We start from the raw sequence: 118231 nt of genomic DNA on the forward strand, positions 1-118231 counted from the left end.
GACTTTATTCTACCTTCATCTATTACTTCTGAAATGCTCTCTTCCTTTCTTCACATAGATCCAAGTATCTGGCCTATCATTTTCCTTTTCTCTGAAGAACTTCTTTTAACATTTCTTGTAAGGCAGTAATTTCTCTCAATTTTTGTTCTTCTGAGAAGTCTTTATTTTCCTTCACTTTTGAAGGATAATTTACCTGGATACAGAATTCTATAATACGTTGAGGAGTTTTTTTCTTTCAATACTTTACATGTTTTACTCCACTCTCCTCTGGCATGGTTTTTGGAGAGGAGTCTGCTATAATGCTTCTCCTTCTTCCTCCAGAGACAAGGTTTCCCTTTCCCCCTTTCCTAGCTTCTTTCAAGAGTTTCTAATTGCCTTTGATTTTTTGCAGTTTGAATTTGATATGCCTAGGTGTAGATTTTTTGGTATTTATCTTGCTTGGTGTTCTCTGAACTTTCTGAATCTGTGGTTTGGTGTCTGTCAATAATTTTGGAAAATTTTCTATCATTATTACTTCAAGTACTCCTTTTGTTACTTTCCCTTTTTTCTCCTCCGGTATTACCATTCCGTGTATGTTACACCATTTATAATTGTTCCACAGTTCTTGGATATTCTGTTCCATTTTTTTTCAGGATTTTTTTATCTTTGACTTTTAGTTTGGGAAATTTTCAGCTCTGTTGACATATCTTCAAGCTCACCAATTCTTTCCTCAGCCATGTCCAGACTACAGATTAGCCTCATCAAAGGCATTCTTCCTTTCTGTTATTGTAATTTTATTTCTAGCATTTCTTTCTTATTCTTTCTTAGAGTTTTAATCTCTTTGTTTACATTACCCATTTCTTCTTGCATGTTGTCCACTTTTTCCATTAGATCTCTTAGTATAGTAATCACAGTTATTTTAAATTGCCAATCTGATAATTCCAAAATCTCTGTCGTATCTTAGTCTGGTTCTGCTACTTGCTTTGTCTCTTCAAAATGTGGCTTTTGTCTTTAAGCATATCTTGTAGCTTTTTGCTGAAATCTGGACATGATATATGGGGTAAAGGAAACTGAGGTAAACTGGTCTTTAGTGTGAGGTTTTGTGTTTATCTAGCTAGGAGTTCAGCTGTGTTTACTCTGCTATAGCTGTAGGTATCAGAGGCTAAAATGTCCTCTGTCGCCCTTGTTTCTGTCTTTGGGTTTCCCCAGAGACTTCTTAAATAGGGTCTAAGCCTTGCAGTTCACATGTAATTGCCTGTTGCTGTACAGGAGCCCTTTGGGTGTGGTGATAAGATAGTGGGGAGGAGGATCTAAAATCCTATGTTTAGTATTAGATATCAGTCCTTTAACTGATGTGAACCTGTGCTCCTGTTCCTTGTGTTAGAGGCTAGAAAAGGCCAAAGTTGGGTATTTCCCTTCCCCTATAAAGATTAGGCTCTGATAAAATAATTACTCTTGAGGCTAGGCTTTTTGTTAAATAGAACAGAAGGTTCTGAATGTATTTCAAAATGGCCACTGTTTTCCTCCCCCTGCCAGAAGCATGAGGAGAATTTTTCTCCAATCTTCACAGTGAGAACCTGGTGGGACTTCCAGAAGTCAAACTTACAAATGTGTGAGGGCCTTCTTAAGGCTGGGCCTGCAGGATATGTTCTCTCTCAAGTTAGTCCATGTTCAGTCTCCAGCAATTAGTCAATTACCCCGTAAGTTCTCCTACCCAGATGCTGGCTACAGTGGTGGTATCAGTTCTTACTACGCTGTGATTCTCTGTTTCTGCCTGTCTCTTCAGTTTTCTGGGTGGTGGTTTGCCCCATTACCTCAATTCTTGAATGAATCTAAGAAAAGCTATTGATTTTCAGTATTTCAGTTTTTTCCTTGTGAGGATAGGCATGGTGACTTCCAAGCTCTTTATGTGTCATGCCAGAAACTGTAAGTCCCTTAATATTTTTAAACATCTGTCTATGTTGCTGTTTGCACATTTTGTGTAGTGCTTCCAACTTCTGTGTAGTATTCCACTAAAATAATATGCCTGTACCAAAATTTGATTCATTCCTTTAGTGATGGATATCTATGATGCCTCTAATTTTGACTACCGTAGACAACAATGCCCTGAATATCCTAATACATGTCCATGTATTGACTTGTGTGATAATTTCTCTGGATTATAGAGCCAGAATTGGAATTGTTAGATGAAAGGATATATACAAACTTAATTTCAGTATTCAGCAAGAATGTTTTCCAGAATGTCTGCACCATTCTATACTCCCTTCAGTAATACACAAACGGGTCCCATTTCCCCTATACCCTTGCCAATATTTATCATTATCTAACTTTCTAATTTTTTGTACTTTTTGAGAAAAAAGTCTTATTTCTTGATTATTTTAAGTTTTGCTTCTCTGATTACTAGAGGGGTGAAGCACCTCTTCATATTAGCCATTAGAATTTCTTCTGCTGCAAATTACCTATTCATATAATTTGTGTGTATTTCTTTTTTTGTACCTCATCAATTCTAAATTGCACATTTTTTCACACTTTAACATCCTTGAAATTGGAACACATCTTACAATGGATAATATCTGTTTCATTTATCAATTTCTGCATAATATACCATCCCAAAATCTAATCACTTAAAACAACAATGTAATTATATTTCAGTTTCGGCAGTTGACTGGGATTAGCCGGATGATTCTTCTCACGGTCCTGGCAAGGATCTCTTATGAAATTGTAGCCACACTGACAATCCCTTCAAAATAGGCCTCTCTCTACCCCAGAATGAGAATAATGGCACTACGTGACAATGCCCATAAGTTTCTTAGAAGCCCTCTAATATAACAGAAAAGGTCTAAGAGATGTGTCATTGATATTTTTAGAAGAATTTTTGCCTGGCTGGGAGGGTTTAGGAGGCACCATCTTAAATCTTTCCAAGGTCTTAACAAAGGTCTACAGCTGTACCTTTAAAATCTTGACCCTGAGGACATGCTTTTTGCGAAAGTGCCCTGGATTTGATCTTTGCCTCGAGGTCACTTATTACTTCTGTAGTCTTTTACAGAAAGAGAATGGGGATGAGAAACAGTTTTACTTTCAAAGCTAAAAATCTGGCTCAGAAATGTTTCCTCTAGATTCTACTTGAAAACTGAACAGTTACTTCTTTAGTCCGTGTCTATCTTTACCATATCACATGCAGCTAAAAGAAACTAGCTGGACATGCAACATGCTATCTGGATACTTTCTTAGTCACTTCATCACAAGCTAAAGCATTGCCAAACTTTCTCCCACTACATTACACAAGTTACCTTCTTTCCACCTCCCAATAAAAGTGTGTTCCTTGACCTTCCAGCCTTTACTAAGAATCTCTTGGGGGCTCCTCCAGATTCTTCTCATCACCTAGTCCCAAAGCCAATGCTACATGTTTTAGGATTTTGTTAAATCATCATCCCATTCATAGTACCAATCTTTGTTTTGGCTGATAAATTGCGGCATACAAAACACTCCAAAACAATTGCCATTTTATTATTTCTCATGGTTCTGTGGGTTGACTGGGCTAAAGCAAGTGGTCTCCCATGGGTACTCAAACAATTAGATGGTAACTAGAGCTGAAGGCTTGACTAGGATGCTGGGACAGCTTGGCCTCTCTCACTCTCCACCTAAACTCAGATCCCCTCTACCTAGTCTCTCCAGTAAGTAGCTGAACTTGTTACATGACAGGTCAGGGATCCTAAGAACAAGTACTCCAAGATATGACAGTGGACACTGCAAGGCTTCCTATAACCTAGCTCCACAAGACACACAATACAGTTCCACAGCACTCAATAGGTCAAGTGAGTTACAGGGCCAGACTGGATTCAAGAAGAAGGAAAATAAACTCCAATTCTTGGCGGGCAGAGTGTCAAGGACACATTACAGAAGATCCTGTGGCTCATCAAAATATGCATTTCAAATACGTGCAGTTTATGGCACATCAATTATACCTCAACAGAATGGTTTCTTTTTAAAGGACAGGTTTGATGGTGGATATACAAAGATACGCATCTTTAGAAATAGTCTGCCACAGAATTTTACATAACTGTTGGGTGGGCAGTGGTCATGAACTATTTGTCATGCCCTGTTCATGCATAAACTTGGTTGTTTTCCCATTGACACTTCCACTGAACAACTACAGTTTCTCAATGTTTCAGCCAATGAGCCATTTAAGAACCGGTTGAAAAAGGAATTGGAATTCTGGTTGTTGTCTGAAGCCCTTGATTAACAACTTCGGGTAAGACCAAAAAATTGTCAGCATAAAGACCAGCAGAATGGTTGTCAGCAGCATGGAAAACAATCTCGGTGATAATAGAGGCACTCTTTTAGCAAATGCCCGGTGATGTCACAGACCATAATATTACATATAAAAGCGTGGCATCTGAAAGTGCTTCAGAAGAATTGCACTCTAAATAAAAATAAGTTTTAGGAATGTTTAATAGATGAAAGCAAGAGGGAGGCACAGAACAGAAAAGCTGGCTGATATTTCAAATATATCATTGTTATTTCATGACATAATAATAAATATTTGGGTTGAGCAATATGAAATTGTAATTCTTGTAGATGCAAAACAGTCAAAAAGTGAAAACCTCCTGATTTCCAGCCTGATCTGTCCCATAGAACACTGAGGAAAGATTTTCTGACTTGGAGAACCCAACACAAAAGGCACTTAAACAGAAAAATGGAGAGCATGGTATTCACCTACCAAAACGAGGTAGAGGAAATCAAATTACATGCTATTGTTTGAGGACATAAAGGCCCAGGAACTTAGCACTGTGTGTGTGATTCTGTGATGATTCTGCACCATATACTGAAATTATGTATATATGATTATGGAACATTTCAAAGTAATATTATAGCAATATTACCACCACCCAACTTTTCCTTTCTCTCTTACTTTTCAGAAATTTTACTTTCCTATAATTTAATGTCTCCTTTTTGTTAAGAATATGAAGTGTTTCTCAGCCTTGTCTTCTTTTTTTCTTTTCTTCACTAATTGGTCTCCTGTTATTGATATTTCCATTTTCCTTTCTACTGAAAGTTATGCTTTTTTTTCTCACTATCATTCTGGGAGTAGTGTCCATACCTGGCAATGATCTGAATACATTGCACAGGCAATCTTGCTAATCAAATTATCTATCTTGAAAATATACGGTAACAAAAGGAATGATTTAATGGCCACTAATGAACTCTTTGTCTCTGAGTAAAGCAAAAATAATGTATAAATTTTTCTAGAATCAAGGCCATAATAAAATGTTCTTTCCTCTAGTGATTGAAAAGAGCAGACTTTACTCTTGATTGGATATTAAACAAACAAAAACCTGTAAGAGTGTCTGTAATCTCAGCACCCTCCGAAATGGCCTTGAACTGATTGCTTTATCAACTGTCATTGACACTGCAATCATTGGCTTTGACCAAAAGAGGGCAGTTAAATCCAGTAATGAGATAATGAGCGTAATGTATAATAACATTGATTTTTTTTTTTTTTTTTTTTTTTTTTTTTTTTTTTTTTGAGACAGAGTGTCACTTTGTTGCCCGGGCTAGAGTGAGTGCCGTGGCATCAGCCTAGCTCACAGCAACCTCAGACTCCTGGGCTTAAGCGATCCTACTGCCTCAGCCTCCCTAGTAGCTGGGACTACAGGCATGAGCCACCATGCCCGGCTAATTTTTTTTTTTTTTGTATATATATTTTTTAGTTGGCCAGATAATTTCTTTCTATTTTTAGTAGAGACGGGGTCTCACTCTTGCTCAGGCTGGTCTCGAACTCCTGACCTCGAGCGATCCACCCGACTCGGCCTCCCAGAGCTAGGATTACAGGCGTGAGCCACCGCGCCCGGCCAATAACATTGATTTTTAAAGTTGTGACACAGAGAAGGAGAAGAAATAGACGAAGGGGTAATGCATAGGAGAATTTTTTAAGTGTTTTTTTTTAAAAACATAAAATTATATACATGCGGAGACCAAATAAGTCCATTTTGTCAATCCTCAGATTCTGGGTACAAATATTATTGCAGAAAATATTTTTTAATCATTCTACTTTTAAAGTCACCAGAGAAGGAAAATACATTGTATCTCATTTTCTAGTATTTCACATATGCAATTTAAGCTTTTTTTTCTTTTGTTTTATTCTCAGTAAAAACAAAGAGAAGCCACTAAAAGAAAGGACAAAAAGAAAAGACATAGAAGTGAAGAAATAAGCTTTGAATGTGATAACTAATATTGTATTCAGCAATCACGTACTTTATATGTGTGACCAACTTATTGAATGAGAGGAACTCATATTATAATCAGGAAAGAGCTTTCTTCTCCAACCAGGGCCTTAAAACACACTAGCACACCTCCCTTCCTACTCCTGGATGACTTATCAGACAAATAATTTCATTTAGCTTTCCTAATAAATCCAGGCCACTAGCATAATCTCATTTGACTACTTGAAAATTTTTAATCCAATCTAAATCAAAATTTCAATCTTACAACCAATTCAAGTTTCCCTCTCCATACTGGCCTCACAAACCAGCAGTGGGGAAGAGAGGTAACGCTCCAGCCCCAAAAGATAGAGGATTGGAAGAAAAGGGTGAAGTCTTGGTTGACCGGTACTGTCATTATCTGGCCCTCATTTTGTGTGCAAGACACTTGTGAGGGTCTCTGGACATGTCAGCTTGGCTAGGCAATAGTCCCCAGTTATTCAAACACTGACCTAGATATTTCTCTGAAGGCATTTTATAGATGTAATTAAAGTCCATAACCAGTTGATTTTAAGTAAGGGAGATTATCCCAGATAATCTAAGTAGGACTGATTCAATCAGCTGAAAGGCCTTAAGCGCAGAGTTAAGGCTTTCCTGAAGAAGAATTTCTACCTATGGACAACAGCTTCAGCCCCTGCTAGAGAGTCCCGGGATGCCCTGTGAATTTTGGATTTACCTATCCCACAATTGAATGAGCCAATTCTTTGCAGCACATCCTTTAATACAGTGATATATCACTTAATGATGGGGATACATTCTGAGAAATGCATCATTCAGTGAACATCAGAGAGTGCACTCACACAAACCTTGATGGAACAGCCTACTACTTATACTGATCCTCTTGACTGATGGATAGGTACACAGATTGATAGATAGATCTAATTGGTTCTGTTTCTCTGGAGAACCCTGACTTATACAGATTCTACCTAGAATTTTGTATCTTTAAGGAGCAAAGAAGCTATTGTAGTCTCTCAATAATACTTTCTGCTTTTGGCTGTTTCTGAGTCTAGGGATATTTGATGAGTCCACAAGGCTGTCAATGAATATCTATAGTGCTTAAAGTCTCCATGAGCCTTTACAAATGTAATTACCACACTAATTTCAATGTTTCACTGGCAGATGCCCCAATTTTCCATCCTTTTTGCTATAATACCAATTCTAGTTACTTTTGATGTTTCTATAATTATGCCTTTCACTAGAGACCAATTGTCTTATTCTCTCCCTTAACTAAGTTATAAGTTGTAGAAATTCAGGGTCTATACCTATCTTCCTTACTAATATATCCCCAGTACCTAGCACAGTGCTTGGCACCTAGTTGATGCTCATTAAATAGTTGCTGCATGAATAAGTAAGTTTTCAAGTTTTCAGCCCATTCATTCTCAGAAGAAAAGAGTACAGTCAGACACAAGCAGCTTTTTCCTGAGTAACACTATTTACTCTTCTCTTGGCCTTAAATAATTCTCCCAGAATGCATTTTATAGCCTTGAGAGAAACAAACTGGAGCAAAATAACAAACAGAATACAAAAAATGAAGCCAGCCTTCCAAAGGAGCCTAGCAAGAAACAGGAGCAGAAATTATCTTGGAGAAGTATAAATCTTCTCAAAAGTTAATAAAAATAATAAGCCCTCCTGAAATATCCCTAGGAATACAATCAATCTTATATTCACAATTATTTTTAAAATTTTATTTTTAAAAAATATTTTATTTCAGAGTATTATGAAATACTCTGAAGTACAAAAGTTTTGATTACTTAAATTGCTTTTGTACAGTTTGAGTCAAAGTTGTAAGCGTGCCCATCATCCAGATAGCATGCATTGTACCCATTAGATGTGAATTTACTCATCCCCTTCTCCCTCATCCCACCTGCTTGATTTCTGATGAATGTTATTTCCATGCGTACATATAAGTGTTCTTTGATTAGTTCAAATTTAATGCTGAGTACACGTGGTGTTTGTTTCCCATTCTTCTGATACTTCACTTAGAAGAATGGTCTCCAGCTCCATCCAGGTTAATACAAGAGGTTCACCATTTTTTATGGCTGAGTAGTACTCCATGGGATACATGGAGTATACATGTTTTATTAATCCACTCATGTATTGACGGGCACTTGGGTTGTTTCCACATCTTTGCAATTGTGAATTGTGCTGCTATAAGCATTCATGTCATTTTTTAAAATGTCTTTTGTTCTTTGGGTAAATCCCCAGTAGTGGGATTGCTGGATCAAATAGTAGATCTACTTTTAGTTGTTTGAGGTATCCCCATGTTACTTACCATAGAGGTTGTACTAGTTTGCAGTCCCACCAGCAGTGTATAAGTCGTCCTATCTCTCCACATCTACACCAGCATTTTGTTGTTTGGGGAATTTTTTTTATAAAAGCCATTCTCACTTGAGTTAGGTGATATCTTATTGTGATTTTGATTTGCATTTCCCTGATGATGTTGAGCATTTTTTCACGTTTGTTGGCCATTAATCTATCTTCTTTTGAAAAGTTTCTGCTCATGTCTTTTGCCCATTTCTAATGGGTTTGTTTGATTTTTTTTCTTGCTGATTTGCTTGAGTTCTTTGTAGATTCTAGTTATCGGCCCTTTATTGAATATATGGCATGCAAATATTTTCTCCCATTCTGTAGGTTGTCTATTTGCTCTGTTGATTGTTTCCTTGGCTGTGCAGAAGCTTTTTAATTTGATTAGGTTCCATTTATTTATTTTCATTGTTGCTGTAATTGCTTTTGTGGTCTTCTTCATACATTCTTTACCTAGGCTGATGTCTATAAAAGTTTTTCTAACATTTTCTTCTAGAATTCTTATACTTTCATTCCTTAGGTTTAAGTCTGTTATCCATCATGAATTAATTTTTGTGAGTGGTGAGAGGTACAGATCCTGTTTCAGTCTTCTACATGTAGCTATCCAATGTTCCCAGCACCATTTATTGAATAGGGATTCTTTTCTCCAGTTTATGTTTTTGTCTGCTTTGTCAAAGATCAGATGACTATATGAGGATGGTTTTCTATCTGGGTTCTCTGTTCTTATCCGTTGATCTATGTCTCTGTTGTTGTGGCAGTACCATGCTATTTGGTTACTATAGCTTTGTAGTATAGTTTAAAGTCTCTTAAAGTAATGCCGCCCAATTTGTTATTTTTGCTAAAGGCTGCTTTGGCTATTCAGGCTCTTTTCTAGTTCCATATAAAGCATAGAATTATTTTTTCTAGATCTGCGAAAAATGACCTTGGTATTTTAACGAGGATTAAATTTAATCTGTAAATCAGTTTGGGTAGTATAGATATTTTAACAATGTTGATTCTGCCGATCCATGAGCATGATATGTTTCTCCATTTGTTTACATCCTCTGTGATTTCCTTCCTCAGTGTTTTGTAGTTCTTCCTATAGGAGTCTTTCACCTCCTTGGTTAAATATATTCCTAGGTATTTTATTCTCTTTGCTGTTATTGTGAAAGGTACTGAGTCTTTGATTTGATTCTTAGCTTGACTGTTGTTGGTGAATAGGAATGCTACTGATTTGCATACATCGATTTTGTAACCTGAGACTTTGCTGAATTTATTTATTAATTCCTGGAGTCTCTTGGCAGAATCATTGGTGTTTTCTAAATATAAGATCATATTGTCAGCAAAGAGTGATAGTTTGACTTCTTTCCTCACTTTGATACTCTTGATTTCCTTCTCTTGTCTAATTACTCTGGCTAGGACATCCAGCACTATGTTGAATAGAAGTGGTGACAGTGGGCAACCTTCTCTGGTTCCAGTTCTAAGCGGGAATGCTCTTAGTTTTTCCCCATTCAGTATAATGTTGGCTGTGGGTTTGTCAAATGTGGCTTTTATAATTTTGAGGTATGCTCCATCTATGCCTATTTTGTTAAGAGTTCTTATCACAAAAGGGTGCTGAATATTGTCAAATGCTTTTTCTGCATCTATTGAGAGGATCATATGGTCTTCGTTTTTGCTTCTATTTGTGTGGTGAATCACATTTATAGATTTGCATATGTTGAACCATCCTTACATCTCTGGGATGAAGCCCACCTGGTTGTGGTGTACTATATTTTTGATATGCAGCTTAATTCTGTTTGCTAGGATTCTGTTGAGAATTTTTACATCTATATTCATACGGGATATTGGTCTGTAGTTTTCTTTTTTTGTTGTGTCCTTTCCCCACTTTGGCTTTGTAGAATGAGTTGGGGAGGATTCTTTCCTTCTTGATGTTACAAAATCATTTCTGCAATATAGGTATGAGTTCTTCTTTGTAGGTCTCATAAAATGCAGTTGTGAAATCATCTGGTACAGGACTTTTCTTGTTTGAAGATTTTTTATTGCTGCTTCAATTTCGTTACTTGATATTGATCTGTTCAGGAGTTCTGTTTCTTCCTGATTGAGCCTAGAAGGTTGTATGTTTCCAGGAATTTGTCCATTTCCTCAATTTTTTCAAGTTTATGTGCATAGAGATTTTTATAGTATTCAAAGAAATTATTTTGTATTTCCATGGTATCCATTGCAGTATCTCCTTTTTATTTGTGGCTGAGCTAATTAGGGTCCTTTCTTTTCTTTCTCTGGTTAATCTAGAAAGAGATCTGTCAATTTTGTTTATCTGTTCAAAGAACTAACTTTTTGTTTTATTAATCTTCTATATAATTCTTTTGGAATTGATTTCATTTAGTTCTGATCTGACCTTAGTTATTTCTTTTCTTCTAATGGGTTTGGGATTGGTTTGCTCTTCCTTTTCCAATTTCTTGACACAATTCTTTAAATCGTTGATTTATGATCTTTCTGTCTTTTGGACATAGACACTTAAGGCTATGAATTTTCCTCTTAGGATTGCTTTTGCTGAATACCACAGATTTTGATAACTTGTGTCCCCTTTGTCATTTAGTTTGAGGAAGCTTTTGATATCCATCTTAATTTCCTCATTGACCCAATAATCATTTAGCAACAGATTGTTTAATTTCCATGACTTTGTGTATAGTTGAATGTTTCTGTTGGAGTGAATTTCTAATTTTATTCCACTGTAGTCTGAGAAAATAAATGGTATAATTCCTACATTTTAAAATTTATTGAGACGTGTTTTGTGGCCTAAGAGGTGATCAGTCTCAGAGAATTCTCTGAGAGCTGATGAGAAGAATGTATATTCAGTAGTTTTCAGGTAGAATGTTATGTAAATGTCTATTAGGCCCATTTGTTCTAGAGTTCTGTTTAAGTCCATTGGTTCTTTGTTTATTTTCTGTTTAGAGGGTCTGTCCTGTCCTGTCAGTGGGGTGTTGAAGTCCCCAGCTATTATTATGCTGCTGTTTATCATTTTGTTTAGATCAAGTAAGATGTCCTTTATATATCTGGGTGCTCCTGTGTTAGGTGCATAAATATTTAGGATTATTATGTCTTCTTGTTGATTTATTCCCTTAACCATTATATAATGACTGTCTTTGTCTTTCTTTACTTTTGTTGATTTGAAGTCTATGTTATCTGACATGAGGATAAGTACACCAGTTTTCTTTTGGTTTCATTTGCATGGAATATTATTTTCCATCCCTTTACCTTGAGTCTGAATGAGTCCTTGAGGGTGAGACGTGTTTCCTGGAGACAGCAGATACTTGGCTTGTAGTTTTTTAGCCAGCCTATGTGTCCTCAGTGGGGAGTTCAAGCCATTCACATTGAATTGATAAGTGGGGTGGATTTCTTTTCATCCTGTTGTGTACACCATTATTCCTTTATTTTACCCCTTGAGTCATTGTGGTATCTGTGTTCTGAATTTTAGATTTTGGATAGTTTTACATTGATGAGGGTCTGCTGTGCTGATCAGTGTATAGCACAGGTCTGAGTACTTCCTGCAGGGCAGGTCTGGTCTTCACAAATTCCCTCAGCAATTGCTTGCCTGTGAACATCTTTATTTCTTCCTCATATAAGAAACTTAGTTTTGCGTGACATAAAATTCTAGGCTGGCCATTATTCTGTTTCGGAAGACAGAGGATGGGTCCCCACTCCCTCTGGCTTGTAAGGTTTCAATTGAGAAGTCTGCAGTTAGTCTCTTAGGTTTTCCTTTGTAGGTTACCTTCTGTTTTAGCCTTACTGCTCATAGCAGTGCTTGTTTCGTGTTTACTTTGGCCAGCTTAATGACCATGTGACATGGTGATTGCTTTTTCATGATGAATCTACCTGTGTGCTTCTTGTACTTGGATATTTAGATTTCTAGCTAGGCCAGGGAAATTTTTCTCAATTATTCCCTCAAATAAATTATCCAAACCTTGTGTATTTTCTTCTTTGCCCTCAGGGATGCCTATGATTCTTATATTGGCCACTTTACATAATCCCACATTTCTTGTAGGCTTTGTTTGTTTCTCTTATTTCTCTGTTCTTTCTCTTCAACTGATTTGTTTAGCTCATAGGTGTTATCTTCAAGCTCTGAGATTCTTTCTTCTGCCTGATCAAGCCTATTATTAGGCTTTCCATCATGTTTTGTAGTTCCTTGAATGAATTTTTCATTTCCAGAATTTCTGTTTGGTTTTTCTTTAATACTTTGATTTCTTTAGAGAATTTTTCATTCATTTCCTGCATTGTTTTTGTGCCTTCTTTGTGTTGGGTTTCAATTTTCCCTCACATTTCATTGAGCTTTCTTATAATCCATATTCAAAATTCTTTGTCATTTTAAGCATTTCACTTAGGTTGGTATCCATAGGCGAGGAGTTATTGATTTGTTTTGGGGGCATCCTTTTACCCTGATTTTTCACATTTCTGGAGTTCTTTCACTGATTCCTTCTCATCTTGCCTCTTAATCAAGCACTGGGGATGCTTGGGCTGGCTTATGGCCCTGTCTCCAAGTCCCCAGAGATCAATCCCTGATCATGCCAGGGAGAGGAGTGCTGATCCTGAGTTGCCTTTGGGGTGTTTCAGCAGATCTGATGAACCTCTTGGGTTACTTCTGACCTGTTGTCTTCATCTCTTCCCAATGGAGTGTAGTAAGTTTGGTCCCCCAGCTTAATGTCCAAGCTGGTGGATAGTACTTGTGGGTATGAACCTGCCACTCCCTAATTGCTTGAGTTGGAAGGCACTATGTTTAGCTATGAGGTTGTTCCCTCTGTCATTGGTTGCAGTTTGCATGGAGGAGCCAGATGCCAAGGTAATCTTTTGTGCCTATCATAGGCTCTGGTCCCCCCGGTGGGGTACATGAATGCCCCAAACTTTAGGAGGGACCCTGTAACTCCCAGGGGGTTGCTTGGTCCCTACTCCCCCTGAGATGAGGAGAGAAGCAAGATATATCATATCTGGGATGCAAAAGCCTGAGTGAAGGGCTTTGTTACCTTATTATTTCTTAATAACATTTTCTTTTATCTAGCTTATTTTATTGTAAGAATATAGTATAGAATATATATAACATACAAAATATATGTTAATTGACTGTTTATGTTATTGATAATGCTTCCAGTCAACAATAGGCAATTAGTAGTTAAGTTCTTGTGTAGTCAGAAGTTATACTTGGATTTCACATTGCACAGGGGGTCAGTACCCCAAACCCCTACATTGTTCAAGAGCCAACTGTAATTTCTTCTATGAGCATTATATCCAGATTAACTGGCCCTTTTCCTTTTTAGAGTCAGCTATCAAATGCTCATCTGGGAGGGTTAGGATGTAGTTTTTCTTGTCTTTAATCCTTCTAATTTATGGGCTAACAGAAACAACTGGAATAAAAAATGTTCTTATTATTTTTTATTCATAGATTTAATATTCACTGAATGCAAGCAACTGTCTGAGGTGTATGGGATACAGTGGCAAATAAGATACAATCCATGTTTACAAAACTATGAAAGTTAAAGACAGATTACAATCAAATGTCATCAACACTGCAGAATTATAGTCTCCTTCATTACTGCCTCTTATGTCTTTGTACTTCTCTCCTTATCTATGTCCAAACTCTACCAAGGAGAAATTACAAAGTTTTTCTTATTTTTGAGGCATTAGTGCCTATAATACCCAACCATATACACTGCCTCTTTAAACTTTTCTCTATGAAAATGCCTTATCAGATTGCCAACTATTATGAAATACCAGGCAGATCACACATTCACAGCAGCGAAAATATCTAGTCACACATTGGTTTATTCGCACCTACGCATACTCAGAAAAAAACAAACACAATCAAGTCCAGGTGTTCATATAAGTGTGAAGGGCTGAGAAGCAGGAAGCACTACCCTGCCCTCACCCACTTCTCACAATTCATATTCTCACCATTAGCATTTTTTTTTTGAGGCAAAGTCTTGCTCTGTCACGCTGGGTAGAGTGCAGTGGTGTCATCATAGCTCACTGCAACCTCAAATTCCTGGGCTCAAGCGATCTTCTTGCCTCAGCCTCCCAAGTAGCTGGGACTACAGGAATGAGGACAACACCTGACTAATTTTTCTATTTTAGTAGAGACTGGGTCTCACTCTTGTTCAGGCTGGTCTCAAACTCCTGAGCTCAATCAATCCTCCCGCCTTGGCCTCCCAGAGTACTAGGATTATAGGCATGAGCCACCATGCCTGGCCTAACATAATTTCTTTAAAATAAAGATTGATCTGCAAAGGGTCACTGTTAGGACAAAAATATATCATCAGCAGAAGTAACATGTTAACCATCAGTACACATGAAACCCATCTAAGTACATCAACAATAGTATATATTTGCACAGATTTCATCAGATTATCTCAGAATGTAACATAGAAAAGGCATATTTTTGACAGGAATGGTGGGAGTAGGGATCAGGGAGGCAGCATTAGTTATTAGACAGAAATACTAAAAACAAACTTCATTTCACAAATATGCCTAGATCTGGGCTTTCAATTGTTAACATAATATCCAAATATTCTCAGAGATAATCTATTAGCAAAGCATCAGTCCCTAGGAGGCTGCATTAATCTTACCTCTAATGCCATATCTGAGAAAGTTCAGCATTTGCTAAGTATATACTCATGGCTGTCTCAACACCCAGTGGCCAGGTCCCTCTTTTTAGGGACACATGACAGGTCTGAGGGTCAGAACACAGTGTCTGTCCATCAAAGTCTGACCTTCTTACAGATCCACAGTAAAGGAACTTCACAGCTAGAGGCTTGGAGACCATCTTTGCTGATGGTACCACATTTCTGTACAAAGCTATTAGAAACAATCCTGTAAGAAATCAGAAAAGCCAATCACTGTAAGGTGGCATGCACAGTAAAGGAGTTGAAATGTTGAAGTGCATGAAGGGCTAAAAACTAAGCAAATGCTTTCTCTCTGTTCAGGCTCTGAGGAACAGTCTCCCAAAACAGCAGAAGAATACAAAGTGTCGTCCTTTTTTTTTTCCCTTGCACACTTTTAATTTCCTTCCTTTTCCCCTATTTCCTCTTTTTCACTCTTTCTCTCCTCTCCATCTGCTATTCTTGATCTATACCACAAGTGACATAATGTTTCTTTCCTTCTCTCTCTCTCTCCCCCCTCCCCCGAACCCCACCCTGGTACTCCTTTGAAGCTTCTTACCTTGAGGAGTTTAGAGTTGATCCATCTTCCCACCTCCAGCCAGAACTGTTCCTCAGGCCAATCCAGTGAAAGTCTTTATTGATGAAATCTTTGAGCAGGCTCTAAGGGAGAGATTGAAAATGATGAAAGGTCATAAAGATGCAGAAAACCAAAAGAGAGACCCAGTGTCATGGTCAAACAACTCCCTCATCACCACTGTTAAGAATAAATATTTGTGTTCCCCAAAAAAATTCATATGTTGAAGCCCTAACCCTCAATGCTATGATATCTGAAGGAGGAGCATTTAAGAGGTAATTAGGCAAAGATGAGGTCATGAGGGCTAAGCCCTCATGACAGGATTAGTGTCCTTATAAGAAGGAGAAGAGACCAGAGAATTTTCTCTCTCTCTCTTCCTCCCACCCCACCCACCCCGCAGGTGAGGACACAACAGGAAGGCAACCGTCTGCAAGCCAGAAGGGGGCCCTCACCAGGAACCGAATCTGTCGGCACCTTAATCTTGGACTTCCCAGCCTCCAGAATTGTGAGCAATAAATGTGTTGTTTAAGCCACCCACTCTATGGCATTTTGTTAGGACAAGCCAAACTGACTAAGACAATCACCCACTCCAAATAACTAATATCTCTTTTGATTTCTAATTCTAGAGAGTTGTTGATCATAGAGAGGAGCAGCTTCTTAGAATTAACTTTTCTGTCTACAACTGAATTCAAAAAAACATATACTATGCAAACAGTAAGCAAGAAAAAAAAAACAGAGTGGTATATCAGTCTCCTGTCACTGCTATAACAAATTACCTCCCACAAACCTAGTGACTTAAAATGACATATCTGTATTTTCTTAAAGTTATGGAGGTCAGAAGCCTAGAATCAAGCTGTTGGTGGGACTATTTTCCTTCTGGAGACTTCATAGGAGAATCCATTTCCTTGACGTTTCTGGCTTCCAGAGACCACCTACATTCCTTGGTCTGTGGCTTCCTCCTCCACCTTTAAAGTGTATCATTCCAACCTCTGCTTGTCACATCTCCTTTGACTCTGCTGCCTCCCTTTTATAAGGACACTCATGATCACGCTGGACCCACCTGGACAACACAGCATAGTCTTTCCATCTCCAACTTAATCATATCTACAAAATTTCTTTTGTCATATAAGGTGACATATTTATAGGTTCTAAGGATTAGGACATGAACATCTTTGGCGTGTGACAAATAAGATATTACATCTCTACCTTCCATTGCAACTTCCTCCATGTTTAGAGGGAGCATCTGACAGGTATTCAGATAATTTCAAAAGAAAGAAGCTAAATGCTGCTGCAGAAGCAGTCGTCTTTCTCATCATCGTTGAATACATCAAATATTATTAAGCCTGTAGCAATAGACTTGGCTTTTTCCCACTAAACTCTCATTTTCCAAGTGCTCATCAATCTTGTATATGATAAGAAAAAGAAACAGTTCTTAAGGGAACAAGCTTAAGGTAAAGTTAAATTGGCTATACCACTTATGTGTGCCATGCTACCTAATAGAACACAGATAAAAGATGCTTTGATCTGTACCATCTGCCATTCAAAAGAAGTTTATATACTGAAGGAATTGCTTCTATGAATGAAATAAAATAAGGATAAATCCAAAAAAGATTAATTTTGTTATAAGATTTCACACCAGTGTAACTAATTAATAATTACACTTTCAATATTTTCTAATGACAGCTGGGTTAGTTGAATACCTTTGGAAGAAAATCTGTTTTTTTTATCCAGAAAATAGCAAGAAAGTAGTAAAATTTCAGCTCGCTATGGTTATTATGATACTACCAGCTGTCCCATTTTGATGTCATTTTTATTCCACTCCTGGAAGATGGTTACTAAAGAGTAAGAATTTCAAGGGCCCTGCTCTTAGAACTGTTTCCCTTTACCTACTTGAACCCTTCACCAGCATGAATAAAGAGTTTCTCTTCTAAAGTCAAGAGAGGCATAAAGCCTCCTTGTACTCCCAGTAAAGATGCTAGGGGAGGTAGAATGAGTCTTTTGTGCTATTTCCAATGGTCAGAATAACCTCTATTTTCTCTTCACTTGGGTTTCAGTTCTAGTTTCCATTCAGGACACATGGTTGTGGTAGCGTCTAGGTGACACATTTGAAAAATCAGTACAACTTGTTTATCAGTGCTTCCTTCCCAAGTATTCTGTCTCCTATGATAACTTTGTTCTCTCAAGGCAGAGTGTCCTGAAAACAACTATTATATCATACCTTAAGGTTTACAAAATCCCTTTGTATGCATTCCTAATTTCATTGGAAATACCAGATATTCAGTGCAGCATTTAGGAAGACAAAACAAAAATAAAATACCAGATTAAAAGTTTGTTTAAGGCCAGGCGCGGTGGCTCACGTCTGTAATCCTAGCACTCTGGGAGGCCGAGGCGGGTGGATTGCTTGAGGTCCGGAGTTTGAGACCAGCCTCAGCAAGAGTGAGACCCCATCTCTACTAAAAAAAATAGAAAGAAATTATCTGGCCTACTAAAACATATATATATAGAAAAAAATTAGCCGGGCGTGATGGCGCATGTCTGTAGTCCCAGCTACTTGGGAGGCTGAGGCAGGAGGATCGCTTAAGCCCAGGGGTTTGAGGTTGCTGTGAGCTAGGCTGATGCCACGGCACTCACTCTAGCCCGGGCAACAAAGTGAGACTCTGTCTCAACAAAAAAAAAAAAAAAGTTTGTTTAGGGGAAAAAAGCAAAGTACTGGAGTCCCCCACTAACTCTGTTGCTGCTGTCTGATGACAAAGTTGCTTAATTTAGCTGAGCTTTAGTTTCTTTACAAGTGTAATCAGCCTTGCAAAATGACTCCCTCCCTAAGTTATTTTTTGTTCCCTCAGACTTTACCGGTCAAGCCTAACAACCAGACTTAACTAGCCCTTCTGCGGGACTCACCATCCGTCACCAAGAGCTGATTCCTAAATCAGACCACCTGAAGACACTATGGCTTCAAATCCCAAGCCGTCTGACCTGCCATCCACAACCCACTATAATAGCCCTTGTCCTTAGTCAGTTGGGGAGACAGATTTACGACTCCCATTCTCCTGACAGACATCTTTTGCATCAAAATTCCTTTCTTCTTTGGCAATCCTCATTGTCTCAATAATTGGCTCTTTGTGCAGTGAGTGAGAGAACCTAGCCTGGACACTTTTCTGGGTTTGGAAACATGAGGATTTAGCTTAGATATTGTCTAGTATTCTTTCCAGTTATAAAATTCTTGACAACCTTGAAAGGTAGGAAAGACTTACCCAAGACTTACTCCCTAACAAATAATCATGCAAGTTTTCTTTCCCAGTGCTAAGTTTTTGCATTACAGCCTCTCCCCTTCTAGTAATAAACAAGTCACTCTGTGCCCCCTGATTAATGCCTCAAATAGTTTCACTTTTTGCATAGAAAAAAACTAAAATTATTTACTCACTAGGTTCCGGTCACATGAGTCTTCATCTGTTCCTTTAACATGCCAAGGTTACTCTTGTTTGGGGTGTTTGCATAGCTTTTCCCTCTACCTTGAACACCCTTCCCCTAGATTTTTACATGGCTGTCATTCAGGTCGAGAGCTCAACTCAAATGCTGCTTCCTCAGAGAGGCCTGTCTTAATCGATCAATTTAAAGTAGCACCCACATTCACTATTATGTTATACTGTTTCATTTTCTTCAAGCACATATCACCATGTTATTAATAATTTGTTTACTTTCTTGTTGTCTATCTCTTCTGACTAAAATGCAAGCACATGTAACACTTGTACAATGTGCAATAATCAAATCAGAATAATTAGCACATCCATCACCTCAAACATTTACTATTTTTTTGTGTTGAAAACATTCAAAATCCTCTCTTCTAGCTATTTGAAACTCTACAGTAAATCATCACTAACTGTAGTCACCCTATAGTGCTACAGAACACTAGAACTTATTCCTCCTATCTATCTGTAATTTTGTAACCCTTAACCAACCTCTCTCTATCCCCCTCCCACCTCCCCTTTCCCCCGCTCTGGTAACCACTATTCTACTCTCTACATCTATGAGATCAAGTTTTTTAGCTTCCACGTATAATTGAGAGCGTGCAGTATTTATCTTTCTGTGCCTGCCTTATTTTACTCAACACAATGTCCTCCAGGCTGAAATGACAAGATTGCATTCTTTTATATGGCTGAATAGTATTCCATTGCATACATGTATCACATTTTCTTTATCCATTCATCCATTGATGGACACTTAGGTTGATTCCATATCTTGGCTATTGTGAATAGTGCTGCAATAAACATGGGATGCAGATATCTCTTTGACATACTATTGATTCCTTTCCTTTAGAGATATGTCTGTATATGTACAATTATTATTTGTCAATTTTAAAAATATTAATAAAATTAAATCAAAAATAGTCTTAAATAAATTAATGAATCTAAATGTATTATTTAATATATTTATAAAAATAATTTAATGTAAGCACCATAAGAGCAAGAACTCTTGCTTACTATTGTATCCCTAGCACCCAGAAAAATACATAAAATTATGTTCTACTGGGTATCTACCCAAAGGAAAAGAAGTCATTTTATCAAAACACACCTGCACTTGAATGTTTATTGCAACACAATTCACAATTGCAAAGATGTGGAATCAACCCGAGTGCCCATCAATTCATGGGTGGATTAACAAAATGTGGTATATGCATACCATGGAATTCTACTCAGCCATAAGAAAAAATGAATTAGTGCCTTTTGCAGCAGTTCGGATGGAACTGGAGACAATTGTCCTAAGTGAAGTATCTTAAGAATGGAAAAACAAACATCACATGTACTCGCTATTAAATTGGACAAGCACACATGTGCATGGGGGCAGTAAAACTCATTGGAAATCAAGCAGGAGGAGGGGGGAGGAGGGGAAGGGCAAAAATCTACTTAACAGGTACAATGAACACTATTCGGGTGATGGACACTCTTACAGCCATGACTCAAGCAGTACATAAGTGATCCATATAACAAAAATATTTGTACTTCCTTAATATTTTGAAATAAATTAAAAACTATCTATGTTGGTCAGAAGGGAGGGGAAGAAGGAGATGGGTAAATTCACACCTAATAGGTGCGGTACACACTATCTGAGGGTGGGCATGCTTGCAGCTCTGACTCGGGCAGTGCAAAGGCAATGTATGTAACCTCAGCATTTGTATCCCTGTAATATTTTGAAATTTAAATATATATAAATTACATTCAATAAATATTTATAGAAATAAAGAATATAGATTCAGGTATTATACCAGAAGAGGCTAAAATCTTCTAAACGCAAACTGTCTGCCTTTTTTACTTTCTCCCTGTGGAGCACTTCACTGTGCATGCTGGGGGATAGGGAGGTAGAACGAGGAGTAAAGGAAGGGTAAGATAGATGCAATGGCATTGTGATTTTCATGACAGCTTGAAACCTCTCAGGCATTTCTTAACCACCTTAAAGGATTATTTAAGTTAGAAAAAAGTGAATGATCCAAAAAAAATTTCACAAAATGTGTGTCCTAATGATAGTCATCATGACCTAAAAGATTCAAAAATAAAATGCTACTGCATTCAAAGTATACAGAAGTTGAGTATATTTCAACCAAAATTTGTAAATAAGGGTAAATGCAAAATATATATAAATTAAAATTTATTAATAAATTTAAAAAAGAAAGAAATGAGTGTTTCCTCATTTCTCCACTGGAATTATAAGAAAAATAGTTCATTTCTTTTTCCTTCAAGAGGAAGAATAGCAGCTAATGAAGCACAAAAATGGATGAAGATTTGCTCAAAAACTTCAGTTACAGTCAGAAGAGCTGGGATTAGGTGATGCCCACTTACAAGTCCAATCCTGTGCTCACTGACTACTCTCAAGACCCACACAGTTCTGTCACTTGATCAGTCAGTCATTTTTGCTACTTCTTCTCACTGGTGAGGTTGAATGTTGAAAATGTTTATTACAGCATCTTTATGTGAAAACCACTTATCCCTGGTGGTCTAGTGGTTATAAATAAATAAATAAGAAAACTTTCCCACTTGGAAGAGGCTTTTAGAACCAGAGTGCAATTAGCATTCTATGTACTCATGGATAATATGTGTGTGTACGTGTGTGTGTGTGTGTGTGTGTGTGTGTACAACTGTAGAAGCTGAATGAATGTATAAATAAGGGCATTAACTCAGAACTCTTGTCACCCAGAGAGGGTGTGAACTAGAGCCTTTAGGTATTAGGTCACTTTAGAGTTTGTCATGTTTGCTTGTACTTTAGTGAGAAAAAATACGAAACCTAAAAGCAAAGTGAAGACAGACCCCAAACAAAGGAAATCAGGTATATTTTTTCTTCCCTTTTCCTTTTTCGCTTTTTTAGGTCATAGTTATACCTTACACACACACACTTTTGTAGGTAATATTTTTAAATTGAAATTAAAATGTTATTAAGGCACAAAGCATACTCCTTAAACTTCCAAAATAAATACAGTTTATAAAATGTCTCTAAGTTATTTCAACTCCTACCAAGAAAAACTAATAATATATCAAAACTACTAAATCATAACTTTTGATTAGCTAACTTCATTTTAGAGCATATAACCTAAAAACATGACCCCATGAAAAATATTTCATATGAATATGCTCATGGCTCATGACAATTGGAAATAGCAGAATTTTATCTAAGAATATGAAAAGATCTAAACAATTGAATAATACAGAATTTTTAAAATAATAAAATGCAAATTTTTACAATTTTAAAAAATTACCTGGAATAATTTAACACTTAGAAAAAACAGGAATGAAATAGTGCTATATGATAAAAGCAGAACATAAAATACAGGGTTTCCAGAAAGCCTGGAAACATAGGATAAATGTATTTGTAAACAATATGCCTCTGTTTACTCCTGCCAAACCAGAGCCTGGAATCACCAAGGAGTTCCCACAAGGGAGTGCCCCGAACCATCCTGTGATGGGGCCAGTTGGGATTCCAAAGAAAGAAGCGCTAAACGTCAGGGTGATCAGGCCAAAGCATTTATTTGGGGAACTTACAGAGAGGGCTGCAGCAATCCTGGTGAGGAACAGTAAGAGAAAAGGGGTGTTCTACCTAGGTGTGTCCCTAGTGAGGGGCTCAGGGTATGGAGTTTATAGGAAGATTTAAGGAATTTGGCTCAGAGCTGAGGCCAGTTTCTTTCAATGTTTTGGGCAAGGACCCAGATACCTTTATCAGTGCCTGGGAATAGTCAAGGCCCCAGGTTGGGTTCAAGCTTGCAGGGATCAGAAAGAGAGTGTGGGGAACTGGGCAAGAAAAATCAAGAGTTTGAATATATCTAAAGATACATTCAAAGAACAAGAGAAACAAAGGGCAGATGCCATACAGAAATACAAAACTGAGAAAATAACAGAGCGATTTCAATTTAATTGTTTTTATTTTCTCTATCAAAAATAATCTTGATGTCCAAGATAGAAAAAGTGATCATAAGTAAGTGTCTTGCTATTTTAAATATATTTAAATCTCAGGGGCCATATAATGTACATTCTATATTTCAAATTCAAAGAATTTTTTAAACATGTGCAGAAAAGAAAAGGCACCAGAAGACAATTAATAGAAAGAGTTACCTTGTTTCTCAACATGCACACGATGGATTCTAGAAGCTGTCAAATACAATAATGCTATACATGGCTTTGAAGGTGAGTTGATGTGACATTTAAAATTTGGCTCTGCCAGATTTGTAGCCTTGGATTTGTTCATTAGTTTTATTTATTCATCAATAAAATGGAGGCATTGAATTCACTTTTGCAGATTGCTGTGAAGATTAAGAGTTATATAAATAAAAAACCTGGCACATAGCAGGTGCTCGATACATGGTAACTTACTGTACACTTTACTATAAGTGAGCTAAGACAGGAGGTGGATTATATTTGTGTATACTGCTGAAAGATGACTATTTAACAGCATGAGAGGAATATTTTTACAGGCTTGTAGACTCTACATAGAGTAACCTAATTCTCTAGCAGTATCCTCTACTAATGGAATGCCAGTTTGAAAAACTTCAGTTTTAATAAATCCGTAGAGCACTTTTTTTTTCATATGCTCATTTGGTAGCCGCTCAGACCCCAGTATAAAAATTAGTGATATCACATATGCCTCAAAATAGTATGTAAATCTTGCTTTAAAAAGAATAAAAATAATATTAGTACAAGAGACTCCGCAGATCATATATAAGTCAATTTGGTTCTACAGAATCTGACAAAAACTGGAGCAAGAAAAAGAATTAAGCCAAAGAACCAAACAAGAGTCCATAAGAATGTCAGAAGCAACACTTACCCGTGGTTGCTATTAAATCTAGCAAGGATATTTTACCTTCTCCAGTACTGGCTTGAACCAAGGGGCCTTAGGAGAAAATAAACTCATTTTGGAAATGTAGCTGTTGTAACTCTGTTCAGTTTACTCAACACTCGATGCAGGATCCAGGGAATGTAAGGAACGAAAGGAAGGACAAAATCCACCTGATACCCCTCCCTTCCTCTGGGTGCCTCAGAGAAACAGAAATATCCCCAAATCCCAGATATTCTGTGCCTTAGTGCTTTCCGTCCTCATCTCTCACCATCATGCCGTGTAACGTATGGTAGCTGCGACAGCACCGTTTTCCGTGGCAGTGCCTTGCGTTATGACTCACTGCTCCTATCCGTTTTGCCCAGCAATGTTTTGAGCTCGTTGCTCACTTCTGCTATTGACTTTAGTCAGCCCAAGTCCTCAGAGCAGCTGTGTCAGAATGAGAATACGAGTTGCAACAACAAAGTCCAGAAAGCAAGGCTATTATTACCAAGGGCTGTAAAACCAAGATCTCATGTCTAAAGAGCAGACCTTAATGCATTCTACCACCCAGCTTAAGGAAGGCATAAAAGAAAAGTCAGCTGTAGATGTGGAATGATTTAGACTTTAGATGCTATCTAGAATTTCAAAGGAGTAAGTATTCCTTTAACAGGAAACAAGAATCTATATACTTTAATCTTTTCTATATATAGTTATAAAATTTAGGAACTATACATTTTACCCAACTGCTTTGGAGTAATCAACTCTTTGGATTTCTCAAAGGGATGTTAATATACTTGAACTTTTTTTTTTTTCACTCCATTGACCATGTAGTGGCTTGATCATAGCTCACTGCAACCTTCACCGTCTGGGCTCAAGTGATCCTCCCACCTTAGCCTCCCGAGTAGCTGGGACTACCGGTGTTCACCACCACGTCTGGCTAATTTTATTTTTTTTAGAGATGGGATTTGCTATATTGCCTGGGTTGGTCTTGAACCCCTGACCTCAAGCAATCCTCCCACCTCAGCCTGCCAAAGTGCTGGAATTATAGGCATGAGCTACTGCACCCGGCCTTGAATTCTTAATAAATTGTTCTCTGTGACTTGATTCTACTCAAAAAAGAAAATAGAAAACAATATTAAAACATAAAAATAGGCATTAAATTAGTATTAAAAACCAAACTGGGATTTCTTATTCTTCATACATCTTATTTATGTTGACAAATTAGAATTTGATTAATGTTTGTACTAGGTTAACTCAGAATGTCAATTCCTTCTATTGCCTTGAGATGCTCTAACAGAGTTCTCCTAAAAGAGACTTCCGGGTAGACAGGAAGGATGTGAGAGGACTGCAGGAAGTGGAGCCCCATCAGCTGAGCTCTGCAAGGTGTTTAAGATCATACCTACGCACGCACATGAACACTGTTTTTCCTTCTTGTATCTCAACTTTCTGGAAATTGTTTTCCACCCAAGAACTTATTGGATTTCAGTGAATTAAGGGAAAACATTTTAAAAGTAGGCATTTCAGTCCTTGCCATGATCACTTTGTCCCTGAGATCTCTGTCTTCCCCTCCCTCTCAAGTTCCACTGTATAGGAATCTGCTGCCTCTTGTTGGATCTGGATGTTGCTGGACCTAATACTTCTTTTAATTAGACCTGTATTTCAGGTCTAATTTCTCTCTATAATACTCATCATCCTCCCACCTTCGACACACACATACCTGCCTATGCAAGCATCTGGGTTGCTGTGACTGAGGTTTGTTAGGTCAGGAAGCACAAGGGCAAGGTGAGGGGAAGGAGAGGGAAGAAGGCAGAGAGAAGCAGCGGGAAAGGGAAGAATACAGTGTCCCCAAAAACCACAGACTCCTTTTGTGCCTCAAAATAGGATACATAATACATGTGAACAGCATTCACCAAAAAAAAAAAAACCTACATTTTTTAAATGTTTGTCTTTACCATTTCCTGGGTGTCCGTAAACATAAGGAGATGTGCATCTTTGGCCAAGCAGAATTCCCGACTAGACATCCAGTCCTTTTTCTCCACTGAGAAATAATAACAGTGGCTACCATACCTCATCCAGAGGTCTGGGCAGCTAGGGCAGCTGGTACAAGTGGAGTCGGTGGAGCCTAGAAAGGAAGAGGACCTGCATCACATCTTTGTAGACCACTCAGTCTTAGAAATGAAATGGGAGATAAAGCGGACCATGGCAGTCCCAGGCCTTCCCTGCCCCACCACCTTTCAGATTAAGTGTTACAGAAATGCGTAACAATGCACAGTCTCAAACTGAATGCCTCCCAATGTCCAATTCCATCGCTGCTAGTGTGCATTCCACTAAGCAAGGATGTGACTATGACTAAAGGAGCAGGGAAGAAAATGTGGAACAGTCTGCTGAGGACTGTGGAGAGAGCACAGTACTCATGCTGGACATCTCTATGCACATGTGACGTACACATACCAAAGTAGCTGTGCATGTGTGTGATGTGTCTGTGTACTGCCTATACATGCTTAAATCAGGCAGAATTATTCAGAATGCCCAACCTCAACCTGATACCCCATAATGGTGCATAATAAAAGGAAAAAAAACTAGAAAAAGCAAATTTAACTAGAATGAAAGATTTTTGTCATTTTATTATCACAGATTTCATTGTCTAGCACCATTGGAAACTGGATAAAAAACACTTCAGCAAGAAGAATTTAACTCAATTTTTTTAAAAAAAGAAAAGATTTTCCAACAGAAAAGCATATCAAATGCTGAAGGGAAAAGTGATAGAATTCTCCTAACTGAGCTGTTTCAAATACAGGAGATCCTCATTCCTTCAAAATGGCTGGTTTATAGTTCTGTCAAAATTAACACCAGAACTGGGCCGGGCGCAGTAGCTCATGCCTATAATCCTAACACTCTGGGAGGCCGGGTCAGGAGGACCCCTTGAGCTCAGGAGTTCAAGACCAGCCTAAGCAAGAGCAAGACCCTGTCTCTACTAAAAATAGAAAAAATTAGCTGGGCATAATGGCATGTGCCTATAGTCCCAGCTACTCAGGAGGCTGAGGCAGGAGAATTGCTTGAGCCCAGTGGTTTGAGGTTACAGTGAGCTATGATGACGCACTGTACTCTAGCCCAGGCGACTGAGTGAGACTGTCTCCAAAAAAAAAAAAACAGTCCTTTCCATATAAAGATTAGATAACTTTTTTGTGGGCAGGCCTGGCCTGGGACCAGTATAGGATTCTGGAGATCAAGCTGATAAGTTGGCACCTTGGAAATTCCCAGCTTCCCTGGGAGTCTCTTCCTGTCAAAGGCAAAACATGGGTCTGAGGTAGAGATGCTGGGGTGAACTTTCCTTTTCCTGAGGAATCAATTCCATATAATCTGTCACCATTATCCCCCAATAACACAAACCTAAATTAGGACTCTAGATTGTGAAACTATAAACTGACAGCTCTCTGGGTCCCCAGATTTAAGGACCTAGAAGAACTAAACATAGAAAAGGTAGTTTTAAAAAATGTGAAAGCACCCAAATGGCCAAAAAAAAAAATCAGAATGGGTTTAATTAAATTATGATGTATCTATTATGTGACATGCTAAACAACATTAATATTATAATTTAGTTATCACAATAAATATGGTAGTAAGTAGAAATGTTTATGACAATATAAAATGAAAAAGCAATATGCAAATTTATAAGCATTCTATGATCAGAACTATTCACAGCCTTGCTTTGAAAAAAAAAGGTTGGAGAGGTTTTAAGAGGACTTTGCAGTCCTGTTAAGAAACAAATACTTGCACAACTGCAAGCGGTCAAAGATTAGGAGGCTGTACCTAGGAAATAGCTGTAAACAGGTGGTGATTTATTTTGTCTGGATTAATTTTAATATTTCAAATGTCCTATTGTGTTATATTGCTTTTATAATATAAAATGAATAAAATGAAAGACTAATTTTGGTTTAAGTTAGCACTTACCCTGGCCCCGAATCCATTGGTATAGCAGCAAACTTGTAAGAATTGCAGTCAGTAGCCCCAAAGCTATTGCCACACGGCAAGAAGGAGAGAGCCTGGAAGAAGAAGCTGAAACAACAGAATCCAAAGCAAAATCTGGAGTCAGAAGAAAGGTTAGGCACCAGTTCTTCTTTGTAGGTCTGGCCAAAAATCATGAAAAAATGCTCAACACCTCTAATCATCAGAGAAATGCAAATCAAAACCACAATGAGATATCACTTATCTCCAATGAGAATGGCCTTTATCAAAAAGTCCCAAAACAATAAATGTTGGTGTGGACGTGGAGAGATATGAACACTCATACACTGCTGGTGGGACTGCAAACTAGTACAACCTCTGTGGAAAGTAATATGGAGATACCTCCAAGAGATACAAGTAGATCTACCATTTGGTCCAGCAGTTCCATTACCGGGCATCTACTCAAAACAACAAAAGACATTCTACAAAAAAGGCATCTGCACTTGAATGTTTATAGTAGCACAAGATGTGGAAACAACCCAAGTGGCCATCAATCCATGAGTGGATTAATAAAATGTGGCATATGTATATCGTGGAGTACTATTCAGCTACAAGAAACAATGGTGATATAGCACCTCTTGTATTTTCCTGGGTAGAGCTGGAACCCATTCTATTAAGTGAAGTATCCCAAGAATGGAAAAACAAGCACCACATGTACTTACCATCAAATTGGTTTCACTGATCAACACCTAAGTGCACATATAGGAATAACATTCATCAGGCATCGGGCAGATGGGAATGGGGAGGAGGGGATGGGTGTATACATACATAACGAGTGCAATGCTCACTGCACCATCTGGGGGATGGACACACTTGAAGCTCTGATGGGGGGGGCGGCGCAAGGGCAATATATGTTACCTAAACATTTGTACTCCCATAATATGCTGAAATTTTTAAAAAAGGAAAAAAAAACAACGTTAAAAGAAAAGAGAAAGTCAGGAAAGCATATCTAGGATTTTAAAGCAATTTGGCCTGGTGCGAACTGAGACCCAGGCCATAAACATTCCTTTTCTAGTCTGTCGGGAACTTGCTTAAAGTCTAAGGTAACCACTGACGCCTACATCAAGGAACATACTATACATACCATATTTATCAAGTCCAAGAATACTTTTTTCCCTTTGAAATTTGGCTTACATGGTCTCATACTTTGCTGGTAAGAAAGTCTTTGGAGGACACTATGGCAATATCTACCAAAATCTCAAAAGCATTTTACACTTTGAACCAGAAATATCTCTTTGAGAATTTTTTCCTACAGATACCTACATATGTGCAAAATGTCATATTTATAAGGCTATTCATGGCAGCAATATTTGTAAGAAGAAAAGATTGAATACAACCGAAATGTCTGTCAATAAAAGAACAGTCAGGGTGGGCGCAGTGGTGTGTGCCTGCAATCCTAGCACTTTGGGAGGCCAAGGCGAGGCGGGAATATAGCTTGAGGCCAGGAATTCAAGACCAGCCTGAGCAAGAGTAAGACCCTGGCTCCACAAAAAATAGAAAAAAAAGCCAGGCATAGTCGCACACTGCACCTGTAGTCACAGCTACTGGGGAGGCTGAGGCAGGAGGATCACTTGAACCCACAAGTCTGAGGTTGCTGTGAGCTATGATGACACCACTGCACTCTAGCCTGGGTGACATAGCAAGACCCTGTCTCAAAAAATAAAAATAAAAAAAGAACAAATACATTTTGATATATTTATAAAGTGAATATGCAGCTTCTAACAAAGGGATAAAGACATACTATTTCTTTTACTGATAGGAAATAATTTTCAGGATATATAGTTAAGGGAAAGAAACATCCCGCAGAACAGAGGAGAGGAAAGAGGTCACGGGGGACAAGATAGGAGGAAGCCTTTTTATCACATTTTCTTTTGTACCTTTTGAATTTTGAACCACGGGAATGTATCACCTATTTAAAATTTAAATACAAAAATTTAAATGAAAATAAAAAAAAAACCTACATCTCACAAGTGCTTTGAGAACTGTTAATTGGAAGAGCAATGTGTCTAGGTTGATGTCATATTTAAGGATGGGACACTTCATATTAACTATGTTCATACAATCTACATCTAAGAATTCTATTTTTTAAATTTGAAACATGGAAGTATTTTCCCCAAACCCTTATTTTAATACATTGACTGCCACACAAGAAAAAAAAAAATTTCCCTGGGACCACAGTATTTTATTAAAACAAAATGAACCTTTCGAAATTATTTTTTATTGCTTTCTATGTGTGAGTTACATTCAATGCAATCCATGTTTTTAGAATTAAATTGTCAATATTAATTGTAACAATAAGAATATCAACAAGTAAGATTTTCACAAACCGACTGCACGGTTTTGCTTCACATGGCCCTGGGCTCAAAATTAGCCTGAGTTAAATACTACTCACATGGCAGTCAATGTGTTAAAATTGCAGGTATCTCATAGTCTGATAGTGTAGAAATTATATGTAATGAATAAAAATCTGTAAAGCAATATATTTAAGTTCTAATTCTGACTCCTTTGGCAATTTTTAATAAGGAAATTAATTTTACCTATTTGGGCCTCATTTTCCTACTTACATTTTAGATAAATTATTCTGTATGTATGTGTTTGTATCTATAAAATATTCTGAACTTTGTAAAAGAAAAAACACTATAGTGAGAGATCCCTTTATAAGGAAAGAAAACTGTGTGATAAGTATTTGTACTGATGAATCTAAAAACACTAGATTTCTAGTGATCAGAAAAAAAGACATTTTTACTACAGAAGAACATTAAACAAAATAGACACATGTTCATTTTAGATGCTATGCTAAATGAAAAAAAATATCAAAACATAATTGTATTTGTGAAACTACCATCCAATTCAAGAAAGTGAGTAAAATAAACTTTTCAAATTTCCTTTACATATATACATATTTAGAGCCTCTTACTAGTCCCAACTATTACATTCCAACTTATCATCAGTTGTGTGACCTTGAAATTATACTTTAAGATATTTATTCCTTTTGATTTAATATTCTATTCTTTAGAAATTAGCACAGATTTAATTCAAAGGAAGGAAAAACTACACAAATAAAGATGTGCCACTCTGTATAATTTACAGTAATAAAAATAAATCTAAATGCCCAAGTATACTAGAATGTTTTAGCATATTATGGCCATGCTTTCAAAGGACAACATTAAAAAACTATAATAATAAGACTATGTAGCAAAACGAGAGAAAGCTTGTGGAGCTACAATAAAGAATATACTTTCTAAGAGTTTACTACCTAAAATATAAAATCAAATATTAATTTTGACATTTATACTATTATCTGTCTGTCTCAGATAATATTCTCTCAAGGCGTTATGTAAAAATGGTTTGTTTACCATCAAATCCCCAAAGTTTCACAGGGACTACTTATCTGTAGTGTTCTTCACACCTTTTCTTCCACCCGTCCCCATTCTGGTGCAACATTGTGAGGTAAAAACCCCAGTTATGTGAGTCAGTTTCTTTCCTGACAAAATCTTACTATTACCCAGTAGCAAAATTATTGGTGTCCTCCTCATTTCATAGTCAGAAAAATAGCGATAACCTAGATTTAAACGGCTGGTCCAAAGTTATTCCAAACATAACTAAAGAGATAAAATTCTCCCAACAATATTCTTGCTTTAGTTCAGAAGCAATCAAAAATAACAGCATTGCCCTAGCTTGGGTTTTCTTAGATGGGATCATAGAAGTGAAAGGTTAGAAAAGAATTTACCTGAGACCTAAGATCAGTTTCTGTACCATAGACCAAAATTTTCAAAATTTTCAAAATTTTCATTTTCTGGAGTCCAACTCCAGACTTCAAACTGAATCAAGGATAATCCAACTGTCCTTGATTTTTCTGCACCCTCTACTCCAAAGTCATTCTCCTCCCCATCTATCCTTACCCTATGGTCACCATGTGTATAGTCTTCCAGACTAAGTTGGGTAACTCACCTTCTTGCTGTGGTCTGTAGTCATTCTGGGCTTGGCTTGCAGTAGGAAACTCTAACATGGAATAAATAACACTGTCAGTCATCTCTGTCTAATATCTGTCACATTCAGTTGAGAGAGTTAAATCATAGAAGTGTGGAGAGACATGTACCAGTGAGTAAACAGCCCAATCTCTAAACTGCTAGCAGGAAACTTGACAAAAACAGAAGCAATTTTCCAGGAAATGATTCAAATTCTGGGGCTGCCTATAGAAATTAATATTCAAATTGTTAATTTTTTTGTCCCACTACATTCTCTGGATATTCATTAAATATATATTAAATTGAATCTCCATCTCACCTAATTCTGTTGGGCAAGGAAAAATTGCTCTTAGGCCCAACAATTTTGATTATGTAAACTAGAGTAAAACTGAGAGTGGTTCCTAGCTATGATTTCATCTCAGAGTTTTGTCTCTGCTTTGTTTCCTTCTGAAAAAATGCATGTGTGCCAAATGGGACTGATTTCACCATTTCTTGGACCTGCTGGGTAGTGACAGGCAAGAAAGAAACAGACTGCAGGCTACACGTGCCTGGAATCCCAGGAGGAAGAGACTCTTGCCCAGATACGTTTTGTGAGCATGACATATCCATGTCTTCCCCAAAACATTGTCCCAGTTGTGCTCTAATCTTTATCTTCATGGTGTCAGAAATTCCATTAAATTTTCTCTCCTTATTGTCTTATTTTCATATGCAAAGACAAACAACTAAAACGGGAAATGAATTAAACAAATACATAGTAAAGTCTTAGTGATTTATTTCTAGCAGATGAAAAGTTAATGAAAAGTAAAAGTAAGGAAAGCAGAAAGAGAATTGAACCTCTTAAGAATAGATTAGGTCTCCAAAATGGAGTCTATAAAAATAGAAGTGAGGAAAGAGAAGAGAAACCAAGAGAGCATATTAATTAAAAGCTAATATATTTCTGCTTCCAGCTATGACAGAGAGGTATTGGACTTGTCCTTCAGCCAAAAATCATGCATGAGAAAATACATGAGGCAACTATAATATTTCCAGGGACACACAGGTAGCACTGTGATCCTTGAGAGAACAGACACACAAAGGTGAGCGCTACGATCACCCTGGCTTCCTACCTAGGGCCACTCACTGGCACAGAGCAGAAAAATGAATCCTAAACAGAACAGTCTCACTAAGCTGCGGAGGCACAGACTGGAGTTTTGAGCTGCTTGAATGGGTGGAATTTTCAGGGCAGGGTAACTGACAAGAGACAACTACACAGAGTGAGGTGCCCAGGAGACCGCGTGGGGATTCACCACATGTCTGTGACTAAGAGCTGGGCTGCACAGACGTGACAAAACTCTCCAAGTCCTGGCTGACATAGCCTCCTGCTGGGCCAGGGGCTGAAAGGTGTGAACAGAGGTGACGCACTGCTTAGCAGCACTCACAAACAACAAAACAACGCTTGACGTTACCGAAAAGATCCACCAGTAATTTAGGTGCCCATGAGGACAAACTTTGTTGCCCTTAAAAGGAAGGCAACATAAACAATGTGGTCTACACATACAATGGAGTAATATTCAGCCTTAAAAAGGAAAGAAATCCTGTCATATGTTACAACATGGATGAACCTTGGGGACATTATGCTATATGAAATAAGCCAGTCACAAAAACCTAAATGCTGCACGATTCCACTTATATGAGGCAGCTAAAATAGTAAAATTCACAGAAATAGAAAGCAAAATGGTGGTTGTCAGAGTCTGGGGAAAGGGAAGTTGTTTAATGAATGTAACATTTTAGTTTTGCAAGATGAAAAAGTTCTGGTGGTCTGTGGCACAAGAATGTGAATATAACTGTATTATTAGTTTGCTTGAGCTGCCATAACAAAATATCATAGACTGGGTGACTTAAACAACAGAAATTTCTTTATTTTCTCACAGTTCTGGAGATGGGAAGTCCAAGATCAAGGTGCCAGCAGGGTTGGTGTGCAGTGAGGGCTGCCCCCTTGAGTTATAGACCTCTCACCATGTCCTCAAATGGCCTTTCCTCAGTGTGTGCGCAAGAGGAGAGAGAGACAGTGAGCTCTCTGATTCCCTTCTTATAAGGACACTAATCCTATCAGATCAGGACCCCCTCTTGTGCCCTCATTTAACCTTAATTACTTCCTCAGAGACCTCATCTCCAAATATAGTCACACTGGGGGTTAAGGCTTCAACATATGAATTCAGGGAGGACACAAATATTCAATCCATAATTTATCATATTTAACACTACTGATATGTATGCTTAAAAATGGTTCAGATGGTTTAAAAAAAAAATAAAGGAAGACAACAAAAGAACCAAGGGCTCTTTGAAGAAATGGCTAATTTTAGGGCCAGAGCACAGAAAATACAAGATGAACTTGGAGCATCATTTAGTTTTTTAGTGTTAGAGAATAAGGCAGTTTAAAAAAAAAAAAAAAGATGGGGGCATAAAGGGACACAGGAACCAACCTGAAAAAGCACCAATATAACAATTTGAGCAACAAAATAAATAATAGTATTAGATTATAACTAAAGGGGGAAAAGTCTGTGAATCTATATGGAGTCAAATAAATAAATGAATAAGTAAATAAATGGGAGAGAAGTGATAAATCTTCCTTGCAGAAGATGCTAAATAATATATGTAAACATTCCCTTTTTGGAATGCAGAATTTAATTCTCCTCCCTTTGAGTGTGGTCAAGGCTTATAGTCTAACTTCCAAAGAGTAAAGTATGGATAAGAGGAAATAGTAACCTTACAGTTAAAGAAACCTTTCAAATACCACCTCAACCACATAGACAGGTTTAACTACACAAAACACCAGTGACGAGTCTTGTTGATATCATGTACCCCTTGATACAATGCAGTGAGAAGGGCAACAAACCACCAAAATCCATAGCCCCAATCTAAACATGAGGAAAAAAACCAGACAACTCCAAATTGAAGGGTATTTTACTAAATATCTGACCAATACTCTTCAAATATATCAAAATCACGAAAAATAAAAAAAATTGAGAAACTGTCATAGATCAGAAGAAACTAAGTAAATATGACAACTAAATGCAATGTGGCACGATGCTGAAACAGAAAAAGGACATTACTGGAAAACTGGTCAAATTCAAATAAAGTCTGGAGTTAGTTAATAGTAATATAGCAATGCTAATTTCTTAGTTTTGGCAAATGTGTTATGATCATTTAAGATAATAACATTAAGGGAAATTGGGTGAAGGGTAAAAAGGAGTGCTCTGTCCTATCTTTGAAATGTTTCTGTAAATCTGAAACTATTCCCAAATAAATTTTTTTTTCAAAACAGATGACTTAACACAGACTAGCTATATTGTATCATATTTAATATCTAGCATACAATGAAAAATTATTATTAATAGAATGCAAAGAAATGAGAACATGTGGGCCACAGACCAGAAAAAATCAGTAAGTAGAAAAGAAACTTAGGCCGGGCATGGTGGCTCACACCTGTAAACCTTGGCACTCTGGGAGGCCAAGGTGGGAGGATCGCTGGAGGTCAGGAGTTCGAGAACAGCCTGAGCAAGAGTGAGACCCCATCTCTACTAAAAATAGAAAGAAATTAGGCAGACAACTAAAAATATATAGAAAAAATTAGCCAGGCATGCTGGCACATGCCTGTAGTCCCAGCTACTTGGAAGGCTGAGGCAGAAGGATTGCTTGAGCCCACGAGTTTGAAGTTGCTGTGAGCTAGGCTGACACCACGGCACTCTAGCCTGGGCAACAGAGGGAGACTCTGTCTCAAAAAAAAAAAAAGGAAAGAAAAGAAAAGAAACTTATATGACGTAGATATTGGAATGAAGAAAAAAGGATTTTAATAGCTATAAAAATGTGTTCAAAGACTTACAAGAAAATATAATCATAATGAATAATAAGTTGAAAAATATCAGCAGAGAAATAGAAACTATAAAAAAGAATCAAGTGACTATTCTAGAAAAGAACAGCATTCATAATTTTTAAAATAACTGAATAGAATTAACAACAAATTAGAGGCTGGGAATGATGGCTCACATCTGTAATCCCAGTGCTTTGGAAGGCAAAGGTGGAAGGATCACTTGAGGCCAGGAGTTCAAGACCCAGCTGGGCAACATAGTGAGATCCCCATCTCTAAAAAAGTAATAATTAAATAATTAGTCAGGTGGGGTGGTGCATGCCTAGAGTCTTAGCTACTTGGGAGGATCACTAGAGTCCAGGAGTTTGAGGTTACAGTAAGCTATGATTGTGCCACTTCACACCAGCCTAGGTGACAGAGCAAGGCTGAAAAAAAAAAAATTGGAGAGGGCAGAAGAAAAGGACAATGAACATGAAGATAGATTGCTAGAAATTACCCAATAAGAAGAATGGAGAAAAACATTGGGGGAAAAAATGAACAGAACCTCATTGACCTGTAGGACAATATCAAACAGTATAACATAAGTGAAACTGAGGTCCCAGAAATGAAGGGGAAATACAACAGATTAGGAAAAGTACTTGAAGAACTAAGGGACAAATATTTCCCTAATGTGGTATAGAACTTACAGGTGTGAGAAACGCAATGAACCCCAATTAAGATAAACATAAGGAAAATCACACATAATAACATCATCCAAAACTGTTGAAAAGTTAAAGAGAAAATATGTAAAGCATCCAGAGAAAGATAACACATTAGTAATGGGGAACAATAACATGAATGACAGCTGAATTCTCATCAGAAACCAAAAAGTAGAAAGACAATGAATGCCATTCTTAAAATGGTAAAATGAGGCCGGGCGCGGTGGCTCACGCCTGTAATCCTAGCACTCCGGGAGGCCGAGGCGGGAGGGATCGCTCGAGGTCAGGAGTCCGAGACCAGCCTGAGCAAGAGCAAGACTCCGTCTCTACTAAAAATAGAAATAAATTATCTGGCCAACTAAAAATATATATAGAAAAAATTAGCCGGGCATGGTGGCGCATGCCTGTAGTCCCAGCTACTCGGGAGGCTGAGGCAGGAGGATTGCTTGAGCCCAGGAGTCTGAGGTTGCTGTGAGCTAGGCTGACGCCACGGCACTCACTCTAACCCAGGCAACAGAGCGAGACTCTGTCTCCAAAAAAAAAAAAAAAATGGTAAAATGGTAAGAATGCCAATGCTGAATTCCATATCCAGCAAAAATATCCAGTAGAAATGAAGAGGACATAAAAACATTTATAGGGCAAAGAAAATAGAATTTGCCATAAACAGTCCAGTACTACAAGAAATGCTAAAGGAAGTTCTTAGAAATGTCACTAAATGAAAACTTAGATCTGTAGGAAAGATTGAAGATCAATAGAAATGATAAATATACAAGTACATAGAAAAGATTACATTTATTTTCTTTTCTCTTAATTTCTTTAAAAGAAACAAAGGAGAATCAAACAGATAAGACAAATTATAAACAAAAAGCAAAATGATAGATTTTAAACCAATCATAACAATAATTGAATTAATCATAAATGGACTAACACAACAAATAAATGGTAGACATTGTAAGATTTAAAAAAAAAGCAAGAACCAATTTTGTTCTGTCTGTAAGACATGCACTTTAAATATGACACAGGTTGAAAGAAAAGCACAAAAAAATACTATGTAAACAGTAAACAAAAAAGCAAAAACAAAATAACCTAGAGTGATGTATCAGTTTCCTATCATTGCTGTAACAAATTATCTACCACAAATTTAATAACTTAAAATGACATGTATTTATTTTCTTAAAGTTATGGAGGTCAGAAGCCTGAAATCAAGCTGTTGGTGAGACTATTTTCCTTCTGGAGGCTTCAAAGGAGAATCCATTTCCTTGACTTTTCCAGCTTCCAGAGACCACCTGCATTCCTTGGTCTGTGGCTCCTTCCAACCTATGCTTGTCACATCTCCTTTTTTGACTTTGACTCTACTGTCTCCCTCTTATATGGTGGCGAATGCCTGTAGTCCCAGCTACTCAGGAGGCTGAGGCAGAAGGATTGCTTAAGCCGAGGAGTCTGAGGTTGCTGTGAGCTAGGCTAACGCCACGGCACTCTAGCCCAGGCAACGGAGCGAGATTCTGTCTCAAAAAAAAAATAATTAATTAATTAAATTAAAAATAAAATAGCAGGTCTGAAGAAAAAAATTGACAGCAATACAACAATAGTAAGGGACTTTAATACCCCACTTTCAATAATGACTAGAACATCCGGATTAAAAAATCAACAAGGAAAACAGCTGACTTGAACAACATGATCGATCGAATAGACCTAACAGATACATACAGAACTTTCTACTCAGTAGCAGAAAAATACACATTCTTTTCAAGCACACATGAAACATTTTCCAGGACAGATCATATGTTAGATGACAAAACAAGTCTTAACAAAGTTAAGAAGACCAAAATCATGCCAAGTATCTTTTCCCTCAATGAAGTGACACTAGAAATCAATAACAGTAATAAAATGGGAAGATCCACATTTATGTGAAAACTAAACAACATACTCTTGAACAATCATAGATTAAAAGAGGAAATCTAAAGGAAATATAAGAAATATCTTCAGGCCAGACATGGTGGCTCACATCTGTAATCCTAGCACTTTGGGAGGCCAAGGTAGGAAGGTAGCTTGAGACCAGGAATTCAAGAGCATCTTGGGCAAAATAGTGAGACCCTCTCTCTATGAAAAATTTAAAAACAGCCAGGCATAGTAGTGCATGCCTATAGTCCCAGCTACTCAAAAGGCTGAAACAGGAGGATTGCTTGAGCCCAGGACTTCAAGGCTCCTGTAAGCCATGGTCACACCACTGTGTTCCAGCCTGGGCAACATAGCATGACACTTTCTCTAAAAATAATGTATCTACAAAAAACAAAAATGATAACACACAAAATGTCAAAACACAGGGTGCAGTAAGAGCAGTACTAAGAGGAAACTTCACAGCAATAAAAGATCTACATTCAAAAAGAAGGAGGATCTCAAACAAATAATTTAACTTTATACCTCAAGGAACTAGAAAAAGAACAAATTAAGCCCAATGTTAGTAGAAGAAAGGAAATAATAAAGATGAGGGCAAAAATAAACCAATTAGAGAATAGAAAAACAATAGAAAAAATTAACAAAACTAAGAGTTGGTTTTTTTGAAAAGATAAACAAAATGGACGAACCTAGTCAAGAAAAAAAGAGAGAAGACTCAAATAAATAAAACCAAAAATGAAAGAGGAGGCATTACCCTGGATGCTTCAGAAATAGAAAGGATCATAAGAGACAAATATGAATAATTATACACCAACAAATTGGATAACCTAGAAGAAATGGATAAATTCCTAAATAAATAAGAGGGTAGGTTTTAAGTGTTCTTACCACCAAAAAAAAGAAAAAAAGAAAAGATACTGTGTGGTGATGGGTATGCAATTAACTAGCTTGACTGTGATTATTTTACAATGTATACATATATCAAAACATCAAGTTGTATATCTTAAATGCATATAATTTTGTTTGTTAATTATATCTTATTAAAGCTGGGGAAAAGTCTCTCCTAAACAACTATCTGGCAAGGACAAGACAAAAATGGAAATAATAATAATAATAATAATTTTTTGAAAGACTGATCAAGAAACAAAGAAAACACAAATTACCAATATCAAGAATGGAGAGGATACATTGCTATAGATTTTAAAAACATTAAAAGGATAATAAGGAAATATTGTATCTTCATGCCAACAAATTTAACAAGTTGGATTAAATGGACAAATTCCTTTAAAAATATAATTTAACAAACTGACACAAGAAGAAGTAAAAATTTTTGAATAGCTCTGTTTCCACTAAAGAAATCAAATTGGTTAATACAAATCTTCCCATAAAGAAAACTGCATGCTCAGATGACTTCAACAGCATATTTTATCAAGCTTTAAGGAATAAATAACATAGCTCCTTCAAAAAATAGAAAATCTAAGTACACTTGTTTAGGAGGCCATTATGACTCTGATACCAAACCTGACACAGAATTGAAAGAAAAGAAAATGACATACATAGGTTAAATATGAAGGGATGGAAAAAACCATCCATGCAAAAGGTAAAAAAAAGAGAGAGAGAGCAGAAGTGACTATACTTACATCAGACAATATGGACTTTCTGTCAAAAATTCTCTCTAGAGAAAAAGAAGGTCATTTTATAATGATAAAAGAGTCAATTCAACGAAAAAAATTACATGAATATCAAAGACATCAAAATCTTTGACAAAATATTAGCAAATAAAATCCATAAAAATATAAAAGAGGTAAGTCATTATGACAAAGTGTGGTTTATCACAGAAATGTACAATGTTGGTTTGACTTTCTAAAAGCAATGTAATTTACCATTTTAACAGAATAAAGAAGAAAAAATATATAAATCACACCACCTGAAGCAAAAAAAAAAAAAAAAATGCACTACAAAAAATTCAACACCCATTCAAGATAAATAAGATCTACAAAAGAATACAAAGAAATTTTGTCAAACTGATAATGACTTCTACATAAAACCTACAACTAATAACATACTTAAGGTGAAATATTGACTGTAATCCAAATAAGATTAGGAACAAGACAAAGGTGTCTGATTTCGCCAACTCTATGCAACATTGTACTGAAATTTTAGAGAAGAAAAAATAAAATATATAAAAAAAAAGAAGTAGAATTTACGAGTGATGCTATCTGGGCCCCAAGTTTTCTTCGTGGAAGGTTTTGACTACAAATTCAATTTCTTTAGTGGACAGTGGGATATCCAAGTTATCTACTTTTTCTTGAGTGACCTTTGATAGTTTGTGTCTTTCAATGAATTTGTTCTTTTCATCTAAATCAGAGGTCAGTAAACTTCTTCTGTAAAAGGCTACATGGTAAATATTTCAGGCTGGTCTCTCATGACTACTCAACTCTGCCATTGCAGTATGAAAGCAGTCATAGATAAAATGTACACAAATAGTTTCATCTCTGTTCCAATAAAACTTTATTCACAAAACAGGTGGTAAGTCAGATTTGGCCCATAGGCCATACTTTACAGACCGCTGATCTAACCTATCATATTTATTGGCATAAAATCATTCATAATATTACTCTCCATCCCTGCCTTCTTTCCTTCCTTCCATCTCCCTCCTTCCCTCTCTTCCTTCTACATTATACGTCTTTAGTCATATTCTGCCTTCAAATAACACTATATCACTTCATGTATATTGAGTGAAGTTTACAATAGTGTATTTTCTCTCCCTTTCCCTGGCCATTGTCATACATTTCACTTCTACATGTTATAATTTCCACAAAAGGTTGTCATTATTTTTTCTTTACTCAGTCATTAATCTTTTAGAGCTATATTTTAAAATTAGAACAAATGTCTTTTATACTTATACACATATTTATAGTTTTTATGTTTTTCATTCCCTTATATAAATCTAAATGTCCACTTGGTATCATTTTCCTTCGGGCAGAAGAATTTCCTTTAATATGTCTTTTAGCGGTCTGTTTGCAATGAATTTGTCCAGCTTTTGTCCATGTGGAAAAAAATATTAGTTTGCCTTCATTTTTGAAAGGTATTTTTGTATGCATAGAACTCTAGGCTGACAAGGTTCCCCACACGCACCCTAGTGCTTTAAAAATGTCTAATTTCTTCTGGCTTATCTATCTTCTGATGTGAAGTATGTCTGTTTATTTTTCCTCTGGCTGCTTTTAAAATGGCCTCTTTATCCCTGCTTTTCAGCAGCTAGATAATAATGTTGCTTTGTATACTTTTGTTCATTTTTCCTCTGCTTTATGTCCACTGAGCATCTTTGATGTGTGAGTTTATACTTTTCATCAAAGTTGGAAAATTTTTGGCCAAATTTGTCCTCTTTCTGAACCCTAATTATACACATGTCAGATCACCACAGGTCACTGAAGCTCTGATCTTTTGAGGGAGGGGTCTTTTTTCTCCATGTGTTTATTTTAGATATTTTCTAATGATGTGTTTTCAAGTTAACCAATCTCACCTTCTGCAGTTTCTAACCTATTATTGATCCCAGCCAGTATATATTCATTTTATCATTTCAGATATTGTATTTCTCATTTCTAGGAGTGTGATTTGGGTTATTTTTGAAATATCTTCCATTTCTCTCTTCACGATTTTCAATTTTACGCTATCTTCTGTGCATATGGAGTGTATGTATAATAGCTATTTTAACCTCCTTGCTGATAACTCTCTCATTTTTGTCATTTCTGGGTCTGTTTCTCCTGGTTACGGGTCATATTTAGCTCCTCCTTTGCATGCCTGGCAATTGTACGCTGTTGAGTGCCAGGTTTTGTCTTGTTCTTTTAAAAATTGTTGGCTTTTGTTCTGAGACACAGTTAAGTTACTTGGTGTTATTTTGATCCTTTTGAGCCTTGCTTTTTATCTAGAATTGTGAAGAGTCAGAGATTTTATGCTACTTCCAAGCTAAGACATTAGCCTGCCAAGTTTCATAGATATTAGCTGAAGACACAAAACTCTTGGGTCAAAAGCAAGGGACGTTATTCATAGCACAGCAAGCAACATGAGATTCATGCTTGCATTGGTTTTTCTTGCCTCCATGTCTCCCACTGGGGCCACATAGAAAAGGCCAGATAGGTGCTACACAAACCAGGGGATCTGCAACACAGCTCAGTACCCTTGAACTTAGGGAATCTGAATCTTTTATAATGTGCTACAATACTGTACTGTTCTTTGTCTCAGAGGGAGACATTATTATACTGGACAAAAAACAAATTTGCCCCTCGTCCCAAAAGGAAAAACTCTATATTCCAAGGCTGTTCACTACACAAATATCCTTGAAAAGATAGTCTGGAACAAAAGGTCAGTTAGTGCCTCTGCTTGCAAGACATGCAGAAGTGTGAGAGATCCATGGAGAAATGTTTTCCACCATTTTAAAGCTTTATTAGAGCATTATATAAGTCTAGAGCTAATTTGGATCCACTACGGAAGCAAAAATCTTCTCAGAACCTTACTTAAAATCCCTTACATTGAGAGATCTTTCCACTTTGGCAGGTGAAAACACTATTACCAGCCTTGTGTGAGTCTAGGGATTGTTCTACCTACTCCTTTGCAGAGGTTCAGCTCAGGATTCAACCAAAGACTTTAGAGGGTTCCTCTTAGTTACCTGGAGCTTGCTTGCTATCATGCATCTCTCTTTTCTCCAGTACTCTGACCCACAAATTTTAGCTGCCTTAGTCTTCTCAAAGCTCTCTCTCCTAAGCTTGATGAAACTTCCAGGATCTGTTTGGGTCCCCATTCCTGCACTGCACCTTGGATATTCTCTCCATGCAGTAAGCAGGGAGAATTGTACAGCTTGCTTTATTTACTTCCCTTCTCTCAGGAATCATTGTCCTGTGCTACCTATTGTCCAATATCAGCAAACCATTGTTTCACATATTTTCCGTTTTTTAGCTGTATAAGATAAGAGAATAAGGCCAGGTGCGGTGGCGCGCACCTGTAATCCTAGCATTCTGGGAGGCCAAGGCAAGAGGACCCCTTGAGCTCAGGAGTTCGAGACCAGCCTAAGCAAGAACGAGACCCCATCTCTACCAAAAATAGAAAAAATTAGCTTGGCGTGGTGGTGCATGCCTGTAGTCCCAGCTACTCGGAAGGCTAAGGCAGGAGGATGGCTTGAGCCCAGGAGTTTTAGGTTGCTGTGAGCTAGGCTGATGCCATGGCACTCTAGCCCAGGCAACAGCGCAAGACTCTGTCTCAAAAAAAAAAAAAAATGATCAGAGAATAAAAGAATAAATCCAGCCCCAGTTACACCATCATGACTAGAAGCAGAAGTCTGAAAGAAATTAAATCTGCAGAATACTATTATTGTCTATATAGAAAATGCTAATGAATCTACAAAGCAACTGCCAAAATAAGTAAATTTAGCAAGGTTACAGAGCAAAAGGAAAAAATACAAAAATAATTATATTTCTATAGTTGTATACAAACATTTGCAAAATAATTTTTCACAATAGTTTCACTTATAAAAGCATCAAAAAATAAAGTACTTGGGAATAAATATAACAAAAAACATGTAAGACCCCTACATTAAGAACTATAAAACATTGCTGAAAGAAATTAAATAAGACCCAAATAAATAGAGAGTCATACTCTATTTGTGGATTATAAGAGTCAATATTGTTAAAAGGTTAAATTTCCCTAAATTTATCTATAGATTCACCTCAATCCCAATTGTAATCCCAGCAGGATGTTTTTAATAGAAATTGATAGGTTGCTTCTAAAGTGTATATGGAAATGCAAAGAACCTAGAATAGCCAAAACAACCTTGAAAAGGCAAGAAAGACTTATAATCTTTCTCCAAGACTTATTATAAAACTAGAAGAATCAAGACAGCGTGTCATTGGCATAATATTATAATTAACAAAGATATCAATTGAACAAGACTAAGTCCAGAAATAGAACCACATTTATATATCAATTGATTTTCAACAGAGCTCCAAAGTAACTAAGGGGGAAAAAAAGTGAACTAATGTTACTGGAAAAATTATATACCCATATGGGAAAAAAATGAACCTTGACCCTACCTAAACCATACACTAAAATTCAAAATAGGTTACAGACATAAATGTAAAACTATAAAGCTTCTCAGAAGGAAACACAGATACAACCCAAATATCCATCTTAAGAAGAATGGATAAACAAGTTAAGAAATAAAGTAGTCCTCCCTTATCTCAGTTTCTCTTTCCACAGTTTCAGTTACCCAAGGTGAACCAAGGCCTGAAAATACTAAATTGAAAATTCCAGAAACAAACAATTCATAAGTTTTAAATTGCACACCATTCAGAGCAGCTGACAAAATCTCGTGCATTCCACTTCATTCCTCCTGGGACATGAATTCTCCCTTTGCCCAGCGTATCTACACGTCTATGCTCCCTGCCCGTTAGTCACCTAATAGCCATCTGAGTTATCAGATCGACTGTCACAGTGCCTATGTTCAAGGAACCCTTATTTTACTTAAGAACGGCCCCAAAGCACAAGAGTAGTGATGCTGGCAATTTGGATATGCCAAAGACAAGCTGTAAAGTGTTTCCTTTAAGGGAAAAGGTAAAAAGTTCTCCACTTAATAAGGAAAGAAAAAAATTATAGGCTGAGAGTGCTAAGATCGATGGTAAGAACGAATCTTCTATCCATGAAATTGTGAAGAAGAAAAAATGAAATTCATGCTAGTTTTGCTGTCACATCTCAAACTGCAAAAATTATGGCCACAGCATGTGATAAGTGCTCAGTTAAGATGAAAAAGGCATTATATTTGTGGATGGAAGACATGAACAGAAAGGTGTTCAAATTGACAGCAGTTGGGTTCAGTACTACCCAGTTTCAGGCATCCACTCTGGGTCTTGGAAGGTATCTCTAAGCATGAGGGGTAACTACAGTATTCAGACAAGGTAATACTACCCAACCAAAAAACAATAAACCTGGCCAGGTGAATTGGCTCTCACCTGTGATCCCAGCATTTTGGGAGACCAAGCTGGGAGAATCGCTTGAGGCCAGGAGTCTGAGATCAGCCAGGGCAACATAGCAAGTTCTCGTCTGTACAAAAAGTAGAAACATTACCCAGGCATGGTGGCCCACGCCTATAGTCCCAGCTTCTTGGGAGGCTGAGGCAGGAGGATTCCTTGAGCGAGGGAGGTTGAGATTATAGTGAGCTATGATCTGGCCATTGCACTCCAGCCTGAGCAACAAGGGAGACTCTGTCCCCCCAAAAAAATTAAATAAAAAAAAAATAAAAACCTACTGATACATGCAAGAACACAATTTCACAGATTTTACGTTGAGCATGTTGAGTGAAAAAAAAACCATATACAAAAGCTGCACAGTATATGATCCAATTTATATGAAGTTCTAGAATAGGCAAGACTAATCTGTGCTAAAAAATAATTCAGAGAAATAGTTGCCTATAGGGCTAGAAGAAATGACTGGAAAGGAGGATGGAGAAATTTTCTTGGGTGATGAAAATCTTCTAAATCTTGACTACAGGGTGGTAACAGTTATGATGCATTTGTCAAAATTCATTGAATTGCATACTTAAGAATTGCACATTCATGATTTATAAAGTTTACCTCAACAAGAAAAAATAGAACTTTAAACAAATATTGAACTCTGATTAGTAGGCTTACTTTATACAGTAGTGTGGTTTATCAGTTATAAAATTACTTCCTGTGTTTTCTTATGTATGAACAAATGTATAAATATATTGAGTATAATGCGAACCTGGCTCACTCTTGAAAATATGTATATCTGCTGAGAGGGACTAAAGCAATGACACATAGTAGCAATAAACACAACTTGTAATCAGATCTTGGTTTCTCAGTATCATTCTCCACTAAGAGAACCAGGACCCCTTGGAGAAATGACTGATTCTAGGGTAAGAAAAGTACAAGATTTTTTTTACATTTGTATTTTTTATAATTTTTATTGTATATATTTGAGGTATACAACATGATGTTTTGATATATATATATATATATATATATATATACACACACACATATACATATATATACACATAGTGAAGTGATTACCACAGTCAAGCAAATTTTTAATAATACATCCATCACCTTATGTAGTTATCTTTCTTCTCTTTTTTTCTTTTTTTGGTGGCGAAAGTACCTAAAATCTACTCTCTTCGCAAATTGCCAGTATATAATACAGTATTATTAACTACAGTCCTCATGTTGTTCATGCTAGACTCATTCATCCTACATAACTGCAACTTTGTGCCCTTTAACCTACATCTTCCCATTGCCCCAACCCCCACCCCAATACTCTTCTGTTTCTATGTATCAGATTTTTTTTTTAAGAGTCCACATTCAACTGAGATCATGCAGTATTTTTCTTTCCCTCTGGCTTATTTCACTTAGCATAATGTTCTCTAGCTTCATCCGTGTTGAAAAGTACAAGATAACATGGAACATCGTAAGTGTCTAAAAGTAAAGAATGCCTCAAAAAAGGATGGGGGCATGTCAAAAGGATAAAGGAGCTACCATTTAAAAGGCTCGAACTGGCTGTTCAACAGCGGCCCACATTCTCCAGCAATTTCTCTGTCTCATTGTTGGGGTGGGCTGTGTGTTCCTGTGGCCGGAACCGCACCCTCTCCTCAGTCTGAATCTCTAACCTTGTGGTTGGGGAAGGGGAGCATTTCCTTTAAGTTAAGCATTTCCTTATTAACTCTTCTTCAGCCCTAGAGGTAATAGCTGCTTTTTGTAGTTGCTGCTTCTATATAAGAGAATCCCCTTTTACCCCTTTTAATATTTGATCACATCTTACTAGGAAATAATTCTTTAAATTTTTCCTGTAAAAATCACTTGTATAGTCTTCTGACTGGATCCTGACTGATACCAGAACATTTCACTTCTCTTGTATTCCTACCAAAAAAAATCCATACCTAGGCCGGGCGCAGTGGCTCACGCCTGTAATCCTAGCACTCCGGGAGGCCGAGGCGGGGGCATCGCTCAAGGTCAGGAGTTCTAGACCAGCCTCAGCAAGAGCGAGACCCCATCTCTACTAAAAAAATAGAAAGAAATTAGCTGGACAACTAAAATATATGTGTGTGTGTGTGTGTGTGTGTGTGTGTGTGTGTGTGTGTGTGTGTATAAATTAGCTGGGCATGGAGGCACACAGGTGTAGTCCAAGCTACTCAGGAGCCTGAGGCAGCAGGATGGTTTGAGTCCAGAGTTGGAGGCTGCAGTGAGCTATGACTGTACCACCTACTTCAGCCTGGGCAAGTATAAAGTCCTGTGTCATGGCATTTTACGTAATGATAAACAGAAGCACCCACAGAGGACGGAGATATGATACTGGAGTGTAATACGAATAAGTATGATACTCGGGGTGATGTTAGACAGCTATTTCAACAGTCATTGTGAAAACTGGGGTGATATGGAGAAGAGGAAAATGCAAACTGCAAAATTAGACACAGGGAGGAGGCTCCCCAGAGAGGAGGAGTCAAACTTGCTTCCCTCTGCATTTCTTCTTTCTCCTTCCTGGGCCTTGTCTCAATTTCTCCCACAAGAAACTGGGAGAACATGGAAAATCAGTTGATTTATTAGGGTGACTTACTATGGTGGTTTTCTTCTGCTTTTAAATTGTTACTATTTGGGGTGGGGATGCAGTTTATAGAATCCAGGCATAATACAAGGCAGGGAAGACACTGCATGTGGATAAATGGCAGTGTGGGGCTCCCTGGGCCATTTCAGCCGCCAGTGCCTTTTTTCCCTCACTGGGCCCTGACTATATCTCCATCACCGTGCTGAGTGCTCTGGGGTAACTGGTTTACTGACAAGCTGTGAGAACAGGAAGCCTGGCATGCATTAGGCAGTTGACAAATATTGTGTAGTAAAAAAAAAAAAAGAAAAAAAAGCATTTTTTAGGACAATTGATTAAATTCTGAATGTGGACTATGGATTAGATAATATTGTATCAATATTATAGCTCCTAATTTTAATAATTACACTGTGTTAATGTAAGAGAATGTCCTTGTTCCTAAGAAATACACACTGATGTACTTAGTGGTAATGGGGAACTTACTCTCAAATTATTCAACATAAACTTCATGTTGGGGGTGAGGATGAATCTAGGTAGAGTGTGTACGAAGAGTTCTTTGTACTATTCTTGCATCTTTTCTATAAATGTTGTATTATTAAAATTGCAAGTTATCGAAAACAAACAATATATTTGGTCCTTGAAATATATTAAACACGATCATTTTGAAAGGTGTCAATAAAAATTCAAAATTGAAATCTGGTTCAAGGTAACAAATTGAATACATGCATAACAGGACTGAGAAACTACCGAATAAATTTCAAAAGATCCCTAAGCAGATCATAAACTGTGAAGAGGTAGGATGTGTTTCATAGGGAAACCAGATCAAAATCTGTTACCCCAAAGCTCCTACACAAGAAAGGTACAGAGAGGTTATTGTGGGGAATGTGCTTGTTAATAACGAGGCTAGAAAGAAGTAGGCCAGTCACAAAAAAAGAATTGCTAATTTCAACTCTTGCCCCTGGCAAGAACCTTGAGCTCAGTACTCTGGGAGTTCTACCACAGAGAGCACTCAGCGGGCACTGAGGCCTGAGAAGCATGGAAATGACCTAGGATGTCTGCATCTGGTTGTAAAGGGAACTAATCCCTGCTTCCACCTGCACAAAAGACAAGTTATTCAATCTACTTAATTCAAGTCTTGGCCATTTCTCACTTCCAATATGCACACTTCCTTCCCTCAAGCCCAATACTATAGGCAATGACCAAGAGGCAAGATTTCTGAAATTAAAACTTGAATTCACCTAAATTTGAATTCATTTATTGGTGAATTCCATTCTAGAATGGAAGCTCATTGTAACAGGAATTTTTGTCTTTGTTCTCTGCTGTATCCCCAAGACCGATAACTCTGACACATAGTAATTGCTCAGTAAATATTTGTTGAATTAATTGAAAAAAGCGAGTCAGTAAAAATAACTTCAATGCCCAACATTAGTAGAACTGGCTAAGTAGCAAACCATGAAGGTAAATATTATGCAACTATTAAATAGTTTATTTGTAAAGGTAATGACATGTATTTGTAATACATATTTGATGTATTAATTTTTTGAAAAGAGGAAACTATATATTCATGAAGGAAATATACAATCTCCTGGTGAGTTTATACATGACTTTTGCTGTTCTGTGTTATCACAGACTACTTTTATTATCAGGAAGAAAATTATCTTTTAATTAATTTTTTTTCTGGAGGAAACATGGAACACCCAACTCAGATATGATTACTACTCAGCCCCAACTGAATGTACCAATTAATAAACGCAGAATGACATACAATAGGTATAATGTGGTGCTTTGAAAGCATAGATTCTGGAAACTATATACCTAAAATTGAATACTGGCTCCATAACAATAGCCGTGGGACCCAAAGTAATTTAACCTCTGCTTTAATTTAGTCATCTGTAAAACTGGGATAGGATACTGCCTCATAAGGTTGGAATAAAGATAAAGTGAATTTATACTCGTTTAAAGCACTTAAAAAAAGTGTCGGGCACCACAGAGATATCCAGTTGTTAGTTTTTATTATTATTAGATTCAAAACACTGTACTAGCTCTAATGAGGAGAGAAAAATAAATCAAAATTCAGTCCCCATCCCGCGCAGACCGAGAAAGGCACACATAAAAGCAACGTAGGAGTCAAAGCAGAATGAAAACAAGCTAAAGCCAGGTACAAGCAACAAGCAGGCGTTCAGGGGAACGAATGATTAATTCTGAACAGGCTGAATCCAGGAAGTTAGAGGAGCAACAGTATTTGAACACAGTTCTAAGAACGAGCAAGACTTCAACAGGTGCTAACAAGACAGAAGGAAACCACAAACGATCTTAGTAAAGGCACAAAGACTAAAATTGTTGCTCATTCCCCAGGACGCCACAAAAGCTGACAGGGTGGAAGGTGCAGGGGATGCAAAAAAAAAAAAAAAAAAAAAAACCTCTGGCGAACAAAGATGGTTGCAGAGCATGTTTATCAAATAAAATGCCACCAGATGGAAAGGAATGATAAAGATAACAGTAACAACAGCAATGATAATTCACCCCAAGAAACACTGAACAAAAGTGTAGTTTAGAAAGCCGGAACGCACACGACCCCACCGTTCCACTACTACCCTCTAGACGCCAGCAAATCGAGACAAGACCCGGAGCCGGGGCGCGGCCGAACAGCGCCTCTCGCAGGCAGCGAACCAGCTGGCAAAGCGGCGGAAGGGAGCCGCTTTCCGCAACTTCCGCTTCCGCCGCCCGCCCCCCGGCACCCTCTGCAAGCGGACCTATCAGGGAGCGGGCCGGGCGCGTGACCCCGCGTTGCCCGGGTGCGCCAGCCGCGAGGCCCCGGAGGCGGGACCTTGGGACCACATTGGTAGAAAGGCGACGAGAAAAGGCGAAACTACGCTTAACAGTCTGGATAGTGATTGGATTTGCTGTAACATGGGCAGAGCTAAACTCCGTAGGATACTGGCCAATCGGCGTTTGGGATTGCCAGGGAAACCAGGAAGGGAAAGGGGCGAGACGGTTCTGTGGTCACATGCCGAGGGCTCTAGTGGGAGGAGCAGTTGCCCAGCGGCCTGTTGGCGCTTCCTGTTTCCGGTTCCCGGAGTGGAGCACAGCGAGGCGCGGGGGGGAACGCTGGCCGCTGCCACGAGCTCTGGGACCGGGGTCTGCGGCTGGCCCCTCGCTGGCCCCGTCTCCCAGCCCCAGACAGATACCCCCCGGGGGATTCTGAGCTTTGGCTGCTCCACTTGCCTGCGCCACGTGAGTGTGAGGGGCGTGGAGGAGGAGGAGGAGGAGGCGGGCTGGGCTGCTCTCACACCTCGGCATCTGTGACAGTTGCCGAAATTACTAAATCTCGCTTAGACCCGGTTCTAGCCAAAGATCGGGCTAAGAAGCCCTAGGGCAGAATGGAGGCAGGAGGCGTGAGGGCGAGAAGTTGTGGAGCCCCGAAAGGAGTGAGGGAGGAAGGACTTCCAAGTCCAGAAAGGGAGTTTACGATATTTGGAAGGCAGGGAAAGGAAGATCCCTGGGCATGGAGCCCGTTTGAGGTGTTACTGGAATTACCTGTAGAAAGAATTTTGGCCTGCATCATGGAGGGAGGTAAAGTGGCATCATTTGGAGAAGATATGGATATAAGCAGTTGGAAAGTCAGGACACTACCCAGAGCGAAGTTTTCTAGAACCTTGGAAGAGGTTTGAGGGGGGTGCGAGTATTCTGTGTTGAAGAGTGGCTAATGGAGGAATTATCTTGTGTTCCTTGCTGTAGGGAGCTTCCGCCTTTGGGACATAGAGCTACTTCTCTGAGGCTACTTCTCTCTTGTTTTTTTTCAACGTAGGGCCTTTTAGCCAATTGGGGCTGCTCTTCTAAAAGTGTAGGCTGCTGGGGAAAAAAATAAGGGCTCCTACATCAGAAATAAGCCAGTGGGAAGAAAGTGGAGTTTCCATTGAAAAATGGAAAATGACCATGACTAGTCTTGAGTCTTGATGGGGAAGTGAGTGCCACAGAGGCCCAGTAGTGTAAGTTGCTTCCCAATTCCTGGCTTAGTCAGTGGCCATCCCAGTAAATGAGAATTTTTTAGCGCTGGCAAATAGAGCTGTCGTTATAGAATGAGAAAATTGAAGGGGATTTTTCAAGATCATAAAATCCTCCTTTCCAAAACATCTAGACAAACTCTTGTACCTTGAGAATCTAATTGTACTACTGTATTAAAAGAGACTGTCCAGCCCTTGCGTTTCATACTCTTCCTGATTGTTGCATCCCTTTGTTTATCAGAAGTCTTACAGCAAATATCTTTATGCCATGAATCGTCCAAGTTGCCCCACTAACTTCACACATATTTAATATTTTTATAATCTAGGGCAAGTAATTTCACAGGTAACTCTTTAAGCATCAGTTTCCTCATATTTAAAATGGGAAAAATTATACCTAACTTGTCTAAGTTGTGAAGATTAACATAGTCTAGGTAAAGCATCCAGGGCATATGCCACTGAATCAAAGAGAAGCAGCTTAAATTTATAGCTAAACCTTAAGCAGGAAAGACAGAAGAATACTGCATAAATTTTTTCTCATCCTAACTTTTTGAATAAGCAAATGAAAGATAGTTTGACTCGGCTAACTGGCTGTAAGGTGTTTAACCCTCCATCCCTTCCCAATTTTGTGAGATTCTTTGTTCTAGTTTAGGAAAAGAAATCATCAGGTGTTCACAGATAAGGAACTAACACTGAGACCAAAGAGCACAGCCTTCTTTGTGAGCATTCCTCCAGAAAACTAGTCCTGGAAAAAAAAGATCTTGAGAGCCCAGAATGTTGACATTTTAAGTTAGTTAGATCCTGAGAGAATATAAGGAAAATGGCATGCTAAATCAGTCTAACAAAAGGAGCATCCTATTTCTATTTAAGCTGGTCAACTTGTGTGTTGGGCAATGGGGTAATTTAGGGAAAGTGGGAATTTGAAGTCTGAGTTCTTTATTTCACCTCCTATTCAGTGAACTGTGTGAGGAGTCACTTCCTCTTTGCTTCTTTGTCAAAAAACAAACAAAAAAAAAAAAAAACACAGCTTTGGCTGCCTACTCTCATCCCCCAAAAACTATAATGAAAGGAGATATATATGTAGTGGTTAAGTGTAGGCCATGAGCTCTGGAGCCAGACTTTCTCGCTCACTCCACTAGCTGTGTCTCAGTTTTCTTCTCTGTAGGGTTGTGGTGTTAATGAGTTAATACATGTTAAGGGCTTCAAACAGTGCTTGGCCAAAGGCAAGCACTATGTTAAGTATTTCCTACTGTTGTGGTTTTGGTGCTTCCAATATGTTATGGGAGCCTTAGACCTCTTGGCTAGCTATGATTATTCTGTGGAAACTCCTTGATATTACTGTAGTGACTTGATGTTTGGGGTACACAAAGTCAGGCAGACAACTTCCCAAGCATTTGTTGGCCTAGTGGAGTGTGGGAAATAGAAGGTCGAATGTAACTTTGTTTAGGGGAGTACGGAAAGTACATTAGGGGTTAGGGTTAGAGCTTCCATTTTCCCATCTTTGTATTCATTAGTACCCATTAAATTCTGCTTATTTCAAGTTTTATGTTCTAAAAATGCAGTGGAGTCTGTGGACTAGCATGAAAAAGAAATAGAGGACTTTAGAGAATATTCAAAACAAAGTCCAGACTTGTGGTATTTTATTATTATGGAAGTGAGAAAAGTTTAGAAGAGTTAAATCTATGTATCAGGAAAATTAGAGATATTGTTACAGAATAAACAAGTAGCAATGGCCTGAGGGATTATTGACGGATACCAGAATGAAGTCTTTCAAAAGGGTAAATATGTGTGTCTTGGGTATGAAGATGGATTTAAAAAAAAGAAAAGTTTGAGAAACAAAGCAGTGTTTCCATTCCTAGAGCAGTACAAGCAGCAGGTGACTTGGATTTACTAAATTGTAAAGTGGCTTCGTGATTCCCAAGGGTTGTCATCAATTTGGTGTGTGGAAAGACAACTGTACTTACTGAATGTCTAGAAACCCTTGACATTTGTGAGCTGTAGAAGCTGAGGTGGGTTTTGGGAGACTTCTTCAAACCACTCATTTTGGCCTAGTGAAATGTCTTCTTCCTATAACGTAAACAATTGAATGAGTTTTCAGAGAAGATGAAACACTGAAGTAGTTAAAACTCAGCTTTTAGGTGCAGTGGCTGTTTCCCTCTAAAAGAATTCAGCATTCTTGTGAATATGAACAAAGGTGGTCCTGAATATTGATATGAAAAGTTACGCCTCAAAGTATTCAGTTTCTTTCTCTATTTTAAGTTTGTTTCTTAATAACTTTCAACTAGGCCTTATCAGGTGTCTTAAATTGTAATTTGAGTGTTTTCTTAGGACAGGCCTAAGCTGTTCTTAGGACAGGACTGGTTTAAGCTGTATTTGTGAACTTGTATTAAACTTTGCATATTGAGATATCTCAATCTAACTTTTCACCAAACAGTAAAGAGGCAAGGATGGCTCCACCTAGGCTATCATAATTAATTTTTTTTTTTTGGTTTTTTCCCTTTTTTCACCCCTATAGTTCGTTCTGAAGGATTCACCTATAAATTAGACTAAAAACAATATGTAAATGAGTTTTCTGCTACAGATGCTCATGTCACAGTGACATTAAAATGTACCATTTGTTGCATATGACAAAGAATCTTGTATTTTCTGCCTAATGAAAATACCATTCATTTATTACACATTCATATGCTTTATCTCTTTCCCTTCTCTCCTGATCCTACCTGCCCTTCCCAACACCCAAAAGGATGTTCCCCTTCCACAGCTGCTGGAGGATTGGACTCCTACTGCTGCTACTTCTGGCTGTGGCAGTGAGAGAATCTTGGCAGACAGAAGAAAAAACTTGCGACCTGGTAGGAGAAAAGGGTAAAGAATCAGAGAAAGAGTTGGCTCTAGTGAAGAGGCTAAAACCGCTGTTCAACAAAAGGTAAATAAAAAGAACCTTAAAGGGCTTGAGAAAATATTTATATTAAAGAGTCTTTTCCTCTTAGTGATTTTATTTCAGTATTACTATGGAGGCATACATGTATAATAAGCCCCTCTGGGAGAGAGTTCTAATCTGAACTTTAGCAATATTGATCTTATTTTGCCATGATACTTTGCTCTCTTTTACGATACAGAGCAAATTCTCAGCCCAGTTTTTATAATAGTTGCAGTGTACAGTTTTCTTGTCTTTCACAGAAGAGTCACTGTTTCCAAAACTGAATCCAAGAGACGAGCTTGTAGAAATTCAAGCATTGATACCTGCATACAATAGGATATTAGAAGTATCAGTTAAACATATTTAAGCCTATACATGTCATCATACGTGTCAAGAGTCTTCAGATATATAAATCTGAAGGTGATCCTTAAGAAACAAGGAAGTATCCCATGAACATGGACCCTTAGTCATGGGGACATTGTAGCTAACACTTTAGCATAGCCAAGAATGGGCATTCTAAAAGTATCTAGTTGTCTTGGGTAGTGTGTTTTAATCAATCATTTTCAACAATAAGGATGTCTGTCTGGATCATGAATATCTAATAAATCAACAAATATTATTCACTATTATTAGACATTTAACTATGACATCAGAGAAGTAAATTGAGCATAAGTTTATTTGTTTGTTTATTTTTGCTTAAGAGAGGGAGGTGGGGCTGTTCTTCCTGAGGCTGAATGACTCTCTTTCTTCTTTCTTCTCACTTCTCTTTACAGTTTTGAGAGCACTGTGGGCCAGGGCTCAGAAACATACATGTACATATTCAGGGTGTGCCGGGAAGCTGGCAACCACACCTCTGGGGCAGGCCTGGTGCAAATCAACAAAAGTAATGGGAAGGAGACAGTGGTTGGGAGACTCAATGAGACTCACATCTTCAATGGAAGTAAGACTCCCCCTGTTGATAAATTGATCCCAAGTCAATCCCTCTGACAATCCTGTATGTCTTGGCCTTTCCCAGTTTCTTCACTATGTCATGTGTGGCTCAGCACACTTGAGACTAAACCACAGGATGCCTGGTGCCACAGCTTGGGACATTTATGCATTTAAAGTTAGTGAAAAACTTATTCAAAAAGAAGAATCTAGCTAGAATTCTATAGCCTGGAATCCTTTTATTCACCCAAATACTTAATGAGTTCCACATTAGGCTTAAAAATACCAACCACCACCATTTCTCAAGTTAATCAGCATTTGCCAGTTAAATCTTAAGAAATAAAGCTTTTTTACAGTGTTCTACAAACATTTGCCCACTGACTTGTGCTATGGTGGTGATATTTCTCAAAAGTCATATCATATTGCTTGAAAGGACTATGTGAGCATCTTCCCATAGCAGATAAATAACTAAATATCCACTGCAGCTGTTTACTCCTATAAAGAATTTTATATAAAAGAGTTTGAGACTAGGGGTCATATGACTAGGTCCTGGACCCAGCTCATCCTGTTTCCTAATCTTATGACTTTGAAAAATCATTTCGCCTTTTTGGACTTGTTTTCTCATATTGCAACATTGGAAGCAAAATCCTTACCTTATTAACTTCACAATTATTGAATCAAATGATATTTTGCAAAATAACTTTGAACACAGTAAATACCAAAGAAGAGAAATGCATTTCAGTCTTAAAAATAATCCACTTTGAATTTATTTTTGGCTAATTTTAAATCTTAGGCTTCCCTCTGCTGCCCAGCAATTGTATGGAACCTCTTCTTTTGCTTTTAGCAGGGGTTCAGAAAATGTGAATTGGTGTTAAGGTATGGATCATAATTGTTTTTGCACCATCAGTTGCCTACCTTTAATGTGGAAAATTAAGATTATCTTGACATGGATATCTGATTCTCAGTGGTCTTAAACAAGGGAACATAAAGCTTTGTAAAGAAGCAAGTTTTAGCTTGACGTTTCTGGTATATACGGTGCATAGTGAAGTTATTTTAATTATAACCAATTTCACTGAATTCCTCAGTTCCCCTCTGCCATACTACCCCAGTTTGCCTCTGCTTTTCCCCCAGCTCCATTTTCCTTGTCCCTCCTCAGGTAATTGGATCATGCTGATCTATAAAGGGGGTGATGAATATGACAACCACTGCGGCAAGGAGCAGCGTCGTGCAGTGGTGATGATCTCCTGCAATCGACACACCCTAGCGGTGAGGAACCTTGGGCTATAGGAGCCTAGAGAGGACTGACATGCGGTGGGAGACTATCCAGGGGGGACAAGATACATTGGGATGGACATGAGAACTCCAGGAGTTTAGTTTTTTCCTGTGCCAGACACGCATCTTCCATCTTCCATGGAAAAGAAGCTACTGAACCAGGAGAAAGCATATCAAATGGTTTTTTTGTTGTTGTTGTTTGAATAAGAATCAAAAGAAAACTTGACCACATAAATGTTGTGTTCTGTCCTCTCATCATCAGGACAATTTTAACCCTGTGTCTGAGGAGCGAGGCAAAGTCCAAGATTGTTTCTACCTCTTTGAGATGGATAGCAGCCTGGCCTGTTCCCCAGAGATCTCCCACCTCAGTGTGGGTTCTATCTTGCTTGTCACGTGAGTACTCTTTCTTTTTTTACCCCTTATCAGTACAGCCCTTCCTTTTTTGTTATTTTGAAAATCAGTAACTATTTGATGGTACATGGGCACAAATTGTATGTGTGTATATGCATGTGTATACTGTAATTGGGGAGGATGACTTTGTGTGAAAATCCTGACTGTAAAATATATCTGACTTTGCAAGTTTAAAAAAAAAATGAGATTTAATCTTTAGTTCACAATAAATATTTGCATTTGGAGGTGCTCTCCCCCCGCCAAGGACTGGACAATTTTTAATACTATGCCATTAGATTATTAGAACTTTTAGAGAAATGGAATCATATCCCTAATGGTGATTATTCTTGGCTGTAAGTCAGAATTACACACTGTGTCACATTTTTTTCCTGAGCCTTTGCTTTTCTCACACTGACAGCACTCTAATTGGTTTTCTAAGGATGCTACCAGCCCCCTTTTTCATTTAACATCACTACACATTTTTTTTCTTTTTCACAGAATATAGCTTAGGAAACAGCTAACAGTGAATCTAGAAGTTAGCCTTAGTGTCTAAGTTTTACTGTTTCTCAGTTCTTAACTATAGCTGTCTGTCTTCCTCCACAGCTTTGCATCACTGGTTGCTGTCTATATCATTGGGGGGTTCCTATACCAGCGACTGGTGGTGGGAGCCAAGGGAATGGAGCAGTTTCCCCACTTAGCCTTCTGGCAGGATCTTGGCAACCTGGTAGCAGTAAGTAACTGGACAATGGCTGAGTCTGTAGCCTGTGTGCAAGGTGGGGTGGCAGACCATCCTGGTTTGCTCAGTCTGAGAGGTTTCCTCGGACACAGGACGTTGGGTACTAAAACAACAAAAGTCCCAGCAAACCAAGATAGTTGGTTGCCCTATTTCCCCAAGATGGAATTTAGTCTAATCCTTGGATATTTGAGGTTTTCTCTTCTTTATTCCTGGAGAAAACCAGTTCTTGCCACGTTTCTATAGACCGTAAATATACTTTGTCTTACCCTAAAATTGGATATTCCAGATGATCATTCCTTTCTTTTGCTTTTTTTCCCTACAGGATGGTTGTGACTTTGTGTGCCGTTCTAAACCCCGAAATGTACCTGCGGCCTATCGTGGTGTGGGGGATGACCAGCTGGGGGAGGAGTCAGAAGAAAGGGATGACCATTTATTACCAATGTGATTGCACTTTAAATGTCCAGCCTCTTCTTCAGTCCCCCAAACCAAAGCATACTCAGCCAGATTTCTCAAGCAGCCTGCATTCTGGCCTCTCATCTCACCATTACTATTGCTCTTGCTTTCCAGTTTGCTTTTGATTTGCATCCTTTTCTCACTAGTAGAACTGCCTACCCTTTGTTCCCTATTAACTGTTTTTTCTCCATAAAGGTACAATCGGAAGACAGAGATAATATAATAGGGCCTATGAAAACAGAGGATCTTCCACTCTTGGTATCAGAAGGTACAAGTAAAATAGGTATAATGGGCAAAAGGGTGTGCAGCCCTTTGTTCTTTAAACACATTTTCACAAGTTTTTCAGACACTGGATTTCTTTAATTAAAAAAGAGCAAGGAAGCATTATTTATACAGGTTTGATTGCTTTCATGTTGTTACTCTGTACCCTACAGTAGTCTCTTGAGAATCTGGTAATTTCTTGCTGCTTGGAACTACTTTGCAGTGATTACTTGGTTATAATCCAAGTATTCCCATTTGCTCTGAGCCTGGAGAGGTTCTAGGCTTCTCTCACCTCTGAGATTAGGAAAGGAAAAATGTGAACTATCCCGACTACAGGATTATAAAGTACCATCACATCACTTATTGGCACTGGGGTGACTTTATAGCTGGAATTGGGTCCTGGATTGTGGGCTTGTGGTTATCAGTCCACATAGAGCCAAAATGCCTAATTCAGTCCATCGGAAAGGGACACTGAAACTGATCTCCGTTGCTACAGAAGTTCCAGAAAAGGGAAGTCTGTTTACCTTGTGGTGATCTTCTTGATGGTTTTCTCCCATTTGTAGTAAAAGCTGGCAAAGCTTTTCTTACTCCCATTTCCCTCTACCAGTATTTCTAAACATATGTTGCACTTTCTTCGCAGGCATGGTTTGGGCTTTTGTTTTGTTTTGTTTTTTTTCCTCAATCTTCTGGAAAGGGAATGGAAGCAGAAGTGGGACATCTAGGGCTCTGCTCTGGATTTGGAATGCTGCTGCACCTGTCCCTTCTGCTGGCTCAGGGAAGTCTCTTCTTGCCCACATTTCTGTGGAGAAAGGTTTTTAATCCTCTGATGCTTCCATCTTTCTGTTTAGGCCATGTGCCCAGAACCCTGGGCTGATATTTCTGTAATAGTGAACCCCTGGGCCACTGAAGAGTAACATGGCTCCACTGGACACAAAAGAGGGATGGAATCAATAGGCAGGAGGCCTTTTATAAGCCTTTAGAAAAGAAAATGAAATTATTTCATTTTTGGACTTTTCAATACTATTGGAATGAATTTTTTTCTTTGTAAACAGGAAAAATAATGTTATAAAAGCATCTTTTTTGTTATCTCTTGCATCCCCCTCCCCCACACCCTGGTGTTTTAAACTGAAAACAAAAACACCACTTTTTGTACAAAAACACTTAATGATTAAAAAAGAAACAAAACATGTTGGCCTAGTCATTTGTGTGAAAAAAGAGGGCAAAGATGATATTGGTATGGAGTAAAAGACAACTGAGACCAATTTTCATCCTTTTACTGAGGAAGAAAAAATATTTAATATTTCTGTTGTATCAGGAATAGCGCCCAAGGCAGGTACTTATACTCCTGACCTCAGCCCCACACACTCCTGCTTATAAAGCTATAGGACAGAGCAGAGTTGGAACTGAAAAGAAAAGTAGGATAGAAGACAACAGATAAATCAGAAAGGAACAAGGATGCAGAAAGAATGACAACAGCCACACATGTGCCAGTCAAACACTTTTAGTCCCTGCAGCAAATCAGAAAGATACCAACCAAGTCTACACTGGCTGGAAATCCTGCCATGGATGCAGGAGAAAATATTTAATACTAAGGGAGTAAGTGACAACAAAGAGAAAACTCTGAGCCACAGCTACAGTGGGACAATCCAGAGGGAAGAGGGAGTACCAGATTTTGCTACTTGTGTCACACAAGCTAGAAAAACCCTACCTCTCCCATTGGGGAGGCAAACCTAAATTCCACCCATTTCCTTGCCTTACCATACTATATGTTCCTCCTCTTGGAGAACTGAGACCCTGGCTAAGTTCCACTCCAGGATAAGGCTGAGCAGTCCTAGTTCTCTAGACTGCTTTTTTTTTTTTTTTTATTATAAAGACTGGATTAAGGTAGGTGGGAATGGTGAGAATTGTAAAGATTTTTAAAAATAAAGTAGAACCCAGAGAAAATGTCAAAGCTGCCACCATGTAGCACCAGCAACCAATTCTTGCATTTCTCTTCCCTGTCTCAGTAATCTCCCTACCGAAGGTTACATGATTGGAAAAGCTCTTCCCTGCAAAGTCTCTGGTGGTACCAGGTTATAACCTGGGCAGTGGAGAGTGTCTGCCTTAGGCTGGTTTATGCAAGAGGGCCACCTTAGGTCTCCTTGAGGACGTTTATCTTGGCGCAGATCTTGAGGGCAGGGCCCAGCTTGATGTTCATGGCACTCATAAGATGTTCTTCTTTCAGTAATAAAAGGGCCTGTCCATCAATCTCCTGGGAGCGAAACTCCTCTGCAATCTCTTGGCAGCCTAGAAAGAAATGGTGAGAACACGTATAAGAAACTACATGGTAGCACCAGAGGATAAGGGGGGAAGCAAAGGTGAAGAAACTGAAGTCTAACAATGGTTAATCCCAAAGTACTTGTCCTAAATTCAGTTACATAAAGGTGTGAGATGGCAAGCTTTGAAAGCAAAATGAAACTGGAATGATTAGCTATTAAAAAAAGAGCCAAGACCAAGAAAAGAACTAACTTGTTCAACCATAGAAATAACTTCATGCAAATAGCTTGGTGACAGGGAGAGAACAAAAATAAAAACATGGTTTTACACTGGCACAAAGATCAAAGTTAGCATTCTTTGTGAAATTTCTGTTTAAGGGCCCAGAATTCAGACAAGTACCGAAAAGTTTAGGGTGATTTTTTTTTTTTTTTTCCGAGAGAAGTCTCTTTGTCAATAGCTTATAAGGCAGGGTGCTGTGGCTCACACCTATAAGCCTAGCACTCTGGAAGTCCTAGTCAGGAAGATTGCTTGAGGTCAGGAGTTTGATACCAGCCTGAACAAGAGCAAGACCCTATCTCTATGAAAAATAGAAAAATTTAGGTAGGCGTGATAACAGTAGTACCAGCTACTCAGGAGGCCAAGGCAGGAGGATTGCTTGAGCCCAGGAGTTTGAGGTTGCAGTGAGCTATATATAATAAAGCCACTGTACTCTAGCCTGGGTGACAGAATGAGACCCTGTCTCAAAAAAAAAAAAAAAAAAAAGCTTATAAACAGTCCTACCTTTAAGGGAGTGGGGCAACAATGGCCTTTTAGCTTTTAAACCCCTTCTCCATTGAAAAAAATCTTTTCTCCATGGTGAGTATCACAGTTAATCACATATAAAAATATATTTTACCTAAAACTTAATTGGTGGGAAATATAGCTAAATCATAATAAAAAATAAAAATCACACACTGAAAAGTTGCTAACATGGTACAAGAAAATGTCAACCCTGAAAGGAAATAAGAAGTCAGGCTGTGGGCAAGCAACTTGAATAAATATCAAGAACAGAGCCTCTGTATTGCCACACTCAAGCACCTACTGCTTCAAAGTCAATTAAGTCAGTTATGCACCCTCCTACAAAGGCCCTTTTTGGATGACCCAAGGAAAACAACCTTGGTTCTGTTGGAGATCCTCAGTACCTTGGAGAGAAGCGATAAACTCGTACACCTCCTCTACACTCCAACGGCTGGGATTACTGGACAGGAACACAGGGTTGATGCCATGCAATTCCGGTGTAGGTGGAGCTATATTGGGGTTCCCCAGATCACGTTCTCCATGCCCAGCTCTTACTGATAAAGGCCCGGGAGATGTTGGAGAGAGTGCTTCATCATAACTGGAATTATCTGAACCCCGGCTAGAGTCCTCTTGACCCTGCAGAGGAAACAGCAAACCAGTGGGGTCAGAATAACAGTGCTATGAACTCCCATCTACCCTCCCCAAGCATCCCGGGTTGGGCATAAAGGAAAAGCTCATCACATGTGAAATCATCTGTGCTTCATTTGCAAATGCCCAAAATCTACTCTCAAGTACCTTTCAAATATATAAACTGTATCAATTTGGCCAGGCGTGGTGGCTCACGCCTGTTAATCCTAACACTCTGGGAGGCCGAGGTGGGAGGATCACTTGAGCTCAGTTCGAGACCAGTCTGAGCAAGAGTGAGACCCCATCTCTACTAAAAATAGAAAAATTAGCTGGGGGTTGTGGCACACACCTATAGTCCCAGCTACTCGGGAGGCTGAGGCAGGAGGATTGCTTCAGCCCAGGAGTCTGAGGTTGCTGTGAGCTAGGCTGATGCCACAGCACTCTAGCCTGGGCAACAGAGTGAGAATCTGTCTCAAAAAAAATAAATAAAATAAAAAAGTAAACTGTATCCATTCCTTGATTGTCCCCTTGTCCTAACAACTGATCTAGATTTTCACTACTCAAGTACAGTGTGAGGATTAACGGATACATGAACCAGTAGTCAGGTGACAGGAGACAAAGGAGGTCAGGATCTCTTGCAATTTGGAGTAATGTAATCAACATAAAACCAGAGTTCTGGGCCTCTGGAGAGGTAAAACACATTTCCATGAGCCTTTTAGCTGGGCAAAGGAATTGCCCTGTAGGGGAAGGAAAAAGGCCCATTTTAAAGGTAGTGGGCTCTGCAACAGCAGCTCACCCGGTGGCGCTTGCCCTGAATCTTAGCACGCGCAATGTCAGAGGAGCTGCGGCGGGGTCCACGCCTGCGAACACGAGCATAGTTGGCTTCTTGAAACTCTTTCATTTTTTTCCTCTTCAGCCGGAACTGGTGACTACAGCTCACATTGTACCTACAGGACAAGACATAAAAAGGATGTCAAAGGTGCCACAGAACTGCAGTCCCCAACAGCCGGACCCCAGTAGTGGACCCCAGTCCGTGGCCTGTTAGGAACCAGGCTGCACAGCAGGAGGTGGGCGGGCGAGCGATGCTTCATCTGTATTTACAGCTGCTCCCCATCGTTCGCATCCTGTCAGATCAGCAGCGGCATTACATTCTGCATTACGGTGAGTTGTATAATTATTTCACTATATATTACAATGTAATAATGATAGAAATAAAGTGCACAATAAATGTAATGTGCTTGAATCATCCTGAAACCATGCCCCCTACACTGCCCCCTGTCCATGGAAAAATTGTCTTCCACGGAACTGGTCCCTGGTACCAAAAATGTTGGGGACCGCTGCTATAGAAGACTACCTACCTTGCTACCTTGCCCTAAATGTGAATTTTGCATTTTGTGAGCTGATTTGGGGAAGGGAATAAAAGCAAAGTGAGAAACATAAAATATCAGCTGGGAGATGATCCTCGGGGAGGGAGGTATCATTAGATGGAGAAATTGGTGCTAAGGGCAAGGAGGAAGGTGCCTAGAGTACCTCTTAGCGCAAGTCATGGAGCAGAACCTCTTAGAGCCACGGAACTGCTCTGCAGGGGCGTACTTCCCACAGTACTCGCACTTCAGGAGATTCGCCTTCTTATCTACCTCTGAAAAACAAGGTATCACTGGACGGTCACCATCAATTTCTGCTACCTCCTCAGGCCATCATTAGGGCCCAGAGCTGGTTCTAATTATTCTCAGGATTTGCTCCCAAAGACCTACACAGCCTAACTGAGAATCCCTAAAAAATTTCAAAAATCCAAAACCATGAAACTTGTCCCTCAAGAACATTCTGAAAGCTTTAAAGTCTTCCTAACCTTAAGCCAAAATTTTTCCATTTAAGATGCCTTACTAATTTTACCCTAATTCATACTCTCAGATTTCAGATATGATTCCATTTCTGAATAGGAGAGAGGAACTAATTACTAATGCCTAGAAAGACATAGATCCTTCTCCCACAAAGACTTCCAAAAGCAAGTGGGAAATGTAAATAAGTCCTTAATATAGATTATAAAATCTAGAATAAAGAGAATTAAAAATTAAGAATATAAATGTCCTATTTTTAGATCATCTTTTGAAAATATATCCTTATAGTAAAGAATAATTCAACAGATTATTTTAGCTTGATAAAATCCTCCTAATCCTGCCGGGCACGGTGGTGAGCGCCTGTAGTCCCAGCTACTGAGGAGGCTCAGGTGGGAGGACACCCTGAGCCCAGGAGTTTGCAGTGAGCTATGATGATGCCACTGTACTCCAGCCTGGGTGACAGAAACAGGACGCTACCTCTAAAAATAAATTTTTTTAAAAAGAAAAATTCCCCTAATCCTATATAACTTCTTTTGTGAGATTCTACATACTCTGATATATAATATGGTTTCTGTGTGTAAATGGACTCCATATTATTCCTACTTTAAATAAATAGGAAATTACTATTTTACACTGAGTCCTCAAACACATCCCCATGATCCTCCTTCCCCCAGATGGATCTCGAAATAAATACTCACCAGCAGATGGGCTGTCCCCTCCCAAGGGGCCACTGGACTGATTCTCATTCAGCCCCGTTGGAAGGCCAGCCTGTAGTGGCTTCTCAGACTCCTTCAGTAACTGAGAACAACCCACCTGTCCCAGAAAAAGTATATGGTTAAATAAACCTAATTCCTTTCTGCCTCTCTACAGCTTTCCCCAAAATTTCCCACCATCATGTCTTTGCCTCGATCTCTGAGTTAACGGTCAATCTGGTTCAGGGAGAATCACTTTCAATATGGCAAGCAAGAGTCTCTAACTGGCTTTTTTCAGATAAGCCACTGGAGAACAGGTTGCTACCCTGCTCCCTATTTTGTCCTTTTCCTTCCTATAATGCAGGGAATGCAAGATACCTGGGTTCTAGTCCTGGTTTTGCAATTCGTGTATCTAGAATAGTCCCTTAACTTCTCTATCATAATTTTCTTCATCATAAAACAACCTAACTTATCTAATGAAACATTACAGTTTTAAAGGTTCCTTTCCTTTTCTTCTCCTCTTCCCAACATTTTCATTTTCTGGTCCATACATTCTTTCCTTTTTCTTTCCTTCTTTACAACTAACTAAATAAATAGCACACCTGGGCCATTCTCTAATTAAATACTTCTATGCCTTTTGTTTTTAGTGAACTTTGAAAAGACAACAATCAGACCAAGTCCCCACTTGAAAGTCCCACCTTATGGCCCTGTCCTCACCGGGAAAGGTTCTGCTCCTTCCTGGATAACAAAGCCTTCAATGATGTGGGTGAGAATCTGGGGCTTCACAATGGCCTGTGGGGGTTTTGAGTCACCCATTTGTCTGGAAACCATGGCTAGTGTAGGAGGTGGTGCTGATGGGGCAGGGGTCAAGGCTACTAGTTCACTGCTTGGGGTATTAGCATTCACATTGGCCACTGGTTCAGCTTTCTCTGGAAAACAAGCACAGATATGGGATAACATTAAGGAACAGATATGGGATAACATAATTGATCCATCTGTTAGCTAAGCCAGAATGATCTTCCACAATAATCCATGTTCACCCTTGATCACTCACCCTCAAGTCCCTGTTTTTGGATCTACCCATTTGTCCACCAAGTTCAGGCCCATTTTCTACTGAACCAGATTTATCTTTTCACTCACTCAGAACATCTCTTTATTCCCTGTGCACTCCAACAGCATTTCAGAAGTCAGTTACTCACCTCCAAGACTGCTCTTCTCCTCCATGACCTTTGGGCTCTCTGCCACTGGAGATACCTTAGCAGGAAGTATTGAACTCAATGTGGAGACATCATCTCTGTCCTCCTCAGACTCAGCTTTGCGTTTGACAGCCAAAGTCTGGGGTTTACCCTACAGAGTAAAGAATAGGGGGGGAAAAAAAAAAAAAACCAAGATTTGAGAGAGAAGGATAATAAGGAACTACAATTACGCCGACACCTTAGAGAAAATTTTCTTAGTTCCAGATTCCCCAATTGGTACATTTCCCATGGTACACTAAAATTTCTGGTTATGCCCAAGAAGTATAACTTCTGTATCAACACAAAAGAAAATGGATTATTTAGTTCTGACCTAGGTCTCGAGAGCCTGTATTCATTATGGACCAAGAACTATCGTGTTCCCAAAGATTGATTTGGTTAAGGCTATCTTGATCCAACTTAACTATGTATGTATCCAAAAACTCAAGAATTATTTCAGTAACAAATTTAGGAGTAAGAAGGTCAGATATTATATACATTAATGTATCTCTTGCTTACAAAAGGAGCAGATAAATACCAGCATTAACCTTCTCAACTCTTTATTCCCCTATTAAATTCAACTATTGCCACTCAGTCCAGATCCACTCTCATTAATGACAGTGCCCTGGAAACCATCAGACATCACTCACCGGCAAGTGTACAGACTGCATGTAGAAGGAAGCGGGGACCTGGGCTACAACGGGTGAGGAGGTGGTAGCCCCACCCTTTACAACATGTGCTGTCCCCTGTATAGGAGCAAGGGTCATCCCAGGGGCCAACGTAGGAGGGCACTCCTGCAGTGCACCAGGAGCCTGGGATGAAGGTGGCGAGGGGGCAAAATGGGCCTGACTAGGCTGAACTGTACCCGGCATTCCCCGGGAAGTAGGTACAGCAGCTGCCAGCTGTGCCAACCCCAAAGCCTGTGCCTGGGCTGTACCTGGCTGTCGGGTGCCTACAACTTGCACAGGGATATGGGGTGGTGGTTGCTGGGTAGCTGACATCTTAGCAGCCCCTAACTGAGGAGGCTTAATAGGTGCCACAGGTGGTTTGGATTGGATAGGAATTGGTGGCTTGGGGGTTGGGTCAGGTGGAAGGGACAGGGATGAAGACTGAAGCATGGGTTGAACAACCAGGGTTTGGGCTTGCTGCTGTGACTGGGAGGGTGGGACCTGCTGAGTAGGTGGGACCTGTGGTGGCTGAGGGGCAGTGAGGGTTGTGGCTTGCTGCTGCTGCTGCTGCTGCTGCTGCTGTTGCTGCTGCTGCTGCTGTTGCTGCTGCTGCTGGGCCAACTGGAGGTGCGTAGCTGTGTGAAGGAGCTGGGACTGGCGGTGCTGGAACTGTTGCTGGTGGTGGATGGCAATCTGCTGCTGGATCACCACCTGTTTCTGCTGGAGGTGGATCTGCTGCTGTTGCTGAATCAGGGAATGGGGCTGGATCTGTGTGTAGGTAGCTATAGGAATAATCCCAGAATGGAACAAAGGCAAAAAAGAGCAGAAAATAATAATCACTCTAAGTTAAAAGGAAAGTCATCTTTCCAAGGTGTACCCAGTTTTGGAATCATACAGTGAATGGAAATCTATCCTGTATGGAACTTGGACATCACCTCATCCACACTCTTTCCACTAAGTCAGACACTACCGACTACCTCTAGTCTTAAAGAGCTCAAAGAAAGAACTCCCTTGCTCAATCATTTAACAGTCCTCAGTAATTTCTTGTGTTTATTATCTTTGCCATACTTAAACATGTACTCAGCAGTAAAAGGAGAATGGCTGGCCCCTCCTCCATATGATTGGACTTTTGAGTTTCTCAAAGGCTGAGTCCATGTTTTATTCATGTTCAGATCCCTAGAACCTAGACAGTGCCTGACACTTAAGAAGCACTTAGTAGTCACTGAAAGAATAAATACCCACAGTTAAAGATACCAACAACTTCTCATAAATGCCTCAGTTTTTAAAATTCATCAGTTTATGTCACTGATAAGGAAAACCCCCCATCTACTACTTAGCACAGCAGCCACCTGAAACCCCCACCCCTCATCAGCATAACACTAACCTAACACCTGGCCCATCAACTCATCTATTACCTGGCACATCAGCATAACACTAAACCTATTACCTGGTGCAGCAACTACCCTATTACCTGGTGCATCAACATAATACTAACCTATTACCTAGCAGGCATTAGTCACCTGAGACCTCATCCCTTAGATCAACTCAACTTAATAAAAGTGGGGAAAATTGGGTAGACGGGGCTCAGAATTTGGTAGCTGAGACCCCTCTGAGCCCGCCAGCAAATACTCAGAATTTGGTAGCTGAGACCCCTCTGAGCCCGCCAGCAAATACTCAGAATTTGGTAGCTGAGACCCCTCTGAGCCCGCCAGCAAATAAACCTTGATTCTGCGACTTTCCGTGTGCCACTCGGTTTGTCCTCGGGACCACTCGCTGTAACACTTGCTGTAACACCACCATGTAAGAAGTCTTAAGAGTCAGCAGCTGTAGGCGCCGACCTTCCTCAATTTCCTCTACTGTAAACTGAGTTTGACCATCCCCATCCCTCCGTATTTTCCAGATGGTCCAGAGCACACACAATCTGTGTGATATGAAAGCACTTTGAATATAACAGTGCTCTAATAACTAGCAAGTACTAGTAAAACTAATTACTAAGTACCAGTGCTTAGTACTAATAATAACTAACTCTAAATTTTTTGTGAGTAAATTATCCAACTATATCAACAACTAAGGTGCTGGTAACTAACTAGTACTAGTTATAACTAATTATAACCAAGTACTAATTAACTCTTAATTTTTTATGAGTAAATTATCCAAATATATCAACAACTAAGGTGCTAGAAATAAGGCAAAAATCTAACATTCCCAAGTAAGGTACACACATGTAACTATATCTTACCTACAGTCTAAAAGCAAGTATGAACTATTTAGGGTTATTATATTTTTTTCTTTTTTTATCCTTGTCATTGATACAGATGACACAAATTGGCTACATTAAACCATGGCTCTGTTTGCTAGTCTTAAGTGTTCTAAGGTATTTGTACTGTATCTGCTCTAAGTTGGACCAACTAACCACCATTAAACAGTGAGGAGACAATCCATCCCTTTATACTAAGTTGAAGTTACACAAGGACAGGGAATCTGTTTTTCGAAAAGTAGCCCCAGCACCTCCTAGAACACAGTAGGCAATTCAACAAGACTGAGTGAATGAATGAATGGGGAGATTGATAAACTGAAGAACTCAGGGCCTAAGAAAATGCATAAGGCAGCTTGTATACCAATGGCTGCCTGGTGGAAACAGATAAAATCTGTATCTGTTGCCTGTCCTCCTGTCCCTGAACTAGTATGTTCAAAGTTGATGTGACTGTCTTTCCTTCCACTACTCCAGGACCAAGAGAAGCAGGAAAAAAAAAGAAGGCAAAGAAATGTACTCTGAAGATTTCAAATGAGTCCTGAGAAAACAATGTCATTACAAGAGGTGACAACTTACCTGAGCTAATAAGCGTCTGGCTCGGCGCAGGTGTGGCTGTCCGTGTCAGGTTCATGCCCACGTTCTGCTGACCACTCCCATCTGCTTCTGCCTTCTTGGCTGCTGCATTTTCTGCCTCTGTCTGGCTGCCCTGGCTCACAGTCACTGTCTGGGCTGCAGGCAGGGGCTGCACTACTCCTGTGCCCTTCCTCGGACAGCTCCCACCGCCCATTCCTGAGGAAGGCAACTGACCCAAACCCCCAGGGGCCTGGCCACCTCCACCTGGACCCATGGACCCTGGGATGCTACTCCCACTACCTCCACCAGCTTGACTAAGGTTGAGGGACTGGCCTGAGGCCCCAGAGGAGGCCTGTGCCACAGCTAGGGCCTGGCTAGAGGCCTGAGAGAGGCTAGACACAGAAGAGGCTCCAGGAGGAATGGCCTTCTGAGTGGAGCCTTGCATTTGGGATCCTTGGGCAGAGGCTTGTTGGTTCCTCACTGCCAAGTTCTGCACCTGAAAGATAAGAAAACACAGATTGAGAAAAGGAGGACAGGAGGCACTAAGGGTGAAGATTTCTGTGTCTGATTCAAAAGCAGCCAAGAGAGCTACAGTGTCTCCTTCCACAACCTACCTCTCAGCTAGTACTCCCACATTTATAATAATAAAGGCCTTCCAGGCTCTGAGGGAGGAACTCTGAAATCCTATCTGATTTTTCAGTCAGCATCACTCACTATCAAGTCTATCATCAAGTTTGGTCATTCATTCCTTGAAAATGTCTCTTCAATTTCCCCTTTCCTTTCCATTCAATCATTCAACATCTCCCAAACACCTACCATGCTTCAGGTACTACAATGGATACTGGGAATGCAGAGATGAAAGAAATAGTCCCTGCTCTTAACAAGTATTTTCTATTAGAGAAGACTAGAAAATCACCAATTACAATATAATAGTACGCACAGACATGCACACAGTGCTATGGGAATACAAACAAGGAAGATCCACTCAGACTAGGGAAATCAAGGACGACTTCCTAAAACAGGTGACATGTGATCTGACACTCGGTAGGTATTAGTGAAGGTAGGGGTTGAAGACATTGGTAACAGCATCTGCAAGGCCACAGAACCAAGAAAGAGCACAGCATTTTTAGAAATTATAAACATTTCATTATGTTTGGGGTGAGTTACAGGGAGTGGAAAGAAGTAAAGCTAGGAAAGTAGACGATGAGGCTAGGGAGACAAAAGGGTGCTAACCATTAATGGCCTGGTGTGTTACAATAAGGAGAGTATGAACTTTCATTTGGGAACGGCAAGTCTGTCTATCTTATTGTTATATTCCCAGCACCTAGCAGTGTCCAGCACATAGTCAATGTTCCAAAATAAAAGGAAGGAATGATAAATGCTTAATTGATCGTAGGAAGCCGCTGAAGAATATTAATCAGAATAACTATGGTCAAATCTATAGTTTAAACCCTTCTTTTATGCATTTCTGATGGAAGTGTAAATCAGTACAACTACTCTGGAAAAACGTTTGCCATAATATCCTAAAGCTGAACATTCACATACCCTCTAACCCAGGAATTTCACAAGAGAAACTCCTGCCATGTACAACAGGAGGCACGTATAGGAACATTCACAGCAGCATAGTAATCAAAGCCTAAAAACAACCCAAACGGCCACGAACAGAAGATGAATAAACTGCATAATGTAGAAATTAAAATTAAGCCGAGTGCAGTGGCTCAAGCCTGTAATCTTGGCTATCAGGAGACGGAGGTCAGAAGATGGCTTGAGCCTGGGAATTTGAGGCTATAGTGAGCTATGATCACACCACTGCAATCCAGCCTAGGGGCCAGAGCAAAACCCTGCCTCTTTTTCAGTAAAAAAAAAAAAAATTTTTTTTAATTAAAATTAATAAACTACAGCCAGGCACAGTGGCTCATGCCTGCAATCCTATATTCTCAGGAGGCTGAGGTGGGAGGATCACTTGAGGCCAGGAGTTCAAGACCAGCCTGAGCAACAGCAAGAACCCATCTCTACAAAAAATAAAAAAAGAAAACAACTAGCTGGGTGTGGTGGTATGCCACTCAGGGAGACTTGAGGCAAGAGGATTACTTGAGCCCAAGGGTTCAAGGTTGCAGTGAACTATGATCGCACCACTGTACTCCAGCCTGGGTGACAGGGTGAGACCTAGTCTTAAAAAAAAAAAAAAAATTAATAAATTCCAATGACTACAACAAAACAAAGGAATCTTGACAATATGTTACTAAAAAGGCATCCCCAGATTACATACAGCACGAGTACCTTATAAATTCAAATACAAATAAAATATATATATGATATCTCCAATTTGCTTCAAAATAATCCATGGGCAGAGGGGAAGGGCATGAATATGCTGGTCATGTGTTGATAATTTTTGAAGCTGCATGGTGGGTACCTAGGAATTCATATTTTTTTCTGTTTTTATATATGTTTAAATTTTCCATAATAAAAAGTACTTTTTAGAAATATATAGAGATGCAATAAAACTAAATAAAAAGGGACTCAAGGAAAGCAGGAACCTAGAAAACAGAATGATCATTACCATGGGTAAGGGCAGGCAATAGATGAACTAGTGATTTCTTATTACATTATTAAAAATTACTGAATAAATAAAAGTAGGCCATACAGACCAATGATGAAAGAGTGTCATGAGCCAAGGATTATAGTTTATCAAATTCTATGTACCAGAAATACAATTAAAAATGTTAGTGGTAGTCAGGCAAAGTGGCTCATGCCTATTGTCCCAGCACTTTGGGCAGCTGAGGCAGGAGAATTACTTGAGGCCAGGAGTTCAAGACCAGCCTGGGCAACACAGCAAGACACTGTCTCTACAAAAAATAAAATAATTAGCCAGGTATGCTGGCATGCGTCTGTAGTCCCAGCTACTTGGGAGGCCTGAACCCAGGAGGCTGAGGTTGCAGTGAGCTAAGATTGCACCACTGCCTCCAGCCTGGGTGACAGAGCAAGATCCTGTCTCTCAAAAAGAAAAAAAAAAAATACACACACACACACACACACACACACACACACAGCATATATATATGCAGTAACATATATTTCCTTATTGTCAAAAAAATTAGGATTTCAGTAACAACATTTATTTCCTTATTTTTAAAAAAGGTTATCCTGATAGTAATGTGGAAGAAATAAGATCAAATAAGACTGAAGTCAAGAGACCACTTAGAAAACCAGTACAGTAATCCAGGTGAAAATAATAAAAACCTGAATTCAGGCTGTAGCAGTAAAGAAGAGAAAGTGATAATAGTCACTAAAAGATATTTATAAGAATCATCAGGACTGGATGATGGGGCACATATTATTATCTGGTAATTATATAGTTTTTCCAATCAGCTTCCTTTCCATAATGGCTATTTCAAACTTTCCCACTCTTCCTATACCTCAGAACTGCCTTCTCTTTCTTCTCTCACTCTTCACGTCTGCAGAGAAAATAAAGACCATTATATGAGCCTTACTTTATCAGTTCCACCACCAAATCTATATTTACCCGCATATGCATCCATCACTTCCCCCTTCTCTCCCGCTTATCCTCCTTCCTATCAAAGGGCAACCCATCCTTCTCTAAGCTCTGAATCCCATCTCTTCCTGGCTTCTCAAGAAGCTTACAGTATCAATTGTCTCCTGTCCTTCAACCTCTCTTTCTCTCTGTTAGAACCACACATTCCCCTCCCCCAACTCTGCCCTCCTTTCCTGTCACTGCTAAACTCTTTTCTTTTTTTTTTTTTGAGACAGAGTCTAGCTCTGTTGCCCGAGCTAGAGTGCTGTGGCATCAGCCTAGCTCACAGCAACCTCAAATTCCTGGGCTCAAGCGATCCTCCTGCCTCAGCCTCCCGAGTAGCTGGGACTACAGGCATGCCCGGCTAATTTTTTCTATATATTTTTAGCTGTCCAGCTAACTTCTTTCTATTTTTAGTGGAGATGGGGGTCCCACTCTTGCTTAGGCTGGTCTCAAACTCCTGACCTCGAGTGATCCTCCCGCCTCGGCCTCCCAGAGTGCTAGGATTACAGGCCTGAGCCACCGTGCCCCGCCTCTAAATAATTGTTTACAGTCACTGCGTTCATTCCCACTATACACTCATTCTTCAGACTCATGCTATTTTAGATTCACTGCCCCCAACTCCACTGAAACAGCTCTTCCTCCATATTAATAAATCCATCCTCCTTTCCTTCTCTACTACATTCGATGGAGATAAGTACTCCTCCCTCCACACACACCCACCCCCACACCCCCACACATACATCTTTTAACATTGTGTTCCCTTGTCTTCATGACACTACACAGTTCAGATTTTCCCATCTCTGTTGCTCTTTCCCACTCCCCTTTGTCAGCCCATCACCCTCTAACCAACCATGAACTGTGTTTCCATGGGCTCGTCCTAATCCTCAGAACCCCGAATCAAACACTCTTCTCTTCAATCCATACCTTCTCCCTAAGCAGTTTTAAACATTCCTTTGACTGCAATTATCATCTATATGCCTACTACTCTCAAGTGTTTATCTCCAACCCAGACCTCTCCTCAGAGCTTAAAGACCACATCCATAGAACTGCTGTCTCAGTATCTCGAGAATGGCTCACAAGCACTTCTAAGTCTGCATGTCCAAAACTGAACTTCACTGTAAATCCACTTCTCCCGTGTTCTTCATCTCATAAACAGCACCACCAGCCACTCCACTGCTCTATCAGATCTCATGTGGCATCTCCCTCAATCCCCCCATCCACTGAATCAGTTCACCTTCTTCAATGATTCTTCTAAGTTATCCTCAAATCTATGCACTTCTGGACAGAAATCCAAACACCATCTTTCCCCTAAGCTATAATAAACTGTTATAACACTGTTATTCCCCCCCATAGGCACACTCACACCATTCTCATTTAGTCTCCATAGAAGAGTCAACATGGCCTTTAAAGAAAACAAAAAACACTCAAATCTCTCCATGCCACTTCCATGTTTAAAATCCTTCTATAGCTTCCCATTGCTCTTCACATAAAGCCCAAAATCCTAAACACAGCCCCCAAGGCCCTGCAAGATGAGGTTCCTCCTGTCTAGCCCACTTTGCCAAACTCCAGGAATACAAACCTTTTAAAGGCTCAAACAAATCACACTCCTTCCCTCCTCAGAGCCTCTGGACATGTTCTCCTGCCTTCAACACTCTTTCACATCCTCACCTGGCTAACTTCTACAGGCCCTAGTTTAAATGTCCCCTCCTTGACTTCTACCCCTCATCCCAAAGCTAAATTAGGTCCCTTTCTATGTTCTCAGAGCACTCTGTACTTTCTAATGAAGCAATCATTTCACCATTCAGGTGACTATTTGTTTAATGTCTGGTGTTTCAATGGTCTACGATCTCCACAAAGAGTGATTATGACTTTTTTGGGCATACAAGGCAAACGAATGTTTGATACATTAATAATAACAGTTAACACTCTTAAACACTCATTATGTCCAGGTACTGTTCAATCAGTTACACATATCAACTCATTCAGTCCTCACAACACATCCTGAGGTAAGTATATTATAGTATCTATGTTATAGATGAAAAGACTATAACAGAAAGATGTTGGGTCATTTGCCCAAGGTCATACAGTAAGTAGTGGAGCTGGAATCTGACCCAAACATCAGATGCATATTTTTAACCACTACTCTTTGTCCCTCTACATACTGCTGTTCAAATATCTGATGAATGAGGATGGATAATTGAAAGAACTGAATATGGAAACAGGACCAACCTTATCCTTGGCTCCCGCTGCTTTTACTACAGTCTAAGACAAAAGTCCTACCTTACCACTGTGAGATGACCCCAGGAGTCTCTTAGCAGGCCCCCTAACTTCTCTTCTCCAGGCACATGTTACTACATGATTCTTTCTTAAGTACCTTCCTTATCCTGTTAATCTGCTGTTCAATAGCCAGCAATGCTCCTTGCTACCTATGAAGCTAACTACAACCTCCTATACTTGGCTTTTAGGATCCCTAGCATCTTCTTCTACCATCAGGCCTGTTGTCTCCACTTTATTCACCCCCTCATCCCCAACTCCCACCACACATGCTCATTTTTAAATATATAAACTATGCCCTTACATTGCTATTCTCTCCGTAGTTTTCTTCTCATTGTAAATAATGCAACCAACTCTTCTCTGAACTCGTGTCACTCATTTAGTTGGCACTTCTGTTCTCTAAGCTCTTTGAAGACTAGATTCACATTTCTTTTTTAATACTTCAAAATTCCTCGATATCTGCAGGGAACTGGTTCCAGGGCTCCCAGATACCAAAATCTGCAGATGTTCAAGTCCTTTATATAAAATGGCATAGTATTTGCATATAACCTACACATATAGCACATCCTCCAGTATACTTTAAATCATCTTTAAAGCATTTATAATACCTAATACAATGTAAGATGCTAAGTAAATAGTTGTTATACAGCTTTTTTGTTTTTTGGTTTTTTTTAAGACAAGGTCTTGCTCTGTCGCCCTGGGTAGAGTGCAGTGGTATCATCACAGCTCACTGCAACCTCAAACTCCTGGGCTCAAGTGATCTTCCTTGCCTCAGCCTCCATGCCTGGCTAATTTTTCTATTTTTTATAGAGACAGGGTCTCACTATGTTGCCCAGGCTGGTCTTAAACTCCTGGCCTCAATCATTCCTCCTGCCTCAGCCTCCTGAGTAGTTGCAACTACAGGCATGCACCACCATGCTCGGCTTGCATTATTCTTTATTGTTGTAGTTTTATTTTTTAATGGTTTCTTTTTTCAGATATTTTTGATCTGTGGTTGGTTGAACCCAAAGAGGCAGCAACCACAGCATATGAGGGCCAACTGTATATACCTGAGCACATCAATGGAAGACCTCAATATTTACTAGATAACTGATAAACTAAGAGGATGAAATAATTATCATAAGATCCTAGGTTACAGCCTATCCATAAGAAGCTAAATACTCAGGCTCAAAAATATATGTATTTTGGGAATGTGTCATGGGAGTAAAGATGAGGAAGACTTTTTCTGGGAAAAACAGTGAATAGGAACAGAAGACTGAAAGTTGAGAACTACAGTAACTCACGAGCAGAAGGAACCAAACATTCCTCCAGCAACTCAGCCAAGTCAGCTTCATATCTAACTAACAGAAGAATTCCCTCAACCACCCTTATCTTCAGAAGACAGTACTATGAGAATTAAGACTTCCTAAATAGGTCAGGTGCGGTGGCTCACAGCTGTAATTCTAGCACTCTATAAGGCCGAGATGGGAGGATCGCTCAAGGTCAGGAGTTTGAGACCAGCCTGAGCAAGAGCAAGACCCTGTCTCTACTGAAAATAGAAAAGAAATTAGCCGGACAACTAAAAATATATAGAAAAAATTAGCAAGGCATAGTGACACATGCCTGTAGTCAGCTACCTGGGAGGCTGAGGCAGGAGGATTGCTTGAGCCCAGGAGTTTGAGGTTGCTGTGAGCTAGGCTGACTCCATGGCACTCTAGCCCAGGCAACAGAGTAAGACTCTGTCTCACAAAAAAAAAAAAAAAAGACTTCCTAAATAAAATAGCCTCAGAGGACTAGAAGGATGTCAGGAAATTTCCCCTGCATTGATAATAAGACTTCCCAGATCCATAGGGCTATTTTCAGGCAAATCTACTTGCCTTTCTCACTCAGATTAACTCAAAAGCTGTAAGAGATTCACATTCTATATGAATAAGGAAGGAAAAAATAAAACACACAAAAAATAAGAATTCTGAAAAGTGGTAACAGGGCAGAAGGGTGCGCCCTGGTCCATGGTCACTCTTTCATCCTCCCCAGTGCCCATCCACAGGTAAAGTGGTTGCCACTGACCTGATCTGCATCTGCATGAACTCCAGGAGACTGTGCAGATGGTACCTCCTGCTGGACTGCAGCCACTGCCCCATTGGGCATCAGGATGAGCTGGGAGGCTAGAGGCACATTCCGGCCCAGGGTTCGGTTTACCTGCAATATGTTTCCCAGCTGTGGCTGGCAAGGAGAGGAGGAAGAGGAAGAGGAAAGAGGACAAGAGGAAAAAAAGAGACAGAAGAAATGGAAGGGAAGGACCACAAGACAAAATAAACAGAAGATATTAAACAGCCAAGCCCTGCCCCTTTCCACACCAACCCAGGAGCCTCTCATTCTCCATATGCGATGAATCATCCAGAAGAAAACCTAGAATGTGTAGAAAACTACAGACTGACAACGAAGAGTCAAACATCAAAGAAGTTGAGAAAATGAGGATTTTAGAACAAGTATTTATATATAGTAAGTAGGTAGGCTGTGAGATAACACTTGGAATTTGTGTACTAGAGCCACAGGTTTAAAGGTTAGACTGTATCTAACACTAATTTAGTCTAATGCTAAGGCAAATACTTTCTAGCTTAGAATATCAACGTAATCTGCAGGCTAATACTGAACATCACTTCTAGGGTAAGTAAGGCATGGACAGCAGATCAGCTTGTCTCAAAACATATGAGTAACCATGGTTAAATAAAACAGCTTTCACTCCAGTGCTTGCCAGGGACAGACAATTATGACCCCAGACAATGGTGACTGTGTCTGTGGCTTACCCGTAGATACATCTGGGCCTGGGACTGGTTGAGGGGCGGGGAGGTGGTGTTCCCCAGTAGCACAGATTGGGTCAGGGTGGTGGCACTGGGAGAGCTCACACTCTGGGATCGGCTGATGAGCTGGGCAGCTGACGTGGTAGCCAGATTGATCTGTGTGGTATAGAAAGGAACCAGGACTAAGGAACCAGGACTAAGGAGAGATAAAAGGAAATGTATATGACTGACAAATTCAGAGTAATACAGTCAAGAACAGAATATCTCACTTTCATGGAGTCAGGGGGATATGAATAATAACTTCCTATCCAAAACTGTCATCCTAGCTACTTTGAGGTGTTACCAAAATAAATAAATAAATAAATAAATAAATAAATAAATAAATAAATAAATAAATAAAAGTCCCTAACCACCAGTGTTAACAGTTAAGAAGGCAAAAGAACAAAATGCAACAGATTTTACTTCTCATTAAAGGGTCCAGAGACGAGTCCCTTTTCTTTATTATCTCCTCTTTTTCCCCAGGATTTCCTTCCTCCTTTCTTAGGCTTGCTCCTTAAAGATTCCTATATAGATCCATGTTGGTTACTCTCCCTTTTACTACTGTTCTCCACATAAGAGCAGTAAATATCCACTGAAGGCTCAATAAACACTCTCAGATCAGGGGCACAAAGTGGTTTACCCTAGGGACAAAGACCCAGGCAGAGGAGCCTCTCAGCGGGAGAGGCAGTACTCACTGAGGCCTGGGTGGTGGTGGTCTGCTGCTGGCTGGTGCTGGTGTTTGGGGAGCTGGCCTGCCGACTGGCAGCAATTGTGGCCTGTTAAAGGGGAAGGGAAACAAGAAATAGCATAGACAATGAAGGAAAAAGCTCTCTGTCTTCCAGTAATAAATCATAGGCAAAAAACATATACAGATTTCAGGTTAAGAACAAATTCTGCTCTTGAATAAGGAAAAGTATATTCACTATCCCACATAACCCTCCACTTAGATAGGCAACCTGTCCTCCTGCTCCCACTTTCTTTTAGATGGAGTAAGAACCTTTGGTCAGGTGACAACACGAGTCAAAGATAAGTCTAGACCGGAGCTATCCAATACAAATATAATGTGAGCTACATATATAATTTTCTACTATGTACATTTTTAAAAAATAAACAGGAAACGTTAACTTCCATAATTTATTTTATTTAACTCAATATATCTAAAATATCATCATTTCAACATGTAATTTATATTAAAAAGTCACTGAGATGTTTTATATTCTTTCTTTTGTACTAAGTCTTCAAACTCTAAAATCTTACAGCACATCTCAAATTGGACTAGCCATATTTCAAGCATTCAATAGCTACATGTGGCTAGTGGCTACCATATTGGACAGCATAAATCTAGAACATGGCCATTCTACCTCTAAAAGGTGATTTTCTCAGTTCTTACTGCAACCCCAGGAACTAAGATGCATTCATTTCCACAGGATAGGAGGCAGAGAAGACTCTGTCTCCACTTTGGCTTAGTGCAGAATGCAGTATGCTAAAGTCTCTCCTACCTACCTGTAGTGCCCGTCCCCTCCCTCTCAGGCCAGCTGACTGCTGACCTCTCACCTGCTGGACAGCAGCCAGGCTATGCAGCTGGGCATTACTGAGCTGCTGCTGGAGCATGAACTGGTGGAAATACTGAGCCGCATTGGGCTGCCGCTGCAGTGCCTGCAGAGCCTAGGAAGGCAGAGACAGAATAAAACATTTAGAATGGATCACTCTTAATTCCTATTCTATGCAAATCACTGTATTCCTGTGGAAGGGAGCCATGAGAAAGAGAGAAACTAAGGGAGATAGGAGATCGGACTAAATTATCAACATCAGATTAGTCCACTTTTATATTACAACCAGTAAGTCTATATAATCCGCTAAAAATTAGAAGAAGCAATTACAGTCATGGGCCACACGACTTTTTAGTCAATAACAGACTGCATATTCCACAGTGGTTGGAGCAATAGGCTACACTACACAGCCTAGGTGTGTAGTAGGCTACACCATCTAGGTTTGTGTAAACACACTCTATGATATTTGCATAATGACAAAATCACCTAATGACAGATTTCTCAGAACACATTCACATATCCACATCATTTTTTTTTTTTTGAGACAGAATCTTGCTCTGTTGCCTGGGTACAGTGCCATGGCGTCAGCTTAGCTCACAGCAACCTCAAACTCCTGGGCTCAAGGGATCCTCCTGCCTCAACCTCCTGAGTAGCTCCAACTAAATGTGTGTGCCCCCACGTCCAGCTAATTTTTTTTTTTAGTTGCCTGGCTAATTTCTTTCTATTTTTAGTAGAGACAGGGTCTCACTCTTGCTGAGGCAGGTGTCAAACTCCTGAGCTCAAGCCATCTTCCCGCCTCGGCCTCCCACAGTGCTAGGATTACAGGTGTGAGCCACCATGCCCAGCCCAGCCCATATCCCCATCATTGAGCAATGCATGACTGTAATTCAATGGCCTATTCATGTATTCAAAGAAAAGTAAAGCAGCCCAATTCACATGAACTCTTATTTCTTAAAGTGGGACCTGGAAATACATGACATAGCAAAGACAAGACAGGCTGAAAATAAATGAGATATTGAGAAATGTAAAGAAAATGAAAGACTGTATTCTAGGTAATAGACCCCTAAGGGGTTGAAAATAATAGAAAAATAGAGTAAACAGTAGCTTCTAAAAGATTCTATCAGGTAAAATTTACAACTAATTGGCATTTTCAAATATCTACAGCATAATGCTAATAGATGTTTATAAAAATGATACTGGTTGTTCAGTTTTAGTGTTAATGGGACTTTAATAATTAGAACTATTCTTAACATATGCATAGATATTATAGGAACAAAAATATTTTATTCAGTAAAAGATTATTTCTCACACAGAATTAAAAAGACATAGAACTTGCTATTTGTTTAAAAATAAATCTCTAAAGAGGTCCATGATACTTCCATTACTCAAGGTGATTTACAAGAAATGCTGAAGATTAAGAACCTGACAGTCCATGAAGAAAAATGGTTGGTTAGAATCTGGCTAAAAGGACCAAGTATTATTTTAAAAAATCCTTAGGTGAAAGACTTTCATTCTCAGTTTGCTTGCCCAAACCTTTTTAAGAGTCTCAGAACTGGAAGGAACCTTAGTCATCACCTAATCCAACTCTCCCCAATTTGCTAGAAAGAAACTACGGACAATTATCTTCCCAGCGTCTTTGCCTACCCCAAGCCAATACTCACAGATCATGGCCCCTCAGAGTTGAGCCTCACCTGTACTGCTTGTCGTTCATACAGTGACATTTGAGCTATCTGGGGCCGAGAGCTGCCACCTGAGCTGGAACTCCCATTAGTGGAGTTGGAGTTCTGCTCACTCTCAGTCTCCATGATGGCGGTCCAGGGTTCCCAAGGCTGGTGCTCTGACTCAAGACCTAGATGGAAGCAGTAAAGAATTAAAATTTATACCTTGATCCCAAACTGTTACTTCATGTTATTATTCAAGACCACACCTAAATCCATAAGTTATCTTAAGAAGCTTTTTCTTCTTCCATAGCCATGATATCTCTGATCTTAAAACTCCCAAATCTGTAATACACTCTTACAACTGTATCTGCCCCGCACTACTATCCTTTGAAGGTATGCATCGTCTCAAAATATGTAATCTTTACGTATTCCCTCGTGGCTATCATTAGATAAAATGGCCAGAATGTAAGACAGCACCTTACAATACTAAAACCACCTTACATTCTCACCGTATTTCATGACAATTTAAAATCTTCCCACTTAAAATTTGTGGTTATCTCACTTTTGTCTCCATCTGCATCACTGTCATCTTAACAATGGTCATCATTTATTGTACTATCCCTTACAGGGCTATATGGTAAATACTATTATCCCATTTTACAACTGTGGAAATCAGGTTTTCAGAGGTTAAAGAAGTTGCCCTGGTAAGTATTAAATCTTTACACTACCACATGCTTCCTCTTCAAACCAAAAAAGGTCTATGATTAAGGCAGTGTCACTCAGTACCAATACTCACTATCATCATTTTATGGAAGACCACCTAAGATACAGATATGTTAAGTGGGTCATGGAAGGTCATAAAACTAGGAGGCAGAAGAGCTAGCCTTACAGCCATACAGCCCAAATAGCTGCCTGCTTCCAACTCAGGCTACTAGTAATAACACCTCAGGCATGTCACTTTCCCTCCTTATATCTCAGTTTCCCCACTGGAAAAGAAGGCTTCACACTGAATGGAATGTATCACTTTAACAAATGACTCCCAGGTACTGACACACATTAAATATACAACAATGAAAATCTTCAAGAAAGTAAGATTCAACTTTTTACTTATTTAAGTGTTAGAATTTACCCTCTGGAGACTACACTAAAATTTGCAAAAAGATACATATGCAAACACTGCTAAGAACCAAAGCAAGGAGACAGGAGATGACAAGCAAGAAGAACTATTCTTTCAAAGCAGCACCAAATGACAATAAGGTTTTTTAGTCATTCTTATCTTTTTTTCTTTTGTTAAACCTACATACTGTATTGTCTAGTTTTAAGGCTCTGGGCCACTAGAAATATCAGGTCACCAAAACATTATTTGATTTAGGAATGTAAACATCAAACCAGAACTTCTGCTAAGAGCTGTCAATAGTTTTATTAGGGTCAGTGGATTCATCTTAGGGATTGCATCCAAAACAAAAAAGCATAGTAAATAAAATCAAACTGCTTGGCCTTGGGAATAAAGTTAAGGAGCTTTCTCACTATTTCATGCCCAGTATCATCTGATCACATCATTACCCTCCCCCCAAACTCTTTGATTTCATTTAGGATAGCAAATGTCACTCTAAACATGGACATAAACCAAAAAGTACATAGGAAAAATCATATCAGCTTCAACTCTAGTCTACCTTCTCCCCACATCTTTTGCCAAAATATCAAAGCACTAAACAGATACAGACCCATGAATCCTCATTATCAGCATGTGAAGAAAAAAAGTGGGTAAGGATTAGAGGCAGCACGGCATAGTTGTATAGAATACTGGACTTAGTTCACTGGACTCAGAGACATGACACTCCTTTACTAGCTATAGAGGGGACAATAATTCCCACTTTCATATGTGAAAATGCTTACAAACTATATAACCCCTCGTATTCCCAAAAATGGAAGTCTTATTAACACTTTTTTTCAGATTGTGAAATAAAGACAGAGATGCAAAGGGACTAACTTAAAATGTTTCGATAAAATCAGGGGAAATTGTCACCAAAACCAGGATTCCTAGATCCATGGTACATACATCTATTCATTTATGATCAATGTTGTGACTGCAAGATCAAATACAAAAAATGAAGACAAACAGTTTGGGAGGCACAATGAATTGAAATTTTCAGAATTAAACTGGAAGAGAGAAGCAGATCCACAGAGGTCCCCAGAGCAGCTAAGCCATGGTCATCCTGAAATGTAGCATCTGGGTGTGTAGGGGTTGGAATGGGTTGGGTTGGCACACAGACCTACGGAAGGGAGCTAGAAAGAAATACTGAGGTGGACCTGGTACTGGGCCTAGTGGGTCAAGAGTTGGAGGAAATCAGTATCCCTAAGCATAAAACTGTCTCCTAGACAGGATAGGGCACAGAAAGGGGGGCGGGAGAAGGGGGTGGTTCAGGGAAGACTGTTCCAAAGAAATGGAAGTAATCTGGACAATAAGGACTGTAGACGCCCAGGGGTTCTTGTTCTATGTAGAACCCTGATAAAAATGATGTTCCAAAGAGACATCAGATACACCGGGGGAAGGGAGGTGGCTATAGTGGCGAACTGACCCAAGTGAGCAGGGAAATGTGCATACCGATAGCAGGGAGACAGGCAGAAGTCAAGGAATTGGAGGCTGAGGAACCCAGCGGACCATGAAAAGCCGGGCGATAACTACACGGCATGCTCGGAGGGAAGGACCAAAGTCAGAGAAGGAAAAATGAATGAGAAAATGAGCAGTCAGAGGCAACCAGGGTGACGGACAGACAGCACTAGCACAGCGAAATGAACAGCGAGAAGACCGGGGCAGGCAGAGCCGAAGGACCGCAGAGCTCGGCGCGGAGGTAGGCAGGGAAAGCCACTGGGGGAGGTACCTGGGCGTCACACAGGCGGAGGTGGCTGAAGAAACATCCCCGCGCAGCCAAGCCCCCAGAGGTCCTGCCCCTCCCCAGCCCTCGGTCGCCCGGTTACCTTCGCGCCTGGCTCGGCACCCAAGTCCTCCCCGGGGGCGTCCGCCTCATGCGCCGGGGTCCCCAGTCGCCAGGCTGGGCGGGGGGCTCGCTCGGCCTCCGCGGCGGGCTCCCCGCGCCTCCTCCCCTTCCTGGAGGGGCGGGGGCGCCGAGGGCGGGGTGGGAGGCGCCCGGCGCGGCCGCGGCTCCCCGCCCCTCCCGCCGCTCCGGGTGCGGGCCCGGCCGCGGCTCAGCCTGGCCTCCGGGGCTCGCTCTGGGCCTGTCACTTCCTGCCCGGCCGAGAGGGTGGGGGCGGCGGGCCGGGGGCTGCGGGCCGGGCCGGAGGAGGGGGCCGGTGGGGAGGTGCTTCCGGGGCAGCCGGACCCCTCCCCCGTCCCTCCCCCTCCCCTCGGCGCCCTCCTCCCCCGCCCGCGCGGCCCTCGTTTCCTGCCGGCGCCCGTTGCCATGGCGACGCTGCTCCCGGGCCTCCGCGCTCCAGGCCCCGGGGTTTTTTCCTCTCTCGCTCTCTTTCTCCTCTTTTTTTCCACCTTCTCGCTCTCCGAGTTCTGCTTGCGGGTTGGAGGGACGAAACTAAGAAAGTGCTGGCCCCTAGTGGGGAACTCACCTCTCAGAGAGGAGAGGGAGATGGGAGAAGGGAGGGAAGTGACGTGAAAAGGGAGAGAAGAAGGTATTTTCTGGAGCTTCTGGGAATGAGGGGTAGAAAGAAAGGATCAAGGACCAACAGGCAGAGAGGGAGAAAGAGCAAAGCAGCCGCCCTGGTGAAACGACAGACTGGAAAAGGAAATAAAGCAAAGGAAAGGAAAGAAAAACTTTGAGATTGAGAGAAAGGAGACAGAATGTTGATTGTTTAATCCCTCAACTCCAAAAGGAGGGAAAGATTGCTGCAGAAACAGTGAACCCATTAGGAGTTGACACTCATTTTAAAAGTAGCGACCTAATATAACTTACTTCGAATAACATTTAAGTCTGTAATTCCAGGGGGTTTGTGTACTTGCGTGTTTTTAGATTTAAATATACGTGTAAAATAGAATGACAAAAACACGGGAAAAGGCAGGCATATAAAGAGATGCAGAACAATGGGGCTGTATCGGGGACCACTAAACATTTGATGGGGGAGCCTTTGTCACTGTATTTAGGATATCCATTTATCCGGTTTTAATTAGTCTCTCAGTCTTTCAACATTCAACAAATATTTATAGAGCACCTACTATGTGCCAGCAACTGTTTCGGAAACTTGGATTACATTAATGCACAAAACAAAGATAACTGCCCTCTTTAACCTTTACAGAAGGGGCTGGGAGATGCCTTGTGGATTAACTAGGATTGATGGTTTTTTCTGTTACTATCATAGTCTTTTCCTAACCTCTGTTCTAGCCAGTTTTTTGTCTGTCAATCCGCTCTTCATTCTTCCTTTAAAGCCCCATGCATAATAGACGTGTTCTCTTTGTTTATAAATTAGATCCATTTAGATTTACATTGAGAGAGGAGTGTCTGGATCCCAAACTCTTCATCTGTGGTAGCCAGATTAAAATTAGAGAAAAATCTCTGCCAGGCTTCTAGAAACCAGTCAGACAAGTATGTGGAGGAAGAAACCAGAGGGCAGCCAAAGGGCTGCAAAAGCAAAGACATGAGATGTGAGGAGGTGAAAGGGTATGTTGCCAGGCCATGGATGACAGGCATTGGCTGAGGATGAATTGAAAAGATTCTGGCAGGGAGAACTAGCGGTAAAAACCAGGTAAAGCATTAGTTGCTTAATTCAAACCTAGATTTTTGGAAGTCAGGAAGTTTAAAGCTTTCTTACAGAGGCTTAGAAATGGATATTGAGCTCACTTGGATATTGAGCTGAATTTCCTAGCACCAATGAAAAGCATGTATAGATAATTTTCAGATTATACAACATTCAGGCCAAGAAATACTATGCATGTGCTTCCGTGTGTTCCATGGGAGAATTACCACTAAGAGTCTAAAGAAAGCCTATAGTTTAAAGCTTTCTTGCAGAGGCTTAGAAGTGGATATTGAGCTGAAATGGATATTGAGTTGAATTTCCTAGCACCAATGAAAAAGCATATATAGAATTATTGCTGAGTATCTAAAGAAAGCCTATAATCTATTCCAAGAATAAGGAATCCAAATACCAGAGGGTATGAGCTCATTTTTTCCAAAAACCTATGAAACTAGTGTACCCAGGGGGTACACAACCATTTCACATTTCAGCCCTGTTAGAAATAGAACAAAATCATTGTTCCTGCATATAGTTACATTCCACTGCTAAAGATTTTTTTGTACTTACTGGGTCCCTGGCTGCTACATCTACTACATTATGTTAAGGGATAAGATAGTGATGAATAATTTTTTTGAGTGCCTGATATAAATTTAGCCTGGGAATAATCTATCACAGAGCATGCTATATTGATTATGGGCCAGTAGTTTAATTTTCATATGTGAAGTATATGCCTTTTTTTCTCAGTACTCCTTTCAAGTGCATTTCTCTCCATGACAGACTGGTATTCCAGGGTTGTAGGTCAAAGCAATTTGCACCCAAAAAAATTTAAAATAAAAAAGAAATGTATCAACAGCAACGTGAAGTTATAGGAAAACTCCATACGTAAGAAAATCATTTTCATAGACTAAATCAGCTGGAGAAGAGGCCCTGAAGAGTTTTAGCTCTCAGTCTAAACAGCAAAACAATTTGCATTCCCTAGAGAAAACCCGGCTGACTTTTTTTTTTTGAATTTTTGCTAAACTTTCTCTTTTTCATTTAATGATTCTGTTGGAATGAGTCTTTTCTTTTTCAAACCAAATAGTTCTTCTGACTGAAGGCTAGATAATGTCTTTACTCTGCATAACACTGAAGACCATTAGCCTAAACAGGTGAAAAGGAAGTGCATTTAATCTGTTGTGTAAAAATCGAAGCCCTCCTGCAAATTTACCTGAATAAGGAAAGATCAGGCTTTGAAAGAAAACCAACTATTTGGCAACAACTAAAGCAAATAGAATAGAAGGTAAGCTAATATTTTTCACATCAACTGAACTCTGAATAAGCATACTTCAAGCTTCTCCTCTAAATCCAGCATTGTACAATAAATTATGAAAGAAGAGAGATGGCCCTTATCCTAGAGGCATTAGTATCATTGGAACGTGTCTATCTACAAGTAATCAAGTAAGAATGTGTGACCACATTTTTATGCAAATATGCATAGGATGAAGTAGGGAAAAGAGGAGATCGTAACCTTTATTCTAACTACCACCAACTGTGGCTGTGAACCAGCATACTCATCCACCCCCATCTCGCTACAATTCTATATGCCACTTTAAGATCTAGTTGGGTGAAAATGAAATGAGGATTAAGAGAATTTATAGACTCTTAGATATTTAAAGCAAAAAAGAACTTTATAACTATCTAAGCCCCTCAGTTTTCATTGGAGAAAATTGAAGCCTGGAAGATAATGTAGAAAAAGGAGATTTCATAATCCCTGACAAATAGAAGATGTCCAATAAATATTAGTTAACTGAATTAATTTCCTGTTTTCTTGCCCTCTCAAATGAAAAGAATATGGAATTAAAAGATATGAAAATACCTCTTATCCTTCATTACTAATAACCACTATAGATTCTTTCTTTAAAGCAGAAGTTTAAAATTAACATATTGATTGGTTCAGCCCAATATTCCATCCATCGTTGCCCTCAGAAGATACAGATACAATCCTATATCCTTAAGTAGCATAAGACTGACAGTAACATAGGCTTCATCAGTTTAGACAGTTACTGTTGTAATGAGGGCAAGACATGTACCTTCCCGCAGCTTTGGTTTTCTTTCAGTACAGTGGGAATAACACCTGGTAGTTGTTGGAAGTAAATGAGATGTTTATAAAGTACTTCGTACAGTACCTGACACATAGCACAAGCTATTATTTGTTTCTTTAGTAACCAAATATATTTTTGTCATCACCAATGTATTCAAACCACTCTCTATGATTTATTCAGTTTATATTGCAATTTTATTTACTCACAATTTAGTTAATGAGTTTATGCATTAATTGATATAGTTAATGAATTTACTCTTATTTTATATGAAAAGAGTATTCCCTTTCTTGTGTACTATACTATTTCAGGATTTAAGGAGCAATCAATGTTGAGACCAAGCACTAGATTTATAACCCCTGGGGTTATGTGCCCTAGGCCAAGAGAGAGCCAAGCACCTGGGAGGAAGTCTAAAGGGAAAACCAATTCAAAATATACTTAGAGCCTCTGCTCATGGCTTCACATACATTATTGCATTCAACTCTCTCAGTAACCTTTTCTGCTAGCTATTTTTAATCCTTAATTTACAGATGAGAAAATTAAAGCTCAGAAAGATTAGGTAAATTGCTCAAGGTTCATAGGGGTAATAAGTAATGGAGTCAGAATTTAAATTCAGATCTAACTTCAAAGCTCATAACGACATCACATCCTTCACAGTGTGAAAATAGAGTAGTGCAAAAGATCTATTTAAAATGCTTTGCACACACATAAATGTTTGCACAAAGAAGCTTGGCATTTGGCGTTGTAAATATCTGCAATGGAAAGCCCACTCTGCCTTTGTTAACTAGAGAAATAACTCTAATTATCAGTCCACAAAGATACTGGGGAGATGTCCCAGCAAAAAATAAAGAGAGATGTATACATTATTTCCTTAAATTCCCATTTTCTCTTCTTGCCAACTTGTAAATTGTGGTTGGTAAGCAGAATAATGGCCCGCAAAGATTGCTCATCTATGAAACCTGTGAATATGTTGTGCTACTACATGGCAAAGGGAAATTAAAGTTGCAACTGGAATTAAGGTTACATAGATTATATGCAAATTCTACACCATTTCATATGAGGGACTTCAGCATCCTCAGATTTGGGTGTCTGTGGGGGAAAGAGGAGGCTAAAACCAATGCCCTGCAGATACCAACGGACTACTGTATGCTTTTTTACACAAAGAATGTTAAATGGTGGCGATGTAACAAGACAAAGGGGCTTGATCTATGGGCAGTAAACTGTGAGACAGTGACTAGGAAATATAGCGGGGAAAACTAATGGAAGTTAAGGGTTATTGTAGTAAGTTTGTTTGTGTAGGTCCATACCAGTGTCAGTTGCCACTCTGTGGTGATAAGAATGCTCTTCTCTTACTGGTACACTGTTTTCTTGGGAAATTTTGTGACTTGCTTTTAGGTAGAAAGGGTGAGTTAGAAAGCCCTTCCTGTGTCTGTTGTTTCTCAAGTACCTTCAGTTCAAAATAATATTCCAAAGCAGCACATTTGAGGGAGGCAAGTTCTGAACCCCTTCATTTACCAGTTGCCAACTACACTACTCCTTTGTTTGCCAGCACCAGGGGGATTCATCGTATCCCAAGCTTGGACTAATCAATATGTAAGTGCTCAGGACTGACTTTGAGTGGCAGCATTTTAGTTCTGTAAAAACAAAACAATATTAAAGTATAATTTGCAAAAAGTAGAACAATAACTCTCATGCAGATATAAAGTGAATACATGTCAGAGATTTTATACAACTTATTAATTAATGAAAGAATCAGTCAGATATCAAAATCAGTTCAAAGTGCATTTGAGAAGCGTGAGTGTTTACAGGCACTTTTATAAAACAATGTTAGAGTAAGAATGCTGGGTTGGATACAAAACTGGTTGATGTCCTGCAAGACCATGAACCATAACCTTCAGGAGTGTCTTTTCCACCACCAGATAGGAACTGTTTGCATCTGTCAATTAATCTCTGCCTCTTCTGAGTTGTGAAGCAATAGGATATCAATCAAAGGCAATGCTGAACTGAAAGAATACCTAGTAACATCTTCCTTCTATTTCTAACTTTCAGATAATTTTCTTTACAACCATAAATCTGACGAAAGAAACTGTTAGAGTTGGCAGTCAGAGAGAATAGATCTCCCCGTCAGAGTCCGCTGCCTAAGTTCTCTTTCTTGACTACACTCTGCAGATGGCAGAGCATCAGCACCTTCAGCAAACCTGCTCCTCTCTCAGACTTCCCTATCTTAGAAAATGGCATCCCAGTTGCCTCGGCAAAAAGCTTTGGAGCCATCCTTGACTCTTCCTCTAGATCACACCCTACATCTAATTCATCCATTCATTCAATATTCAACAAAAATGCTTTGAGGGCCTACTATAAGGCAGTCCCTTCTGAGGCCGGGTGCAGTGAGTGGCTCACACCTGTAATCCTAGCACTTTGGGAGGCTGAGGTGAGAGGAATGAGGCCAGGAGTTTGAGGCCAGCCTGGGCAACATACCAAGACCCTGTCTCCACAAAATAATAATATAAATAATAAAAAGACCATCACTTTTTTTCTGTCATGGATGTCCCTCAGATAAAACAGACAAAAATTGTTACTCTCACGCAGCTAGCATTGTAGTAGGAAAGAAAACAATAAGCAAGTGAGATCTAAAGGATGTTAGATGATGACAAGTGCAATGGAAAAAAATTCTTAATGGAAAGGTGTTGGGAGATATGGGGTTAAAATTTAAATAGGGTGGTCAAAGAAGACTTCACAGAGAAAGTGGCATTTACAAAGAGATCCAGAGAGAACAAAAGATCCATGTATAGATCTGCTCCAGGCAGAGGGTCATGTGCCCAGTGTGTTAGGACAGCAGGCACAGTGTGGCTGGCCAGAGTGAGGCGGGAGGAGAGGAGTTGGAGATGAGGTCAGAGTTGTAACAAAGTATGGGAATGCCAGGGGAAGGGAGGACAGAGGAAGCAGAGAGCAAATAACAATTATAAAAACTGACTTTGGCTTGGTTGGGGCTCAGAAGATGGTACTGCAAAATGTTGTGCATTGCCATGCTCAGTACTTTGAACTAAAGGAGATAAAGGCTGCAGAACCAAAGTCTCTCTGACCTTCTCCTGCCCTCCTTCCTGTCTCTCGCCTCTCTTTCTACCCCGAAGTGAGTCATGAAAACCAGAATTCCTATTCTCCAAGGGCAGATCATAGAAACTAGAATTCCTGTTCCCCAAAGCAAGCCATAAAACTTAGAAAGGGCACTCTCTGGGTTCTCCCTTGAAGACCGTCATTCCAGGGGGACCCTGCCCCAGTCCCAGGAGGAAGGAATGCCACACAGAGAGGTCAGACGGATCTGAACAGACAGGCCTCGAGGGATTCCTCCCGGGTCTGTTACCATTAGATCACACTCACCAATCACACTTCTACATGGCTGTCCGTTCTTCATCGAACTCAAGCATAAAAACAGACCGTTTTGTGTTGAATCTTTTGGTCTTCATTTCTGAAGCTTCCTGTGTCATGTAAAACTTTAAGTAAATTTGTTGTGCTTTTCTCTTGTTAGCCTTTTTGTCTTTTATGATAGGAGTGTCAGCTGTGACCTTTGTGGTGGGTGAGGAAAGGTATCACACCTTTCTGCCCCTACAGCCTTTATTCTGACTGAGGACTACTGGAAGGACTTGAGTAGAGGAATAATGTGATTTGACTGACATTTTAAGAGGATCACGCTGGCTGCTATGTTAAGAACAGACATGAGAGACAATGGTTGAAGCAAATAGATCGGTTAGGAGGCTATTGCAATAGACCAGAACGGTAACAATAGAAGTGGTGAGAAGTAGTCAGATACTGGATAAATTCTGAAGCTAGCTCCAGCAGGATTTACTAACATAATGGATGGAGAATGTAAGAAAAAGAGAGAAAACAAAGGTGCTTCGGCCGGGCGCGGTGGCTCACACCTGTAATCCTAGCACTCTGGGAGGCCAAGGTGGGCGGATCCCTTGAGTTTAGGAGTTCCAGACCAGCCTTAGCAAGAGTGAGGCCCCATCTGTACTCAAAATAGAAAGAAATTATATGGACAGCTGAAAATATATACAGAAAAATTAGCCGGGCCTGGTGGTGCATCTCTGTAGTCCCAGCTACTTGGGAGGCTGAGGCAGGAGGATTGCTTGAGCCCAGGAGTTTGAGGTTGCTGTGAGCTAGGCTGATGCCACGGCATTCACTCTAGCCCAGGCAACAGACTGGGACTCTGTCTCAAAAAAAAAAAAAAGCAAAAAAAAAAGGTGCCTCCAAAGTTTGGGGCCTAAGAATAGACCTTGGAGACTGTTGTATATGAGGATATCTAGAGCTGCCGTTTTCTTTTTATGACTCATCTCCACCCTATGCAAGGTGTGGCTTCTGTAGCCTAATCAATGGCTTGGGAGTCCTGTTCAGAGTAATTACTGTACTAAGTGTCTCAAACGTGGTCTGGTTTTTTAACTTTGAATGTATCACTCATAAAACCTGAATATTCCTATACATGAATATAGAATTATTTGTACAAACAATACACAGTAGAGTTAATAAATATTTCCCATGACTTAATTATTTATTTTGTCCAAGGTATTGTGCTAGGCATTATGGACATACTACGATGAACAAAAATATTCATTCCCCTCAAGGAATTTCATATAATTAGGAAAACAAAGTCAGGAATATGTATTGTTTGAGTCTAGTGTTGTGGTTAAGAGTATGAACTCTGAGATCTGGGTTTGGATCCTGAGTCTGCTGCTTACTAGCTCCGCCATGTGGGAGTGAGGGAGAAACTTCTTTCCCCCGCAAAAGTTCACTGAAAGATCAACTCACAATTAGGGCAGATTAATAAGAGAAAGAGGTTTATATGCCATGTGCATAGGGAGAATCACAGGGTGATTGCCCAATATGCCAATGAGGTCCAGAAATTTTTCTATCCTCCTTTTAGAGGGCAGGGAGAGATGAGGAATATAGGTCATTCTGTTTAGGGGAAATAAATGGTTACTAGGGAGAATGAATGGATGAGGGAAACATTGACTTGTAAATTAATCTTACAGGAATTATGTTTAAAATGATTTGGGCCAGGTCTGGTTGCATTCTTGATCTTCTTTCCTGCAATGTATTTAGATAACAGGGATGGGGAAGGAAGTCAATTTTTCTTTTGATGCATCCAGTCTGGTCTTGCAGATAGAGGGAAAGCCCCTTCTAAGGGCCTGTTGTTCTCTAAAGGCCTTTCATTCAAAATACTCTTTACACCAAAGAGTCACATTTTGGGGTAAAATTTCCTGAGCTCCTTCAGCTGCTTACATAATCTTGGGCATGTAACATAACCTCTGTGAGTATCATTTTCCTTATCTGTAAAATGAGAGCAATGATACCAATCTTTCAGTGTTGTGAAAATTAAGTGAGTAATGTATACAATTCACTTAGCCCATTAATTTTTCCTGGTACGCTTTCAATAACTATTCATTGTTATTATTATTAATAAACAACTGGGCCGGGCGCGGTGGCTCACGCCTGTAATCCTAGCACTCTGGGAGGCCGAGGCGGGTGGATTGTTTGAACTCAGGAGTTCGAGACCAGCCTGAGCAAGAGCGAGACCCTGTCTCTACTAAAAATAGACAAGAAACTATACAGACAGCTAAAAACATATACATAGAGAAAAAATTAGCCAGGCATGGTGGCACATGCCTGTAGTCCCAGCTACTCAGGAGGCTGAGGCAGAAGGATTGCTCGAGCCCAGGAGTTTGAGGTTGCTGTGAGCTAGGCTGATGCCACGGCACTCTGGCCTGGGCAACAGAGTGAGACTCTGTCTCAAATAAATAAATAAATAAATAAATAAATAAATAAACAACTAGTGTGTAAGGCAGATTGTGATAAGGATTTTATAAGAAAGTTATACCTACTCATGGGTTCCTGTGTTCCCATCTGGTCTCCAAAAGAGTCGCCCTCTCTATGAAAAAGTGAAAAATAATATAAGGAGTAGGGTTTGGGGAACTCTTGGCCAGGCACGATGGCTCACACCTGTAATCCTAGCACTCTGGGAGGCTGAGATGGGTGGATCGCTCGAGGTCAGGAGTTCGAGACCAGCCTGAGCAAGAGCAAGACCCCGTCTCTACTAAAAATAAAAAGAAATTATTTGGACAACTAAAAATATATATAGAAAAAATTAGCCGGGCTTCATGGCACATGCCTGTAGTCTCAGCTATTCGGGAGGCTGAGGCAGGAGGATTGCCTCAGCCCAGGAGTTTGAGGTTGCTGTGAGCTAGGCTGATGCCACGGCACTCTAGCCCGGGCAACAGAGCCAGACTCTGTCTCAAAAAAAAAAAAAAAAGAATCTTATCTCTTAACACTAAATGAGCCAAATGACAACCTCAACGGTCATTTGCATTAATTAACTATGCTAGAGGATTTTTACTTGTTATTCATTTAATCTTTACATTGATCCTGAAGAGTCATGATTACAGTGTCTGCTTTAGATTTGGGGGTTGTTGATGAGCCTGTGCTTAAGTCTACCATCTGATCTGCCTTCCTGGAAGGCCTTAGAGAGGAGCCAGATCCAGAGAGGAACAACTGTGAGTAAGTAGCACATTCCCAATTTACTGGTCCACCTTCCCCCTTGGTATCCATGGCCTAAATCATGTCAGTGGTCTCTTAGGATGCAAGCTCCTAAGACTGCTTGTGCAAAAACTTGACCAGCACCTTCCATGTGAACTGTTGGTTAAATTCATGAAACTTCCCCTGGCTTCTGTTCTTTAACTGTAAAATGAGTGTAATATTTTCTTGTGTCACCATGATACTGTGAGTATAAAATAAAATAATCAATTGGAAAGACTGTAAAACAAAAATTATAAGTTCTAGGAGAAGAAATTGAAATTTACTGAAAACTTCAGTTGAGGGTTAGCCCAGTCTCTTAGGAGTAAAAACCTTTTCAGGAGAAAATAATCAATTTTTTTTTTTAGCACATACCGTGTTTTCAGTACCATGCTAGACAAAGTAACAGATACAGAATAACTATAATGTCTCTGTTCTCAAAAAAACTTGTAATATGATAGGGTAGAAGAAAATTGCAACAGCCAAACAGCATGTACAAATTTTTCTTTACTGAAAATACTAAAACCATATGATACATTATCTCTGGGTGGCAAATGTAAGAAAAGAAGGACACTAATATTGCACTAAGTGGTTTCACATGTGATGTCTTATTTACTTCTCTCAAGCATTCATTGAATGAAGGATTGTTTTCTCCATTTTTGTAGATGAGGTTACTGAAACAGATATGTTAAATGAGTTTTCCGTGGTAACATAAATATTAGAATAAAGACGAAAACTCTCATAATCAAGTTCTAAATCTCTTACTGTTTTTACTATATTGAGTCAGTCTTTAAGACTTGTCAAAAGATGTTCCAGATCTTTCTCCTTCTGGGCACAGGGTGGAATTTTATTTGCCCACCCACTTGAATTTAGGTATGGCCATGTGACTTGCTCTGGCCAGTGAAATGTGGGTGGATATGACATGCATCACTTCTGGCAGACGCCTCCAGAGACAATGCACACTTCACTTTGTTTTCTCTTTTATTCTGCTATAATACATAGCAGTATTCGGTACACCTTTGGTCTTGAAATGAAGACAACATGGATCATAGCCCCTATCCAGTCCTCAGTGGAAATGTAGAATGAGAAATAAAATGTTTTTACTTTAAGCACTAAGCTTTGAGGTTGCTCATTTTACAATTATACTGATGAATCCTAACTCATTGGTGCTAGGAATAAGGTGCTGCTCTCTTTAAATGCTCAGCAAATCTGTTCATAAAATGGCTTAGGGTTTAGCTCTTCCACCAAAGTTTAATAGGCCTAAAGTACCCCCAATTAAATTGAGAAAGATGTAAGTCTTGAATGAAAGAATTGTAGGTATAGCTATGAACACATGGAGCTGACAAAAATACAAGCTGACTAAATTTCAAAACCATGACCTCGACTAAGAAATCTGACTATCTGAGACCGAACAATGACTCCTGGGCTCTTAATCTTCTACAGGCAATGAGCAAGTTGTAAAACCTGCTCAGTAGTCCAGTGCCAGGGTAGTCCAGTAGTCAGTGCAGGAAATGAGTATGCCACCCCCAAAATATGCCACTCTGGCATAAGGATTATTTGGAGCTGAAGGCAATTGAGAAAAAGCAAACACAGTATAAGCTTTCTTCCCTCCCCCATCTGCCTGAAAACAGGGCATAAATTTTCCTTGTGAAGGAGCCTCCTGTCCTTTCTCATACCAGGAAGAGAAGAACAACCTTATCCCTAGAGATGGAGGTGGCATGATACAGACAGCATGAGAAGAGTCTACATAAACAAACCTACTAACTAGCCCTAATCTACCATTAGTATCCGCCATATATTTACCTGCCCACAACTTCCCACCTCCTAGAAAGTCGAGAAACCTCCTTCCTTTGTCTTACCACTTCTCTACTAATTTATTGTTCTTTGTCTAAATGGTATAAAAGCCTCCAAGCCTAGCTGCCGCTTGGGGGTTTTTCTCTTCTCTATGGACCAGCTCCCATAAAACATGTGACATCAAATAAAATTTGGATGTTTTCTTCTGTTAATCTGTCTTCTGTCAATCTAATTTGCAGGGCCTTAGCTGAACAACCTAGGAGAGTAGAGGAAAAAACTTATTTTTTCCTCCCCTACAGCCCTCTTCAGGTGTGGCCAAGAAGCAAGAAACAAACGTTTTTCATCTTTAAACCAACACACATTTGAAGAAGGTGAACAAAGTGGAAGGCCTTCCTCTAACAGATATCAAGACTTAATAGAATGTTATAGCAATGATGAATGTGGTATTTGTACAAGGACAGACAAAAATACTACATAAACAGAAAAAGAGCTCAAAAACAGATATATAAACTCACACACATACTTGGCTTATAACAAATACAGCACTGTAAAACAATGAAGAAAGTGTGGTATTTATAAAGTGTGCTGGGGCAATTGAATATTTACATGTAAACAAATCAATTCACAGTGGATAGTAGATATAAATATGTAAGACATATCAGTAAAACTTCTGAAAGATAACACAGGAAACTATCTTCATGTCCTTGAAGTAAGGAAGGAGTTCATAAACGGTTTATCAAATATACTAACAGTAAAGGAAAAGATTGGTATGTTGGACATTAAAATTAAGAACATTGTTTAGTAAGGCACTGTTAACAGGCAAGCCCAAATTTAAATCAAAAGCACAACAAAATATCACTTCACACCTGCTAAGATGGCTAGAATCAAAAAGACAGGCAATAGCAAGTGTTGGCAAAGATGTGGAAAAATCAGAACTCTCATAGACTGCTGGTAGAAATGTAAAATGGTGCAGCCACTGTGGAAAATAGAGTTACCATATGAACCAGCAATTCCACTTCCAGGTATATTCCCGAGAGAAATGAAAACGTATACCCACCTAAAAATTTGTACACGGATGTTCACAGCAGCATCATTCATAATAGCCAAAAAGTAGAAATAACCCATATCTCTATCAACTGATGAATAGATAAACAAAATGTGGCATATCCATACGGTAGAATATTGTTCAGCCATAAAATGGAATGAAATACTGATACATGCTACAACATGGATTAAACTTGAAACATGCTAAGTAAAGGAAGTCAGACACAGAAAGCTACTTATTGTGATTCCGTTGATATGAAATGTCCAGAATAGGCAAATCCACAGAGGCAGAAAGTAGATTAGTGATTGCCGGGGGAAGGAGAGCTTAGGGAATGACTGCTGACTGTACAGGATTTCTTTGGGGGAGGTGGGGATGAAATGTTCTGGAATCAGATAGTAGTGATGATTGCAGAAGTTTGTGAGTATACTAAAATCCACTGAATTGTACACCCAAAAAAACTGAACAATTTTTTTAAAAGCCAAGCCACAAAGTGGGAAAAGGTATTTATATATGTACATATAATTCAAAGGTACTCATATCCAGAATATATGAACTCCTAGAAATAAAAAAAATAATCAGAGACCCCAAAAGAAAAATGGACAAAGGATTCAAATAGGCACATAACAAAACAAGAAATCCAAATAGCCAAAAATATAGAAAAAATTCCTCAAGCTCATTAGTAATCAAATTATAAATAGAAGTGAAGACTTAATGAGATACCATTACACATCTTCCAAATTAGCTGAAATTTTAAAATCTGATAGTGTCAAGTCTTCTCATGGAGAGGAACATGACTCTCCCACTCTGATGGTGGTGGTATAAGTGTTACACATTTTGAAAAAGAGTTTGGCATTATCTAGTAAAATTAAAGTTTCGGACATTGTCATCTCACTCTTAGGCATATGTGCACGTGTTCGCCTGGAGTCATGTACAAGGATGTTCACAGAAGCAAGAGTTCATCAACAATAAAATGGAGAAATAAATTGTGATCTGTTCATACAACTGAATAAATACAAGGACAATTAATGAAGTATAGCTACATGCAACAATATGGATGAATCTTAGAAAAGTAAAAGAAGCCTAAACAAAAGAATACAGACTGTCTGAAATACTCAAGTTCAAAACCAGATAGAATGTTCAAAACCAGACAAACGTTCAAAACATTTCAATGTTTAGAAATGCATATGTGGGTATTACAATTAGTAAAGAAAAGAAATGATTACTGGCAATTGTCAAGATCATGATAACCTCTGGGGGCCAGGAAGGGATTTTGACTGTGAAGAGGCACATAAGGGTTCTAGGTTGTTGGCAACCTATTTATAGAGCTATAGAGTGGTTATGCAAATGTTCTCTTTATAGTAACCTAAATTAATGTTTAGGTATGCTTCTTTTAATAAAAGGTTTTTTAAGAGTAATTTTAAAAAATGAAAACCAAAAGCTTCCCAGCAAGAAAAGCCAGAGTTAGAAACTATGGTTGTGAGCGATAAGACTGCTGCTTATCATAGGCATTTGTGGTATAGGTTTCTTGTCTGGTGACATTTTTGTGGTCACAGTGGAAAAGGGAAAGAGGGAGCTAAGTAAATATCATCCATTTCTGTAGCATCTCTGTGTTTTAAGATGAAGTTTTGTGGTTTGTAATATTATTTCCCCTAAAGGAAGTAAAATTTTAAAGAGTTAACTTGAGAATTCAGAGGATCACCATACGCAAAATTACCTTTTTTTTTTTTTTTGAGACAGAGTCTCACTCTGATGCCTGGGCTAGAGTACAGTGGCATCAGCCTAGCTCACAGCAACCTCAAACTCCTGGGCTCAAGCAATCCCTCTGCCTCAGCCTCCTGAGTAGCTGGGACTACAGGCATGCATCACCATGCCTGGCTAATTTTTTTAAATATATTTTTAGTTGTCCAGCTAATTTCTTTCTATTTTTAGTAGAGATGGGGTCTCACTCTTGCTGAGACAGGTCACGTACTCCCAACCTCGAGTGATCCTCCCACCTCAGCCTCCCAGAGTGTTAGGATTACAGGCGTGAGCCACTGCACCTGGCCATAAAAATGTTTTTAACATTAGAATTTTATGTCATTTTCCCTCCTTGATCTAGTATTTACATTCTATCTCCCTCACCAATTTGATCATAACATATTTTATGCTTGTGTTGATCGACTTTTCCTGTTACTGAAAGCTCATTTGTCCTTGAGGCCGCATCAGAAGAATGAGGACAAATGGTTTGAGGAGAAGAAAAGAGAAGTTTATTACTTTGCCAGCAAAGGAAGAGGATGGAGACTTCTGTCTGAAAAATGCCATCATCCTAATAACAGGCAGAAATACAGAGCTCTTAAAGGGTAGGTTCTCAGCTTCAGGCAATTGCTGTTCAACTACAGTTGATGGTCCTGACCGTCCCATCTCTGTCCTATCTCCTCTAAAGACAATCCTGTGACCTCCACCCAGGACCTCACTGCACCAGGTCCAGGCTGAGCCATCTCCTGTAGCACAAAGAACAAAAGACATTACCCTGCCCCTCCCTGGCTGGAGGTAGGGATGCAGATTTTAGTCCTCAAAAATGAGTGGAAGATGTTTTAAAGGACAGAAAATAGTTTTGCCATTTTCCCAGGCCATTCCCCCTGTTACACTCCCCTAGAGCCTCTGGAGGGAGCTGGCCCCGCCAGCAATTTGGTTTCAGTTTGATGAAACCCATTTCAGACTCCGACCTACAGAACTAAAAACTAAACTAGAAATCTATATGTAAAATCTTTTTTTAAAAAAATCACTTGCCATCATAAAGATCTAAGTGTCTTGACAGTACATTCCAGATTGAGTTATTATTACAATTATTAGTGGTACATAATAGATGAAAACAACAATAATGCAAATTTTGATAAATCACTTTTAAATAAAAAATAAAATACATCTCTTAATTAAATGGATGGGGCTGTCATTTCTTTTCTTTTTATAATTAGTTCATATATGCAAGATTGAGTAGTTAGTATTTCTTGCTAGAATGGATGTTTACATCAATTATATTCTCATTATTTGTTTGATAGATTTAAGTGGCTCACATAAATAGACAAATAGAAAATGTCTTGTTATAGTAATGTCACTGAATTTTTTTTAACTCTTTCCATGTTATAGGCCAAAAGTTATGTAATGATCTACCATTAAAAATTATTTGTAATGATCTATCATCGAACTCAATTAGGTCAAATTTCAATGAAAGCAAAGAATTGAAACCACGTGATTTACTAAAGGTTTATTATCTAGTCATTAAAGTCATTTGTTTTCTCATATTGACACCAACATTTTTATTTGGGGGCTTTTCTTAATGGGGGAGATGTCTACACCCTGGAGTAATGTACTCACAGTGAGATTGGGAGGTGTACAAGAGATAAGCCTTACTTTTGAAAAGCTGGAAGAGGCAATTGTGAAAGAGGAGGTGAGAAAGAAGGAACAACCTTACTGCTTCACTCTCTTCACCCATAGGCAGTTTTGGAAATGTATATTTGAAAGTTGAGCTTATGAATTATTTTCCTTACGATTATTCATGTTATGGTAGGCTGAATAATGGTCCCCAAGCTGTCTACATCCTTGCAATCCTTTTTTTTTTTTTTTTTTTCACAACAGGGTCTCTGTCGCCCTGGCAAGAGTGCAGTGGCTTCATCACAGCTCACAGCAACCTCAAACTCCTGGGCTCAACTGATCTTCCTGCCTCAGTCTCCCGAGTAGCTGGGACTACAGGCATGTGCCACCACGCCCCGCTAATTTTTCTATCTTTTTAGTAGAAACAGTGTCTCGCTGTTGCTCAGGCTGGTCTCGAACTCCTGAGCTCAAGCAATCCTCCCACCTCCGCCTCCTGAGTGCTGGGATTATAGGCGGGAGCCACCACATCCAGCCACAAAAACTGTCAACATCCTAATCCCCAGAACTTGTTAATGCTTCTTTATGTGGCAGAAGAAACTTTGCAAAGGTGATTAAATTAAGGATCTTAAAATGGAGAGATTATCTGGGATTATCCAAGTGGGCTCGGTGCAATCACAGAGCCTTTATAAGAGGGAAGCAGGAGATCAGAGGAACAGAATGTGACGTGATGATGGAGACAGAGAGAAATCTGTGGATGGTTTGCCCTGCCTTTGAAGAGGGAAGCAGAGACCGTGAACCGAGGAGGGCAAGGAATGCAGCTCTCCAAACCAGAAAAGACAGGAACAGGGTTCTTCCCTAAAGCCTCCAGAGGGTGCGTGGCCCTGCCCGCTCCTTGGCTGTGGCTCAGTGAAACCCATCTCAGACTTCTGACCTCCAGAACTGTAAGATAATAAATTTGTGTTGTTTGAAGCTACTAAGTTTGTATTAATGTGTGACAGCACCAATAGGAAACTAATACACCCAGGTATCTTTTGGGAAGTCTTTTTGTACTTCCAAGGGTAGACATATCTGTTAATACAGACAATGTGGAACCCACTGTTCTGTCTGTACAGTAACCATTTTTCTGGCTTGAAAAACAAAGGATCCTAAGCTGCCTTACCCTTTATTTTAAATCATCTCTATCTCTCACTGAGGGAAAAGTGCAGGTTCTCCCCCACGTAACAGAAGCACTGTCCTAGCCTGGGGTGCTCAGCAGAATTGTTACAAAGTAGATTAACCAAGACACAAGATAACTACTGAGCCCAGCACTTTCTTGGGTAACTCAGCACTTTTTTGCTTTGAAGCGGCCGGCACAGACCTGCCCTGACTGCTTTAGAACTGCTTTAGCTAATTGTAATACTAAAATCCCTGCCTAGTGAAAATTGTAATATCATTAACATAACATGGGGTGTATGAGGGCACATGACGATGGTATGTGCGTGCACGATTTGTTTCACTGTGAACAAGCGATGATACAATGGCAAAACTCTGCTTCACTCATTGGGAGAAGCCCAGGAGAAAGAGCCCTTGTAAGAAACCCTGAAAAAACTCCTCAGATTTTCTGGGAGATTACAACAAACTCCTCAGATTTTCTGGGAGATTACAACCCGTTCAGTTTCTGTAGCCCTCAGTTCTCCTATGCTACTTGTTTTGGATATTACAAAGAATTCTGTACTTTGGTTCTCAGTTTCCTCATTTTTCAGTTGAAAAAACCAGACTACATGATTTCTAAAGACATTTCCAATTCTAAAAAAGTATAATTCTGTTTTATGCCAATAGTGGGCTGTTCTGGAACTTTGTCCAGGACTCCAAAAATGGTCTTCATCTTCTGAGAACTAAAATAAGGATAGGGGTGTCTCTCCCTAGGACCACCAATATGAGGGGCTTTCACGGATGAGGGAATTTAATCACAGGATAGATTTTTATATAATATATTCAGGATGGTGACTTTCTAACTCAGAAATTCTATGTGTACCTGAGACCACAAGGTGTATAGAAGAAATAGCTGGACCTATCAACCAGAAAAATGGAGGAAAATACAACCTCAGTTCCAGAAAAAATCGTAAGCTATTTTCTCTGACTAGAACATTCCTCCCTCATGTCACCCCTCTAGCTGTATCATTCCTGCTTATTCTTCATCTTAAAACTCAAACATCACTTCTGGGGACTCTTACTTCAGCCCCAAGATTAGGTTAGGTTCTAACTGTCCTTTGTTATATGCATCCCACTCATAATTATGCGTTCAGTGTTTCCTTTCATCACTAAGCTCTAATCCCAGTAAGGGCAGAGTGTGGTTATCACGTTCACCCTGTGCTGAGCACGGTACCGGCACTCAGTAGGTGCCCAACAGATATGTATTTAACGAAGGCCCCTCCAGTTGCCTTCAGAGTTCAGTGCTTAGAGAATGATTATTTCTGTCCCCTGCCACTCAGTCCTGTAACCCTGCTTTGTGATGGAAAAGAGGAAACCAGGAAGAAGAGAAAATGTACCCCACAGGTTTTGTCAAAACAATAATCTGTTAGATAAATTGCTGAGGGGGGAAATACTAGTAGAAAACTTCAAAGAGTAGTTCCATTCAACACAAAAGATTAAAATATACATACTGTGGAAAAGTACATCACCAATAACCACAGAGCAAATGCTATTGGATAGCCATTACTTAAGGAATATCTCATATTCAGTTTCTGCACTTGAAAAAGGCCAAGAAGTGATTATATTCGGTTTCTGGATTTCTGTAACAACTGTTAAAAGGTAAAAGATCACATTTCTTAAATTTATACATATATAATTGAATAAACACAGGATGTTTCTGGAAAGATATACCAGAAATTGCAAACCATCCATACCCACACAGTTTATTGTCTACATTAAGTTGACTTTATTATTCTACTGTTTTCATCAACCTGATTTTAGTATCCCAGGAAACTCTTGCCCCAGACATAAAAGTTGCAAATAACTTTATTGTTGATTTTAAGAACATTCAGACAGCCCATTTTATACTGTTTAGCTTTCCTACAGTTATCAAATGATTACTTATTCTCTAAGACTTGTTGAAAGCCCACCTTGTTGCATGCACAATCCTAAATCACGGTCCTTACCCAAACTTAATCAAAGCCCTACACTGAGAGACCCACCTTAAACCGCACCCTAAAACCTCATAAATATCCTCACTTTGCCCTCCCTTCCTAGATGCTGCTAAGGTTTGATCGAGGTAGTGCGCTTCCTCCCTATGGTATGAATAAATTCAGCTTTGCCTCGTCAGAGGGATCTGCGGTGGTATTTGCAAGGAGCTAAACATTTGACAAAACTAATAGTATTGGTTACATCTGAGAAAGGAACTGAAAGAAGAGATGTGGAAGGTGCCTTTTTGGTCCCTTGACTTTTTACATGGGCAAAATAAATACCAAAACAAAACAAAACAAAAACCTACCGTTAAAACACCATAGTTTTATTTATTTATTCTTCTTAGTATTTTTTTAAAGATGGGGTGTAGCCATGTTGCCCAGGCTGGACTTAATCTCCTGGGCTCAAGTGATCCTTAGTCTCCTGACCCGCATGTGCCAGAGCCTGGCTAAAGAAAAAAAATTTTAAATGCAGAAGACACCGTCATGTAATCGCCTCTGTGGCCAGAAGGTGTCGCTTTCTTACCTGAGTACAAGCAGCCTCACGGGGGCTGGCGACACAGGAGCTGCAGAGATGAAAGAAGGGCTTTAGGGACACAGCGAGGCGCCGTGGAATGAGATGGAAATTCAAGAAGGGTCCAGGATCTCACCTCACAGTCATAGCTAATATTTATTGAATGCATACTAAATGCCAAATAAGATTTTCTGAACAGCTTTCTTAAGGTAAAATTGGTGTCCAATTAGCCGCACATGCTGAAAGTGTACAGTTTGATGAATTTTGAGATATGTATGCAACCACAAAACTAGCATCGCAATAGAGACAATGAACATATTCATCATGCTCAAAAGCTTCCTCCTGCTAATTTGTAATTCCTCCTCTCTTCCCTCTAAGTGTTTATGTGCAGTTGGCCCTTGAACAGCGCGAGCTCTATGTGCGCGGGTCCACTTTTTTTTTTTTTTTTTTTTTTACCGCGGCTTTCTTCTCCAGCCAAACCAGGGCTGTGACACCGGAAACCCGCGAACACGGAGGCAGGACTTTTCCGACACGGGTTCTGCAGGGCTGACCGTGGGGCTTGCGCTCAGGTGCGCATTTGGGCATCCGCCGGGGTCCTGGAACCCATGCCCCACGTATACCGAGGGACCACCGTGCTTGGATAATCTCATGTTATCCCCACCACCACTCTCTGGGGAAAGTCCCGTCGCTCGCATTTGACCAAGGAGGAAACTGAGGTCTAGATAGGTTAAATAACTTGCCCACAATCGTTCAGAAGCCTGTTGTACAGCTATTCTTTGAACACCGGCAGATTGACACCAGACATACAGTAAATTATCAGTTTTCACACTGGAGTACATGTATCTCTGGGGATATACAAAGACTTTCCAAAATGTACAAGAGCTTAAATTTCCAGATCTTCGATTTCCAGGTGCAGTCTCCATTTCGACTCTTCATTGAGGATGGGCTGGGTGAGTCCAAGCTTTATGTTTATTCCTCTTTCCTATCTCTAATGTCACTTTACAAAAGGTGTACTGTAACTCTCACTCATTCCATGGTACGTTGTCTTGGGCACACACAAACACACACACACACACACACACACACACACACACACACACACACAAAACCTCTTGACCACCAAAGATAATTTGAAATATTGTCATTTTGTGTAGGTAAAGTACTTTAAAGCAAAATTCTTTTTCAAGTCTAGATGCACAGTTCTTTCAACCAAATTGAAGGAGAATCTGATCAACTTGAGCGCTGATAGATCAATTTTCCGTGAAAGATTATTATATGGTTTGGGATATAACTTGAAAGAGTTCAGAAAATTCAGTGGCATTGCTAAAGCTAAATGCCTTCCATTCCTACTTATTTACATGAGTGAGATTTCTGAAAGGATGTATCAATGGAAATTAAAAATAGTATTACAATTAATTTTGATTCCTGTCTCATTCTAGAAATAAGTAATAATCATCTATGGATATATGCACTAATTGAAAAAAATCCTAACCACAGTCATCTCACTAGAAGATGTATTTCCAATTTTATTTTACTTTTTATATCTAATATTTATTAAAATATGTAATATATGTTTTTTAACTTTTTACATTTAAATTTTAATAAAAACTTAATTTATATTTAATAAAAATTTAAATTTATTTATTTAAAAATACACAGAGACACACATTTGCATATAATCTCATGGTCCATTTTCCTATTTGCAAAACACAAATTCTTTTTATGATTATCTTGAATTTTCTGCCTTAAAACTCAGTTTTGAATCAGGTTAGAAAATTGTTGGTTTATACAGTCACAGCTCAGTGGAACTGAGAAGGAGCCCTTCAGTATTGCCAAGGAGAGGGGAATTCATGGAGTTGAGGAATCTTTCAACATTGCCAAGGAAGGGCCCATTCTTGCAGAGTTCAGCCACCACTGAGCTGCTCAGTGATGCTGGTGCTTCCCTCAAAGCATTCTGTCCTCTGGGTCCTCCCATTGAGCACTCTAGTATGACCACTTCCCAGAGCCATTTCATTCCTTCTTCAACTATTACCGTAGCAGTTCTATCATTTCTGCTTCTCTTTTTGTGAGCATCACTTTATTCAAGCTTCCTAAGACACATCCTGGTAGCATTTTAGTAATAGTACCATCTCCTGGGATCCTTGCCTGGGTATAAAATCCTGTATCTTAGGAAAGTGATCCCATATCCATAAACTCCCCTTTACGTAACTTTATGTTCTAGATCCCTTGGTTCAGCACCTCAGAACTTATGCACACTCTCTTGGCTCCTGCTGGTATATGTTGGATGTGTCCTGCACCTTCTCCTTGGCATAGCCTTTTTTCTCTCTTAGCAGGCCCAACACTTTCCCAGTGAGATTGTTATGGGACTTAGCTCTAGTTATTGGTGTAGCAGCCAGTAGAGAAATAGAGGCCGTATTCTTAGGGGACCATGTGTTGTCTTGCAAGGTAGAAGCCTTTAACTCATCATCAAGCAAGGTTGAAATGCTAGCATTTAACAGGGAGGAATGGTTCGCTTTTTTCAGGTGCTAAGGATTCAGGGGGATCTGGAAATTCAAAAATTTGGAGCGCATCAGTCGTGATGGTCTCATCCCATATCTCAGAGCCCCAGTGCTTCCCAAACGGTGCCTTGACCTTGGCATACCAGATCTGCAATACTGAAAATTCAACCTTCTCTGGAGCTGTTCCTCTTATGTTGAAACCTTGGATCGAGTTTTCAGTTTTTCCTGCCCTCTGGCTGCAGAAGTTGAAAAGTTTTATATCCTGCCAGGAGGCGTCTGACTTTCGTACTTAACATTTAATTTCTTATTAATCACCTTCAACAGGTAGTAATCATTCTCCAAAGCATATATTGCCCTTCATGAAAAGCCATCCAATTCCATCATCCTTATGAATTTCATTTCCCCTCTACATTGCAAACACCTGATACAATGCCCAGTCCTCTGCATTTGCTTCCACGGATATGCTAGTAATATTTCAGTCCAATACGGGTGGAAATTTCGATAATTTCACCCTGACAATGCCAGGGGCTATCAGTGCTCCACCTGCCTGTAGTGATAGGGTTCTCTTCAGCAGCTGGTCAGTTGATGTGTCAGCTTCAAAAGCACAGGTTAGAGTTTGCTTTCTTAGACCAATTCTGGCACCACTATTGCAGACCCAGTTGCTCAGGAAGAAGCCTTTGAGATATAGATTGGAGTGCAGCAAATTTCTTAGGGAATGCTCTCCACACCAACACCTGTGGGGACACGAAGGAAATAGGTTTGGGCAGAGGGAGGAGTTAGGCTGCAGTTTAGTCACAACAAATCTTGTAAGGAGCTTCAGAGCTGAGATGGTCATGCAGAGTGGTCCTGAATTGAGGCACAGGGTGGAGCCTTTATCCCCCACATTATCCAATTATTTATTATGGGCTGTCCCTGGCAAGTAGGGGACAATAGTTGAGGGCAAAGGTCCAAAGGGGGCACAACTGCCAGTTGTCAGCTGCAAAGACTCCCAGCAACTGAAGGAATAGGTCCCTCTGACTTGAAGGGAGTGGTGCTGGGTTGTGTGCCATGGAGTCCACGATGCTGTCGTTATTCACAGACTACAAGATCGTATACCTAGAGAATTTAAAATAATCTAAGAAAAAAATCAGGGCAATAAGCAAATTTAGCAAGGTTGCTGGATTTGCGGTCCAAATACAATACTGATAGAAAATTAAGTGTAATTACTGATATCATTTACAATAACAACAAAAGAATCAACTACCTAGGAATAAATTTAATGTAAGATGTGCGACACCACGACACTGAAAACTACAAAACATTGCTGAGAGAAACTGAGGATGACCTTAATACTTAAGGGATAGAGCATGTTCATCAATTAGAAGACTTAATATTATAAAGATGTCAGTCATCTTCAACTCTATAGCTTCAAAGCAATCCTCCCATATTCCCAGCAGGTTTTTTGATGAAATTAAGAAACTGATTTAAATTCATATGGAAATTCAAAATGTCAGGAATAGCCAAGGCTATCTTGAAGAACAATAACAAAACTAGGGGACTACACTATTCAATGTCAAGAACTATAATAAAACTATAGTTTTCTGTGTGGTGTTGTTGTAAGGATAGGCAAACAATGACACAAAACAGGATCCATAATAAACTCTCACATGTATGGTTTACCTTATTTACAACAAAAGCAACACTGGAATGTGGCAGAGAAAGGATGGTCTTTCAGTAGATGGTGCTGACTCAATTGGATAACTTCACAGGAAAACAACGTGTCTTGACCCCTACCTCACACCATATGCAAAAAGCAATTTCAGATACATTGTGTATATAAATATGAAAATTTAAAAAAGCTTTTAGGTGAAAACATAAGAAAAACAGTTTTGTGACCCTGGAGTAGACAATGACCTCTTAAACAGAACATAAAAAGCACTCACTAGAACAATGTCAAAATTAAGAACTTTTGTTCATCAAAAGACACTATTAAAAGAGTGAGAAGACAGCCCATAGACTGAAAGAAGATGTCTGTAATACTGAACTTTATTCTGAACTTGCTGAAAGTCTGAAAATCTGACAAAGTCCTCTTACCTAGATTACATAATTTCAAAAGAAAGTCAACCTAACAGAAAAATAGACAAAAGACTTGAATAGACTCTTTTTTTATAAGCAGATATCCAACCACAATGAGATACCACTTTACACCCACTAGGATGGCTAGAATGAAGAAGTCAGATAATAACAAGTGTTGTCGAGGATGTGGAAACATCAGAACCCTCACACATTGTGGGTGAAAATGTAAAATGGTGTAGCCACTTTGGAAAACAGTCTATTAATTCCTCAAATGATTAAACACAGTCACCATATGACCCAGCAATTCTACTCTAGATATATACCTAAAAGAAATGAAAACATATGTCCACTCAAAAACTTCCACATGAATGTTTATAGCAGTAGTATTATGACCGTAAAAAGGTAGAAACAACCCAAATGTCCATCCACAGACCAATGGATAAAAAATTGTGAAATATCCATAGAATTGAATATTATCCGATCATAAAAAAGAATTAAATACTGATATTACAACTCCAATGAACCTTGAAAACATAAGTGAAAAAGTCCACATATTATATGACTACATTCATGTGAAAGTTCAGAATGAAAAAATCTTTAGAGACAGACAGTAGGTTAGTGGTTGTTTAGAGCCGGGCAAGAGTAGTGGGGGGTAAGGAACAATAGCTAAGAGGTAGGGGGTTTCCTTTTGAGGTGGATAAAAATGTCCTAAAATTGACCATGGTGATGGTTGCATGTATCTGTGAATATGCTAAAAACCATTGAATTGTATGCTTTAAATGGGTGAATTGTGTGGTATGTAAATTGTATCTCAACAGAGCTGTTTTTTTTAAAAAGAAGACATCCAAATAACCAACAAACTTTTGTTTAAGTGCTCATCTTTATTAGCTACCAGGAAAATACAAATTAAAACCAGTGTTATGTTAACCAGTGCACACTTAACATAATGGCTAAAATAAGCAAGTCAGGAAACACCAAAGTCTTGGCAAAGGTATGGAATAACTGGGATTTCCTCATGCATTCCTGTCCAGAGTGTAACTCACGAGGTAAAGATGGAAGACTAGAATCAGCCGGCAGCTGCTCTCAAGGAGAGAATGGGAAGTTGCAGGCGCACGCCTACCTATGGTGGCTCTTCCTGCAAAGAACATTGTAAAACTCCAGAGAAATGAGGGAGGATATTCAGAGTGAAGGAGAAGGCGATGGGGTGATGCATTCAGCAAGATCAAAGGGATCTGTGGGGAGGAACCTACATGTGGGGAAGGACAGGAGGACAGAGCCCTGGGGCTCCACGCTCACCCACAGGCATTGTGGCCGGAGCTGTGACACAGCTCCCTCCAGCCCTGCAGACCTCTGGACAAATTTGGAAAGCTGCTTAGAGTCTGTGCAGAGACATTGCACCAGGGAGCAGACACAGCAGGACCTTCTGGCTGCTGATCCTGGGTTTCTGCAGCTGGCACCATCCTGAGCTCTCGGGTGCACAGCGCCAGGTCTGCACAGGACTTGGCTTTGCTGCAGCAGCCTTCACACTACCCCTGCTGGGCTGGGGAGGGAGCAGACAGAGCGGACGCTCCCCCCATGCCATGCCCTGTGACTGGGAGCCTACTGCCCCTCGCATCCCCACCCCCACCCACCCATGCAGCTCTGCCCTTGCGGTCCCCGGATCCCCAGTTCTGACTCTGAGGCTCCCACTGTGCCCAGGCCTCCAGAGCTTCTGCTAGACCTGTAGCTTTGCCCCAAGATTCCATCTTTGCACCGGGACCCCAAGACCCCTCACCCCCAAGTCTCCACCACTGTCACTGGACCTGCCAAACTGCCCTGAGGTCCAACACCCCACCAGGGACGCCCCAGCCTCAAGTTGCCATTACACCTGAACCTGGTTTGAGCAAACACCCACAGCCCAGATACCTACCATCACTGCCTAGATAGCCTCACCAAACTGCCACTGTCACCTTGGCAGGGAGACTCTGGGCAGAGCAATCCCCCACAGCACCAGCCTCTGTGGAGAGAGTCCCACCCAGACCCCAACTCAAGCTTCCAACAACTATCTGGGGAACAACCCACCACCTCACATGAAGATCATCCAGCACCTGCTTGAACTGTGCCATCACAGGGGAATGGGACAAAACAGAAGGGTTGCACTACAGGCTCTCACTGTGGCGCTCCCCTCCCCTGCTGGGCCAACATTCCAGAGTAGGACACAAAAGTGCCATCTAGGGACCTTCCCTTCTTTTAATTAAACAGGAGAGTTCCCAGCAGAGAACAGATGTCCTGCATATCTATTAGCCCTCAGCCAAGAGAAGAGGATTCAGATGATAAGAAACCAGCACAAGAACCCTGGCAACATGAAAAAACAAAACAGTTTGACACTCCCAACCAATCACAGTGGAGCTACAGTAGTGGACTCCAATAGAAAGGAAATTGTCAAAATGACAGAAATGGAATTCAGAATATGGATGGTAAATAAGATGAATGGAGTTGAAAAGAAAGTTGAAAATCAACAAAAAGAAGCCAAAAAAATATTTCAGGAAATCAATGAAAAAAAAGAAAACATTGCTAAAGAGCTAGACAACATAAGAAAGGATATAATAGAACTTAAAGCAATTAAAGTGTCATTTAGGGAATTTCAAAACACAGCAGAAAACTTTAACAACAGAGAGTGTAACTCAGTTCACTTTGGAAAATGATTTTGTAGTATCTACTAAAGCAGAACACACAAATGTGTTCTGTGACCCAGCAATTACAGTCCTAGGAATGTACTTAATATAAATGCATAAAATATGTTCACCAAAAGGTGTGTATTAGAATATTCATAGCAGTGTTATTTGTAGTAGGAAACCCTGAAACTACTCAACTTCCCATCAATTACATAATGGATAAATGAAGTCTGTTGAAGTCTGTTCATATAATGAAATACTACGTAGCAATGAGAATGAATAATCTGCAGTTACACACAACAATATTGATGAATAACACAAACATGTTGTTGAGGGAAATAAACCAGAAACAACAGTATATATTCTTATATATTCTTGTTTTTATAAGCAAAAGATACCGGCAGATCTAATTTATGATTTCAGAAGTCAGCATAGTCGCTACTTCTGGGGATTTATGACCAGCATTGGGGAGTGGGCTTTAAGAATGCTGGTAATGTTCTGGGTGCTGGTTACATGGGTGTTTTCAATTTGTGAAAATTCACTGAACTATACACTTATATATACTTTCTCTGTGTTTATTATGCTTCAATAAAAAGTTTAAAAAATAAAAAGGTAAATCATTTATTGTTCTCATTGGCTATCCAGGTTACCCAGGGGTACACATCCCGGCTGGATCCATGAGGTCATGGAGCAACTGGGCTCTGTTTATGTCTCTGCCCCTCATCTTCAGTGTACAACTTTTCTCTGCATAGTTGCAAAATGGCTACTCTTCCTCCAAGGTCACAAGGGCTATAGTGTCCTTGTTCCAGTCAGGAAGAAGGGGGAAAGACCAAAAGCTTTTCCTTTGTGAGGCTTTACCATTTTATTTTATTCAGGAAGGGAAATACTTTCCATAGACTTCCAGTTACTTTGTGTAGGCTAGAATTCTGCCACAAGGCCACCCCTAACTGCAAGTGATTCTGAGGTGACATTTTAGTTGGGCAGGTTGCTGCGATGAAGAAGATAATAGATAATGGTCACAGGTGGGCTGTGGGGGGCACTTAGAAGTGCTCAGCACAGGGTACAAGCTCTCAAGGATCTTACATTCTGGTGGGGGAGGTGGGAGGTGTTAGGTGGGAACTCCCACTGTGCGATGGAAAAGAATTCTCAACTCAAAGATTGGAATAGGTTTGAAGAAAGAAGTTTATTTTACCTTCCAAGAGAAAAAAGGTCGTGGCACAAAAGAAAGAAGTGCTGGCACTAAGGATGAGTGGCTTGAGCTTTTATTGTTGCAGAATGATAACAGGAGGTAGTGGTTTTTTTTTTCTTCTCTGCTAGACTGGCTTTATCTGACTTCTCAGAATGTAGTTGTGCTAATGTGGAGGAGTCTGTTCAGTATTGTTCCAGTTCTCTAAAACAAGCTCAAAAAAAAAAAAAAAAAAAAAAAAAGCTCAAGCCACAGGTGGTTAAGCAAACAAAGGGACAATTGTGTGTAGTGATTTTTTTTCTCTATTAGATGGTTTACTAGCAATGTCGTTCTTTCAGTCCTCCCTTCCCTTAGTTAGAATTGATATTTTTATCAATGGACTCAGATACTGGGGTGTTTGGACAATGGTCAGTTTTTTTGTAACTTTTTTGTTGACTTAGGGTTATAGAGTTGTCCCTGTCTGAGAGTCCAATTTAGGGTTGGTAAGAGGGAGAGGAGGAACCCAGACTATCTTAAAAGTTCAAGTAGAGATGGGATAGAGATTTTGTTGGAGGGAAACAGTAGAGGCTTGAATTTGGTTTTGAATGAATGTTATTAAATAGTGGAAAATGTAGTGTCTGCAAATGAGTGTTAAAACAGAGCTGTCAGGAGTTTTAAGAGAGATGTTAACCAAGAGAACCATGGCCACACATGGAGGTTGGAATTTTGCTAATTAAATCTATTAGAATTATCTTGTTAGTAAAGGGAATTGGCTTTTTTATTTTTTAAATTGGCTGTGTTGGAATTTTTTCATAACGAATTTTAGTTTAGACTTGAAAGTCTCTTCAGTCAAGTCAAGGATTTTCTGTGTCATTAGATAGCTGTAGGAATTGTGTAAAATGTTTTTAGAAGTCTCAAAGTAATTTGGGGTTTTTGGACTTTTTAGAAAGAGACGTTTTTTATTTACTATAGATTAGGAAATGTTATTGATGAGGTATCTAGCCAGGTTTTTTTTATTAGTGTTTTAAAGTCAATTTTAATTTTTTAATGCAGTCTGGGCACCTCTGAAAATATGTCATTTTAGTCAAAGACTTTGTAAAATAACCAGTGTCTTTTATTGTGTCTTATTATAGAATAAAACAGATTTTTATTGAACTTATATAAATAATAATATTGTCATAAACTAAGAATATTTATAAGGCTGGGCGCAGAGGCTCAAGCCTGTAATCCTAGCACTCTGGGAAGCTGAGGAGGGAGGATCGCTTGAGCTCAGAAGTTTGAGACCAGCCTGAGCAAGCGCAAGACCCCATCTCTACTAAAAATAGAAAAATTAGCTGGGTATAATGGTGTGTACCTGTAATCCCAGCTAATCAGGAGGCTGGGGCAAGAGGATTGCTTGAGCCCAAGTTTGAGGTTGCTGTGAGCCACAATGACACCACTGCACTCTACCCAGGGTGACAGAGTGAGACTTTGTCTCAAAAAAAAAAGAAAAGAATATTTATAATAAAAATAGCTTTTAAATTTTGGAGAAATTAAGTAGAGAGAAAAACAAGGAAGAAGTTTTTTTGACATTTGGAAAACAAAACAAAAAGCATTAGTAAAGTTTTAAACAAAAAGAAAATTTTAATCTTTTTAAAGTTTAGGGTTTTTAGTTAATTAAAAATCTGATAAAGACAACACAGGGATTATTTGGATAAAGTATAAAAGTTTTAGTTTTGAAGGGGCCAGTTACCAAAAAGGTAAAGAAAAACCTTTTGTAGTATCATTTTTTATGGGAAATTTATTTAGACAACTTGGAAGTCAATTCTGATGAAAAGGGTATTTGAATTAATTAGACACTGGAAGAGTGTCCAAGGTCATGAGTATATAGTATGTTATAGAGAAATGTAGATAGGAAAAATTAGCATTTTGAGTAGGGGAGTAAATGACTCTTAGTAATAGTATGAAAATTTTTTCACCACCTTGAATAACTGAGACATATCAAGAAAAGTTGAGTATAGAATTAAGTTATACTGAAAGAAAACATTTTTGTAAATTTTTAAAGTAAAATATTTTAACTTTAGGGTATAAAAACAGACTTAGAATTGGAGTGGGAGAAAGTTATAGGGGTTAATGAAAAAGGTTGAAAGAGAGAGTTATCATCCCAGTCTTTTAAGGGGAGAAAAAATTAAAAGTAGTAAGACATAGCAAAAATTGAGCTTTTGGGATATAAATCTGAGAAGTTTTAAAAGAAGTAGATATGGAATTAGAATTATACCTGAACAAAATTTTGTAATTTTATTAAGAGTAAATTAATACTTTAAGAGGACCTTGTTTTTAACTAAAATTTTTAAAAATTATAGTCAACTAGATTATATGTAAAACTTTAAATGAATTTTTTATGAATTTGATTTTGACTTGTATAAACCATCTATAACATATGTAACTTTTTGATTTTTCTTAAATTTTTTTAAAATAACTAGTTTAGTTTATTTTAGGACAAAAGTGTATCATATAAAAATTTTTTATATAATATAATATTATTTTTTGTCTAATTTTTTATTAAAAATACATTTTATATCATATAATTTTTTATTTTTATATAGAATTATTTTTATATAATAATTTTAATTATATATTAATCACAATGTCAACTTTTAGAAAAACCTAGGAAGTTAAAGTAATTTTGAACTGTTGTCAGTCTCTAAGTTTTATTAGTATTTAAAATATATTTAGTTTTTATTTTATATAAAAATAAGATGTCAATGTATATAAAGTTAAACTTATATTTAACAATTAATGTTTTAGTATTTTATCTTATAAATGACTCAGATATTTTATGATTATTCTCCTTAGCTTAACGTAACATGACTTTAAGGTTTGAAGTTACTGAAAGGAAATTTTAAATCATTACATAGGTATCATTTTAAGATTTTTTTGTTATTTTTTTGTTATAGTCTGTGAATATTAGATATTTACCTTAGTAAGAACATTAAAGTGAAATGCATGAGTATTTTTGGTAATTTAGAAGATTTTACTGTTTTATTAAACCAATAATATTAGTTTTACTTATCAAGAATTATATAAATATAGATTATTTTATTTAGTTGGTTTATAGTTTTATAATGTTTGTGTGAAACTTTGACATTTTAAAATATAAAAATGACTAGTAACCCAGGTAAAATGTATGATGACAATTTGAAAATATTTTTATTCTTATTTTATTAATAATACTTTAAAAATAATTTAGTTATTAAAAATTTATTAAATTCACATGAATTTGAAAAACATTTAGACCTATTTATTGAATTTATGAGTGTGTCTTTATAAGTCAGTTTAGTACTATGTATAAACAACATATATGTCTATGTATAGACATATTTAAACATATATGCACACAAGGGTCTTAATAATTTTTATTTTTAAATTCTAGTCATAAGATAATAATAAATTTACTAGTTTGTAAAAGATGATTAGATTTAAATTGTTTTGACACACTTGGAATTTGTTTACATGGCTAAACTTTAGTTGTCCCAATAGGTAATGTAATGAAAATTATGGACCAGAGTTTTGGGTAATGTAGTTTTCATGGCAATTTACATTTTTTTTAAAGTCTCTTTTATTTTATTTTTTTAGTGTTAAATGAGTTTTTAATGTGTACATTGTTGTTAAAACTGGCTCTTTTAAGTAACCTTTAATTAGTGATATCATAGACAATGAGTTTTATCTCAATATCAGTAACTTAGTAACTATGGTTTTAAAAAAGGAAGAAAAGAAAATAGAGAGTTTAATACACTTTATATTTTAATTCCATAGTGGCAGATTGACTGAGTTTGGAACTTTTTTGATGTAATCTGTCCATCGATTTAGCTGGGTTTAAACACATGTGCAAGAACAGAATATAATATATGGAGACCACTTGGAGTCTTAGAGAACTTGGCATGTCTTTGACTTTTTTTACAGACAGTATATCTATATGGCATTTTATATATGTGTACACACACACACACATACACACATGCATACACACATGTATATAGATACCAAATGGCATTTGAGTTTTCTTTCTATTTTGATAAAGTATTTGATTTAAGTGTTTTTAAGTCAATTAGAGTTTTTAGTTTTTATATATTTATATATTAAATATATATATGAGATTTTTATGTCATATAATTTTTTAATTAAAAAATTAATTTTGGCAGTGCAATATTAATATACCACATGACATATATAGATATACAAATATATAGACATATAGACAGAAGTAGATTTTTTTAGGTGAAACATAGTGGAAAATTTATATTTTGAAAGCATAGAGTTAGGACTTTAGGCCTAAATATTGTATTATTATTTGTTTATGTTAAAGAAGGATAAAAAGATTGTATGTAAAGTCTCAGTTAAGCCTTTTTTTTTTTTTGAGACAGAGTCTCACTCTGTTGCCCAGGCTAGAGTGAGTGCCATGGTGTCAGCCTAGCTCACAGCAACTTCAAACTCCTGGGCTCAAGCAATCCTCCTGTCTCAGCCTCCCGAGTAGCTGGGAACACAGGCATGCGCCACCATGCCTGGCTAACTTTTTCTATATATATTTTTAGTTGTCCATATAATTTCTTTCTATGTTTAGTAGAGACAGGGTCTCACTCTTGCTCAGGCTGGTCTCGAACTCCTGACCTCGAGCGATCCACTCGCCTCGGCCTCCCAGAGTGCTAGGATTACAGGCGTGAGTCACCACGCCCTGGCCAGTTAAGCCTTTTTTAAGAGTCTGAGAAAGAAACCTGTGGCATTAAAAAGAGCTGGGTGTCTAACTTAATCATAAGATTTTTTTTTTTTAATAGGGGGTAGGGAATTGGGAAGTACTAGAAAAGATTGCGTAAAGACCTGATTTTCCAGCGAGAAGAAGAGTTGTGGAGTATACAGGG

The 118231-nt window shown here is 39.2% G+C and overlaps 3 protein-coding genes and 2 long non-coding RNA genes across 8 annotated transcripts; 3 read left to right on the forward strand and 2 right to left on the reverse strand.

Moving 5' to 3' along the window:
- Positions 1–14761: 14761 nt before the first annotated feature.
- KLRG1 (killer cell lectin like receptor G1) lies at positions 14762–32165 on the reverse strand. The gene is made up of 5 exons (XM_045554373.1): positions 31989–32165; positions 27984–28088; positions 25985–26154; positions 15726–15826; positions 14762–15377 (listed from the first exon to the last, which is right to left on the reverse strand). Exons 1-5 carry the CDS (start codon positions 32068–32070, stop codon positions 15266–15268), a joined length of 570 nt encoding a protein of 189 aa, XP_045410329.1. The 5' UTR covers positions 32071–32165; the 3' UTR covers positions 14762–15265.
- Positions 32166–50805: 18640 nt separating this feature from the next.
- M6PR (mannose-6-phosphate receptor, cation dependent) lies at positions 50806–60190 on the forward strand. The gene is made up of 7 exons (XM_045554378.1): positions 50806–51280; positions 54791–54970; positions 55738–55904; positions 57048–57157; positions 57426–57556; positions 58157–58283; positions 58612–60190. Exons 2-7 carry the CDS (start codon positions 54792–54794, stop codon positions 58732–58734), a joined length of 837 nt encoding a protein of 278 aa, XP_045410334.1. The 5' UTR covers positions 50806–51280; position 54791; the 3' UTR covers positions 58735–60190.
- On the reverse strand, positions 59081–85352 carry PHC1 (polyhomeotic homolog 1). 4 transcript variants are annotated; one of them, XM_045554377.1, is made up of 16 exons: positions 84739–84822; positions 81790–81947; positions 80103–80213; positions 79244–79324; positions 78516–78665; positions 77776–77931; positions 69924–70416; positions 67613–67875; positions 67076–67237; positions 66393–66540; positions 65911–66122; positions 65200–65314; positions 64194–64302; positions 63460–63610; positions 62441–62672; positions 59081–61289 (listed from the first exon to the last, which is right to left on the reverse strand). In XM_045554377.1, the coding sequence occupies exons 2-16, from the start codon at positions 81901–81903 to the stop codon at positions 61135–61137; spliced, it is 2652 nt and encodes an 883-aa protein (XP_045410333.1). In that variant the 5' UTR covers positions 81904–81947; positions 84739–84822; the 3' UTR covers positions 59081–61134. The 4 variants fall into 4 exon arrangements, with proteins under 4 accessions (XP_045410333.1, XP_045410331.1, XP_045410332.1 ...); XM_045554375.1 differs by lacking the exon at positions 84739–84822 and adding an exon at positions 85342–85352 and having other exon boundaries at positions 67076–67875; XM_045554376.1 differs by having other exon boundaries at positions 67076–67875; positions 77776–77907.
- Positions 63784–70018, forward strand: LOC123640039. The gene is made up of 4 exons (XR_006735853.1): positions 63784–63824; positions 65841–65959; positions 66370–67128; positions 69822–70018. It is a non-coding gene; the product is annotated as an uncharacterized LOC123640039 (long non-coding RNA).
- On the forward strand, positions 84593–100127 carry LOC123640040. Its single transcript, XR_006735854.1, has 3 exons — positions 84593–84611; positions 97193–97264; positions 100118–100127. It is a non-coding gene; the product is annotated as an uncharacterized LOC123640040 (long non-coding RNA).
- Positions 100128–118231: the final 18104 nt, after the last annotated feature.

Source organism: Lemur catta, chromosome 6, assembly GCF_020740605.2.
Source record: "Lemur catta isolate mLemCat1 chromosome 6, mLemCat1.pri, whole genome shotgun sequence".
Taxonomy (NCBI): Eukaryota; Metazoa; Chordata; class Mammalia; order Primates; family Lemuridae; genus Lemur; species Lemur catta.

Bases quoted from the DNA above. Each gene is read 5' to 3' on its own strand.
- KLRG1 (XM_045554373.1), bottom strand. From the start codon at position 32,070: ATGACTGACAGTGTTATTTATTCCATGTTAGAGTTTCCTACTGCAAGC. The intron at 15,827-25,984 runs GTAAAGACAAAC...TCTCTCCCTTAG, and splicing joins TTACGGACACCCAGGAAATG to AGCCTGCTCAAAGATTTCAT. The intron at 15,378-15,725 runs GTAAGAAGCTTC...GATTTCTTACAG, and splicing joins TCAACTCTAAACTCCTCAAG to GATTGTTTCTAATAGCTTTG.
- M6PR (XM_045554378.1), top strand. From the start codon at position 54,792: ATGTTCCCCTTCCACAGCTGCTGGAGGATTGGACTCCTACTGCTGCTA. The intron at 54,971-55,737 runs GTAAATAAAAAG...TTCTCTTTACAG, and splicing joins AAACCGCTGTTCAACAAAAG to TTTTGAGAGCACTGTGGGCC. The intron at 57,158-57,425 runs GTGAGGAACCTT...TCTCATCATCAG, and splicing joins GCAATCGACACACCCTAGCG to GACAATTTTAACCCTGTGTC.
- PHC1 (XM_045554375.1), bottom strand. From the start codon at position 81,903: ATGGAGACTGAGAGTGAGCAGAACTCCAACTCCACTAATGGGAGTTCC. The intron at 79,325-80,102 runs GTGAGAGGTCAG...CCCCTTTAACAG, and splicing joins GCCTGGCTGCTGTCCAGCAG to GCCACAATTGCTGCCAGTCG. The intron at 77,932-78,515 runs GTAAGCCACAGA...TCTCCTTGCCAG, and splicing joins AGGCCCAGATGTATCTACGG to CCACAGCTGGGAAACATATT.